The sequence below is a fragment of the Gossypium raimondii genome, chromosome 5 (genome assembly GCF_025698545.1).
Source record: "Gossypium raimondii isolate GPD5lz chromosome 5, ASM2569854v1, whole genome shotgun sequence".
Lineage (NCBI taxonomy): Eukaryota > Viridiplantae > Streptophyta > Magnoliopsida > Malvales > Malvaceae > Gossypium > Gossypium raimondii.
In genome coordinates this window covers 3679803-3794698 of record NC_068569.1, presented here as the reverse complement: position 1 = coordinate 3794698, position 114896 = coordinate 3679803, and the positions used below count along the sequence as shown (strand labels likewise).

Here is a 114896-nt window from a genome sequence, read left to right as displayed (position 1 = left end):
CGTTTAAAAAAAAATTCAGCACTGCAATTTGGTGATCAGAAAACAAATATTGTTGTTGGATTGTTTTTTTGGCAAACCAACATTGGGTTTAAGATGTCATTTTTCTTTATTGGATAGTAATAATCATTAGAGAGCAGTAAAACTCAGATTATTGGGGAAGAAAATGATTAAAGCAACCTCATGAATCATGTTTCTATATATACATATACACGTATATAATTATATTACACAACTAACCAATAGGTTTTGTTTGTTTCTCCAGGCATTTCTAATTATAAAACATTCTTGGGCATTTATCCGCATTGCAGGAATAAAAGGATCCGTGGAGCCGACGTCATTTATAATTATTTGACTTATCACCATAATCTGTTGAATAAGTCTTTCAAGGGCCTGAGGTTAGCCACTGAGGATGCTGCAGCTGCTCATCACAGTGGTGGAGGAATCAGACACGAAGAGCTGCACAGTGCACACAATGGTTTGTTCCGTACAGGTTCTCAAATTTGTGTACTTTGGAACCTACTCATATCTGAAAAGATTTTAATGCTGGTCTTACTATATTAAGTTAGCATCCTTCGAGATACATGACATGACACTCTGTTTAGAAAATTCTCATATGTATCATGTAAATTGGTCCAAAATTTTTCTGCTGTTGGGACATAGGAAAAACAATTTCTTCTCAGATTGCAATCGAGTGATGAACATGATAGTTTACCTTCAGAGAATTTTCCTGTGGAGATGGCTAATCTGAGATGAAAGAGAATTAGTAATCTAATGGAGAAACATAATGTCCGCAAAGTTACTTGGAATACGATGTCTGAAAAGTTACTTAAAATACTAATACATTTATCACCAAACCCTTGTGATACAGAAAGTAATATCATTTTATCCATTACTAAGAACATGATTCATGGATAGATTTTACATGACTAAACTTGTGGGTATATTATTATAGAACAAACTGGATATTGCTTTAAGCTGTTTTAATGCACACTGTGAAGAAACTATAGTGTATGAATCTACTCTTCAGGACTTTTACTTAGGGACCCAAACAATGTGATCCCGAGGAAGGAAATGGCAGACAGGAATGGTTCCTGGCTCAACTTTTAGGACTTGAAAAGCCAAATGCTTTGGGTTCCATGCTGATGTATCTGTGTGGCAGACTGCTACTGCTTTGGCTTTTGTTCCGTCAGCACCCTCTAAAGGAACCATGTAAGCCCTTGTTGTTTCTGATTTATGACAATAGAAGACAGCATATGCATAATTCTGTTTGTGGCACACTACAGCTTTGCCATTTGTCATCTTCTGCACTCCAGCTGTTATTGTATACTGCTGCGTTGGGGTTTGTTTTTCCACTTCTGTTGAGACTGCCTGATCAACTTTCCCTAGTTTGGAAATGCTATAGTCAATCATTGACTCCAGTGAGGTTGCACAATATTTTTCCTCTCCTTCAATCGCTGGCTGTTCGCACTCCTTAATTGTGTTCTTCATCATCTCTGCCTTCAGTGATCCAGGTTTCACTGAAAACTTGTTGAAAATTTCTGGCAACTTGTCAGATGAAAACGGTATTTTTTGGGCAGTTTGATAAGGTAAGAAAGCTGATTTCTCTGTATTTTCAGTGAAATGCAGGCTCATTGTTGCCCCGGGGTGCATATCCTTTTCCAGAAAGAAAAGAGCCACATTCGGGTCTTCATGGATTTGAGTTTCACTGGCTGCATAGTTGTAAACAAACGGACTCACATTAACATTTACTGGCTTTCCCTTGTGTCCGGTGTGTACAGATACTCCTCCACCTTTGCCTCCAACGTTCACATGGGTGCCACCTCCTGGCTTTCCAGTGTTCACCCCAACTCCTTTGCCTCCAACATTCACATGAGTGCCACCCCCTGGCTTTCCTGTGTTCACTCCAACTCCTTTGCGCCCAACGTTCACATGAGTGCCACCCCCTGGCTTTCCTGTGTTCACTCCAACTCCTTTGCGCCCAACGTTCACATGAGTGCCACCCCCTGGCTTCCCTTTTCCTGTATTGACGTTTACACCACCACCTCCTACATTTACAGAGGTACGTTTCTCCTCCATCAGTTCTGCAAATACACCGAAATGGGCTAGAGAGCTCAGATACATGCTGATGAATGCATGATTCCAACAAATTTTTTCATAGCAAGTCAATATGTGCAGAACACATCCTATTCCTATGTTTTCTGAAATATCTTGCTAAACAGAACGTATCCTGCTCTTTCTCTTTCAATAAAATGCAGGAACAGAACTATGTTAAGCACCTCATATCTGATTATTTCCCTGGTTCCATGATTACATGATTGTTTGTTGTATTAGGCTCAATTCAATTCTATGGGAAACCAGGGTCTGGTATTCTACAGTCCTCACTTTCCTGACCATCTCAAGTTAAGAGCTTATATCACAGTAGTCCTGTTTTGTCGGTGAGTAAACACGATTCAAAAAAAAAAAAAAAAAAGGGGAATTCTTGGGATATTAAACACTCACCTGGATGTAGAATTTCTTTGACAGCCTTTGGCATTGGAGTATTTGGCAGCTTATAGCTCCAATATTGCTCGGGTGAGAGAGCAGCATGACTTGCCACCACAGCAAGCTGCAACAACAAATAGCAAACAAGAAAAGTTGAGGTAAAAAAAACCCTCATAGTTCTTTGCATTCAACAACGAATAATCACATGAAATCGAAAAACTTACCGCTAGGCAAGCAAGAATTGGGGAGAGAACCTTCATCTAGAACAGGAGTGACTAATTCTAAAGAAAGAAAGAGCAGTGCAATGGAAAGGGAATCTAAAAGCTAGTGTTGCATGGAATGGAAAGTAGAGCAAGAATTCTCCACATTTATAATGAGAAATGTAGTAGGAGCCTTTGGACAAGTACTGCTGAATAACACTGTCAACAATATTTTTCAACCAACATAATGGCTCCAACTGCCACTGGTTCACTTAAATGCAGTTTATGACATGGGCTTAGGTGGATGAGGTTTGAGGGTGGTGGTGCGTGTATTCAAATTCATTTGCCAAACATAACTGACTGGGCCATTCGTCACTTGGTTATGGCCTTTAATTTTTGTGACAGTAATCTGTTTTAATTTCTTTTTGGACTTTTTATGAGATTTACTAAACTAACAACTACCCAATTTATGAGGGTTTAGTATGCGTTCCTTTCAGATAATTTCGTATTCAACTTTGGTTTTAGCCTTTCAATTAGTAGTGTCAATGCTATGGCTACAATGTAGACTGTTGGGAGGCGCTGAGGTGAGCAATGATTGTTTAGAGTTTTTTTCCGTTTTCTCCTCTGCCTACATATACGCCATTGTCTTTTAGACTGGAACTAGGACGGTAGCTCATTAACTGCCCATCAGTGCCACCCATTTATGATAAATTGTTGGGAGATATTATTAGATGATATAGGAACCACCATATTTGAATTTCGTGACTTTTAGTACATTTAAAGGAAGATTTCATGTGAAAATAGATCTGGTTAATATGTGTGTTTTATCTCAGATTTTTTTCTTTACTTTGTTAACGTAAATATAGTAAGAAGAACAAAATCTAGATACTAAAATTTTGGTGTTAATTATATCTGTCTTGTTTGTACGTCTTTTGTCATTGTGGTGTTTATTATATACTACTAATTATATATTTCTGTATCATGCCTTTAAACATAATATTATCATTGGGCTCAAGTAACAATCATCGCCTCAAAGTTTGGAAGCTAAATTTAATAGGCCACAGTTATGATTTGCCTTGAAGAATTGTTTGCTTAGAAATTCGAAAATATTATTATAATATGCTCTAATAAATCTTTCCCAACCACGTGCACCGCCCTTGTTTATCGGAGCTGGAAGGTAGAGGTTAGAATCTAGAAGCCATTTTTAGTCAATATATTTAATTCTAGTCCCTAGAAGCAACTTCATATTTAATTTTCAGGTTTCGGCTTTGGAAAATAGATTTGGACCGACAGGGTTCTACGTCTAAACCTGAACTACATAAACCTAACATTGGGCTTCAATCTAATATGAAGATAACCCAAAGAAGTTTCTAGTTTCTAGTTTCTAGGTTCAAACACTAGCCCAGAAAAGGGAAAGTAGATAGTAAATACTGGAATTTTTTACTTCATTAGTGGATTAAGAGGTTATCATTTTTTTTTCTTTTTCTGCCAGAAGTTTTTACTATTTATATTAATATTAAATTCTGATTAAATTTATGGTCTTAACTGACATTACTAATATCTCTTTAAAAGTTAATATAAATCAAGAAAATGGAAAACAAAACAGTAATTAATCAACTTTTACCTTCTTCTTTTTTTACTTTTACATTCATTAATTCCAACCTTTAAAAAATTCGGATCTAAAAAACTACTCAGTCCCCATAAACTACTCACTTAACTTTTAAAAATACAATAAAATCAATCAGCCATTTAAATTTTTTTTTAAATTAGCATTCATTTAAAAGAAAAATATATAATTTTATATAAAATTTATACTTTTCATCTATATAGCGGATGTATCATTGGACTAATATCTATGTTCCACTTTGTTAATTTTACTTGTAAAATTTAATAATTACAGTCGATAAATGAGATAATTTTTTCTTACAAACACAGGTGTTTGTCTACAATTTGAGTTGAATGTCCAAAAGATTATGGCGAATTTTATAACAACTTCAAAATCTGATAGTTCTAGCCTCCTTAGGGTAGGTTTTTTGACCAAATATGTATAGACTAGTTGAACATGTCAAGTTTTTTCTTTTCTGAGAGTAAGATGTCATGTGGGCATAGCCTTATAGGTTGTGGCTTCTACTTCCTATACATACCTAGTCCTGCATCTAATCTATATGCTTATGCGAACAACATACCAGAATTCAACCCCCAAACCTATATGAACATCTGGTTTGTAGGCCATGGTTAGTTACCTTGGTTTTGGTTGGCCATCTAGGGAAAGAAAGTTTTGGCAATTGACTTTGCCATAATTCTTAACATTTATGGACCCACATCCAATCATCTCTCTTATGGTGGGCTAAGGGTACTTTTATGTACATTCCAACATAAATAAATATCCCTATTTTACCTTGAAAATTTTCGTCAAGTCAATTTATTTTAATTAAAAAATTTACCTTTTATAAACATTTCGCTTATTGATATTTGCCTCTCATATGATTAATATGTAGACCTTGTCCAGTCACATTAACTCTTTATAAAAAATAAAATTTTATATAACTTGACAAATCACGCATAAAAAGATTCATCGTAACTTAACAAACATATTACACATATAAGACACTTATTCTATAAAACGTGCATAATTACGTACATATCTTCTAATAATCTAGAAAGGCATGCACACTCCACTTATTATTATTTTTCTAAAATTCTCTCAATACTCCAAAGTCACTCTATGAACACCATGCGAACTTAACTCCTTCATGCCACTAATGGTTTTCCACGAACCATATCTATTTCTTTGTATCAATATAATATTTGTGATCTATCTCGCCTATAAACCAAATTCATATGTATCTGAAAACACCCCTTGCCCCCACTTCATTAAGACCCCGTTTGTTTCATAACCATTTGCTTTGGTGGGGATTTGTGTCATCCACTCGTTAAAAAAAAATTCCAGCACTGCTATTTGGTGATCAGAAAGCCAATATTGTTGTTGGATTGTTTTTTTGGCAAACCAACACTGGTGGGGCGGTTTAAGATGTCATTTTTCTTTATTGGATAGTAATAATCATTAGAGAGCAGTAAAACACAGATAATTGGGGAAGAAAATGATTAAAGCAACCTCATGAATCATGTTTCTATATATACATATGTACACATATATAATTATATTACACAAGTAACCAATAGGTTTTGTTTGTTTCTCCTGGCATTTCTAATTATAAAACATTCTTGGGCATTTATGCTCAACCACACTTTCTTCCCTCGAAACTCAGTTCCCCATTATATCGTATTTATATATCTATATATAGAAATACTTAGAACCCTAAACCACTTCTTCCCTATTTTTTATTATTATTATTTTGTCTTATTCACATAATTGTGATCCAAAATTCCAATCTACACGCTCAGCTCTCATAATTAATCCCCACTAATTAAACTTAAAACCTAATAATTTTTTTACACATAAAAGTTATATGAGTCAGATATTCATTCTAAATTATGCGCAAAACTCATATACTTAAACAATCTTAGTATTTAGAGTTGGACACTGTGGGCAAGCTTCTTGACACACAGGCAACCAGATACGGAAACACATAAAAATGTATTATTCTTTGAAGGCAATTTCAATTATGATATTCCAAGTTGTTTATTAGTTATATTTTCAGTTTTTTTCCCTAATAAAATTATTGAAACAATTCCCAAAGAACCAGGTTCATGAACTGTAATCATATTGCAATCATAATACATATTAAATGGTTTTTGAAAAGGAGAAGGAATCTCCCAAATTTAGAAAGGATAACAGGAAATTTTAAAAGGATAATTCTAAATTCTGTGTGTGGATGAGATTAATGATGAGATGTTTGGTGTTTTCCAAATTTCCCATTCCTTCATATAAATAATATATACCCTAGTTTTCTCCATTTCTAAACTTTCCCTATGATAATTGCTTCTATCGTTATATTTTCATTTAATAACATATATATTCAACATAATTTTCATTTCACAGAAAGGAACATCAAACACTGATACATAATAAATAAAGTCTAAATTTTTTTTCAAAAAAAATGAAAAGAAGTGATATAACCACTTGACAAAAGTTAAATTATACCCCCCAAAAAAAAGTTTTATTATATATATTCTTTAGGAACAACAACTTGATTATTGGACAAATGCACTTTAAATCTTAGGGAAGAAAAAAAGACAAGTCCCCACGACTGTCTAATCAAGCATTGTTAGTGATTTAAAGACATAAACATATTCTCAGCCTCTTCGGGTAAAAAAAAAACTGGGAAAGTTTAATATAATACATAGACATACATACGTGTATATATATAAAGACATGACCTACAAAGATTCTGTGTTATATGATTAAGTTGCCCTGACAAGGGAGCGGAAGTAATGATTCTCACAAAGTTGAGATTCTTCTCCCCAAAATTAAATCCATGGAAATTTGCTTTGCTATTGTTTCATTTTCTTAGCTTCTTATTTGGTATTTTTTTTTTAAAAAAAATCTCTTCAGCAACACGTCTTTATCAAAATAGATACATCAAATGTAGCCAATGATATTTTGATGGAACCCAAAACTGTTTCTTTTGTGTTTTTGGTTTAAAAAAGGGCTTAAAAAGCTCACATTTGAACTTTTATTATATATATATAACGAGAGATTTGCAATCATAAGAGAGTGAGAACAATCCCATTAAACAACTTCCATGTAGGCAAATTAAAGGTCCACTTTGACAAATTTATGACCTAATTTAATTATGATCATCTCAATACTTTTTTCTCATAATATTAAAATTAAGATCTATATTTAATGTAGATTATTACACAATATAAATTATTATTATGATTTATTCAGGGTGAAGTCGGAGGGCGAAATTAAATTATAATTTTAACGATAGTAAAAATGTAATTTAATCATTTTAATAATCTATATTTTTATAATTTTTAAATGATTAAATCAAATTTTATCATTTTTAAGGGAGGCCAAAGTGCAATTTTACCTTTACTAATTTAAAATTTTCAAAAGGTTCAAGAATTTTTTTCATTTTAAAGGGACTGGCGAAAGTTACTCAACTTCAGTTTTGATGATGTGTTATCATTTGGTTCATCAATAGATAATGCATCACATACTAACCCTTAAAATAATGAAATGTTTAGAGGACGAATTAATGAAAAAGTATGTTAATTAATAGTACAACAGGCTTTAATTCATGGATTTTCACTACTATAAACTAAATCATATGAAGCTATAAAATGTAAGTTAAAAAGCATATATTTTTAAGAAATGTAAGTTAAAAAATGATTGAGCAATGAGACTACATATATGGTGGTAAAATACTAAATTACAAGAAGAAGGCATCTGATTAGTTCTTAATTTGTTTGGTGAGTATAAATCAACCATTACTGTTCTTAATAATGCTAGACAGCACATTTTTGCATTAAATTAAAAGAGATAAATTAATGATTTTGAATGATTGATTTTCTTAGTTACCCTGATATATATATATGACTTATTTTCGTGGGTTAACTTTCACAGTAGTTCACTTTACTTTAATTTTACATCTTTCCTACCCCACTAAATATCATCATGATTTGATGCTAATGACAAATTTAGAAGATGGTTACATTTTGCTTTCGGTTTTAACATTTCTCTAATACTAAAAAATTGTCAACTATAACCATTGTGAATACTTTTACAAGTTGAAGTACATAACTAATAGTTTTATATTTTATATATCAGCACGCGAATCACTATTTTCTACATATAATAATGGGCATTATTACCTTTTTATTATCATATTAATTGATTTAGCTACCCAGCAAAAGAGACAAAAACTAAAACAAACCAAATTAATGTTCAAGAATCCATGATGATTTAAGGATTTTTAAAGTCAAAACATTTTTTTTGTAGATAAAATAATTAAATAAAACTAATTACATAATGTTTTTATGTGTGAGATTGCCACTTGGATAGGTAATAGAAAAAAAGTGCTTGTACCTCCCTTGAAATCTCCTCAAATGTCTTTAATCTTTGATTTGTTTTTAAATCCATTTTGGCCAAGCAGTCAACAATTTTACTACATTCTCTAGGAGTATGTTGAAATGTCCCAACATCTTGCGTTCATCAAGAGGTGATGAATATGTCTAATGAAGACAGAGTTGGAACTCGTCGGAGAAGAATCCTGAATAGTTTTGATCACCTTCACACTATCAGATTGAATCCTCAAACTATAATAAGCATTAAACCATTAAGGATGCCCCATAATTCAGCTTTAAAGGCCGCACACTTTCAAGGTATAACATCTCTCTAAATTCACTTTAAACAAACATGAGATTTGGATTAACAACTTATAAATCTCATGATCATCAATTAAGATGATGGAAATTTTGACTGAATTTTTTGTGGGGGGTTTGCGTAAACTTAGCTAATTAATGATCCTCCCATTTGTTGGTTTCTAGATGAAGATTTTTTATTAGGTTAAAACACCTTTCTCATTATCACAATATCTCATGCCCCAGAAATATGATGAAACCTCCACTTTTAATTAATGGACAAACCAACATTCGCGTTAGATAATTAACTTTGTTGACAAATTAGAATAAGTCATTTCACATTTCAGCATACAAGGATAGTGGTAAATTAGGGTTTGTTTAGATTAAAAATCACTTAATTATATATTATAGATATGTTATCACATGCCAAATTTTAAATTTTACGTTATAATACATATTTTTTAACTTTATAAATGTAATATTTCAAAATCCATTTTAAAGAATTTTAAATTAAGAATAAGTAATTATACATGTAATAATCGTGCCTGAAATTAAAAGATTCATCTGAATCTTAATTTTATATTATTATAAAATTTTGAATAATATAAATTCAAAAGCGAAGATAAAGTTGTAGTCATTCACAACTTACCAACTTAAAAGAAAATTCAATAAAAATAGTGTGATTAGCTAAAGTAAGCATAAATATTTTTTTTAACTAAAGTTGACTTTTTCAATGCGAGTATAAATAAGAAAAGGTCAGCACACCTTAAATAAAAAAATTCGTTTTAGTGTCTTATTGTTGATATTTATAATTCGTGATTGGTTTTTTCAATAATATTATTTTTAAAATTTGAACGTACATGATACTTTTACTTTGTTATTTCACAATATTTGTCCCTTTAATTTCCATTAAAGCTGTCTCGTCAAAATGAAGATATGATAATTAATACCCCATTCTCCCCTTAACCCACACATCATTGGGCAAAGTTTGGGTTTCTGAAGTAGGCCCATCAACCATGTTACTACCTCAAATATATAAATACAAATATTAAAATTCTTTTAATCAGGATTCCAAATTATTGTTTATTAGTCAGCTTTTTAATATGACAAAACTATTCTCATCATAACAATACTTTTTTATTTATAAAAAGAATGGTTTTCAATAATTATTCAATTACCGGATTAATAAACAACACTAACTTAATCAGACACAGTATAGATATAATTTTTTATGTTAGAATTTCCTTTAGGTTAAGTTAAGATATTATTATCTCTTTTATTAATGTTGAGTGTTGATAACATCTTTTCTGTTTTCAGTATAAAGAAACACATCAGCTTGTTAACATTGATCAGGCAACAACACATTACGATCAACAAGTAATCAACCTTGTATCGAAATTGAAAGTTCTTCAAACAGTTATAAAATTGAATTACCAACTACAACATATTTAACGTTGGAGACAATAATTGGAACGTTGTACACACATACCTACAATATTCTTAAAGAAAAAATCAGAAACGATGAAATTATTGTAACAGGGCATGCATGGGATAGGGATAAACATTGAAATGAAGCAAAGCAAAAAGTCAATCTAAGTACGGCTTCCTCAATCTGTTTCTCACCTACTAACACCTTTCATTTATTTGGTTATTTTTATATCAAGCAAATTAACAAAAAAAAACGACGCAAAATGATAATATGATTGAAAATACAACATAAAAGAGTAAATGTAGTAAAATTCTGAATATGCATGTCATCTCATGTTATGAAATGGGTAAGAATGAGTGACACATTCCTGAAATTAGACATTTATTACGCCGTGATAAAGGGATGAGTGAGGACAGGAGAGGGATCAAACGGTAATTAGGTTTGACTGGAACTGCTTCATTTTCACATGTATCTATTTACCTGCTTCACTTTGATTGGATGGGAAGTCAAAACTGGACTCTTTTATCACCTTTTTTTTTTTTTACAAAAAGAAAATATTGGTGACAATGTATGAGGCTAGCTAGGTGTATTGGAAGGGGTTCTTTTTTATTTTTAGAACAGAGAATCAACGATTGATTGGGGAATTGAAGTGTGACAAGACTCAAGTTTGCTAGATGAATTTGCTGGTCTTCGATGCAATCTTTTTGATTGATTATTATTATTATTATTATTCATAATTCAACTGTAATTTCATCTCATGACTCATCCTATACTTTTTATTATTGTTTAGCCTTTGCCTAAATGCCTAGTTTTACTATATATCCACTCCATGCATGGCTATCAAAACAGTTCCCTACTTATTTATTTATAATATAGATCTCTTGCTTTTTTACTACTACCATGATAAGATCATGATAAGACGGATATGGCATAAGGTTAATTTCTTCTTCTTTTTGAGAATTTTGTACTTACACTAACTCTTGTTAATTGTTTCTGTTTATTGATTGAGGTGAATATTTTAATTATCTCCCGATACCAGAAAATTCTTTTAAGGGACGAATAAAATTTTAATTTTTACTAGTCTATATATTTATAATTTTAAATAATTAAATTAAATTTTATAATTTTAAAAGAATCAATATATAATTTTATTTTTATTAATTTAATTTTTTACAAAACTTAAATAATAATTTTTATTTTAGAGAAACCTTTTATATTCGCCTCGGCTCTAATTTTTATGAAAAGTTGAGTTTTAGAGAAATCACATAAAGGGAATTAGGTATGATAATTTTTATTTTTAAAATCCCAATCAACATATAATTTTTTTATAATTATTACTTTGACAGTTATACTTTATTGTAATTACTGTTTAGTGGCTAAGCATATCCTTCCTGCTTCACACGCGTTCAGTCTCTATCCCTTTTTTTTTTTATACAATATTGGTCAACTATGACTTTTACTTCCTCTACTTGACACATGTTCAGTCTTTTGCATTTTACAGAAAATTGGTCTAATATCACTTTTGGCCCTCTACTAGGGCTAAAATTAAAAATTAATGTTTATACTTGAATTTCTACAATAATTCAACAATAATATTTGGTCCTATTTTTTTATAATATTTTTTTAAATAATTAATATTGTTAATTATTCTGATAAATTTTTGGAGTGTTTTTTGAACAAAATATTAATTTAACAAAAAAGTATTTCCATATGTTAAGTTGGAATAAGTTAGCTACCAAAATTGTTAACGTGTTAATTATTTGGACTAACTAATGACATGAATTTTCCTCTATTTTTAGTCATTATAAGATAATGGTAAAATTGTAGTTTCGATTTCTCTACTACGCTCACATATGATATTTTATATTTATATTTTTAAATTTACATAATTTGGGCCTTTACTTTTACAATAGCATTAATTAGTCCAAATGATTTACATACTTATATGTGATAATCATCTTATTCTTTTACTATCATATCATTTGTACGCTAACTAGTGTCTAAGAATAAATAAAAAGAAGTTATTTGTGGTTGAAAGGCTATCGACTATACATTCATAAACGTCTTGACAAAAAAAACAAAGACTGTGAACGTGGCAAAGTGGCATGACATTGTAATTTTTTTTATAGATGATATGACAATGATCAAGTTATAATTTAAGATTTAATTCTTATACTTCAACTTCTTGACATGAATTGCTACCTCAACTTTTATAAGGTCATTGATTAGCGCCTAAATGCCTTATTTTTATTAAAATGGTGATGTAGTTTTAATTTAAAGTCACGTGTATTGTAATGGTTTTTTTTATATGGTTACCTTGTCGGCATTTAAAAAATTAAAATATCACTCTAACGAATTTAATAAAAATCTTTAATGATATTAACAATTACAATTGAATTTTTAAATTCAAAAACAAAATAAAATAAAAATATAAGACTAAATTCTAAATGCACGACGTGATTTTGTTTTATTTTTAAAATTTTGTATATTTTTATGGTTGAACGAAAAATACAATGTTTTTTAGTCTTAGCAAAATGTGACAGCTAAGGATAATGGTTTATCAGATAGTTTAAAGAAAAATGATACATCGGAAGTCAAATGATGAATTTGACTAGATGAGACAACATGATTAAAATGTAAAATATAATCATGTGGTAAGGACTATGTACTTTTCGCATTTCATTATATAAACCTTGTAAGGAATTATTCTAATAATTTTCTTTGTCTAAAATTATTTAAGTTGAATGATTTACCTTTGGCATTTAGGATTTGATGCCAATACGCGATTTTGGACTTCTAAAGTTCAAATTTGTTGTTGAGCCGATTATTTATATTTTATTATGTTATAAAATGATCGAAAATAATAAGAAAAAAAATAAGAATACATAAATTTTTATTAAAATAATTTTTATAACAATATTTTTCATAAATTTTAGTAAAACTAGTTATTTTCCTAAGTAAAATAAAAATAGATTTTAATTAATGTATTATTTAAATAAAATATTTAAATTTTGTATACAAAAATATAATAACCATTAAAAATAAATTTTAATAAATAAAATTACATTTCTAAATTTTATTAAAAGCGAATCTAAATTTCACTAATTAATATTGTTATTAATATATTATAGTTTTTAATTTGAATTTTTAAAAAAAAAAATCTAAATCTTAGATAATTTTATAGGTGCGTCAGATGTTGGCATTACATATAGGTGTCTCTATTATAAAGAGGGTTGGCAATATATGATTTATTGTGCGTGAGTTCATAACTAATGCTTAATATATATTTGGCACTTAAGTTTGACACTTTTCTCTAATGTGGTATTTATGTTTTCTTCAAAGTTTTAATAACCAAACTTGGCAATTGAATCTATCAGACCATTAGTTAGCGATACAATTGGTTCAACCATCGATCTAAAATAACTAAATAAATAACTAAAAAACATAAAAATTAATAAAATATTAGAATAATTATAAAAACTAGTTCAACTGTAGGTTTTTGTCTTGATTTCTAGTTTTTTACCAATTTTGAGCAGTTCGCTCAAAGACTAGTTCAACTTCTATGTCCATATTGGTTTAATAGTCAGTTTTCGTTCGGTCAATCTAATGCGGTTCCAATAAAACTAGTTTTTTTGGTCCGATGTGGCAATTGTATTTAGCAAAAGCTATACATTTCTTATCCAATAAAACTAAATTTATTCTATTAGCAAAACCATGAAATTTCAAATAAATTTATATTAGCAATTAATTTTCATAAAATCAACATTAAAACTCGAATTAAGTACCAAAAAATTACTGCCGATACCTATGGATACCAAAATGTATAACTTTTCCAAATATAAATTTCACATTAAATTAAAAAAACACAAATATGGTATTGAAAAAAATAATCAGAAATATCCAATAATATACTAAGCCTATAACTAATATTATACTGAGTTTATTTAATTTGGTATTGTTTTATTAATTGATAATTTGATTAATAGTTTTCACCTAAATTATTTTTTATTGCAATTATAATGGTTTAAAGAAATGCATCGATGCACAATAGGACTAATTGAAATAAAATTTAATTTAATGTTAGTGAAAAATTGAAAATCATTCCAAATCAAGTATCCAATTCTAAAAAAATCCAAAAATAAACTTACAAATTTGAAAATATCTGAAAGATGTTGAAAAATATCATTCGTGTGCATGTGCTAGAGACTTCTTCGGCTGACGCACTATCACTTAATGGTAAAACTCATACAAAAATCAATTTATTTTATTGTAATTAAATACCAATAAATTATGGTTTGTAAGTTGGATTAGAATTTCATCACGCAACAAAGTTCAAGACTAGTATAGTGTCCGGTCCGAATTCAACAAGATAATTAAATTTTAGTTTTTGAAGATGGTTTGATAGTTGAGGGTGTTCATCCTCTCAGATGCGACTTAAGTTCAAGTTATGCTAATCACGCTTCTTGTTTGAACTTTGCCATGTTATTGTAATTATAATATTTAAAAATATTTTATAATAACAAATGAGTCATTAAGATATTAAGTACACATAAATGTCACGTGCTACTTTTCTTTTAGATTATTTCGAGTTCAAATTTCAATATGTACAAATCATGTGTAGGTTTATTCTAATTTTCAATAAATTAGGCTTTTCTTATGAGTAATTATATATATTTGTAAATTCATTTTAAAGAATATTTTATAATATTTAAATAAAAAAAGAATACTCAGGCTCTGTTTGACTTTTAAAAATATTTTTATTTTCGGATATTCAAAATATATTTTGTAAATAGGTTCGTATTTTCTTATAATAGAAACATAGTAAATAAAAGAATAAGAAATTCTAAATTGAAATGTAATCAGTAATTAATAAATTTGATATTTAAAAAGTGTTGATATAAATTTAAATGGTGCCCTGAAAATCACAAATCATTTTTAGGTAAAACAATAGAATAACTATTTATTGGTTACTGCTTTATAAAAATAACTCCTGTTGCCTAAAACCAAATGAAACTTGGTGGTCAAACTGAGTGTAACTTGGGTCTGAACATGATTTAAACCAAACAATGGCACGACCTCAACCAGCTATGGACTAGACCACAACTTTTTATTCCGCAATTAGTTCCATCAAACCGAAAACTGTAAAATCAAACCGGTTACTTCGAATAAAAATATAAAATATCTCAGCTTGATCAAATATATATGATATGGAATTAAATGAAAGGCAAGAATCCCTTATTGGGATGTGATGATATTTTAAGTATCCAGTTTGTTGAAGTTGCTGTGGGCAAAAGAAATATCATAAGATAAGCAGGAAGCCATGGGCACTGGCAATGGCATTGGTAGGGCCTTCCCTGCAAACACGAAATTACTTCATATATTAAATGTTGGGACCGTCATGCACCAATGTGACAATGGCCACTGATCCATCCCCACCCTAACCGCCATGCCATTCTCACTCTAATCATCACCACCATTGCCGTATGACAAGCCGAATCCCACTTCACATTATATATATTTTTGCTGTATTGAATTCAAATTCCAAATCAAGTTCGCGACATTGAAACATAAACTAGTCTGTGTCAAACTGAAGCTGCAAACATTGATGGGAGGCAACTCATATGCATAAAACTGAACCAAATGCACATGCCATCCTGCTTTTTTGTTGTTCTAAAACACTTGAATCTAAAATCCCATGATTACAGAATCGGCCCCTAGAATCCAAAAAATATCCCAATAGTAATACTCCAATTTCAACACCATTGGATGTGGAGGCATCTTGGCTATTATTCACAACCCACCACGCTCCAACTTGGTCCTATGATTGCCAACCATAATCAAAACTCAATATCCTGTGAGAATCCTACCAGCATCTTTTCTACATTAATCATAATTTTAACATATAATCCTATTTTTGGGATTATTAGTTTAGGGGTTTTTTTGTAAAAAAAAGAGTTAATTCCATTTTTTTTACCATTTATATACACGGAACACACTCTATCCTACCAGCATCTCTAAACTTCAATACTGTCTGTCTGTCTATTTTGTGAAAAAAAAAAAAAAACCACTGTCCCCACTTTAAATTTTCCTCTTTTTTTTTAGTTGCTTCTTAAACTTAATTTACCTCATATATGAATATGAGTTGAATTCTTTACAGAACATTCTCCAAAGAAATATATACATAGAAGAGAGTTATATATATATATTATATCAGTACATCACCATCTGTCTCTCCCTCTATCTTAAGCCTCGAAGTACAGCAATTTCTTGCCCTTTTTAGTTTCCTTTTCCTTTTCCTTCCCTTTGGAAACTCATCAAAACCTCAACCTGAACGTACTTTAGCTAGCGGTAGCTATTTAGTTGCGTAGTAGCTAGCTTCGTATAGCTAACAAAAAGGATATATATATATAGTGGTGGTATAAAAAAAATTAGTCTCAAATTGCGGTCTGTTCATGGATTGCTTGAGAGAAATACAAGGAAAACAAGCTCACGATCCCATATTCATAGAGAAGATGAATACGTCGGCGTCGTGGCGTTGCATATGTGTTCCAGGGCCACTTATCGTTGGTGCAGGGCCTTCGGGTCTAGCCACAGCAGCTTGCTTAAAAGAGAAAGGGGTGCCAAGTGTAGTCCTAGAGAGATCCAACTGCATAGCATCTTTGTGGCAACTCAAGACCTACGATCGTCTACGCCTTCACTTGCCTAAACAGTTCTGCGAACTTCCTCTGATGGGGTTCCCTACTGATTTCCCTACTTACCCTATTAAGCAACAATTCGTGGACTACTTGGAAGCATACGCAAGGGAGTTCGACATTAAACCACGGTTCAATGAGACGGTTTCCCAAGCCGAGTACGACGCGACGCTGGGGTTTTGGCGGGTGAAAAGCGTTGGAGTAAATGGGAAAGGGACGGAATACGTGTGCCGGTGGTTGGTGGTGGCGACGGGAGAGAATGCGGAGGCTGTGATGCCGGAGATGGAAGGAATGGGAGAGTTTGGTGGGGACATAAGGCATACAAGTTTGTATAAAAGTGGAGAAGAGTTCAGAGGAAAAAGGGTTTTAGTGGTGGGGTGTGGGAATTCAGGAATGGAGGTGTGTTTGGATCTTTGCAATCATAATGCTAGGCCTTCACTTGTGGTCAGAGATACAGTAAGTACTTCTTCACCATCTCTCTCTCTCTCTCTCTCTTTTCTTCGACATAAAATTTCTTCTCTTTCCCACTAAACATATTTAACCCAAAATCACATCCACTAAAGGGTTTTTCTTTTATCTTTTTCATTGTTTTAATGGTAAAGTTCACTACCAAAAAAAAAAAAAAAGGTTTCTGAACCCCCCTCTTTGTTTTGTGAGGAATAAAAGATGGTTTTTAATTGAACAAGTTTTTTCAATCTTTTTGCTTATGTTTCACCACAAATGGCACAACTGCCATAATTTGTGTCGCTTCAAACCAATCTGTTACTAAGTAATAATTTCAGGTGAACAAAGAGATCTCTTTTGGGTCCAAAAAAGAGATCTTAATTGGGATAGATAGGGAAAAAAATATTGAACATAATTATATAAATCAAAATTTAAAGAGAAGATAAAATCTTTGATCTCTCACTTTCTTGGGATTCTCAAGCATGCTCATCATCGTTAAGATCTTGTGTTGTCGTAATCATCATGAATCTACACCTTTTTTTCTTTTTTGTCCCTATGATTAAGTTTTTTTCCCCCTGGAAAAGACTAAAGAAAACTAACTCCAAAGTTATGGAGGAATGGCCTGGAGGCAATTAACCCATTCTATATCAACTCATGTTTTTGCTTTTTTAGTTTTGAGTCCACTAAAAAACCTGGCTTTTTTGTTTTATGGAACTGAAGGTGCACGTCCTTCCACGAGAGATGCTGGGGCGATCAACTTTCGGGTTGTCCATGTGGTTGCTCAAGTGGCTACCCATTCGGTTCGTCGATCGCTTATTGCTGATTGTAACGTGGTTGATGCTGGGTGACACCGCTCGCATCGGATTGGACCGGCCACGATTGGGTCCCTTGGAACTCAAGAATCTGTCTGGAAAGACCCCCGTCTTAGATGTTGGCACGCTTGCCAATATCAAAAGTGGAGACATTAAGGTACTTTGCCTTTTCTCATTGAAATCACATCACACCTGCCCTTTTTTTTCGTTCATTGATGACAACTAACGAACTGTGTTTCCACAATCGTACCCACATGCTTTTCTTTTTTGCCACAAACATGGTTTCCCAATAATTCCCATACCATTTTTTTGTTAAATTTCGAAATTCTTTAACTTATAGATGTTGTTATACTATAGGTATGTCCAAGCATTAAGCGCCTAAAACGACATGCCGTGGAGTTTGTTAATGGCAAAACTGAGAACTTTGATGCAATCATCTTAGCAACTGGTTATAAAAGCAATGTACCCTCTTGGCTAAAGGTATATTATATATATATATATACTTGCCCTTTTATCTTTATTTCCTTTACCAAAAAAAAAAAAAGGCTAAAAGAAAAGAGGAAATTGAAAATATTGACAGGAAAGAGAGATGTTCTCAGAGAAAGATGGGTACCCTCGAAGGCCATTCCCTAATGGGTGGAAAGGTGAAAGTGGGCTATACGCCGTGGGGTTCACAAAACGTGGGTTACTTGGTACATCAATGGATGCTAGGAGGATTGCAGAAGACATTGAACGGTGTTGGAAACATGAAGCAAAACACCGTATGGCCTTCACTCGTTCACTTTTGCAGCAACCTTCCTCAGATTCATCATCATAATCTCCGTGGTTGATTCATTTTTCCCTTAGCTTTATTTTTCTTGGGTTTTTTGAATTAAAATCGTCAGAGAGCGAGAGTTTTTTTGGTTGAAGATGGAAGATATACTACATAATATACTGCGTCTGCACGTGAACATGCAGCAGTGGATATTGATTGATTCATAGCCAAAGCCAAAGGCACATGAGCAAAATTAAGGAAGAGAGTTGTCTCAGTGAACCCTTGTCTCCTTTTTCTAGATGACACCAAAGCCAGCTGCCATTGCAAGCCTTGGGGACGTATATGAAGGAAAGTTGAATTTCAAAGTGTTTAAGAACACGGGTCGGTTTTTTGTAATTGGATTGTGTGAGGGACCTGAGATTATATTTGTACATCTTGTACATTACCATTTTTCCCTAATTAGGCATCATACTTTTTCGTTTTTAGGGTGAGACACAAAGAGATTCAGATGAAGCTGAAATTTGAGTATTTGATTGAATATATATATATATATTTATAAAGAGATAAAAAGGAAAAAACTGGAGCTATGGATTCTATCTGGTAAGTGTTTTGCATAGCATATGAGTGTGTTTTTTGACCTGTACTTTCCATAAGGCTTTGGAGATTGTGATTTATTACCATAATCGATAGTAACAATCAGATGCAGCTTCCTTTAAAGCATTTATTATTTGTTTGGCTTTTTGCTGTTGTTGTGCTTGGCTTCATATCAAACACCGGCAATATCGCTGTCAAAATGATTTCCTTCCAAATAGAATGTTTTCGACCACCTCATCATGTGCATTTAAAAATGAGCAATAAATTACATGTACATGGAGATTACATTTATTAAAAGAAAGTCCCATTTTTGCTGCAAGTAGAGCAAACATGCTTCAACAAAAATGAAGGGAACTTATGTGTCACTTTAGGAAAATGAAGGGACCAATCAATTCATTTTTAAACAAAGGAAAAAGGGTCGACCTGGCTATAACTGTATGTAACCCATTGTGTGTCATCTGCAAAAGTTGAGCTGGTTTGACAATTCAGTTGGATTTGATAGATAGCCTGTCATAAAGAAAAGAAATTCAACTGTATATATATATATAAAAGAACAATTAAACGGATCCTTCCCCCAATTATAGCTTAAAAAATTACAAACGGACAAAAAGATTAGGTGAAAGAAAAGCAGCTTTTGCAGGAGATAAAAAGAGAAGGGACCGCGGAATAATTAATTGGTCGTTTTCAATTTCTATTCAAGGCTGGGAGCCTAATTAACATGTGTTACATATATTTGTTGGTAACATATTGCTTTGCATTGCATGGACCATTTATCCTATATTTCCAATTTCCATTTTTCTTCACCACTCAACAAAAAAAAAAAAAACATTTTCCTTCAAAAAATTATACAATTTCTTGCTATATGCATCTCTTCCTCTATTTTAATTGTGCCAAAAAGCAGAAACCATGATCAAAGGATCAATCAGATTTTTTAAAATTATGTTTGTCTTTTATTCTGATCGATAAGACAACCTGATTATTTTTATTTATTTATAAAACATTGCAAATAGATGCAACCAAAACATTATTATTATGTAATTTAATAAATTCGAAAATTAAAGCATGTCTACTTACAAATATAATGTCAAGTCAAACCAGATCCTTAAGCCGAAGATAAATATTTTGAAAATTATTATTTTTATTCAGGAAACACTTTAATTAAGGGGCATTATTTGTATACTGATGAACCGGAATCTTAGTAATAAATAGATGTATATTTAGAAGCTAGCATCAAACACTTTTGCACATGGTTTTCATCTCGCCATCGAATCAGATGTGGGCCACTTTTCTCCTACGTCGAAATGTAGAAATGTCTTCTTGTTATGCATACATGCATGCATGCATCTAGTAAATAATATATGATTCATATAAGCCCGCAACATGCACCGCATGCTTCCCATTATCATCTAACTTAATGGATTCATACAATAAACTTATAATAATAATAAAAAGTTCAATTTTATCCAATTCTCAAATTCTAAATTCCTTAATAAAAATCTCAATCTCATTTTATTTTATTTCATTCCTCTCCTTTGGTGCAAGCTTTATTTAAAGCAATGAATGGAGATGGGATGATGGGAGGTGTGTACGGCTCATAAGATGGATCCCATATGGCCGGCCCGTTTGGGCCTTTGTTCCTGCTTCTCTTCCCACTACACAAACAGTAAGTAAATCATGCATCACACATATCAATCCTCGACTTCAACTCCTTTTGAGCATAAGACCTGTGGATTTTGATATTAGTTTTGATCTTTCGGATTACAATATACATAATTAAAAGAACGAAATTTTCTCTTTTCTAGAAATAATATATATGTCACATATTCACTAAAATTAATTACTAAAAACATGGGTGTCACATGGTTAACAATCCTACGTGTCAAATTTCTTAAATACATTTTTTATATAATCCCTTTACAATAATTTAAGGGTTCCTGAGAGCGACAGTAATATATCTAACCCTAATAAAAAGTTGTATAACATTTCAAAATTTCTTACTAGAAGGTTCTTGGTTTCATGCAACAAGCTTATAATATTATTGACAAGGATTATGTCGTCGGTATATAAAACAAAACAAAAAAATGCTTACTTTCAACCAGATTTAAAAAAAAACGAGATAATTACTTGGTGAAATTTGTAATATCATTGACAAAAGTCTACTTAATACTATAATTAATAAATTTCTTTAATTTGTAAATCATTAACCTTACATCACCTAATGCAAAATTTTGTGATTACATCACATAATCTAACACATTTAACTAAAATATTTTTCCATCTTATATTGTGCTTGACCTTAATTAAAGCTCATTTTACATATTTACTATAGAAATTTCTATTCATTGCAATTTCATCCCCACTTCCCTTCACCATTTCCATCAAATTAGAAGATTATGGTCAAGGCATGTTTAAGAAATCATTATATATATACATATATATGAAAATGTGAAATTGATACTTAGGTGTGTCAAGAGATGTGGATACACTGAGTGATATACCAAATGTTATACCGATAAGTAAACACAAAAAGAATAAAATATTACACATATGAAGTTATTTATGCAGTTTGAACTTAATCTACATCTGCGACGTCTTGATAGAGAAGAAATTCCAACCACTTAATCTCATTGTAGAAGCAATTATTTAAGCTCAATCTATCCTGACCCTCGAATAATTACACTCACCTAAATACACTTAGTATGAACTCTCACCAACAAAAACAATCATTCCCATGAAAGAAATTTTCTCAAAAGTAAAATAAAAGAGCATAAAAGCATTCCTCACAAATAAATCAAATTGTGCACATCGTTGTTTAATCCCAGGAAAATCTTTCTATTCACAAAACATCACAATCTTATCTCAAAACGAGATAATAAAGGTTTAGTTAATAATTATTCACACAATTATCATATATATTATCTTTGAATTATCTTAAAATTATCGCGTAAAATTGATCTTTAAGGAGCATCAATCACATCATCAATTATCTCCAATTTATCACGGTTTAAATCATCAAATAAATTTTCAAGTAGTACTATTCAGTCGAAACCACTTCATCTAGATTCGCCATGTTATATGTATTTATCTTTAAATAATATGTAACCGGAAAACTATATATTTGAAATGAGACACTACCTTATCGAATTCTAATCAAAGTTTGTGGCTTTATTATAAGTTAAGCATGATTGGTTATAAAAATGATAAATAAATTATTGTAATTTTGCTACATCGCTACATCAAAATGGTCCACTCTTCAGTAATTGTAGCACCAACAATATACATGAATGAACTGGATTTTTTTAAACTGAACCAAATCTACAATTCTTTGATTGGGATTCTTGTCTTGCAAAGTAGGCGTCAATGATGATAATAAATACATTAATAATTATCTCACTAAATCCAATTTAATGGCTGTTTCCGAAGCTTGACAATGACCTAATAAACATCTCTTAGCTGGCGTTGTTCTTCGACAAAAGGAAAACTTGAATTTCGAGAATATCACATTTTAATCATTACGTTTGTTTTTGTTTTCACTATAATGGTCAAGTGTATATTATATCAATCACAATCCCACCAAACTAGTTAAAAATGTTTCCCTTTCTTTTCCAAAAAAGCTAATTTCAATAATTATTCGTTTTTAAATTTTGATAATATTGATATTTATACAATTATGAAAAATAATTTATTTTAATTTATACCAACTTTTAAGATAGATTATTAAATTTTAAATCATTCGCTAGTCATCATTCGGATGAAGACTTTTAAATACAATATTTAAAAACGCTCAAACTTTAAAAAAGAATTAAAAAAGTTAGATTGGAATCCTGAATCGAACTTGGAGCGAAGAATTAATATGTTGACTAATTCTTTAAATTTAGAATATATATATATTTCTTAGATATCAATTAATAATCCAAAATTAAAAACTCAATTGGCTTAATTGAAATTGTGTCATGAATTAACGAGACTTAAAAAAAAAATCATACTTTCAAAAATAATAAAATTTATTATCTTTAAATAATTTCATAATTTGATTTTAAATTAAATAGGATAGAGTACAACTTAAAGAAAATCTCAAAATATTTTTTTTAAAGGGAGATTCATTAATTCATTCATTCAACGAATAAGACTATACACCCGTTGTAGGTGTTGAAGGACAAGCTCCATTAACACAACAAAGGCTTCAGTCTCGGCATCAACAGAACATTATGACATGTTGGTCACAATTCAAGCACAACATATTCGGAGTAATTGCAAGCACTTAATACAATGAGAAAATCAGCCTCGTGGTCCAAAGCGGCGGGCATAAATCAGAAAAAGAACGGAGTATATCCACCACACTAGAAAGGACGACGACACAATTAACCCTAAAATCACCCGCAAAAGTAAAACTAAAAAATAGATAAAAGAAAATCTCAAAATAATTGAATGATTGCTTTCTTTCATTCATAATCTGAGTTTCGCATGGTCCATTAAAATTGATTAATCCAAGTGGTTTATGAATGCAAATTTTCCTTTATTTCTTTCAAAAGGTTTATTATGATGGATAGTTAATTTCCAAAGACCTAAAAATTGACTGCTAGCAACATGAAGTCAGCTGGGAAGCAATCAGTCAACGAAATGCTTATTCATCTAACAACAATACAACTCGTGATTGGAATCCATGAATTTCATCATTAGTATTTCCTTTGAATGTTGCCCACTGTCACGAAACTGGATACAGTACTTCTAAACCAAAAAAAGAAAAAAGGAAACTGCCAAAACCATTAATCATCTACCAATAATATATGTTTTCTTTTCCAACAAACAGACAAATATATATATATCTTTTGGTAAATGACAAATATATAATTTTAAGATTATAACTATAGCCAACAGCTTAAGAAGGCTTCTTTAGACATTTTATAAAACAAAAATCAGGATTTAAACTTTATTCTTTTTATCTTCTTCCACTTATTGCAACATATATATATATATATCATTTACAATTACATACAAAAATTAAATGAATAGCCCTAAAAACTAAGGTTTGTAGGTACCAAAAAAATTTTGACACATCTTCAAATTTAATGTCATTTCAACAATTTTTTTTATCTCATTGACACATAATTTTGGTAATTATTTTTTTCTTCAACTCCAAACCCAAAACCTTGAATCCTGAATCTAGAATCTCGAACCTTAGACCCAAAACCTAGAACCCTAAACTCGTAACCTCGAACCCAAACTTTGAATCCCGAGCTCATAACACGTAACTCCAAACCTTTGAACCCCAAATCCAAAGTTGAACCTCAATTTTTGGAGTTCAAGATTTAAGCTTCAGGGGTTTGAGTTCAAATCTAGATTAATCCCCTTTATTGATTTATTTTTAGAATGATGGTGATATAAAATCGGGATTATCAACTATATAAGAAATGTTGATAGTGCTGGGCTTGCTGATGGCTCCAATTTAATTATTCTTTATTAAAAAATAAAGGGGAATTGAATGCTATTTTAGCTGCATATGCCGCCAACTTATTCATTGTCTCCATTAGATTTGCCTTCTGAATCAGATTTAATTGATTTTAACTTTTGACGGACCTCCAAATTCTTCATTAACAGTCTCCTCCATTGGTTATAGTATAAATTTAAGTATACTTGTCATGTATATATATAATGTTCTAAAATATGAAATATTCACCCCCTTAAATTCGACTCCATAAGGGATAAATTAGATGTTACTAAAAGAAATATTGAAAGAAAAAAACAAAGAAAGATGGATATGCATGAGGGAAATTGGATGGAAGAAAAGGGCAAGACGAGCAAGCAAGCGCATGCATAGAGATGAAATTGACAGACTTTGAATATCATCATAACAATAATAGGAAGAAGAAGAAATGTTGCACTAAGGGAGAGAGTGGAGTGGAGAGATATCCAGTCCATGCAGAGAATTGTTCCACTCTTTTTCTCCATATTGGGAGGGACCGCCACTCTCTCAAGCTTTACACCATACATACCACCACCACCTTTCTAATCCTCACATGCTCCGTGAAGGTGTTAATTTACTCACAGGGTCCATCTTCATGTACTTTTTCTTTTCCCCTTTCATCATCAACATTCAAAATTCAAAACTCAGCCAGCAGGGGAAAAGAAAAAGCTTCCTTTGCTGAATCTCAACCCTTAAGCTAGCTTTTTCCAACACACCCTCCATCTGTCGTTCACATATACAGATGGAGGGGTGATGTGTTGTTAATGTATAGGTAGCTTTATGTCAGTCTCCAAGGGGTTTCTTTCTCCATGTAAGTGACAAGTAATTATTGGGAGAAATTACGAGAGGCGTATTGTTTTTATATTTCTATGTGCTTGGTGAAAGCTAAGCTTCAAAACCCACTTGTCCACTTTCTCCCCCTCTCCACTTTGCTCTTGTCTTGGATATTGCTAGCTATGATTCTTCCCCAGCTTAGGTTGCTCTATTATCTTCTTTAACTTTGCCCTTTTTGCATATTACTTCCTCATTATTCAAGCATGCTCACGAATTCATATATAATATTAGGCCTTTTGCACGGTTCTTTGTACCTTGCAGGATCGAGTGGGGAATTTCCAAAGTACACTTTTGTATATGCTGAAATTTGTATCAACGGATAAATTGAGTACATGAATCCTTTTTAAGCTTTATTAAATTGGACTTTCCATTAAAAATAAACATGGACCATTACATATTATTGCTTCATCTCTGACTTCCATTGTGATAGGGTTGTCAAATTCGTATTCAATTCAAAGTAATCATGGGAACACCAAGGCTAGTCCATTTGCATTTCTATTCTGGACAAGGACTAACCCTTTTGTTTTCTTGTGAAGATTACTAAAAAGTTGATGCAATGCATTCTTTAAATCCAACTTTGAAAAGCATTAACTTTTCCAAAAAATAATAATGACAAATAGTAATAATGCAGAAGGATATGAACATGGATCTTCAAAACACACACTTGGTAGTTAATATATAACCCCCAAAGTGAGGGAGCTTTCAACTTTCTTTTTATGACGTAGCAGCCCAGCAAGGATTTGTAGCACCAAATATGTACAATTTTTCAGAAGACCAAATCTCAATGATATCTCATATATATATTTATATATTTGAAGGTTTGTATATTTGTATCACGTTTTGTATTATATTTAAATTATTTCCTTTGTTATATTTGTATTTTGCTTAATATCGTGAAGAAGACTGTTAGTATAAGTTTTAGACTTCTCCAAGTAAAATTATTGAAAAATACATACTTATAATATATCTTATGGCTCATCCAGTCACTTGGTCATATTTTGATAGTATAATTTGGAATTGTCTTTTTTGTACACTCTTATGTATCTATTCTATACAGTACTTAAATATGTGTTATGTTCCAAGTTCAAATATATGAAAGCCCACTTGAGAGCGACAAAATCTTAAGGAACGTACGGGTATTCAAATAATCCACTGTATGATATAAGTGATAGAGAAAATTTTGAAAAAAATAGTTTAATACATAAATAAAATTTTAATATGCATAACTGAAAAGTATAATTAAATCATTACAATACACAAATAGATGAATAATAATAAATGATTTAAACTAAAAACCGAACATGTATTATTGCACATGATAAAATTGAAGACCCGTTCGTACCAACTACACATAACAAAACTCAAATCTGATTACTCAAAACCCAAACTTTCACTGGTTTTAGTCATGATATGAATAAATTTTATTTTCCTCTTCCAGGTTTTTTTTGCATAAAAGAATTCACATGCTCGAGAAAATATGAATAAATTGAACATAAGCCTCCGAACAGAAAAAATAAAAGAAATGTCACAAAAGCCCATTGAAGCCGAACCGAAGGCCTTTACCTTTATTAGTGGACTTTATCGGTAAATGGGCTCCGAAAAGAACGCCGTTAGAATTGTCTTGGACTCTCTCGCTGGCGTCTTGGTTGTCGAAAATGAGCAAAACCCTAATTTATTTCATCTCTATATAAATACCTTAACCTACATTTGGTCAAAACTTTTCTGGTGTTTTTGCAGCTCGAAGAACAAAAGAAAATGGTATCATCATTATCATTATTCGAATTCGTTCTTATTGTTCGTGCCATTTAAGAAGAAATTGAAAATGACTGTAAAGGTTTTCTTTTTTTGGATAGGGAAAAGGAACTGGAAGCTTTGGAAAGAGAAGGAACAAGACTCACACGCTGTGCGTTCGATGTGGTCGCCGAAGCTTCCATCTACAGAAGAGCCGTTGCGGTGCTTGTGGCTACCCTGCCAGTCGCATCCGAAAATGTAAGATCTTTATTTTTCTTTTCTTTAGATTTTCCAAATCTGACGTATATTTTTAGTCATTCTAGCTCTCTTGGTAGTTGCTTAGCTGAACTTGGATAAATTTAGCAAATGAAAATTTTCAGGATAAGTGATGATATCCAATGAAACTTATAAGTTAGATATTTTCTTGATTTAGGTTTAACAGATCATAGACCATTTTCCGTTATCTTTGAGTGTCATTGCTTGGTTGAAAGATAGAATCCTGAAAATATGGTTTATGTGTTTGTTTTTTTAAAGGCATTTTGTCTGCTGAACATTGCCTTTTGTTTGTAATATCTTCTTGTTTAATTACTTTGTTGGATTGGGTTGTGTTGTGTTATTGACTTTAAGATAACTGGAGCGTGAAGGCTATTAGAAGAAAGACCACCGGGACTGGCCGCATGAGGTACCTCCGACATGTTCCCCGAAGGTTCAAGACTGGCTTTAGAGAAGGTATTTATGATTATTTCATATTCAATCATGGTTGGTTAAAATGAAAACATGTTTGGTAGATAGCATATAGTGATGGGGTGTTGTTGAATTGTCTGTCTGTCAGGTACTCAAGCAACTCCAAGGAAGAAGGGAGCTGTTGCTGCTTCATAAGTTAATTTGTGATGTTTTCGTTTTGTTCAGAGAGATTCCTGAATTTAGAAACGATAGGTTTTTGGGTTTCTTTCAACTGTGTGTTACTTTCTTATTTTTCACCAAATGTCTACAAACGGAAAGTTTTGTTTTATATTATGAGCTTTCACGACTTTATTTTCATTATGCAGAACAATTTACTTCTATCCCTTTGTGTTGTATGAAATAGTGATATGCAACCCATGGGTGATCTTATACTTGCTCAACACTGAGGATAGCGTTCAGCCCCATCTACATGTCATGTTTTCTATTTTCTGCGGTTGAAATGTTATTCCCCAAAGGGTCTATTATCAATATCGTATTTAGATATTCAACCCAGTACTTGACATATTAACATAACATGGGTTTACTCCTCTGTCATGCTTAGCTTTAGAAACGTCTACTTGCTTTATTTTTCTTTGAAGATGACAGTATACATATATGGGAGGTATTCAAAATTCATTGAACCATTAAATTTTTTACATGTATAAAGCAATTGGGCCACATTTCATCTCCTCTACTATTCAATCACCATTCCATAATGATACGTTAACTCACAATTTGATGCATTTTTTTTAGAAACTCTTAAGAACCTCAACTTCTCTTTCTAGGAGAACTTGATATTTCATTATCAAGAGGCTCAGAAGGAGTTTTGCTGAGAAGCCATACTAGAAGAACACCAATAAGAGCACCAGAGAGATGTGCAATGTGATTGACATTTTGCAAGGGATAGGAAAGTCCAAACAGGCCTGTTGAAGCTTGGGCTGCCTCCATCACCTGCCCCAAACCAACATCACAAACGTTATTAGGAAGCTGTTGATTCAATATAATCTTTCAGGAACAAGAAATAAAAACTAGTCAATTAAAAATTTCAGACCTTGTCGATAACAAATTGGCCCAATATGAGAACCTCGAGGATCTTTCTCCAGTCCCAGGACATCTTACAACAAGCAAAAGGGGTCGAGTCATTCCATTTGTTCCAATGTTTAGACAACTTATTTTTCCTTGAAACAATAAAAATTTAAAGTATTCATTCGTATGGTTCTCTATATTTGTGGATAAATTTAGCTTACCTTTACAAGGACACTGATTGCAAATAACCCGAAAACCGCACCGGAAGCACCAACGGAGACTGCGTTTCTTGGTAAAACCAGCCACGAGACGATGTTAGCTCCAGCACCTGTGAAAATGTAGGACAGCCACAATGCGAAACTTCCTTCCTCTTCTTCGACGAGTTTCCCTGTTTTACAAAAAAGGATACAATCAAACTTCCAAAGTAAAAAGGGTACAAAATTACAAGCATTCTCAAGTCAACGATGAGCAAAATGCTTACCAAAAATGTACAAGAAGAAAAGGTTGCTCGAAAGATGCTTCCTAAATAAGGATGATAAGCAGAATAATGAACATCTAAATGAGAAGGCAGACGCATAAAATAACAGCAATTCATTTATCAAAAGATTTAAGGATTTTCACACTTGGTCTTCCACGGCATTCATAGATAGAACTTACCAGTTAGCATGGCAAAACGTTGACGTTATAAATTGGTACCAAGCAGGCCAATTATGGTACAAGTATAGAGACTGAATGCCCTGAAACTATTGAAAGGGAAACTTTGGGGGTCAAGAAGATTAATAATTGAACCATTCAAAACTTCATTTGTTTCAGTAGGCAAAATTTAGTGCAGAAAGCTTTTACGTATTACTGATGTTATTAGGAAAAATTCCCATCGATAATAAACAAAGAGTAACCAAAAAGAAAGTAAATGAGTACCTTAAACAAGTGATCAGCTACATATATTCCAAGATTCAGAAGTATAATCCAAAACACTCCATTAACGCGCTTCTCGGGTTTTCGTCTATCCCCTGGCTTTCCAAGTTCTAGATCCGAAATAATATCTAAAAAGAACATTGGGTTGATAAATCATTATCCCTTTCTCGGAACACAAAGTTTTATCAGCAGTTGCACATTAAATGCTCGGGAAAATGCCGAGCAGACAGAGTTCGTTTAGAAGTCAGCACGGAAATGATTTTCCTTATAGAAAACTAAAACAACAATCAAATTACAAATAGATATTTTCGTAGAACTAGGATTAGTAAAGTAGAAAATAACCTGAGCCATTCATCTTGCATACCAAACGGGGTTGAACGGGGGGCAGAGAATGAAGATGATGAAACTTGATGGATTCATTGAGTGTGGGAAAAGCGGGGAAAAAACGAATTCTGAAAAGTTTAGGGGGTTTATAACAAGAAGCTAAAGACATGAATGTGCATGGATATGGCTTCAGTGCCATGATCTGTTGTTGAAGCTGAAACTGCCCCATTTCTTTGAAAATAAAACTGTCGCTGAAATGAAGGCAGTAGTGACTCTAGCCAAGTCTTTACTGGGTTAGTTTAAAGATTTAAGAGACGAATCAGACCGAATGGGCTTTTTTCGTTTCATCTGGACCTTGCCTGCTAGAGTTGGTGTAGGCGCAAACACAACCGTTAATCTGCCTACAAGACCAGGCCCAAAGAGAATAGGGATCATCGGTTTTCGTAATTAGTAAGTTAATGGAGGAGTTCCTTGCCTGGTGGGGGCATCAAGCATCGGTACTAGTACTACTCTCGGGGAAATTTTCATTGGGACCATGCCACTGATAAGCCTTAGCTCTAATCTCCACACCTTTGTTCTTGTCCTTTCTAATTCTGCCATGGGAAGGGAAAACACAACTTACAGTCACGACATTATTGCAAACGTCAAACCAATTTTAATCCATTGCATTTGCGCTTTCTTTCTACTCCTCCCTTTTAGATTTGAAGGACCCCAATTTCACAAAGCTAACATCTACTAAACACGGCTCTTTTACCCAAATAGCCTAAAAAAATATTATACTTACAAAAATAACCTAGGTTTAAAAACAATCACTAAAATAACCTAAAATAAACAATACTCACTCTTTTTTTGCACCAATAATTGCCTAATCATTGTTTCAGACTTAACAAAATTATTTTTTGGGTTTTGGCCTGTCAATGGCCGGAACTCATGTATTTTTTTAAATATTGTATAATACTGATATACGAAAAAGAAAAAAAAATTTTGGGTGCTGGCCTGTGAATGGCCGGCACCCAATGAACAGTAAAATTTTTTTTCTTTTTTTTCATGTCAGAATAAGATATAAAAATACGAAAAAAATAAAAAAAATATTTGGGTGTTGGCTGTCAATGGCGGCACCGAGACACAATAAAAAAAATTCTTTTTTCATATCGAATCGATATAAAATAAGAAAAAATAAAAAAATTTGGGTCTTTGGCTTTGTCAATGACCGGCACCAATTACACTGATAAAAAATTATTTTTTTCGTGTTAGAATCGAGATATAAAATACGAAAAAATATAAAATTTCTATTTCCTCCTATTTACTATTACAAAATTAAAATCCCCAAGTCCTATATATTTTTGTAAATTTAGAATTTAGTTTGTATATTAAAATCCCCAAGTCCTATAAATTTTTTATTTCTTTTCATATTTTTATATCGATTCGATCTGAAAAAAAAAGAAAAAATTATTTATTTTTTCAGTATTTTATATCTGATTCGACACGAAAAAAAAGAAAAAAATTTATCGTTCATCTGGTGCCGCCATTGTGCCAAGACCAAAAAAAATTTAAAATTTTTTTTAGTATTTTTATATCGACTCGACATGAAAAAAAATTTCTTTTTATTGTTTCTGAGTACTGAAGCCATTGACAAGCCAAAGACCCAAAAATTGTTTTTCTTTTTTTCTTTTCAGTATATCAAGATTATACAAGTTTAAAAAAATACATGGGTTCGGCCATTGATGAGCCGAACCCAAAAAATAATTTTTTTAAGTCTGACACAATGATTAGGCAATCATTGATGCAAAAAAAGAGTGGGTACTGTTGATTTTAGGTTATTTTGGTGATTATTTTTAAATCTAAGTTATTTTTGTAAATATAATATTTTTTTGAGCTATTTGAGTAAAAGAGCCACTAAACACATTGTAAAACCTTAGCATCCAAATCTCTCTTCAATCAACCATGAATTTTGCTTCTCCGCAAAAATCTTGAGGGGGTGTACTCAAGTGGCATTGAAGATGCAAAGAATCACGTTTTTTTCACCTTAAGCAATTTGGTTTGTTTTATTTATGTTTGAACCGACAACATAAACAAACAAAGAGACCATTACAACACAACACTTAAAAAACTATTTTTCTAAATTCATAACTTCAAAACAAATAAGCTAACTAACCTTGAAGATGAAGAACCAAAACATTAGGTTTTTGAGGCATTGATGTTATGGGTTGTCTAAGATTACAATATAAGTTAATAATTTAGTTTTTTTCTTTTCTTTGGATTCAAAAAACTTTGATAAATTTGAGAAATTTCTGAATTTTAAGATTCTTATAAAATTTAGGAATAGATTCTAATAATATTGTGTAAAGAGTTCATCAAATAATGTGTGTGTTTTTTATATATATAATACACATTGGAATTAATATATTTAAAATTTACATTATTTATGAATGTTACATTAGTGAAATTTTCAATACCACAAATATATTCATGTACACACCGGACTGTTAAAATGGAAAATTACCTATTTAGGTCTTTTAAAATTTTAAAATAGTAATAGTAAAATTAGATTTTGCCCCTAAAAATGATAAAAGTTTAATTTAATCATTTGAAAATTATATAGATATAAACTATTAAAATTTAAAATTTAATTTGGGCCCTCGTAAAAACAAATTTAGCTTCGCCCATGCATATATACAATCCAAATACTCAGATAGGTACTAGTTTGATCAAATTCAAAAACATTAAACCCTTATTCGATTGTTTTGAAACAATACACCATGTTTGGTTGGGTGTATTGGCCCCACTTAATCCTCCCTTAATCTGTTGTTTGGTTGGTTGTATTCCCATTACGTCCCAAATCTGTTCCTTCCCTAATACACCCGATCCCGTAATAGCTAATACCCCCTCCAGCACCGATTTGAGAATCCTTACCCATTTCTTATTTTCGTTTCTTTTTTTGCCCTCATAGATTTCTGCTTCTTCTTCCATCGGTATTGCTCTGTTCTCATTTCTTCTGCTTTCATAACAAATCCTCAACATTGTCTTCATCGGAGGCCGATTTCAGGTATGAATCTTTGCTTCAACATTGTCTTCGGCTTTCTCTGTTTTAATTTTTCTCTCCTTTAGATTTTTCAACATTGTCTTCAACATTGTCCCCTTATTTGTCTCTCATTTAGAATTTTCTCTCTCTTTTTACTTAATTCAGATATTTAATTTTCTATATTATGATTCCATTGTTGACGTAGCTTTAATTTTAGTATTTCTTGTAGTTTTTCTCTCTTAGAAATTGAAACAGAGAGTTTAGGATTTTGAGAGGTTTGGATTCTGGTGGAAGAGTTTCTTATTTCTTGTTGTTTCTTCCTTTTTCCTGGATCGTGCTTCTCGATCAACCAGAGGGAGAAGGTGAATCTTCAACCTAAATTATGTTTATTTCATTTTGCGTTGTTCTTCTCCCTTTTATTTTCTAATGCTCTTCATTTTTCGGCGTTAATATTGTTTATAGTTGTGGCTGATGTTGAGAAAATTTATTTTCTTTTGGAATATTTCCTTCAATTTCTGCTTTAAGGTGGGGAAGAGAGGACAATTGCTTTCATGAGAAGACTGGGACGTGCAAATTCTAAAACTCCACTATTGGGACACAGTTGTGAAAAAGGAACTATTAAGCACTCATTTCCTATGAAATATGTCCTAAAACCATGGAAACTTGGTCGATGGTTTTACCAAGTTGTCAAGTTCAGCATTGTTCAATATGTAAGTTCTCTTTAGCTTGAAGGAAATGAAATACTTAATTTTTTTTGTTGTTGGTTTCCTTTTTTAATAGATTTGTATGCTTCCTTAACAGATGATAATCAAGATATTGGCTGCTCTTTTAGCAGTAATTCTTGAAGCTTTTGGTATGTATTGTGAAGGAGAATTCAACTGGGAATGTGGGTAAGATGATCTTAATGTAGAATGTTGCTGGTGATATTGAGGATTTTGTGTGATTTATCAGTAGAAAGACCTTTTTTTTCTGGTTAGAAGAAAGTAATTCTAAAAGATTGTGATCCACATTGATGCCTCTTTTGGTGCTTCACTCGCTAAGCAACAAGCCACCTAAAACCTAAACTTATGATGTTTCACTTGTGAGCCCAAGTTTGTGTTTAAAATATTCTGGTATTCCACTGTTGCATTTAAAATGGTGAACATTCATTACTGAAACAGAAATATTTGAATGGCCCCTCTTAAGAAATTTCTCATTATCTTGGCAATTTGTTTCTTGATTGTGCAGATATCCTTATATGGCAGTGGTTCTCAATTTCAGTCAAACATGGGCTTTTTATTGTTGGTTATCTAATTGGGCATTGAAATGCATTGAAATGCATAGCTATTTATGGTCACTTGCACTTGTTCTATATTCTTCATATGTAACGAGGATAACAAATGTTGGAATGCTTTTTAGTTACAATCAAGTTCTGAAATTTCCCCCTATTCTTTTTTCCCTCTATGGAAAATGTGTGATAGTGCAAAATGGAAAGCTAATGCCTTTTGTTAATCCGTTGTGCTAATGTGTTGGATATGAGACAAAATATTTGATGTTTAAAATTAGGTTTCAACTTTTGCTTATTGTACCATACTTTTATTTTTGTCATTTTGCAATATCTAGTCATATGATTATACTCATAATTCCCATCTGTTTTATTGTAATTTAAGTGACTAGATTTGATTTTATGTTTGCTTGTTTCCATTTATTTGTAATACATTTCTAAACTTAAAAACTATGGCGAAGTGCCTTATTTTCTCTGCCTCCCTTTCTTTTGCTCTATGTATGGATGAGATATTTCTTTTGAGCGACTCTACTTTTATTTCTTATGAGCTACTAACTCATTCAACTTCTCTTGAATATGCATGCAGAACTCATCGCTATGGCTGGGTATTTGAACAAATATGGTCTCATCTCATGGTTTAGTCAAACCGTTGTTAAGGTTTGTCCTGTTTTCCTTGTACTTTCGTCTTATTTTCTATCTGCCATGTCCAATTTTACTAAAACTTTTTATGGAATCACCAAAGAGCCATCACCATAATCTACATGCGGTGCTTTGCTTTTTCTGGAAATAGTTGGAATCACATGTTTTCTCAAAAGGAAAATAGAAAGGAAAAACCAGAATACCATTGCCTATTTATATCTTGTCTTAAATAATGCAAACTATTGAAATACTTGTGCTCTACATTGTAATATATAGATCTAGTCAGTATGATTATTTGGCTCTCTCTAGTTCTGTTTTCATGTTCTATTAATATTTTCATATTACTTTGGCGTGTCCATTTGAGTCTTATTAAACAATGCCCTAGGATGTTCCTTTTCTTTTAGGCTAAGTTGTTCTGACACTGTTGTATTCAATGCTTCTGGTTTGGCAATCACACTAGGAACCTTTTTTACGAAGCTTGTAGCACGGGTCTGATGGAAATTAAAAATTCAGATGTTTGGAATTGCCTTTCATGTCAATGATCTGCTCATTTTTACAGGTCGTAGGTGGATTAGGTCTTTCATGGCAAATGTCATTTGGCATTCTGGTTCTTCTCTATTTCTACTCGCATTACTTCTTTGCCAGTGGAGCTGCTCATATTGGTGCCATGTTTACAGCCTTCTTGTCTGTGGCTACTGCTTTGGGCACTCCATCGTATTAGGGAGCCCTTGTTCTATCATTCCTCTCCAACCTAATGGGAGGCATTACTCATTATGGAATTGGATCCGCACCTGTATTCTATAGGGCGGGCTATGTACCACTAGCAAAATGGTGGGGATATGGTTTCCTGATATCGGTGGTGAATATTATAATCTGGCTTGGAGTAGGAGGCATCTGGTGGAAGGCTATTGGCTTGTGGTAAGGCAGAATGTCATAAAATTTGCTGATACTGAGCTATGAAGGATTTCTCACCTAACTTGAAGTTTACAGTTTCTTCTTCACATCGGAAACTGATTTGTCTTTGATTCTTTACGTTGCAGAAATAATCTTTATAGTGGGGTGGGGTTTAGAGGGTTGGAAAAAGAAGAAAGATTTGAGTTTGAGGTGGAGGTGGAGGTGTTAGAGCAGAACTTAGATCTTTACCACAAATTTTGACAAATGGAAAATACATTATTATTTTGAATACATATTAGTAATTACAAACACAGATTTGCTGCTTGATAACATATAGATCTTTTTTTTTTCATAGTTTACCATGGTTGCTTTATGCCTATATGATTGTTCATAGAAAATTTTTTTTGGAAGAAGCCTATGCATGACATTTGTTTAATCCATGTTTTCTTAGCAAGTATCTACATTATTAATCTATATTATATAGTATTATATATTATGATTTTATTAAATTCATATAAGAATATTTAATATTAAGAATTTTATTAAATTATATATTTTATTAAATTATATTTAATAATAATTATTTTAAATTATATTATATAGTATTATATATTATGATTTTATTAAATTCATATAAGAATATTTAATATTAAGAATTTTATTAAATTATATATTTTATTAAATTATATTTAATAATAATTATGTTAAATTATATTTTATAGTATTATATATTATGATTTTAGAAAATTCATATAAGAATATTTAATATTAAGTTTTTTTAATGATATGTGAAGTTTTTTTTTTTTGAAACAAAAGAGAATTCCTATGGTACATTCTTATACATGATCCATATTCTTAAGTAAAAGCCTTTGTGAATTACATTAATGATTATGCTTTTATTCATAATATACTGTGGAAATATATTTAATATTAATTATTTCAAATTATATTTTATAGTATCATATATTATGATTTTAGTAAATTCATATAAGAATATTGATTATTAAGAATTTTATTAAATTATATATTTTAATTATAATATATTTAATAATAAATATGTTTAAATATGATTAAATTATTTATTATTGATATTAATAATCTTATTAAAATTTAAATAACAATAACAATAATAATTTACCAAAACAAATTTCGCTAATTATTAAGAATTTTATTAAATTATATATTTTAATTATAATATATTTAATAATAATTATGTTTAAATATGATTAAATTATTTATTATTGATATTAATAATCTTATTAAAATTTAAATAACAATAACAATAATAATTTACCAAAACAAATTTACGCTAATTATTAAGAATTTTATTAAATTATATATTTTAATTAAAATATATTTAATAATAATTATGTTTAAATATGATTAAAATATTTATTATTGATCTTATTAAAATTTAAATAACAATAACAATAATCATTTACTAAAACAAATTTATGCTAAGGGTATTCTAGTCATTTTAGTTTTTTCCATTATGCTATTACACCTCTATTCCATTCAACCAAACACAAGATTACTATTACGCCTCTATTCCATTACATTCAACCAAACAGTTGATTTGCTATTACACCTCTAATCCAATACACCTCTAATCCAATACACCTCCAATCCAATACACCTCTAATCCAATACAGCGAACCAAACGCACCCTAAGTACTCGTTTAAACAACCTCTTAAAGATCAAGTATTTGTTTGAGTTTTCTTTTTCATACCAACTATATGACAACGAGGATTACATGCGGAGAGAGATATATAAAATATTGGACGAATTCGAATTATGAAAATTTAAAGGATTTGAAAGCAAATAATTTTATAACTTTTAGCTCGTGAATTTCACAGTAAAGCCAAAAAAGAATCCGTCTATTTCCTTTGTCTCTGGCTCCGCCCTCGCATGTGCTTTAATCAAAAATCCCAAAAGGGAAAAGGGAATGTTGAACTGGATCCAACTGGGGCAATAATGAACAAGTTGCAAAAGGTATATTACTGGACCGCTTGATATAACGGACCATCTTAACTGTCCTGAAGCAAAGGGATTATATATACAACACGAACTGGCAACGTCCGTGACCCATCACTAAATCCCACATGTAATGTTAATATAATCTGATTCTGTTTGATTAGTGTTTTGGATCATCTCAATTAATGTAAGTCTGGTTCATCATTACCTGCGACTGCACAAACACTTGGCCACTATCTTTTCAACTAGTGATGTCGAAAAAAATATTATTTTTTGAGATATTTAAGAAAATGAGTTAATTTTAAAGAAAGAAGTCGTACAACTTTAGCCTAAATATTTTCTCAAATATCCCAAAAAAAAAGCCAGATCCACTTTCCTTTTCCACATTTTCAGCAAATTTAGTCCAGATCCAATCAATCAAATTACTACTGAAAATATCAAACCAATATTATAACTTTAACCCTTTCTTCCATTATAAGACCAAACATTGTTTTATAAACATTTCTTTAAAGACACGTGGAACCATTGCTTTTTCTTAAAATTTCACGTGGTGAACCCACTGAAAGAGAATTCAAAAATGGCGGATCAGTTCAAAATTTTGCACACATCATATCTATGTAAAGTTTGAATTAAATAGGGGAACAGTAATGCACACGAGTTTAATATTGTAGAAACACTGAAGTGAACAGATGATAAGGTAGTCAAAAATGGACTATCCCTTTGTACTTGAAACATTACGGTGAGTTGGGAAATTCATCCAATAATTTATTTTGGATGCACTTTTTTAGACTAACTCCTCACTTAATTGGAGCCTATCAATTGAGATAATTATAAATAATTATATTTAAATTTAATTAACTAATGTTATTTTGTTAATATCATTTGAATAATTTTAAAATATTCATGTGTCCTTGTACTAACAATAATATTTATATTAATCAAATTAAGATTCAATCGATTGTATAGTATTTATTATTAATTATTTATACTTGATCGATCACTAACTAATTATGACAATAAATATATGTTCAATGTTAGAAAGCAAATATTTCAAATTGGAATGCTAGAGTAATTATATATATATATGATAATTTTATTTTAAGCTCTGTTACTTTAGTAGATTTTTAAAAGATTATTACTATGTTTTTATAATAATTATATTAAATTTTTATATATTATAATTATATAAGTAGAGTTCTTTAAAATTTAAAAAAAAACAGACATAATTACCATCGTAATAATTATCCTTTATCCAACTTATAATTATTTTACTTGGAATGCTTATCCGACTTTTATCTTTTTTGACACGTTCATTTGTGCCGAGAAAGGTTAAATTGATCGTGTGAAACGCAAATAATTTAAAATGTGGGAGTGAAAATTGGGAAACCCACAAGTGGAAATGTGGAACAAATAAAAATGGATCCCAGGTCATTTTGAAAGCGATTGCTGACCTTCCCGCATACTCGAAGAAAGAAAAGGATAGGGGTATTTTCTTTTTGGAATAAGAAGGAGAGGAATATTAGCACGTGTGTTACAGCAATGGTCCAACGGAGACGGCGGCATCAAACGCAAAGCCGTGGTTGATAACACTCAACAGTATTCGTACAGTGGTGGGTCCGATAAGTACTCGATTAAATTTGGATAGGATCTCAATTATCAACCTCACTTCTAACCACGTGGTCGATTCTCTTATTTACTCTTCATCTCTATGTTTCATTTCATATGTATTTCAGCTGTTTTAGTCAATATTATTTTATTTTAATCATTTTTATAATTATTTAAAAATAGTTCTTTTTTTCTAATTAATAGTTTCATATTTTTAGTGAGTATGCATCCGATACACCCTATGTTCAAATGACATAAATTTGCATGTTGAAGATGGTTTTAATTAACATGACCAATGATCCAGCTTTTTCTGTTTAGCAGTAAGAATAATGCATTTTTTTAAGCCTAAGTGGGTAGGTTTGGTTTGAATTTATATACATGATAATTAAATATGACTATAAATTATTTCAAATATATGTTATTTTGACTATAAATTTTCCTTCTTATGACTTCCACCAAAGGTCTTTTAATTTATGATAATTTAATATCAGTTTGGTGAAGTAGCATGCATGACATTCGCTAACCAACGAGCTTCGTTGGCGTATTTAGATAATTAGTTCTTTAAAAAAGGTAAATTAATTTATAAACTGCAATAATCTGCCACTGTCGTCAGTCATCCTATTTAATCCAGTCTCAAACGTCACTCTTATTTTATTTCTGGGTATTAAAAACTGATATTAATGTCAAGTTGTTCAACCACTGGTAGCTAATTATTATTATAAAATTTTACTGTTATTGTAAAATTTCTGCTAGAGTCTGTTTTGAAATTTAAGGTTCATATTTCTGATTTTACAAAGATTTAAAAGGAGTTGCACTTGGCGTGTTAATTTTTATTATTATTATTGAATTTGAAGAAATAAATAATATTTTTTATAGAAAGAATATTCATTAATGTCATAATTAGGATGCGCTGATTGAATCTCCCATGCCCATGGCATGCTGCATTATTTATATCCAACTTGCGAAGCCTTTGTTCATATTCACAAATCAGATACAGAAATGTCCGTTCCTAATATATTAAGTGAAAACACTGGTACAACTATAATAGCCAATTTATATGTTTTTTATAATCAATTAGGTAAGGACTAATATGTAGTTACAAATTACAAGTCAGACTGAGATCAGCTGCCCGATTAAATATTTATGTAAATCGTACTAATAAGGTTAAAATTTATTAGACGTCGTCGTCTCCCCTTGATATGGATTTCAAGACTTGGCTTTATCTAACTTATTGCTGTATAAATATATATTTTTAATTGAAATCAATAAATTGAATTTTCTTGGAGTAAAAAAAAAACATTAGAGATTTGTGAATGTGATGAGGACACATGCAACTGATGTATAAAATATTAAATTTAGATAGAATTTATTGATTATATTATTATATATTTATTAAAATCAAACATTCTTAAATATATACTCCTCTTGATTAATATCAAATATATTACTTAAAATTATAATTAATCTTAATTCAGTTGTGAGATTATCGATAATATAATTTTATATTTTATCATATCAATTATAGTACCTCATGATCTAGTAATAATAATGAACCTGATATTTTTATTTTTATAATAATAAATCTTATTCTCCATGAAGTAGTAGACATAAAGCCTTATCAGAATATCGAAAATTAATATCAAAATAGAAATGGAAATGAAAATTAATTTTCTGTTCCCTCGCGGCATTCGGTGTCGTCTGACGTTTACTGCTATTCGTTTAATATCGGAGACATTTACACGTGATCTAACATGGGGTTGAATTACGCTAAGGCAATAGAATAAATGGTTGTTTTTTTTTTATACAATAAAATAAATGATTAAATATTGATTTCTCATGCTTTCATGCATCATGCTCAGCGGTACTAATATTTTCAAAGTATAATTCCATTTTAACTTAAACGGTAATTTTGATTTAGGATGAGTTTGGATGGGCGGTGCGTTTACCTGCAGTTAGTGTAAAAACAGAGGTGGTGGTGAGATTAGATACTGTAGCGATACTGTAGCGTGAGACAAAAAGTAAATTAAACGCACCGCACCGCACCCAATCGCCCATCCAAACCCACCCTTAAAAAAGAAACTATTTTTTACCGGTGCGGCTTTGAATTGTTCAAATTTTGTATTAATTAAGTTAAGATTTTATTAATACTTTAATTACGAAATTAATACATAAAAAGATTAAAAAAATATTAAACAATTTTTAATAATATCTGTTCTTTTTTTTTTAAACAATGCTAAAACTGCTCTCCAACCTGTAAATAAAAGAATAATGTGTTGCAGCGTACTTGAGCCTACATCCTCGTGCAAAAGCAGCAATGTCATGGCAATAGAGTTAAGACTCTTATAAAATTTGAAAAGATATTTTTAGGTTCTTGGATTTCGTATAAATCAGTACTATATTTTAAAATTCATTAAAAGTTTTTATTTATTTATGGACACTATTTATAAAAAAAATAGATGACACAATTTTTAAAGAATTACTAAATTAGCAATACATATTAAAATTCATTTAAAAATATTTTAAATAATTTACTAAAATTGTATTTAAAAATAGGTTAATCTTTTATAATAACCTTACTTTTTATTAATATATGAATTGGTATAATATTCACACTTAGTAATATTTTGTTTTATAAAATCAATAAAGTATTGCATACTATATTATCTTACCATTAATATTTTAGTAAGAGTCAATATTTATTAAGAATCAAATAAAATTAGAGTCTACGTTTATACCATAAATAGGTAAAAATCAATCGAGAGTTTATTGATTGAGTCGATTTACGTTTAATAATTTAAAAATAGAAAATATTTTGTATATGAATTTATTTAATGGTGTCTTTAATAATGTTTTATTATTATGAAAAATAAGTAACAAATTTTTCATTAAAATGTGTACTGAATTTATGTATCAAAATAATAAATTAGATATATGTAAGTAATATTTTATTAAAATACTGTTAACTAGTAAGTATTTTCAAAATAATAAATGTATATCGATTTTTGACATTTATTGTCCAAGTTTATTTGAGATATGACTTTTATTTAAATTATATATATATATATTATAATTTTAAAATAAATTTGTAATTTTTGAATATTGATGGGATGAATCTTGATGTGCATTTATTCATTTTCTATAGTTTTATAATTGTTATAATTGGAATTTATAAACAAATTGATGTGAGTTTGTGGCTAATATATGAGTCGGGGCACAGTGAGACCCAATTATATGTTATAGAATGGGGTTCAGCACTTAATTTTACAAGTTAAATCAATGTCCCTACCTGGCACCTGCCCACCTATTTATAATTACGTGCACTTATACATCTCCTCAAATCTAATAATACAGGCCATCTTATTTAATTTTCTACGCAAATGATTAAGATTTGCTCAAAAAATTTAATGTCAACGATATGATTGAATAAAACACAAACGGAGACTCTTTTTCTATCGTCGCCTTTAATGAAAACCTACCGCTTGATTTATAACGACAAGAAGCTTGGGCCATGATTTCATTCTAACAAAAGCAACGGCTTCTTTTAATTTTTGTATTATATGCATGTTTTTAATTTTAAAATTGTAGTGATAATTTAAATAATAATAGTTAAATTTTGTTATTATAAGCGATTTGCGTGGAATTTGTTATTAATTTTTGTATTATACAAATTGATTATTGTCATCTAAGTCAATGTTAAATTAAGTAAATGCAAAATAATATTAGGTAGAGATTTATTTATATTGATATAAATTGATTATAGTAATTTTTAATAATTTAATTTATTAATATAATTGTACTTATTAGATTTAAAATATTGTTTATATTAACATATTTAATATTACTAGTTTTTAGATAGAGAGAAATCTACTTACATATTTGGATGACTTATAAAATAAATAGATAAATTTTATTTCTTTAACTTAAACTTGATAGCTATAATGATTGAATTATTAAAAAGAGTAAGTGGAACATGTAAATTTGACGGGCGGAAATTAGAAGGACGGAACTTTGGACCTTCCTGCTTTTTTTTTTTTTTTCCTTAGATTCAGTCCTTTTTCTCCAACTTTCTACTTATAAAAGGAGATTAACAGGTTAAATTATGAATTAGTCCCTGTACTTTGTAAAAATTAGAGATATATTCATTATACTTTTAATTTGATTAAATTTAGTTTTTATACTTTTTTAAAATTGGTCTATTTTAGTTCATATTCTTTTCAAAATATGAAATTATAGCCTAGCCCAAACAACAACAGTATCCGGTTAAATTCAATCTCGTACTATCCGTACAAATATAGATTTAGTTCATATTCTCCAATAGGATCATTCTAAGTCTATATATTTTTTGAATTTTGAAATTTTAGTCTTGATGCAAATAACACTTGTTAATCTATTAACTGAAATTTTGAGTAATACGTAAAAATAACAAGTCAACATGTAGAGGTGCTCATGGGTCGGGCCCAGAAAAAATTTTGGCCCGTGTCCTAGGCCAGGCCGAGCCCGGCCCTGCCCGAAATATGGGCCTAAAATTTTGTCCAGGCTCGGCCCAGGAAAAATCCTAAGCCCGAGCCCAACCCGACCTGTTTTTTTAATAAACACCAAAAATTTATTTTAAAAAATTTTAAAATTTAAATTTATTATATGTTCGGGCCGGGCCAAAAAAGTGTTGCCCGAGGCTCAACCTGTTTTCTAAACGGGCCTCATTTTTTGCCCAAACTCATACTTTAGGCTTATATTTTTACCCAAACCCTCCCATATTTCGGGCGGGCCGTCGAGCCGGGCGCCCAGCCCATGAGCACCTCTACCGATGTAGTATTACACATATGGAAATATGTTTACTGCATTAAATTTTGGAAATAAAACCTAACATAATGAGCTTAAAATTGATCTTTTGATTTGAAAATTACATAAATTAAAAGAACCAAATTACAAGATTAAATCTACAATTTTTGCAAAGGACTAATAGCTAAGTTTAACCAAAGTAACACGGAAAGTAAAATGTTGTATGAACGGGCTAGAGGTGCTCATGGGCCGAGCGGGGCTCAGAAAATTTTTTTTGCCCGGCCTGGCCTGAAATATGGGCCTGAAAATTTGTATAGGCCCGGCCCGGAAAAAATATAAGCCCGGGCCCGGCCCGGCCCATTTTTTAAATAAACACCATAAAAATTTTTAAAAAATAAAATAGTATTTTAAAAATATTTTAAAAATAAAAAATAAAAAAAAATATTTATTATATTCGGGCCGGGCTGAAAAAGTGCTGAGAAAATGAGCCTCGTTTTTTTGTCCAAACCCATATTTCGGGCCTATATTTTACCCGAATCCTCTCATATTTCGGGCTGGCTATCGGGCCGGGCCAACCGGCCATGAGCACCTCTAGAACGGGCGAGATGGATATGGAGGTCCACCCGAATGGTGAATGGGGCAAATAGGCAACCTATCCAAGTCCCACCTAACCGCAAACAAACTGCGTCAAAACAAAGAAAATTAATGATAAAAATTTAAAGAGAAAGATCTCAGTTTTATTGTTATCCACTTTATTCTGTATTTATTTTCTCGAGCGCGCTATGTTTAGAAAGTCATTTTTCTTTTTTCACAGAGAAAAACAGAGACGTGAGTCGTAGTGCCGAAGAATTGTGATTCTTTTCTTCATTTTCTGCGTTCACGTTTTTTTTTTCCAAATCTCAAATCCGAAAAAATCATCTCTCTACAATCGTTTTTATTTTTGGTTTTGAATCCCTAAATCTAATCTTGTTTGTTTTCATCCATTTTGCATCCTTGGAAACTGAACTCCTTTTTGACGTTGTTCTTTTCTCAGCTAACGGTAGAAAAGGAGAGATTCTGATACCAAAAAAGGTGTCTTATTTGTTTTGTTAGAAGAGCGAGAGTGTCAAAAACAAAAAGTTGGTCGAGTTTTACTATCAAGATGGCGAAATTTGGTGTAAAACCGAGTGTTTTGAGGTCGATAATGTTGAATTTCTTCAATTTTGGTGTAGCTTTTATGCTAGTTTCAGCTGAGAGAAGCTTGAGGAATGGAGAATCTGTCAAGGAGTCTGAAACAAACAATAATTATTTCCTCAAAGCTATTAACTTCTTGTGGCAATCTGATGAATCAGGTTATCACCATGTTTGGCCTGTAAGTATATACACACCATTAGAATTCCTTTTTACAAATCATAAAAATGTTTTCCTTTTCACTTCGCTGGGTTGTTGTTTTAACGTCTTTAATTGGGTTTTTTTTAATCTTAGTTTATAGCTTTTTAACCTTTTTGATTAATGTTTTTCGGGGAATAGGAAATGGAATTTAATTGGCAAATTGTGCTGGGAAGTATAATTGGATTCTTTGGAGCAGCGTTTGGGAGTGTAGGTGGAGTTGGTGGAGGTGGCATTTTTGTTCCTATGCTTAGCCTTATTATTGGGTTTGATGCAAAATCATCCACAGCTATTTCGAAATGTAAGTTTTTTGAATCCGATGTTTATGTTCAAATAAGCTTCTTCTTCTTCTTCTTCTTTTTTAATGTTTAGGAGAGATAAAGAAGATGGTGAAAATTTTTATGAAGCAAATAATAACGAAAAACTGGGGAAAAAAAAAGTACCGTGTTTCTTCTGGGTAAAGTGTTCCTTTTAGTTAATATGTTTACCAATTTCACTTTTCAAGAATCAAGAGAAAAGGATTTCTTCAATATGTTGTTTTTAACAAACTCTTTCTTATCACTCTCTCTCACTCGCTCTCTCTCTCTCTGTCTATATGTATGTATATATTTAAACACCCTTTCTTATCTAGTTTGATTTGTTCTTGAGCTTAAGCGTATAGCTCAGGTGCAGGAGGTCACTTGAAATGTAAAAAAAAAGGGAATTTATTAAAAGATTTTGTTGCTGTATCAGAACACTGAGTTTGGTTTTAAAGAAAATAAAAGAAAGGAATCTACTCATCTCTATTTTTGTGTTGATCCATACTTCAGTAATTGAAAATTGCAGCTACGGTTTTGCTTGTAAGCTAACTTCGATTCCTAGATTTTGGAATTTCCTAGCCAACACTAACGAGGGAAATAAATAGGTGTATTTTGATTTGATGCTTCCAAAAATTATATGAGTTATAAATGCATTAATGTGAGAATTCTGAATCCTATTAGTCAGTGATTACCAAAACGAATGAGCCTGATATAATATAGATGAGTTTATGCTTTGTGTTTTTTTGGCATTTTCCTAGGTATGATCATGGGTGCAGCAGCTTCAACTGTTTACTACAACCTTAAGCTAAGGCATCCTACACTGGATATGCCTATCATTGATTATGATTTGGCTCTTCTTATCCAGCCAATGCTCATGATGGGAATTAGCATTGGAGTCACTTTTAATGTGCTCTTTGCAGATTGGATGGTCACAGTTTTACTTATTATTCTCTTTCTAGGTAATGCTTGGCTGATTTAGTGTTGCGTTTGCTGGGCATAATGTTCTTGTAGAACGATCTTTAATTTCAATCAATCGGATGGTTTGCAGGAACATCAACAAAGGCATTCTTCAAGGGTGTAGAAACGTGGAAAAAGGAAACCATATTGAAAAAGGTGATTTCTTTTAACTCATTCACTCATACTGATGTGCAGCGATTGTCAAAACTTTTAAAATAATTTATTTTTGTTTTCATCGATGGCCAGTTGAAAGATTTCAAGGATTTTTTATTTCAGAATACCATAAGCTCTGACAACTTCTGGATAATTTCTTTCAGAATTTTATCTTTTTGCTGCTTAATCTACTAAAAACAATGAAGTGACTTTCTCATTCAGTGTGTGTTGTGTTTATATTATTAAAATTAATTGCTAACTATCTGAAAGCTTCTTCTCTTGGATTTTAGGAGGCCGCTAGGCGTTTGGAACCAACTGGTCAGTTGTTTACTTTGTTTTTTTTTCCTTTAGTTGGTTCTTAAGATCATTTGGTGATCCTTTCCTCATGCTTTTCGTTCTGACCTGAGCCCATATACTTGTCATATGATATCAGAAACTGGTAGTGGAGATGTGGAATACAAGCCTCTTCCTAGTGGCCCAAGCAGTGATCCTCCTAAGGACAACTCAGATAAAGAAGTAGGTCGACTTTGTAATCTGCTGTTACCAAGTTCCTTTTTGTTTTCAATATTAATAACACCGCCATTGCAGGTCTCTATTTTGGAGAATGTTTGTTGGAAAGAACTTGGACTCCTTTGTTTCGTTTGGATTGCATTCCTTGTACTGCAGATTACCAAGGTTATATTTCCTCTGCCATTTTTTATGGTTCAAATATTTAACAGAATATGAATCATTGAGGCATAACTGATGAACACGACTTTTGGCAACAGAATAATACAACTACTTGTTCAGCATTGTATTGGGTGTTGAACTTGCTGCAGGTACATTCTATCTTTTTTGCCTCTTTGCAATGCTGACTGGCATGATCTAGATATAATTGTTTGACATTGAGGATCATCATTGATCCTCGTCACAATGATTTCTTTGAGACCTGGTTGAATGTATCCTTTTTCTGTCCAGATCCCAGTTTCACTTGGGGTATCTCTATACGAGGCAGTTAGTCTCTATAAAGGGTATAGAGTAATTGCATCCAAGGGAGAAGATGGCACAAGTTTTCGAGTAGCCCAGCTTGTTACCTACTGTGCTTTTGGAGTACTAGCTGGAGTTGTCGGCGGTCTACTTGGCCTAGGAGGAGGATTTATCATGGGTCCACTATTCTTGGAGTTGGGTGTCCCTCCTCAAGTGAGTTTCTTTGTGCCCTTTGAATGTGTAGTCATAGCCTTGAAGTTTATCCTTCATATGTTAATTGGAATGATGATCACATTGGAGGGAAAATCAGATCTTGTCTCATTATGACCTTGAAGATGATCCAATGTTTGTTATTTTTGTTCTTTTGGCTTCCTACCAACTTCCATGCAGGTATCAAGTGCTACAGCTACCTTTGCCATGACATTTTCCTCGTCCATGTCTGTTGTAGAATATTACCTTCTGAAGCGTTTTCCAGTACCTTACGGTAAGTTGGTATCTCAACAGTGCGATAATTTTATTATTGAAATAAAAGGGAACATTGAAACCTGCAAGGGATGTTGCGTCTACATGAACATATCGTTGTTCCACATCTTCCAAGGAGTTACATTACGTATTCCGTACTTTATTTTGCAGCTCTCTACTTCACTGGGGTAGCTACAGTTGCTGCCTTTATCGGACAGCATGTTGTCCGAAAGCTGATAATTTTATTTGGAAGGGCATCTTTGATCATCTTCATTCTAGCCTCCACAATATTTGTCAGTGCAATATCACTAGGTGAGCTTTGATATTCCTCCAATTGTTTTGACAGACTTTTGTTTTTTTGGCTTCAAACTTGTCAAAAAACAATTCTTGGCTTACTTTTGGTAGGTGGTGTTGGCATATCAAACATGATCGGGAAAATCGAGCGGCACGAGTACATGGGATTCGAGAACCTGTGCAAGTACGAAAGCTGATATCTCAGGTTATTTTATCTCTCAATTGATCCACCTCCTTAAGTCTCCTGTAAGTTAGGCTAGATTGCGTTTTGGGGAAGAAAGAAGATGGTCAATAATTTTCCATTCTTTACACAATCCCCATTTTTCACTTTCCGTTCCGTTTTATATTTATGAGATACATTTATTGACAATATTCAGAAATTGTCTAGATGAATGGAATTATAGCTTCCTGTTATTTGGTTGTTTATTTCTGGTTCATCATCCTCCCTGCTGATTTGACTATTTTGAATACAATATGAGCATGACATGGAAATGCTAATGGATCAAAAACAGCTCAAACATATCGAAAGTTTAAATCCTACCATGCGGCACCAGCAGTATTAATGCGATATCAATAACTATGATTCAAACTTCGCACTCCAGCATTTATGCCTGCTTTGGTTCTTAAACAAGTAGTTGTTTGAAATTAGAAAAATAAGTAAAAAATTTGAAAAAAAAATAATATCTTTTCAAAAAAAAAAATTTATATACTAAAACATAGTCAACTGAGAACTGAGAGTCATTTCTAAAGTGATTAATAATGATCTAATTTAATATAAAAATCTGTGCAAGGTGTATCTCTAATTTGATCTCTTGGATTTTTCGTGTTATATTTGAAGAGATTGGATAATAGGAGAAAAAATAATAAAATTGATAAATGGATCATTTATTATCAAAGATAAAAGAAAAAAAAACGACGATTGAATGCTTGAAATATTACAAATTAATTCTCAAGGTAAAATATTTTATTTAATAAAATTTTAAGAATTTAACTTAGATTAGGATTATCCTAAAATTCACTTTTAGACACCCAATAATAACGTGCCACATTATATTTTTTAGAGTGCACAAATAATATAATACATAAAAATTATCAAATTATCTTTTATTACTATTTTTAACTCTAAAATTAATAAAATTAATTTATTTTTCATATAAAAGTCTAATACCTTAAGTTCTAGACCTTAGAACCATTAGATCCTAAATTCTAGTCTAACCCTTTCCTAAATTATAAATCTTAAAATTCTAGTTTTAAAAACTCTTAAACCTTATATTTATATATTTTATTAAGCTTTTTACATAAATTTTAGGTAAATAATAAACACTAATTAAGACTTAATATTATTAAAACGAAACAATCTAATATTAGAAAACGTATACGTACGATATTAATTAAAAAATCTTTTAAAAAATATGAAGTCACACATTATTATTATTATTGAAAGATTAAAAAGTAACGTTATAAAATCATCCTAACAGTAACTAATTACAATCGGCAAAACTGGACAAAGAATAGTTGATTCAACCCACCACCATTCTTACAGAAAATTCATCTCATTAATTCCGGACGATAATCAACCTAATATTCAGATTTATTTTCCTTCTCCTTTGCCACCAGAGACAGAAACAGATTTTTGTCACGTGTCCGGCTATTTGGCCAGCACCGCTCACCCTTCCTCTACTCCGGTTGCTATTCTCTTTTTCTTTTCTCAGTTGTTTTCGTGTTTTGCTTTCTCTTTTCTTGTCAAAACTGTTAGGGCTGCTGGGTCTTCTCTCCTCCGCCGCTGATGGATTCTTCGCCGGTCAGGAGGGGGAGGGAAATGTACTCTACTCCCTCTGTTTTTGTCTAAGGCTTCCTTTAGATGCAATCGGGTCTCAGTATGTTTGCTTTTTTAGGCTAAAAAACATTGCAACTAAAATGTTAGTAAACGTAAGTCTGTTTGGAAAGCATTCTTCAATACGTTGAAAATGCATTTCACCTCACTGGAGGCTTAATTCCAGACTGAAGCCTTTTGGTCCAGTAAAAATTTAGCAACTTCAGTTGCTTTTTCTTTTCCTCTTTTACCTATATATTATTTCTTTTATTTCTTATTCTAGAGTTGCTTTATTATTTTATCTTTCAATAATGTTTTATTTTTCTAAAGGTTCAATAATTTCAATAATAAATTAAGCTCCTATAATTAAATATATGATTAATTTTAAAATATTAAATAAAATAAATTTTTGTATTTTTCTCGAGTTTTAATTCATTTTTAATTATTTATTATTAAAAATAAATATAATTGTAATAATTTTTAATCATTTATTAATTTTGTAATTGTTAAATAATTTTAAAAACTTCTATTATATATCATTTTTAATATAGTGTCCTTAAAAATCATTTTCTATTTTCACCTCACCATTACAACTGCATTTGAATCCAAACACACATTTCACCGTTGTTTCTAATGTCACTGCTACAGTATCCAATCTTACCGCTATAGTAATTAATCTCACCGCCACCATTATTTTTAACCTCATCGGAGGTAAACACACCGCTCATCCAAACTAAGGGTGAGTTTGGATGGGCGGTGCATTTACCTGCGGTTAGTATAAAAATAACAGTGGCGGTGAGATTATCATAAATTATTTTTTATATTTATATTATAATTTAAGCTAAATATTTAATAAGGTAAACTACCCTAATCCTAAATCTAAAAAAAAAAAATACATAAAATATATTTTTCTTTAAATTACAATAATAAATTTAAAATTATATAATATAAATATTAAATAAAAATTATATAATATACTTTTTTAGCCCAATTAAATACCTAAAATATAAATCGTTATGGTTTTACTAAAAAATAAACTCCCGTGAAGTGCGAATGAGAGGATGCCACATATGTGGTTTTATATTTAACCATTCAATTATAAAATATATTGGGAAAATGGAAAAATAACAGGAAAATGAAAAAATAGATTGGAATTTGGATGAAGTAATCATTGACTTAATTGAATTTTTACTAAATCAAGTTTTGTATAGTAATTGAATTTAAGAGTAATTTAGTGTAATTCTTCCGATTTCAATCATTTAATCTTCTTTCTAATAGAAGGCAATCATTGTCTCTTGAAATTTTAAAAACAACTCGATAAATCTAAAATCGCATTTTTAATTTGGTTAAACAGAGAATCCAAAATTTGGATTGATAGGGTTTATGAGAGAGATTTTTAGATTAGAGTTAACTTAAGCATCACAGTATCAATATATTTCATTTGAATCGGTAAACATTTTGTTGCTCAAAATTAAATAGAATATTTGAATTAAAGATCAAAAGAAAATCTCTATGCTTTAAACCCTAATTTTTTGTTTTAGTTTCCTTTGCAACTTAAAAGGAAAATATTTTTAACCACATTATTAAGTTCATTTAAATCAATATAAATGAATATTTAATTTTAATATTAATTTTGAAAATTTTAAATGGTTAAATATAAAAGCCACATACGTGACGTCCTCTCATTGGTGTGGTGCTTTTTTTTAGTGACAGTATATTTTATGAACAACCATAACATTTTCTCTACTTGTCTCACACATATATATTAATTTCGTAACTAATTTAATTTATTAATGATAAATTAATTTTCATCAATAATCAATTTTAATGTCAAAACAAAAGATTTTGATTTACTGAAAAGTTGAGTTTATATTGAATGATCAATATTATTTGCATTTTATTATTTTAGTAATAATTATTATTTAAATTTTTTACTTAAATATTTTATTTTATTTTATTTCACTAATGTACCATTCAATTAGTTTATTTGAAAGTTATTTTATGTAACAAAATTTTTTTATCCAAGAGTAAATAAGATATAACTCACTTTCTTAAGTGAAAGATAGTATCATAAATTGTTGTAACATTAATATTATCATCTAAGTTGTCAATTGAGTCTTAGCTTGATTCATATAAGTATTGATGTGAGTTCGAGTTGTTAAAGCATACTCTTGTTTATAGGTTAGGAAATCATTATAAATAATTTTTTATAAAATATTTTTAAATTAATAATTTAAAAGAAGTAATGTTGAATGTGATTGTTACAATAAACCAACTTTTATATTATTATTATTTAATAGTCACAATAATCAATCTTAATTCATTAAAGTTATAAAATGAACATTTGAGCCAATAACCGTATACTACAAAACTAGACAGTAATGGTTATCTTGGATGAATAACAACGAATCGCACCCAAACATTAGATGATTATAAATTATAAATCAATTCTTCTTTTATATGATATTGATTAGTTTTTGGTGAATAATTGGGATGAATTTACGGCTGAAATTTTCTGGTGTGGAGGAGCAACAGCCAGCCAAGCATGGATGCGATTCATGGTATCTTGGAGCTTTAATCTGAGTAGAAAAACCAGGCGATGGAATGAGGGCTTTAAAGCCGAAACACCAGCAATCCCATATTGCAAGAACATGCAGAGAAGCAGAACAAAACCCAGATCAACATCAGCCTTTATTGATCCAATCAACTGAGAAAATAAGGAAAAGATAGTAAATATATCGATGAAAACAACGGAGAAAGTTGAGAGAGAAAAAGTGAGCAAGAGGGTGATTAAGATGAGGCAGGAAGCCAGGAGAAGCACGCAAGCAATGTAGGAGCCATAGAGAGATGCCAGAAAGATCAACTCTAGGTTAGGAAACATCTAACTTTGGGAGAAATTAATTAAGCAAAGCAATGGTGATTGGTATGATAAAAAAAATGATTGATCGATGAGTGAAGAAGAAAAAAAACTCAATTTGAAGAAGAGAATGAAGTGAGTTGCACTCATTCTCCAGATCAAATATTATAATTTATCTTGGTACCCTCTTGTTGTATAAATCTTTTAGGCATATATATATATATACGTATCAGCAACATAAGGAAGGAAAGAATCAAACCAAGAACAGGATATATATGTATATCAGTAGAATTTCAGCAATTTTCTTTCTATATTTATAGTATATGCTAAGTTCATTCATGCAATGCAATCTTGCTTAGCTAATTAAGTTTTATGATAATTAAAAGAGAGAAACGCCCTTGATTATTCATTGTTCAGGATTCTTAGATATTACAGTCTCATTAGCATAACCTTAAACATGAGTTCAGAAAATTATCAAAAAAGAAGAGTTGAGAAAGAAATAATAAAAAGGATCGTCGACAGCAGGATTCGAACCTGCGCAGGCATAGCCCAACAGATTTCGAGTCTGTCTCCTTAACCACTCGGACATATCGACGGTCGCCTGATAGCGAGTTAATTCCAAAATATTTATAGAATATCATTCTTTGGCCTTGAAAAGTTAAATAACATCCCATCACATTTACGAGCCATTTGCGTGACTTTTTGTTTTAAGATGAAGGATAAATAAAACAGACTTAAATCTGGCATTTAAATATCACTTGTATTGACAGTTTTTTGTTTTATTTGATGGCAAACACAAGATAACATTACGATTCTCATCGACCAAACACCTTGATATATCTTTTATCTTGAGTGGTATTGAACATAATACTCCTCTTTCTACATCAAGCATACCAAAAGGGCCGTTAGAAGAAAATTTACTGTCAGGATTCCTAAATGTCTTTTAGTGGAGGGCTAACCAATACTGTAATTATAGAAGAAACATATTCTATCCAAATAGATTTGAAGATGTCATTTTATCTTGTAACAATAACCAAATATTGAACAAGCCAATCATAGTAGCTAAACTAACGAAAATTTACACGCAACTTCTCATAGGGTAGCCACTGTAGTTTAATGTAGTGAATCTGCAATTCTGTTCTAAACCAGTACTCTGCAGTTAAAAGTGCAATTTAGTCACCCAATCCACTTTGACATCGCATTTACAGCTGAATTCAAAGCTGCATTACAAATTAATTATAAAATACATGCAAGAAACATTGTACTAAAAAGACAGATATGGAGGTAACAAAATGTGATTGACCAAAATATGCTTTCAATTTTACTCCCCCAAAAGAATAGCTATTAGCTAAAACGAGAATGAGAGTCAAAGTAATAACATTACAGTCAGCATTACACAAGGATGCTTTCCATTTGACCATCCTTCCCAACTAGTCTCACGAAATGCTCTCAACGGGCAATGCAGAAACGGGAAAACGAGATACCGTACGAAGGTTTTGTTTACACTTGTCTGCAGATTACTCTGTTTTACTGCAACAAGGTATTGGTAATGCTCTTCCACTTGATTTAGGTATCAGTTGAGTTTCGAGTCTCCTTCGATGACAGTTAAATACAATTCTTGGCCATCTTTCCTACAATAATGAACATGAAAAATCTCAATGCACTTGTGCAATGTCTTGTTAGATGAATCAGCCCCGGAGGCCAAAACATGGAAAAAGAAAATATGAAAGAGGTAATAGAGCTAAAAGAGCTTGGTTTTTCATTATGTTGTTTGTTTTCCTGTATATTCTTTCTTCTCACTTCAATGATGAATATACTGGAATTCAAGTTAATATAAAATTACTTTTATTTCCATGTAGATTTTTAGCATGTCATAGGCAAAACAAAAAAGAAAAAAAATTTGGCATTTACTTTGATTACTTGAAAAGGAAATTGACACTCACCTTGATGATCAAAATTAACTCCTTTGACATATTGAGTTTCATGCGAGTGGAGCAATGATGTCCAAATTATTCTTCATTGACCATTTTTTGGGATAGAAAGAATTAGGTGATTCAACATTTAGCTCCCAAACCATGACTCTTGAGCAGTCGTGTGGTAAGCCTTCCATCTGGCTTTCATCTTGCACAACTCGTTCAATAAATGAGCTTGCCTGCAAATTCAAATAAATAATCTTAAAATATTGAAGTGAAATCCATCACCAGTATGTAGCATTTCAATATAGGTTAAAGTGCTAAATACTTTCTCAAGGGGTAAATTTTCCACACCAGGTTTGGGAGAATTCCATTCACATTTTTTGCCCACTTTTTGTTTCCATCTTTTCAGTGCTCAAATATAAATATATATAATCTTATCTGAATTGCCAACATCCTTTTCTCTTTTATCCAGAAACAACAACAGCTGTGATCACTGTAGTAAGGTGAAACAATAAGACACTTAAAGACAATCAAAGAAGAGCCAATAAATACTAACATGGAAACCATCTTCGACCGTGTCAAGCTGTCTTATCGGTTCAAGAGTAGGTCGGTGCCATGGCTTTGGATCCCATAGTATGGTACTGTTGAAGGCAAACCCTGACATTTCAGCATGGAATCTTTGGAATCGCTTACTTAATCCATTTAGGTGCCATCCAATGACTTGAGTTCCATTACAAACAGGGCCTTCCAATACAGCTCTACTTTTGTCCGATGTTTGTTTGGCCACAGGCCAAGTCCCAAATTGCCTATAAATATAAATGCCATAAAAAAGCTGCAGCACTAGGCACATATAAAAGGGAGAAGGTATATTGTGGCTATAACAAATAAAAGGATAAGCAAGGTGCTTCATTCAGAGAATAAGAAACAGACAGAATATAAAAGCATAAAGGAGATACCTAATGTGCCTCATTTGCTCAAAGAGATCAATTGAGTAGATGTTATGTTCATCGGCAAAGTAGACAATTCCATCAAGATGATGAGTTTCGATGTGAGATAGTGCCACATTTCTTTGGTGAACACTTCTGTCTTTTATATCAGTCAGATTTTTCTTGCAGACAAGATGCCTATACATAACACCGCTCCTTCTTAGGATGTCAGCTGTTTCATCAGATTGTAAGGTCATCTCTACAACAATCCACAATAGTGGAGGTTGGACCAACTTTAATGTGTACGCCAAAAGATTTAGATAATAGGCCTGAAACGATCGAGCATATGTTGGAGTCACAATTATCAAAAGCTTGCGAGATTCCAGATCTATATCTTGAGGGACCGATTGATTAGTCGAGGCATCATCTAAATTCCCTTCTGTCATTTCCTGTCTCTGCACCAATCCCTCTAATGTGAAATTATTTTCAACCCCAGGGTTGTTCATTGTTGATGCTACATTCCTTTGTGAATTGTTGAGTGATTGAAAATTCCCAGCAGTTGATACTACCTCAAAAGAAAATGCCTGATGCTTTGAAACCGGATTCATATATGAAAAGTCCATGGAAATGAATGGTGTAAATCCAATAAGAAAACCAATTATGAAACAAATGAAGAATTGAAAAACAACCCTCCTCCAAACTTGTCCTTTCTGTTTAGCCCTGTCAAGAGGTCTAAAGGATCTTGGTGAGAAAACTCCGAAAACTAAAGCTTGAGAGTCCGATAAACCAAAAAGAGAAGATAGCAATCCACCAGTGGCTGGGGAACTCTGGCTACATGATGAAGACTTGGACAAAGGAGAAGGAACTGAGCGCTCAGCCTCTCCGGTAATTAAAGTCCCTTGTCGAGGCACCGGAGACAGTGTTCTTCTAATGGATGCCATCACTACTAATCTGATTTACTCCTTAACCAATTACTAAAAAGAACCACCACAAGGCAGCAACCAAATTCATGCATATGTACTCCTTACTGCATTGCACATTCATTTCTATATCTCTTTTTGCAACAACCTAGTGCTCATAATAACCAATAAATTATCAAATCAATCCTACCAGAAACATTCAGCTATATGAATCCACTTTCACAAAATATAATTTTCCCTTTCACCTTACTGATGCCTGTAAATACACCAAATCCAAACCAAAGTTGTTTAAGCAACTAAAGTAATTTCAAATCAAACAGGATGAATACAAAAATCCCATTTCTCAAAAACAAGAAAAAGGGCACCAGATTTGATTGAATAATCCAACCTTGATGAAATCAGCAGCCGAATTACCTTCCGGTGGAAAATGGGTATTTGATTTTCCTTTCCAAAAGTCGCAGAGGAGAGAGAAGCAGCAGCATATTTGAGCTTTGAGCTTTTTGTTCAACCGAAGAAAACGGAAAGCTTCAACATTTTTCAGATCTTCATTTGCCTTATGTAAAGGTCAAAATGGAGAGTAAAAGAATAGAGCTTAAAATAAATAAAAATAGATGTTCAAGGAATCTTTATAATGGCCTTGCTGTGCTTGAAAGCTTGCAGAAAAAAGAGAGACTTTAAAACAGTTCAGAGAAGACGGTCCCACGCTCTCTGTCACAAACATTCAGATTCAGACACAAAGACAAAACAATAAACGAGATTTTTTTTTATTTTTTTTCAATATGGATACTTTTTTAAGCTAAAGATTCATGTGATGAATGAAACCTTTAACGGGGTCATCTATTTTTTAAAAATGTATTATTATTTAGTAATTAGTAGGTGCAGAAAGGCACCCAGAGTTGACTTAAGACAATGAATTTCCAACCCAAAATTTGCTGTTCATTCATCACCATCAGATAATTTAGCATTGCAGAAATTAACTAGATTCCATTAAAAAATACCAATTTAATTAAGATAAGTTTAAAAGAAAAGAAAAGCAAGTTACATCGGAAAAATAAAAAAAACAAATCTTGGGCTGCTCCATTTGTCAGGATCCCGTAATCAAAAGTGACCATTTTCCTATCTTAAATCTTTGATTATGGCACTACACGATCTGTACCATCACCATTGGCTTCGAACTGTTGTCATCCATCTTCAAAAACATTCGACCAACTTACGGTGATCTTCCACTTGTTCAAAATCAACTTAGATACCCCAAGGCATGGTTCTACAATTTCTGTTGCTTTTTTGTTTATTATGTTTCTCCTAAGATTTCCATTGAATGTGAAATGAAAAACTCTGGAGATAAAAGGAATGGAGCTTCGTTGTTTTCTTTTTTCAACTTTCGTCGAATCAAACAAAATAACTCTTGGTTTCCCCCTTCTTTACCTGGAACAATGTTACAATTACATTTGTTTTGGTCGTTCCTTTGGGTATTAAAAGTTTTGGGCCTTTTCCTATTTTATTATTATAAAAAAAATAGTAGGTGGACAGAAAAGGCTGCTTCCCTCTTACCTGTAAATGCTGTTTACCATCACTTCCATACCTTTTCTTTCTTAATTTCATCATATTATGCTTTGCCTTTATTATCCCACACGTGCGAACCAACATACCGTAAACACCACTACCAGTTCCCCATTGTAAACATGGCAAGCGAACAGAACGTTTGAAGCTGAATGGAACTGTAAAACTTGTGGAGGCTGCAAAACTTGTGGTCCACCCCTCCACCGACCTCCTCATCCTTCAAGATTACATCGCCTGCTCAATGGAACTGTAAGCGAGGTAGACCCATTGTTTAGATAAGTTCAAGGTATGGAGTTGAATTTAAAGAACTCTGAAATGTCCAAAAACTATATCTTTATTTATGTTTGCCAATAAGGCTTGAAAGCAAAGGTATTCAAGCTCCCATTGTTGCATGGGAAACCTAAGACATCACCTAAAGATGGGGCAGTGCGCCAGTGCCAAATATATCTTTCATGTGTGTATAGACACATTGCTGTGATGGTTGCAGGTTGCGTATATACATGTTTGCCATCTTGGAATGCATGCTTTAGTATTTAAGATAGTTATCAGTTTTCAGCTCCACTACAGTTTTGATGGTTTTATATAGGGCATAAAATGACTCCATTAGTGGTGAAAGGAGCAAATAATTGGTTCGACCGGTTCCTCGTCGAGTTACGATTTCTGTAATTGTTTTGTTGTACTTTGAATGATGTAATGGAACTCTGATTGAGCACGTGGTATTGAACTTTATTCCAATGGTCATTTTATTAGTTTTCCTTTTCTTTTTTTTTTTCTTTTCTTTTCTTTTTGGGCCATACTGCCATAGTCGTTACTCGTTTTATTAGTTTAGAATCACGTTTATGTGCCAAAAAAGTACACATTTAAAATTTTAAAAAAATCAATAGTAAAATAGACAAACTAACCCTACTTCAACAACAAGAGTAAATTTCAGCATATACAATATTACAACAGCCATACAGTTCAAAATGCCAACAGAAAATTTATGCCTAAAAGCCTTAAAAGTTGGAAAGGAATTCCACATTTGCATTATATCACAATAAATTTTTATTTTACATAAGCCTGAGAAATTTTCTTTAAAAAGAGAGAGAGGCAAAAAGTCATCCTGACCCAAAAAGAGTAGATCTTTCCATTTTCTCTACAGGGAATGTACATGATTCCATTGCCAACCATGCAAAACAAAATACAAGAGACAGGTGAAGAACATCTTATATTATTTAAGAAGAAAGAAAGAAAACGAGAAAGGAAACAAGTTGGTTACCAAAAGAAATATGTAAAATGAAAAGCTGAAAGGAGAAAAAAAAAAAAACAAATTCCAGGTTCACATGCTACCAAGCTTTTGGGGTGGTGTTTATTGATTTAATTCTTGCCATGTCAAGAAGGTCCCCAAACAGCTTATCCTCTGCTTTCGAAGCCTTGCCAGGTGGAACATAAGATGAAGTGGGAACCTGGTAGTAAGAGTTTCTCAGGCTATCATCATCTCTGATGGATAGCCCATCGATTTTCTGATCTATATACTGCAACTCTCCATAGCCATATGCTCCCATTTGGTTCCCGTACATTTGTTGAGGATGCATTGAAGCCATCTGGTTAGCTGGCAGTTGCTGTGGATACATTCCCATATGCTGCGCTCCTTGGATCGGTTGGGGATGAAAACCAGAAAACTGGTTTTTGGGAACAACCTGGTTATTAATTGCTGACAAATTACCATTTGTGATTGGCTGAATATACATCCCAACCACGTGATCACTTCCCATATGCTGAGGTCTTTGAGGAAGTGTATGTGTTACAACAACTTGAGTAACCACTGATTGGTGGGGGTACTGAGCACCTGCAACTGGGCTAGAGTCTGCTGCCTGTGCTTCCCATGGTGGTGGTGGTAGTGAACCACTACTCTGGGCACCTTCTCAACATGAAATAAGTATATTAGCAGCAAGAATATAAATATTCACCCAGGCAACTAAGCCTAGATATATCTACATGAATTTGGTAAGAGAAAGACCACGATGATGTATATTAATGATTTGAAATGTGGCATGCTGTTATTATATCTCTCCCTAAACAAGAATGGTGTGTGAGTGTAACAAAAGTAAAATACTCCAGTTTGTAGAAAAAAGCCTATTACAAACAGAAACGAACCATAGACAGGTAAGTGGGCCTGCTGCTGCCGAACCAGCTGGCCATTCCAGGCAGGACCTGTGCCTTGAGCACATGACTGCTCATATCGAGGCGAGCCCATGTTTGATACATTTCCATTTCCATAAAAGTTATTCTGATGATGCTGCTGAACCAGCTGACCATTCCAGGCAGGACCTGTGCCTTGAGCATATGTCTGCTCATATCGAGGTGATCCCATGTTCGATACAGTTCCGTTCACATGAAAATTCTGCTGCTGCTGAACCATCTGGCCATTCCAGGCAGGACCTGTCCCTTGAGCATACGAGTGCTCATATCGAGGTGATCCCATGTTTGGTACAATTCCATTCGCATGAAAATTCTGCTGCTGCTGAGCCATCTGGCCATTCCAGGCATGACCCATCCCTTGAACATATGACTGCTCATATCGAGGTGATCCCATGTTAGATACAGTTCCATTCGCATGAAAATTCTGCTGCTGCTGCTGAATTTGAGGAGTCAAAGGATCGGTTTGTCCAGCCAAACCACAAGATTGGATTTTTGGAGAACCAGAGGTACTATTACTATCAGAGAACATATCAATGAGAACAAGAGCATTCTGCTGTGATGCAGGAGTTGTTTGTTGTGGTTCTCCCAAAGGAACAAGGGCCAGTGTGTTATCTGCCTTGGGTGAATAGTCGTCACCACTAAGCAGATCCATTTTGGGATTCACTGCAGCTGGGAGAGTTGAACCATTAGTTTCAGGAGCCACAGGAATCGATAACTGATTAAATGGTTGAGAACTTGCACCATTGCTTGAGGTAGATCTGTGAAGAAATCCTGTTAGTTAGCTCAAGCTACTGCAAACATCTAATCAAGGGATTTAGATAACCCAGTATATAATGAACTTCAATGTCAATCCTAGCAGCTTAAAATTGGATAAGCAATTTCAGTCACTCCCAACAGAGAGAAACAGACTACTAATAACTAGTTCTAAGAATGCTGAAAAGGTTTCCAACTTCAACTAGTCAAGCATCAACAATGAAAATCTAGTGTGATAATTCTACCGAGGACTCTTCCAAACAAATAAATCAAATAGCAGAAAGAAACAGGTAATCCGAGTACCAGGATGCTGAGGACAAGAGCATGATTAGTTAGCACCAGTAAAGATTAGGACATGCAGCACATGCAATTTATTATTCTATCATTTCCTGTAGTGACACAAAAAAATCAATAATTCTAGTTACCACATTCCTGCATATAATAATCTAGACCAAAAAAGGCTAATTACCTCCCATCAGAGTGCTTGCTGCTATCACCTGTATTGAGTAGGGGACCATCAACATTCACAAGCTCTTTTGCAGGTTCAGGCTTAGGTTTGCCTACTTGAGAAGAAGTTGCTGAAGCTAATTCTTCATGTTTTGCCAGTAATCGCTGCAAATCATCATTCAATGCTAAACCTTGACATAGTAGTGACTCATCCCTAAAAGAGATAAAGAATCAAACCTAATATGTTTTGAATATAGAAACATTGCAATGAATTCTGTACTATTCCATAAAGGTAAAAAACAAAATAACAACGCAACTCATACGCCATACATGCCTGAATAAGTGACTATATCACAGAAATTTAATTGGAATGCACATAAAGATATTCATTGAGGTACTCAAAGAGAGGTAAAAATCCTTCACAGGCTGCTTTGGCATCTTGTCCCATAGAACCAAGACATTATAAGTGAAAACAAAAAAAAAATAACAGTCCTTTGGTTTCAACACTCATCGTGAACTCACTCCTTCAAATTGGTCAAGCATTTTATCAAGCATATTGAAATAACACACTAAGTCTAGGCAGTACAAACAGAAATCATAAATGAACACACAGAACAAGAATGGCAGGAACATGGAAATAGATGAGAACAAAGAGTCATCGACATATAACACAATTACTAAGGGCCACTGGGAAATTATATTAAAAGTGACTATTCTTACGATGTGGAATTAACAAGGTGTACAACTCTTAATTTGTAAGTACGGCACTGATCCACTAAGTCAGCAATAACCTCCTGCCTAAGTCCCTGAAATTGTAGACAAAATAAGCAAATCGAAAATGAATCTAAAAGAAACAGAAATTCATTAAAGATTAGAAGAGGTTAAGCGACATGAAACTTCATGGCTTCATTAGCAGCTTTTAATCATAAGAGCCGGAAAAACATAAAGTTTACACAGAAACAGGTTCACATACTGATGAATTTGAGCATTGACAACGAAATTATTACACAAATGTCAGTTATATCAAGACTTCAATAGTCACTTTAAATCGGTAAATCAGTTAATGACTTGTCACTTGGAAACTACATCATTATGCTTGTGGGAAGTGTCATTTTAGCAAGTAAACAAAATGCCTTCCTTTCTATTTCAAATTGTGGACAATACCTCCTTGTTCCCAGGAGCTAAAGCATTTAGCATTTCTGCAAGGACATCCATAATACCTCGTGCGTTCTGAATTTCTGTCAAACTAATAAATGAACTCCAGTTAAAAGAAGACCAGATGCATTATCAATGATAATATACCATGGACACAGTGAATTGGCAAAATAAAGTCACTATAAATAATGGAACAGAATAAGAGCAAACTGAGAAATTAAAACAAATAGGAAATTTTAACTGACAAGGCCCTAGTTCTCTCTAAAAAAGGTCCATTTAAGGGATGAATAAGAGGTTTGTCTTGACACGCACCAAATAGAATGGAAGAGTCTCCTTATTAATGAAAACCCACTTTGACATATGTCAATAAGGTTTGTAATTTATTTGTTAGATAATGATAATAAGAATTTATTATGAGCATCAGACTTTCACTTAAACAGATTACTGTACCACAATTTCTAAACCGAACATCATAAAGGGAAGGTTTTTTTTTTCTTTTCTGAAAAAGAAACATAGGCCACGATAGAATTTAATACTAATAATGGTAAACACGAACAATAAACATGTTTTTACCACTCAAATGACTGAGGAACAACAAAATTACCTCAGACTTAGGAACTCAGGCTTTGCAGAAGGCTCAGCCGTCTCTTGCTGACCAGAATTGCGAATGTTTTGGGGATAAGAAGACAAAGGTTGCGTCTGAGGAGGAGTAAATACAGGTGCGGACCTCTCGGATCTCGGGGGGAATACTGCCCCAGCACGCTGAAACAATATATCAGTTAGGCTCAGAGAAGAAGTGGGGAAAAGGAAGGAATCCCAAGAATACAATGACAGGGCATGAATTTAAGGGATGGTATATGAGAAACAGATCCCAAGAAAGCATATCTCATACAGTTAGAGGTGAGAGGCCTCAACAGACATACCAACAACTCCTGATACGCAACATAATATTGTGTATATCTTGCCCTCGCTCCTCCAAATGCTTCTTGCCAAGTGTCAATCAGAGTCAATATCTTCTCTTTCACATAAAAATCAGGCTACATGAGCAGCACAAAAGCTAAGAACAAGTTTACTACAAGAAAATAAATAGAAAATGGGAGTTAAAATTATTTCCTACCTTTTTCTTGACTATTCTGACCATGTCGTGAAGAATACCTCTCTCTGCAACATGCATATGGACAATGTCCCCACAGTTTTTTATGATAGTCTCTAGTAGCTAGAACATAGGAAGTAAATAATTTAAACAAGTTTAATTCTATGCATGTAAAAGGTGGTAAAAAACGACGAAAGCAGCACTGATATTATCCAGGGATTAGAAGAAATCAATGCAAGAAGTTTTCAGGATCTTACAGTTAGTGCAAGAAGTTGAACTTTAGAATTTTTACTTCCGAGCTTCTTTTTTATGCCTTTAATGACATCTTTCGCTTGCCTGATAAATAACCATCATATTTAAACACTCAACGTGATTCCATCATATTTAAACACTCAACGTGATTAGGCACAATACTCCCCTGAGGGGAGAAAATTGGAAAAGAAAAGCCAACATTAACCAGTAAACGGAATCTATAAGTTTTGACCCTTTGTACTTGACAATAACTTGCATTAACTAAAAATCAACCAGAAAAAATTACCAAGATAGAACTTATTTTGAACATGTAATGAACAACCAGATAAAATGACCAACCATTAAGCTGAACATGTAAATGTGACTTCACTCTAGTTCATATTTGGGAAATGAAATTTAAGCATCAGGATAATCAGGACACAACCAACAAAATCTTTCAACGGAGAGCAAAGTAGTCGAGTCTCTAACACCAGTCTATATCGGCATGAAATTACGACCTCTAACGATAAATAAAAGCCATATTAAAGTGCAGTGTTATCGATCAAATACGAACAAAGAAAAACGCAAAAGCACATTGATCAATCCTGATAAGCTTCCTAAACCAAATCTCTATAAATTTACAAGCGATAAAAGGGGAAAAAAAAGTAAAATCAAATCGAGTACTGAAACAAGAAACAACAGAAGAATCACAATCTTCAAATTTATTATTTATTATCAATTCAAAAGTGATCATCAGTAGAGTCATAAGAGCAATAATAACTTCTCAAAAAAAAGACGAGAGCTTGGAATCCAGGGTGACACATACCCAGGTTCCTGATTAAGCATGTCGCAGATCTCAATATTCCTCGCCCAATCAGGCCCTACCAGCAAGTCGTTCGTTGCTCTCTCCACCATAGAGTTCACCATCTTGTTCTCGGCTTCTCTCACACACACAAAAAAAAAAACAAAGAAAAAAGAAAAGAAGGATGAATCCGATTCCAATCACCGTCTTGCGAGATTGCAACGAACTGCAGAATACTACGGAGAGTCCTTCGAAACACTTCTTTATGTAAAAAAAATAAAAAATAAATCAAACAGTACAAAAATCGGCAGTTCTATCTTTCCCCGTCTCTCTCTTCCCTCCTTGCTTCTCTCGCCTTTCTCTCTCCCTATCTAAGATTAAATCAAATATATATTTTTTGCCGTTGAGAACAAATATATTTTTTCTCCATTTTTAAAATTATTTCAATTATATGGGTGGTGAAGAGAAAAAGGAAAGACCAACCAAAACTTGCCACGTTTCATTAAGTGGAAGCATGGTCTTGGGCCGGTACACGTGTCGATAGGGAGATACCGGTAGTTTTGTTAACCGCTTACATCAAACGGTTTTTTATCGTTTACTGGACTTCGTGTTTCGCGCGGGATATTTGTGCCAATGCACGATGCCGTTTTAAGCATATTGAACTTTGAAGGAAACTACCCTTACGTTACCTAGCGGGAATACCTCGTTCTTCACCGACCAACTAGAAGACAGGTTGGTTTCTTGTAAGTTACAACTTACGACTATAAACTTTTTTTTTTCAGTTTTTTTAATGATTGTGAGAATAAAGTTTACATCACTATCAAAATCATAAATAGTTATATTTTTGCAGCAAAAATATAAATAAGCCCATCGAGTTGAACTCTGATATAAATAACTTTTTATTTCACATTCAACTGTTTCAAATAGGAGTTTTTTTTTTTTTAATATGAATGCTTATACTGGAGCTTTAACTTAAGTGAGCTCCTTCTTGTTACTGGTATTGGACCCATATTATTTAAAAATCATCTTGTTGGTAAATTCTATTGTGCTTAATGTTGGTTTTCACCTCGTTTGATGCTGGAAAATTAGGTGATTACAACATTCCTTTGTGTGGAGTGCATACGTCGCCTCCATTGTGTTGGTTTCTTTTTGTTCCAAAGAGGATATCGCAACTGGATTATGAGGGAATTATGAACTTAAGATGTCATCAAAATTGGCACCTCTTTGTAGCCATGTACTCCCACGGTATGCTGATATGCTCAATTGGTTGATTGGTGATTTTAGGAATGGGACACCTTTAAAGATGGTGTTTACGGAAGCGGCGTATTGGGTTGTAGGTTTCAGGTAGCATTTTGGAATGGGAGATGTGTGGCCTCCGTAAGTTATTTGGATAGATAGCATCTGACAATGCCTGACTATCTTTGGGCTTGATTTCATGGCAGGGAACTTAACTGTTATAATGCCATTGTCATGTGAGTTTTCTTCATTAGCGGCCCAAAAGCCTATTTCGAGCCTGAGCCAGATATAAAGAACTAGGATAACACCACAATTGTGTATATATAGTGAGATTCATTACCCCTAAATCTCCATTTTAACCATCAAACCGAATTCTCGTTGGCTTTATTGCTGCAACACGCATCAATAATCTTTTTTATCAAACCAAACCAAATTTTATCATTTATTACAATAAAAACATTAAAAATGATTTTTTAAAATATTTTTCCCAAAAACTTTATTCTTCAAATTCGGTGCTCATTGGGGAATGAATAACAAACACTAATATAAATTATTTCAGGAAAAAAAAACACAAATAAAATAATTCCACCCGCTGCGCCGAATTCCAGAAATGGCGTAAAATTGCTGCTCATAACTGCTCATAACTGACAGCTGAAAGCAACGTAGCACCGCCACCCCCTCCTGAGCTCCTATTGAAGAACCCAAATTTAAAACCCTAGATCAGTGATTATTGCAATTAAGCTGTTCCCATCCCTTGGAAAGTTAGCTCTATTTCTTGATTTCAAAATACACAATTAGGGTTTGAACTTTGAACCCCTTACCTTTTACATTTCTCACATTTTGAGGAAATACCTAGAGATTGATAAAACCCTAGATCAACTAACCGTAAATTTGAATTCCTATTGAGGTAGGGTTTTCAAAGAAAATATTCCATGGCGATTATAGGCAACGCGCTACGGCAAGCTTTTATGCCGAAGCACGAGTACGAGAGTCTACGGGAGGAAGACAAAATTTGGACGAGGCTGCAGAAACCGATCTTAATAGGCTCCATTGGGACCATTTGCATCGCTGTCTTTGTTTGCACAATTATAAGCTTGAAGATTGTGTTTCCGGAAGATGCTTTGAAGCGACCGTTTTGCGACGACTGGAGACTGCAGCCTTTGCCATTGAATGCGAAAGGAGGAGGCACTGGCGATTCAGATCCGTTTCCGGGAGCATTTTATTTGACTGATCAAGAGACTATTGATTACTATTGGATGGTTGTGTTTATTCCATCTGCGGTCATTTTCTTAGCTTCGGTTGCATATCTTGTAGCAGGTCAGTCAAAATTCTGCTATTTATGCGTCGTTTCCTTTAACCGAAATATTGATTTTAGTATTATTGTCCTTTAGATCTTGTTTAGAATAAGACTAAAAGGTAAAGAACTTTTCATTGTGAAAAGGAAACATATCTAAAGATGAAGACTGACTTTGAATCTTGAATGTAGATGATTATCATGGCTAGGAAATTTAAAGATGTCTTCCCTCTAGGCTGTAGTTTCAAATGGATAGGGAATATAGATGCAATTTAGTTGTTAGATAATTCTAATGAATTAAGCTTCTTATTTGACTTGCTCAATGGCATAGGGGGATCTTATTGGCTGTCCGGTCTAGTTTTCGTTGTGGTAAATGGTTGATTTACATATTCAGTTCCAGTTTGGCCAGCTTCTTGAATTTTCATTGCTTCTATGGTGTGTGCTTTGCATGAATCATGGTTAACCTGTAACTGGTCTTGTAATGTTGACTTTCTTTTCCTTTGTTATTACTAGGTAAAAAACTGGCTCGAGACTGTTGGATCATGAATTTGGAATTGTTTACTTTTTTGTACATGTTCATTTGATGATTTTATGTTTGCTTTATTGAGGCTACTGTTTTCTTTTTTTTTTTTTGCTTGATGTTATTTGCCGGTTTATTTAGTGCTAAAAATTTAGTGGGAATTGCTTTGATGTTGGGTCTTCGGATTTTTTGTATATGTTTGATTCTCCTTATCATTTTTATTTATTTTTTGTTATGTTAATATCCTGGCTTGTTGATCTGTTATCTTGATATGACTATGCTTTCTGTTGTCTTACTCTCTAATGGCTTAGTCATGATTCAGGAATTACCGTTGCTTATTCTGCTCCAAATAGGCATGGATGTTTGAAGGTGGTTGAGAATAATTACTGTGCTTCAAAAAGGGGTATGCTGTATTTTTCATTTATTTAATTTAATTTCTTATTGGTTTTGGAACTTTGATCCTTTGTTATAATTCCTTAGAAAATAGAGACTGTTTTCTCACTTCTTGCATTTGGAGGTTTCAAGTAAACCTCTTAATTGCAAAATGAAGTATAAGCTGTGTTGTGAAGCAAATGGTTCTTCTTGTTGCAATCTGTTAAGAAGGAATTTGAATCTGTTCTAAGTGCTACTTCATAGTAAATGACCAGCATCTTTTTTCTATTGTTCATCCTTTTGAAAGTTATTAACTATAAAGCTATTAACACATTAGCTGCTTGAATATACTTTCATTTGCTAGCCTAGTTTTCTTTGTAGTTACCTGACTGCTAGTTCATGCTGGTTTTCATCTCTCTATTTTATATATATATATGCGCATGTTACTTTCATTGATTGGAGTGGATGCTAAATTCCCATACTGAGATCTGCAGGTGGAGTTCGCTGCCTGTCCATTTTGAATGCAGTTTTTGCTGTCATCTTTGGTCTTCTTGCTTTGTTTTTGGGTTCAAGCCTCCTCACGCTAGGGAGCAACTGCTCTTTGCCCTTGTTTTGGTGCTATGAGATTGCTGCGTGGGGGCTGGTGGTTCTATATGGAGGAACTGCCTTCTTCTTAAGAAGGAGAGCAGCTATAATTCTCGATGAAGGAGAATTCGGCAGTCGAACTCTTGGTTTAGAAATGTCGGAGGCTAACCCCTTAGAAGTCACCCCTGATGTGGAAAGGTGTGTTAATGAAGGCTTCAAAGCATGGATGGGATCATCCCTCCTATCATCTGACGAAGAAGATGAAACTGAGAGTTATCACGAAGCGCCTCTTATAACACACACAGGTTCTAACAGGCAGAGAGTGTGATCTTGTATCAGCTCACCAGTGTGGGGAAATTTTTCGTTACTTCGCCATCATAGGAAGATGGGTTCAATTTCAGAGTATGAAAGTTCGAGCTCAAGGTTGCTCACTGAACAAGAAGAGTTTAACCACTGTGATAATTATGATGTTCGGTTGATTAAGCTGCCCATCGCATCTCTCTTCATAGGTGACTTTCATAGCTTGTGTGAATAATTAGCCACAGTGAGGCATTGTCGTTTTATGTTTTGAGCTATATGCGTTTTAACGTTTAACTACACTTTATTGTATAGCTTAGGCACTTCCTGAAATCAAACCAGCCATTCAAAGTTATTCAGATGACAGTTTGGTGCTTATATCACACTTCATCGGTGTGAATTTCAGTATCTTGGACTTAATTAAGCAATATGTTATCATTGTGTGTCAATTGTCAAAGCCCAAAATATAGAACGGGACTGAGCTACTAATTGAGCCATATAACAGTTTTCTGACTCTTTGGGTTGGACTACGATTGGGCCTATGTATAAACCAAAATTTGAAAGCCCAAAATTCTAACATGTCCTTTCTTCAATAAACCCTAATCTTTTTTGTATGTTACTATACTATCGTTCACAGTCGAGGATCCATATCCCAAATCTCTTTGTTGAGGTCCTCAGCTACTATCTCCTTAACATCTTCTAATCTAATTACAGCTAGCTTCAACGATGGCAGCCAACTACGATTACGACGAGGCTCCAGCCACCTACGACGATGCCAACCGCCAAGAGCTCGGCTACGACCCGAACTTCGTTCCCGACTCCGTTAAGTCGTTCGTCGTCCACCTTTACCGTCACATTCGTGAGAAAAACGTGTATGAGATTCACCAGATGTACGAGATCTCGTTCCAAACACTCTCCGACCGTCTATTCAAAGACACTCCTTGGCCTTCAGTTGACGCAGTTGCTCATTACGTCGACAACGACCAAGTTTTCTGCCTCCTTTACCGTGAGATGTGGTTTCGTCATCTCTATGCTCGCCTTTCTCCCACTCTCAAGCAGAGGATCGATTCTTGGGATAATTATTGTAGCCTCTTTCAGGTAATTAATTACCTTTAATTTGTATAAATAGCTTCGGTGGCATTGATTGATTTATTTGCGCTTCGGTTTTTGTTTAGGTGGTTTTGCATAGGGTAGTTAACATGCAATTACCAAATCAATGGCTATGGGACATGGTGGATGAGTTTGTATACCAATTCCAAAGTTTCTGTCAATACAGGGCTAAAATGAAGAACAAAACTGAGCAAGAAATTGCTCTTCTCCGCCAATTTGATCAGGTAATTCAATTCACCGCAATTATAAGAGCTAGGTCTGGGCAGTAGTTTTTGCTATTGTTGATTTATGGATGTTAACGTTGTGGGGATCTGAAGTTACTTTTTTTTTCTCTGATAGGCATGGAATGTATACGGGGTGCTCAATTATTTGCAAGCATTTGTCGAGAAGTCAAATATTATTCAGATATTGGAGCAGGAGAAGGAGGGTATTGAACAATTTACTGCTACTGATGGGTATGATTACAGTGGTGGAAGCAATGTCTTGAAGGTGTTGGGATACTTCAGTATGGTGGGTTTGTTGCGAGTTCATTGTCTTTTGGGTGATTACCAAACTGGGCTGAAGTGCTTACTTCCTATTGACATTAATCAACAAGGTGTTTACACCAGTGTTATAGGAAGTCATATTACAACCATATATCATTATGGTTTTGCCAGTCTAATGATGCGGAGGTATGTTTTCTTTTGCTTATATAATGATGTGATTTTTTCTACCTAAAGTTCAGTTCAATTCTGTTTTAACTGACCTTGATAATAATATATAAAAATTTAATTGAAGGTATGTGAAGGCTATTCGCGAATTCAATAAGATGCTCTTATATATTTACAAGACAAAGCAATATCATCAGAAATCTCCACAGTATGAACAAATATTGAAAAAGAACGAACAGATGTATGCCCTGCTAGCTATTTGTCTTTCACTTTGTCCCCAAACAAAACTTGTTGAGGAGACTGTTAACTCTCAGTTGCGAGAGAAATATGGTGAAAAGATGGCTAGGATGCAAAGATATGACGACGAAGCTTTTGCCATCTATGATGAGCTCTTCTCATATGCATGTCCGAAGTTCATTACACCTTCAGCGCCTAGCTTTGAGGAGCCCCTCGTAAATTACAACCAGGTAATGGTTTTATCCTTTTTAGGCAAACTTAAGAATGACTTTGGGGGAAGTACAGTAATTAAAGTACAGAAAGTAAAGTCCTCTAGTTATCCAACATATATAATCATGTCACATAAACTTGCTGTAATCAAGCTTGTTCATATTTCTTTTATTGTTAATAATTTCCTTGTAAACAATAAATTAATTCTTTGAACTGAGAGGTTCCACGGTTTTCGAATGAAAAGAACACATCTTCAATTTCATGTTAGGATTCATAGTAATTTGGATCTTTTAGCTTAGGTCCATTTGATGTTGGTTTATTATGTGTTTGTAAATGGTTAATTTTCCATAATCAGTGTGTCTGTTGTAGCAATAAGCAATTACTGTGCCTTTACGGTTTTCGAATGAAAAGCTCTATGCCCCTGTATCCTAGACTGTGCTTATGTTTGTAGGCTTATTTATTGTTGAGGAAGGGAAGTGAAAAAGGCCATTTGGCATGAGCTTAAGCTTGGTCTTCTTATCTTAGCCTTTTTTTTTCTGTGTATGTGTTTTACCACGCAGGATGCCTATAGACTTCAGTTGAAGCTGTTTCTCTATGAAGTGAAGCAGCAGCAATTGTTATCAGGTGTCCGGACTTTTCTTAAAGTGTATTCAACTATATCCCTAGGAAAGCTTGCAAATTACATGGAAGTGGATGAGCCCACTCTGAGGTTGACATTTCTTTTCATCTTCTTCTCCTGCCTTTTTGTTTTTGGATAATCATTTGGTGCACAGGTGGGGAAGTTTTTCTAATTCCACAAACGGAGTTAAGAAACTGCAACGTGTTATTAATTGATACTTAAAAGAATAAAAAATAAATAAGACATCAGATGGTTTCTTAGCCCCAGTTGTGGAGTTGAACAATTCCACTGCTAATAATAATTCTTTTATTTAAATGTATGCTTCATTTGTTGTATACTGACCTTGTGTCATATTTTATAGGACAATCTTGTTTTCGTACAAGCACAAAACTCATGCCGTTGATTCTGATGGAAAGATTATCTCTAATGCTGATGTGGACTTCTACATTGATGATGTAAGTTAAACTTTCAGCTTATGCAATGTGCTGTAGACTAAAGAGAAAATATGCTTACTAGCAATTTTTTGTTGACATGCTCTCATGGAAAGCAAATATGTGGATCAGTCTCAAGCTATAGCTAAAATATGGTTTTGGATAAATATTATATTAGGCATTTAAATATTTGGTCCTTGGAGGGTCATTTGGAAAGAATATCCCTATTCTTGAGCCATTGCAAATAACGGTTTGCTGTTGATGCAGGATATGATTCATGTAGTTGAATCCAAGCCAGTTAAAAGATTCGGTGATTACTTCCTGCGACAGATTGTCAAGGTATGGTATATATACGGTGCGCGCGCGCGCACACACACACACACACGTATATGATTGTATGACCAATGTTATTTGGAGATATGTATCTTGTTGTCTTACTGCTTGAGTAATCGTATTTGGTACAGCTTGAAGGAGTTATAAATGATATGGATCGGATACGTCTGGAGTAGACTTGGCTGCCTACGTATCTTTGCTTTGGATTGATTGTTTTACTTTTACTCGGCAGAAATTTATGCGATAAGTATGGCATCTTAATTCCCCTTTTGTCAATTAATGGAATTTTGGTAGCTTCAGATCTTATGTAGTCTTTTAACGGGGTTACTGTACTCAATATCACATACGAAAGTAATCAAACAATTTGGCACGTTCAAATTCGATGATGCAAGTAAGGGCAGAGAAAAAAAAAAACCGAGTTAGTTCAGATGACCAGTCTTATTTGATAATAATCTTAATTCAATTTGAGAATTTTGATCTAGTTTTGACTCTTATTTTATTCGAAATTCTGAGTCGAAAATTGACATCTCGTTGTTACAAATTTTAAATTAGATTATTTAAATTTGAATCGTCATTAAATTTGTTAACAATATAAATAAAAATTTCTTCTTAGAGTATATTCAATAACTCTTTCAAAATAAATTAAAATATTTATAATTTAACAATTTTTTAATTTTTAAAATTATATTTTTTAGAAAAATGATTGGATTGGATTGGATTCGAAAGTCAAGTCATGCCTGTCATGGTTAAGGCAACAGACAAAAGGAAGATTTATTTGTTTCCGTAATGCATTGTTGCACTTAGCATCCTTCCTTTTACTATGAAGAATGTTCGTTGTTACCTGAACCATCTAACTTTCGACAATAAAAAGGAAAAGAAAGAAAAAGAACATTAATTTTCTTTTAGGACTGGCAAAGGCTACGTTTCTTGATCCCCAGGTACAACAGTACGTGTCTAAGAAAGTGATTCAGGATAACCACCTAAGGAGATGTTTCGATCTTTTATTTAGGATTTGCTAATGAAAGCACGAATTTAGAGAAAAATTTAATTAAAAATTATATTACTAAATTTATATTTAAAAAATAAAAAATAAAAATAAAATAGAAATTGTAATAATTACATATTTGAAATTTTATAATTAAAATTATCACAATTTTTTAACTAATAACTATAACTATAAGCATAAATTAGAGTTATTGCTTAAATAGAACTTTAAGAATAAAATATATAAAAAATTCTGTGATAATTATAATTATCTATAATATATATAAAAGCAATTTATAAAAAAGAGAATACCATTTATTTTTCTTCATATTACTAAATTTATTTAAAAATAAAAATAGAAATTGTAATAATTATTGTACATTTAAAACTATTTATAATTTAATAGTTGAAATAGTTACACATTTAAAAGTTATAATTAAAATTAGCATAATTTTTAACTAATAACTATAAATTTATAATAGTTAGAAAAATTATGTTAATTTCAAAATAAAGTTATTACTTGAATAAAATACTAAGCATAATAAATAAGAAAAAAGTGTAATAATTATAATTATTAATTAAAATGATATAAAAATAAGTTATACTAATTTTATTTAAGAAAAATAGAGTTATTAGGTGAATATAATTCTAAACATATTAATTATCACTTGATTAATACTATAGATTTAATTATATTAATTAGTTATTGCTTTAAACAATATTCCTTTGCATTATAGGTTGAATATGTTAAAAGTGATTTAACTATATTGAAAATTTTCTATTATAATAGTTGAATTGAAAGTTAATATATTCAATAATTCAAATAAAAATATTATTTTACGTTAATTACTGCAATTAATAATATAATATTTAAAAATTGATTAAATATTTAATGGGTAAATTCACATTCACAACATTTTTTAATCAATTAATTCAGTAAACCATTCCGCCTTTTGACAACAAATTGAAAAACTCTGCAAACCACCAAACAAAAATAAAGAGAAAAAAAATGACCTATATATATCAATATAAATATAAATATATATAAATGTATACGAACTAGAAACATTGAAGGCTTTTTTAACTAAAAGAAAACACTATCTCAAACCTTTAAGAAGATAAGAAGAGGGGCTTGAGTAACTCATGGCTGTTGAGGACTTCCCATTTTCTGTTCCCTTTCCTGGTGTTCCACATTCACTGAAATCAAGGACCCGGCGCTCTACCTGCAAGAAAATCGCCATGCTAGTTTCAATGGATTGCACGTGGGAAGATTTATGTTAAGCAGGGTTTTTTAATAAGTAATACCATGATATTTGAAGCCAAATGTGAATGATTCTCCAACTGATTATTCTCTTTGTCAATATTATTAGGATTGTTGGAGCCTCTTCCTTTTATAATTGATTGTGGAGTTTCATTTCCCAAAACCTCCAAGGCATCAGCATAAGCAGCTGCGCTATGCTCACTTAATTGTTTCATCAACCCGATGGCATCGTAGCTTCTCTCCGCGGGGCTCATTAGATATCCTATGTCCTGGAAACAAATTCCGATTATCAGGAACCGTGAACAAGAAGTTTACATGTTCTAAAATCTAACTAAAGTTTTACCTCAATTGTTATATCTGTGTCAATTCTTGGACCAGGTACAAAGGAGTTAATAAACCAAGGAGATTTCCAAGCTGATGGCGATTCGATACTTCTTTTGAATGGAGTTCCACCAAATCTGCCAATCCACATCCAGCAAGCAATACTTATAAGTGACCAATCAATTTATACTAGCATTTGAAATGCAGGCAAACTTGGTAGAAATATGATGACAAATAGGGAACAGTTCGAATCTTACATATTGTAATTTTCAATAGCAGCATTGCTGCCAGTATTATCAACCGAATTCTCTAGGGTTGCTGATGAATTGGAACATTGTACTGTAGTATCAGCAATGGAGGGGCCTTCACTCTTCTTTATTTTCAGAGTAGGAGAGCTAACAATTATGCATGCATTTCCGGATAAGCATTCAGAAGCAAGACCCTGATTTGATATAGCTCCAAGGCTTTTATGATACTGATTTTTTGGAGTTCGCGTGCTTGAAAACCGTAATGGTAGGCCTGCCTTAAGACCAACATCATCAGGAGAAAACAACAATATATCATTTATATCATGCTCAACAAGCACTGCTGGAGGCCGTTGAACCTGTCAAAAGTATAAAGGGGAAAGATTAGTGGATATAACAGTAACAAAGAAAAAATAATTAAGACTAAGATTTCCAACAAAGACTGCAATATATATGAACTCACAGTTCTGTAAGAAGCATCAATATCAGTTTTGTCCTTGGTGTCAATTTCGCAGGCTCCCTTTTCTATGTTTCCTAGGGAATTAGTACCATCAGAACCCTTCGGAGCTTCATCTTCTAAAGGTTGAGTGTGAACTCCCCCATTGTCGCATTCTTCATCAAGTGCTTGAGATATGTTTTCTTTTTCTTTAATGGAGACACTGGAGTTGGTTATATGTTCAGATGGAGACAGTTGAGTTGTGTTGCCAGTCCCACTCTCATCGAACATAACATCCAAGCAAGAGAAACATTTGGTCAAATTGGATGCCATATCAGTTCCCAACTTTTTCTCACTTCGCCTCTCTGATAAAGGTGACAAAAGGTCTCGGTGGCGTTTCTTCAATATGGATGGTGTACCAGTAAAAGTTTTCGCAGCACTTTTCAGCACAACATCAGGGCTATTATCCCGCGATGGTGAATCCCATAACCTAAATGGACTGATGCAGTTCGTTGACATCATCAGCTGGCGAATACCGAGGGGGCTATATTCTTGCTGCATGTCACTGCCAGAGGGGATAAGGTCACAGTTAAAAAATGGAATATCCAAGCTCAGAAATCGAGGAGGCTCATAACATAGACCGCAAAAATCTTGTTCTGCAGGCAAGGTTGGCTTATCATCCTCAGCAGGGCAAGTTTGTGCTACATTTGATTCTAAACCGAAAGTATTCACTGGAACCAACTTCCGAGAATCCTTGTCAAGATATGATTGCTCCTGCAGATCTGTATTATCTGTATGGTCATCAATAGTATAGATAAAGCCATCATGTGTATTCATAGTAAATTCTTGATCTTGAGTTCCAAAAGGTTGACCATTTAATGGATGAGACTCTCCTCCAAACGTAAGTGTACCATCTTCAACTGCAAGACGTGAAGGAGATACAACAGCTTGTGAGGTTGGCAATACTTCAGACCTTGAAAGACAATTAGATTGTGAGGCTGGAATTCTTCCAGTTTCAGTTATTTGCATGCCTGAAGCCTGAGAAAGTGATGCATTTGTGAAGCCACCCAATTCAACCATATTAGATCCTTGTGTAAAATTTTCAGAGAATAGAACACTGCAACATTCATCATCAGGTATCAATGTTTGCTCTGGTTTGTCTGAAGTCGTAACCATATTAATGAAAGATACAGGAGCATTTAATCCTACAGATGACTGAAATGCAATGTTCATCATTTCACAGCCTTCGCTAGTCTCTAAACAGTTATTTGGCAACCCTGTTGATTCTTTCCCCAAATCCAGAGAAGAAATATTGGGTAGATCTAGTAAACCAAACTGGTAATTCCCAACTGTAGAGTTCCCTTCACTAGATATTTCTGGCATGGAGAAGTTGACATCTTCCAAAGATGGGTAATACTCTTCTGAACAAGGTGCTGGACTGGAATTCTTCTCCTTTGCCACACCGAGCTTTTCAGTCACGTAGAATTGCTCTCTTGTATGTACAGCAGCATTAGCCAAATCACTTGTAGACTGAGAGCAGCTAACCATTGCTGATTCTTGGCTGCATTCTGATATATCCTCTGCTTCTGTCCTACATTTGGAAGCACTATCATCTACATTGCTTGGTATGGTCGAATAAGATGAAGGCGTAGGCTGGCTTTGATTTGCAAGAAGTGAGAATTGAAATTGTTCTAGAAGGCCTGATGCTATATAAGAGTCTAATTTCTTTTTGATCGAACTGTTCCAGTGATTTTTTATTGCATTGTCTGTCCTGTTATGGATACAAAGATGGAAATAAAGCATGTTCAAATACAAAAAATATTAGCTTCCAACTAACAAAACATTAGAGTTTAGACAGATACCAGCTGATGACAGGCGGTAATAGGAGGAAGTAAAAAGAATAAGAGACAAATATAGGTAACCTCGAAATAACATTGATGGAAAGGTGTGGCCTCTCTGAATAATAAGTTGACATACCTTCCTGGCAAGAACTTTGAGAGCTCTGCCCATCTATTCCCAAAAATCTGATGAGCTCGAATTAGAGCCAACTCTTCTTCCTGAGTCCAGGCCTGTTTGTTTATGGAAGGATTGAGATGATTGTGCCACCTACATCAGAACTTAGTTGTATTAGCAAAAATGTAAAACAGGACAAGTTCTTTTTTCTTATATTTTGAGAAAGCGGAGCATTGCAACAACAAAATACTTTCATAAAATACAAGAGATGTTTGCCATGACATCCCTGAGTGAAAACCTCCCACAAATTGTTAACATCAAAAGCATTAAATCAATTTGACCAGGCATAGGACAGCTGTTGTTACCGTCCTAAGAAAGGTAACATTCTAAAGTTCAAATACTTTCATAAAATACAAGAGATGTTTGCCATGACATCCCTGAGTGAAAACCTCCCACAAATTGTTAACATCAACAGCATTAAATCAATTTGACCAGGCATAGGACAGCTGTTGTTACCGTCCTAAGAAAGGTAACATTCTAAAGTTCAATTACCGCTCCCTGTCCTATTACAAAGTCCCAAATGTAAATGGTACACAAATATCAAAGTTAAACAGTTCTACATCACACCTTTCTCTGCATTGCTTTCCGATTCGTCCAGGTAGGTGCTGAGCAATGGTTGACCACTTTTTTGGCCCAAATTTGTTCACCAACTCTATTATTAGTTCATCCTCCTGTTTAAATTTCTCAAGCAACTCAGAATGGTTGTCAAGAAAAAAAGCTCTTTGTTCTGTCATGAGCAATCTAATTCAAAGAATTGTGAGAAAAATAAGAAGTAGCAAAAACAATCACCTCTTTTGACCATGGCCCTTTAACAAGCTCAGGATTCAAGACCTTTTGCCACCTATGTAAGCACTGTACATCAGTCCGATCCTTGAAACACTCGGCTGCAGATGACCCAGCTTACAATTAGACCATGTAAAATGATGCGCAAAGAGCTATCATGCCTCTTCAATTAAAAAATGATACCTATTTTTTTCCAATTTTTTCCTTTGAAATGTTGAACAGCTTTGCGCAGAATCTCATCCTGGAAGTCAATATAATTTAGCCAAATTGAAAATTCATTAAATATTAGTGTTATTAAATTACAGATGTCAAGATGGAACTAAATTAGTGGACGCAGTAACACATGACAGAACAAGATCAATAAAGTTATAGACAGAAAGGCAATGTCTTAAAACACAAGAGAGCAGCCATAGAGTTGGAAGAATACCTCTTCAGCTGTCCATTGTCCTTTTGTAGAACGTCTTGTAGGACCAGTAGTCCTCCTACGGAAGGATTGCAAAGTCAGCAAAACTCAGCAGTTCATAAAACAATCAATTTCTTGTAAGAGAAAATAAAGAACTAAACATAGTAAAGGGAGGAGAACAACGCCCAAGAACACCAATACTGGATTTTAATTTTCAGGAAGAGGTGCTAAAAGAAACAATCACATCGGGTTTTAAAGGAAATACCCATGAAGAGCTCGCATTCTCTGAGCATCATCGCTGATGCTGAGCCCAACCGAAGGGGTCGATACTGTTCTGTCACTTTCCATAGTTCCATACGGCAATTCCAACTTTACAACGCTTCTCTCCGCAATCAACTCTCCAAATCATTATAAATCAACCTCCTAACTATAAAGTCCCAGCTCACCAAACTACAGAATAAACAAACATAGAAGGAAAAAAGCAATCAGAAAATACATACATCAGAACCAGCAACTAATAAGTCAGAACGCAGAAGTCAACAATCTGAAAAATTAGTAAAGAATTATAGTAAAAGGTGTAGATCATGACGGAAATCTAAATTCATTCAATTTTAAACAACTACTGAAATTGGATAAAGAACCGATAGTTACCAAAGAAAATTTTTAAGCATGTAGCTTAACATCAAGATCCATGGGGGAAAATTCCTTAAAAAGAAAGTACTCACCGAACTGAGCTTCGAAACCCGATAAATGAAGAAGCTGAGGAGAGAAAAAGTAGAAACGATGCGCATTTGCAGATCCAAGCGAAGATTGGTAGAGATATTAAATATAGGGATCTGCAAATGCACTGCTAAGATTATAGAAGTTGAATTGAAAAAAAAATCAGAGAAAGAGCAAAGGAATCGAAGCAGCAAACCGAGAGAGAGAAAATGAAACGGTCTGCTAAGCTATTCAAACATAAAGGGGCGGACTAATAGAGTTTCAAACCTATAGTTAAAGATCGAACGTTTTCTAGATTTGATGGTCGCGATTTATCCATGTTGGAATCGCGGCCGTCCGTGGGCTTCTATTTTTCAAACTCCCAACGATCAAATTTTTTACTTTATTATCATTTTGGTGAAAAGACTTCTGCGGTCCCTCTCGATTTTAATATTCAGCAAATTGATCCCTCTCAAAATTATCAGAACAATTTAACTCCACAAATTTTGAAAGTGAGCATATGGGACAACTAATCACAATATTTAACTTTTTTGGTCAACTTTACATATTTTTTATTGATATAATAATAATTTTAGCCATTAAAGTTTATAAATTATATATATATTTGAAGTTAAAGTTTTTATATATTTTTAAAATTTTTTAAAATTTTATACATTTTCAAATACTTCTTTTTAAAAATTAAGACCAAATAGACAGAATATGTAAACACTAAGAGCTTAATTTGTTATATACAATTGACGAAAATATTAATTTCGTTGATTAATTATCCTTAATTATTCACTTTTGAAATTGATAGTAATAAAATTATATCAATTATTTAGTTGAACCAATTTGATCAATATTAAAATTGGGAGGGACTGAAGAGGTGTTTTTACCTGATATTTTGTTCTTATAATTATAATTTTGTTTTTTTTCTTAGGATGCTCACATGTTAAGTATTATAAAATTAAAACATTTATACACGCTAACTAAAAGCAAATCACATGTTAGTTGCTACAGTGTATTATGTATAAAATATTAAAAACAAAAAAATTGATCAGTTCCGCTATATTCAAATAGATAAAACCAATGGAATAAGATATTTGGGCGATTTTAAATTTAAAGTTTATTTTTCCTTTTCATTAAATTAATGTCCCCAAAAGCAATTATTTTCCATATTTCCTTTTTTTTTCCGAAACAGAACAAGTTCGTTTAAAAGTAGGATAATTTTTAAAATTTACTGTAGGTTATGCACTAAAAAGGGCAAACGATCAATGGTTGTGAAAGAGACTGCGAACTCGTATATTAAAACTTTGAAGGGAATGAAAATAGGACTGTTAAAATCATATGGCTACCGATCTAAACTAAGCAAAAGGCATAAACCAGGAAATAAACAAGCACCCATGGCTTATTGTGTGGCCGCTCTCCCCATAAATCCCTCAGGCTATAGCTGCTCTCCAAATCCATCTAACGTGCATAGATGGATCACTTTCATATCCCTCAACTTCTTCTAGCTTTCTTTGGTGAATAGTTTTCTCTTCCCCGGCCACGCTTTCCGCCTCTGAAGTGCTTTCCTCCCCTAATAAAAGGAGTAACAGTTGAATTTAAACAGAAGAAAGAACAACATTGAAAAGGGACTTGCTTAGCCAAACTAAATAACAAAAGCTGTAGAATACGTTTATCGGCACTGACCTTCCTTGGAAGCGCTTGTTTCCACGGTGCTTTTCTTGGTTACCGCGAAGTAAACTCCAATATTCTCTCTCGGCATCACCTAAAAATATTACCCAGCACTTTATCAGTTGCTCATCTAATATATCAGATTCATATCATTAACCTAAAGTCATTAGTTCCTCTTGTATTACATAATATTCTCTCGGCATCACCTAAACATATTACCCAGCACTTTTATCAGTTGCTCATCTAATATATCAGGTTCATATTATTGACCTAAAGTCATTAGTTCCTCTTGTATTACATATTATTCCTTATATGCAAGATGAATGTTAGTCAATATTGGGATCAACATGCAACAAAAATGGGAAATTAAATCAAATGGAAATTTTTTTTCTTTCCTCACCGGTAACTGGTTCTAAAGTGGCAATGAAATTTTTGACAACCAGGCCACCTTCATTAGCCAGAACTGCAGCAGCACGAGCTTTCTGGGCTGCTTCAGGTTCATCAAACCGAATATAACCCTTCTCCTCACCAGCTTTGAAGTCAATATACTTCACATGTAAAGAATATATGTCATGAGTAAGAACGTTAAGATACAACTGCCTAGTACAATGTCAATTTTTTAAGAAAAAAGAGAGATATCTACCTTCACAGTGCCAAATTTTTGGAAGGCCTCCTTCAAATCTTCCCGTAAAACAACATTCATATTGTCTTTGAAAACAGATGCAGTGTTTTTATGTTCTGTTCCCTCATCCTTCTGGACGGGACTTTTGTTCTCCGTTTCGTCACCCGACACAGGTTGTTTATCATCAACCTTATCTTTGTTATCTTCGTCATTTTCTGTAGTCTTCTCTTCATTCTTCTCAGTAGCACCATCCTTTGCAGGTTCATCAGAACCATTTTTCTCTGCAGAGTTCCCACCTGAAATGTTCTTCAATGCAAATGCAACAACCAAGCCCTTGGGGTATCTGTGACAATCCATTACATGGACTTTAATTACAAACATTATGGCAATAAAAAAACTAATGCCAGTTAAATATTGTGATTAATTACTTACTTATCCTCTGCATTCGAACGGTTATCTCCATTCGAACCTGTGACTGGATGATTATCCTCATATTCTTCTGCTTCTTCTTCTCTTATAGCATCAAAATCCTTCCTGAAAAGAACATTGTACGAACAATCACATCAGAACATACAATTGTAAGAGCAACAACCCTACACTAAAAGTCAACAGTGCTTTCTATCCATTTCACAGTATCAAAACAAATTGCAACAGAATGCACGGTGGTGAGTAATACTTACTTAGGTTTCAGTTCCAATTCAGCACCTGCATAAATCAAGCTTTGCTCCAAAACCTTTTGTGCATCTTCCTCAGCTGAGAATTCAATCAAAGCAGTGCCACAAAAATACTTTTTGTTTGCTACATGACGAGGTAACCTCACACTATTTACCTACAAGAAAAGTAAGAAGGCAATCAGTTTACATTGAACCGCAAACATATTTATAACCCTTAAAACACATAATCAGTTATCAAATGAGTAAAATAACAATAGATAAGAAAACAGCCATTGAGCAAATACCTTAGCATATTGACCAAAAAAGGCTTCTACATCTTCCATCTTGACATTAAACTCAAATGGTGATGCAGCAATTGTTCTACTGTCTAATTGCTCTAACAATTCTTCAGGCTCTAATAGTGCAGTGCTTCTACCAACTTTCTTCCCTGAAAGATCGAAACCCGCATTTAAAATTATGTGGAAAAAAAATCTTTGTTTGGCTTGGCTTATGAGAAAAAGAGAAGAAATTCTCCTTTTTTATCTTCATTTTCGATTTTGATAAAACTTACCATCTTCAGAGACCCTGAGGGAAGAGGAAGTTCTGAGAGTTTCAGCAACGGCATCCAAAGTAGCCTCTGGCACTTCTTCCGCCTTCACATCCCTTAAATTCAAATGGCTTCTCATCTTTGAAAACGAACAAATCAATGCCAAACTGACCACTTTTTTGGTAATTCACGGTCAAGAACAAACAACAAGAAGCAGCAGCATAAAATAAGTAAATAAAATATTACACAAACAGCGGGAAATAGTTTTTTTTTTTAAAAAACAAAGGATACTGCCATCATCGTTTTCGTTAATTTTTTTCTTGAGAAAGTTATCTCTCGGAATATTGCTATCACTGAAGTAAAACTCTACCTGTAAAATTACAGAAACAAAATTTCAAAAAATGATAATAAGGGATTGAAAGGTAAAAGGGAAACTAAACCCAAAAATAAAAGATGGGGGCAAGGAAAGGGGGAATATTGACCTGGCGAAGAACAGCCTTGGCAGTATCTTCGCTTAAAGAAGGCGACGCCATTATTGGACGGTAAGTGCTCGAGAGACAAAATTAGAGAGAAGAGAAGAAACAAAGGTTTGAAGATGTTTAGGGTTTTGGGAGAGTAGTTTCGCTGTTGGGTCGGGACTTGGGAGTTGTTTATATGGTATGGTATGGTGGGCTTTTTATTTTCTTAAGCCATAATGTTATGTTTTTGTTTCTAAAATCCAACTGATACCGTAAACTGAAATTAACTCCCAACTTCTAACTGACAAGACCGTAACTTAGGTTAATCCTTGTCCCTTTGCCATGTCGATACGAAATTTCCCCACCCAAGTCAAAAATACAATTATATTTCGATGATGAAAGAATGATATGATAGATTCACTAATAAATATATACTACTTGGATTATACTTCTAAATTATAAAATTATAGATTCATCACACAATCTAAACAAAGATAAATTGCATTTAACCCACAAACAATTAGTACAAGGATGATTTTTATATCTTGTTATTAATGTAATTACGTGATTTTCTCTACAACTGAATCTTCAGTTTTCAATAACCCCAAGTTAATTTTTTGAATCATAAAATTCAATTCCTAATAATTAATATGCTCATTGTGATTTTAGCTAAAAGGATGAAAATAATATTTAAAAGTTGACTTTAAATCTCATCATTAATTTTCTATAAATAAAACACTCATAATAATTTAATTTTATTATAATTACTTTGTGTTTGCAATGTTGAAATCTTAAAATTTTGTACACCATGTCCGATTAACTGGAGTCTCTTTTTTTTTTTTGGGACAACCAATCCTTGTCATCCCTGGACCGCATAGCACCAATGGATGGGTTTACGTGGTAAAACATAAGCAAAATTTGCAATCAAAACCATGGTAATATGGCATATGTAAATTTGCAATCCAAATTTATGATGTTAAATCGAAAAACGACGATTTTATTAATCAGAAATAGAGATATGAATTATGTTTTATTATCAGGTACTAAGACCATAACAGAAGTTCATCTCACTCATCCTCAATCTTTGACTTCCTTCTACTCCTTGAAGCCTGCAAATGACAAACAATTACATAGATTCTCATAATATGTCAGTTTCCATTCCATGTTGTCTCTTTCCTTATCCAAATCGTCGAAAGTAAGATATTCAAAACCGAGGTGACTTATTCACAAGGCACATAACATCAATCCTAAACCAACAACAAACCACCTTCTTTGAAGGGCAGCAGGTTTTTGGCACCCATCATCATCTTTAATTGCCATATGAATACCAGTATCTTCTACATAAAATCGTCTTCAAGTTCCTGCAAAGATTTGCTCGTCTCAGCAATTTGTTTGTTGGATGTCATCTTTTCAGATACCATGAGACCCTTGTAGCTTCTTATCTCCGCTTGTCTTTCCTTTTCAAGCCTTTCTAGTTCCTCACGTCGTTTCTGCCAGATAAATCAATTGGGTTTTCAGTTTAGATATCCAAAAAAGAATATGAATTTTTGTACATATATGTACATGCATAGAGAGGAAAACACTATAATCTGTAGATTTTCTGATTACAATCCATGAATTCTATAATATGTTCCAATATTTAGCACCTATCCGTATGAGTATTGATAATTCATATCAACACAGCCACAGGAAGTTCAGATTTTCAAAGCAAATACCTGAATTAGTAGCAGCAAAACAAAGCTGGAAACAAATCCATTCAAACATGTGCCGTTGTGACCATAGTTTCAAGTCATTTTACCATTTTTTATTATCACATATACATAATTGGTCCGGGAAACTGAACAAGAAAAAAATTCAAGTATATTAAGATCATGTGATGCATATAGAAATAGAACTACAACGTTATATGCATATTTAAATAAATGACAGCTTATCTTCATAGTTTGTCATGTTCCTGTCTCAGCTTCATGAATCTACTATGGTAAAACTGTTCTTATCCTAAGCGAAATCGAGCAGGATAACTTATCTTGATCCTGCCTCAACTTCAAGAATCTGCTATCATATAAACTAATTCTTTACCCTAAGTAAAAAAACGTAGGATAAGTTTCATTTTCATGATACAACCATTTAGGATATTCATGTTCTATAGCACACCCATTTAAATAAAACACAACCTGAGGTGGCCAATATCAAATTGACAAAAAAGAAAAGGAAAAAAAAATAGTAGGGAAAGAAAAAGAAACTCACTTTTTCCCTCATATGTTGCTTTCTCTCAGCTCTTTCCGCTGCATTGACTGCTTCTCTCTCAGCTGCAACAATGTATTGTATTATGTGGTGTCAGTTACATCAAGATCAAATAAAATATTTCAACTGAAGTAGGATGGAAAATAAGATAAAAGAAAGAACAAGGATAACATAAACCAAACCAAATTTCTTAATAAACAACAACAATACCATCTTTAGTGCTAAGTCAGAGCATAAAACGGAACTGCGGGTATGTTTATACCTTTCAAATCAGGCGTCCGTTCTACTTTAGTTCTGTTCAGCCTGTTAACTATCTCATTTATTCGCTTCTCCACGCTCAGGGTCCGGACCTAAATCAATTGATATACATCATCCACTTATGAAGCAAATAGAAGAACAAATAATTAGTAATAAAGAAGTTTACCATCTTAGAATTGTGAAAGCCAACTTGACCAACATCCATAGAAGGGGTTTTCTTCAAATTGGACCATGGAGTGTAAACAACGTCAATATTGTTCACCTTGTTGCCTAGCCTCGCATAATAATTAAAACAAAACATTAAAAATGCGGCTTGGTTTATATCAAAAGAATGTTTCACTAACATTTTACAAAACTGGAAATTGATGAAATTAAAATAAACCTTGAATGGAGTTAGCTTTAACAAGCTGAGCACAATCTTCGAGCAAGCCTTCGCTTATATCATCGATGGTTTGACCTTTTTGAAGTCTTAAATAAACATGGGCAGAAGACATTTTGTCCACATGGAACCTGTAATGAAAAACTAAATTCAATTTCTATTTATATATAGAAAAGAAAAACTAAAGACCTTCCATTTGTAATACAAATAATGAAATTCCAATAAGAAAATACACGAAGGAAGAATTTTAAAAGATTACCAAATGTCTTCAGGGAAGCCATATTTGATGAGTTCCTCGTTCTCGTACTTGTCGAGACCCATGAAAATGGTGTAATCGCCAGCCTCTGGTCGAGCTTTGAAGTAAAACACCATCCTTTTTTCCTTTCGAAATTTCGTTATTTCTTGGTTTTCTTTTCCTTCCTTGGGAGATCAGAGACAAAATTAGGGTTTTTGCCCTCTTCCAAGAAAATAATTGAAAGTGTGGATAGCGTTGAAACTTGATGTGAAGAAATTCCCCGTTGTTTGATGCTTCCGTTTTACCAAATGAAAGCGTTTTAACCAAGCTACGTGCCTATCACCGCCTAACACATTTTTTTTTTCTTTTTCGCCTTTTTTTTCCGTTTTTGCGAAAGAAAAATATAATCAATGTTAGAAACCGATAGATTCATCGGTTCAATTAATTTAATCTGAATTAAAATTTTATAAAAATTTAGTTAAATTATCAATTTAATCCATTTTTGTATTGATTTATAATTTAATTAATTTATGTTGATTCTTTATTCAATTAGATTTATATCCTAATTGAATCTTAATTTGATCGATTTGATTCAACTATTATTTAATGACTAATTTATTATTAAAGTTGAAAATGTGATAGAAAATATTTTGAAATTTTTAATGTTGTTTATCATTGCTTCCAAATGAGATAAATGTATATGTTAAAATAATGTTTTAAAGTAGAAAATAAGTATTTAAATTCAATGAAATGTATATAAACTTAAATTATAATACAATTAAAATCAATCAATTAAGTTAATATTTTGATAATAAAAGCTTAATTCAAAAATATATCTTTTTTCCACATTGATACTTATTTTTTTCCCAAATAAATACATAAAGCTATAAAAGCTTGACTAAACTATTAAAATAGTCACTTTTATTTGTCTCAGGTTACATTTTAGTCACTTATGTTTGAAATGTTACATTTTAGTCATTAATATTATTATTTTGTTACAAAATAGTCATTCTATCGTTAAGATCTATTACTTCCCAAACAGCAGTCCAATGTGACAGTTAAAATGAGTTTTAAATGCCAACATGGATGCCCAATCTGGATGAGAAAAGTTTAAAATTTTTTATTATGAAAATAAAATAAAATATTTAATTTTGTTATCGTTAGAGCAGAGAATAGCAGAACGATAGATAAGAAGAAGAAGAAGAAAGCTCATTACTTACTGTAATCCATGATATTTGATGCATTGAATAGATTACTTATTGTAATATTTGAACCCAAAACCCAGTTAAAGAACAAAAAAAACTCATTACTTACTGTAATCCATGCTTGGACTCTCCATTAAATCGATCCTTTGTTATTTCATTTTGAATAAAAAATCCAACCAATTGATAGAGCACTTAATTTTATTTCTATTGTTTCGATTTAGTAGAGATGATTATGAAAATGGGTGGTCTTTTCAATCAAAATGGAAACGAAAACTAAAAGAAAAATGAGACCAAGGGTTTTTTTTTTTAGTTCAATGATTAATTTGATGCATTTGTTTTGATTATTACGAGAAACCCAATTAATTTTTAATTAATTGAATTTATTTAATTAAAAATCAATTAATTTACTTGGCTGGACATCCAAGTTGACATTTAAAACTTATTTTAACTGTCATATCAAACTATCATTTGGGAGGTAACAGATCTTAGGGTGGGTTTGGATGGGCGATTGGGTACAGTGCGGTGCGTTTAGCTTACTTTTTATCTCATGCTACAGTGTCGCTACAGTATCTAATCTCACAGCCACCGCTATTTTTATACTAACCGCAGGGAAACGCACCGCCCATCCAAACTTACCCTTAATAACAGAGCGATCATTTCATAACAAAATGGTAACATAAGTGACTAAAATGTAATATTTCAAACATAAATAGTTGTTCATAAAATATCCTGGCCAGCCATTTAATAAATGTAAAATATATTGGTCAATGGCCCCAGTCTCCACCAACAATTCCTTAACGTAAATTAAAACCAACATTAATTTTTCCTTAAATTTATTAGCAAACGCTCTCGCAATCACATTCAAAGCTTTTGGTTTCTATTTTTTGTGTAAATACCCAAGAGCGTAATCTTCATAAATTTGTATTTTCTCTTTCGCTAAGCAATCACCAAAATAGGGTTCTTAAATGTCAGTGACCCAAAGCTTAAAAGAAAAACATGTTGCTGTCTTGGCCTTCCCATTTGGCAGTCACGATCTAACCATCCTAGGACTGGCATGCAAGTTGGCTCGTGCAGCGCCGAATGTGCAGTTTTCTTTCTTCACCATACCAAAATCTAATCATTCTAAGTTTTCCACTTTTAAATTTGATGTCCCCAACAATATCAGAACTTATGATGTGGAGGATGGTGTGCCTGTAAATCATGTTTTTAGTGGAATCCCAGTGGAGAGATTGGACCTTTTCCTTAAAGCAACTCCAGGAAATTTTCAAAAGGGATTAGATGCTGCAGTAATGGAAACGGGAAGGAAAGTTAACTGCTTAGTCACGGATATGTTCTTGACGTTTGCTGCAGATATGGCTGAGGACATGAAGGCTACTTGGATCCCTCTTTGTGTTTCGATTCCTCATAATCTGTCAGCCCATGTTTACACTGATCTCATTCGCAGGCTATTCAGTCATGTGGGTGGTGATAAAAATGGTGGCCAACACCAAACTTTAGAGCTTATTCCTGGGTTGTCTCCAATGCATGTTAAAGATTTATCTGATGAAATATTGCCTAGGCATTCAAATGAAACGTTCTTTTCTTACACGTTGAGTAAAATCGGATGTGTTTTGCCTCGATCTACCGCCATTGTTATGAATTTCTGCCAGGAACTTTATCCTACGCCACTCTTTGATGATCTCAAATCCATGTTTCCAGCTTTGTTGAATGTTGGTTTCTTAACGCAAGAACTTCCCCCGTCTCCGTTACCACCATCGGATTCAGATACGACGGGCTGTTTATCATGGCTAGACAGACAAAGTTCTAAGTCTGTTGTGTATATTAGCTTTGGAACAGCGGCAGCGCCACCGGGCGAGGAGTTAAAAGCCTTGGCAGAGGCAATTGAAGAGAGTGACATTCCATTTATTTGGTCTCTCAATAACGACCATAAGCACCATTTACCAAATGGGTTCCCTCAACGGACAAACAAGCAAGGGAAACTCGTTCCGTGGGCACCCCAAGCTATGGTGTTGGGACATGCTTCGACAGGTGTGTTCGTGACACATTGTGGGGCAAACTCTGTGTTTGAAAGCATTGCAAATGGAGTCCCAATGATCTGTAGACCGATGTTTGGGGATCACTGGATGATTGGCCGTGTGGTGGAGGAAATATGGGGGGTTGGTGTTAAAGTTGAGGGGCTTGTGTTCTCTAAGAGTGGGGTACTCGAGAGCTTGAAACTGGTTTTGGGACATGAACAAGGGAGACAAATGAGAGAAAGGATTAAAGCACTGAGAGAGCTCGTTTTGAAAGCAGTAGCACCAAGTGGAAGTGCTTCACAAGACTTCAAAACTTTAGTTGAAACAATCTTAAATTCTTAAAACTTGAGTTATGCAATTATAGATAGTTTTAAACAATTATCGCTAAGATTTCTCTGTTTTAGGGCAATCAATAAAACCATTGATCAAAATCAAATATACCATGAAATTTTAAAAATTACGGTAAAAAAAATTTTAAATATGAAAAATCGAAAGGGCAGAAAATTAATGATAGAAAATATAAATTTCTTTCATCCATTAAGTTAGAAAATGAAAGGAAAAAATTTGAAAATAGATAATTTTATCATTTTTCTTTTGATTTTGTAGAATTAATTTTATCTAATTATTTATACATCATAACTAAATTTATTGCACTCTTTAAGAGAATGGGACTTGAACCTTGAAAATGATATTATTAAAATGAACAATCTTAAACCCGAATATAAATAGTAAAACAAACATAAAATTTATCAAAAAATATTTGCTTTTTTTTAAATTTTACAATTGCAATTAAATTTAAGCTATTTCTTGAGAAAAATGACTTAAAACCAATTGCTATATCTATTAGCTTTTAACTGTAAATATTCTAGTTTTATTTTATTCTAAAACTTTATCTAATAACTATTTATTTTGTTAGTAAAAATTAAGGCGTTGAATATAATAATAGAAATAATTGATTTTAGAAAATTATGAATCTCATAAATAATATAAGAGAATTTTAATTCATTTCAAAATACCCGTTTAACAAGAGTTTTAATTCTTGTTTTATATAAATTAACTGTTTTATAAAAATATAATAAAATATTAAAAACACATTAAAAATTTTAAAATTATTTATGAAATAAAGAAAATACATCACCAATCTAATCAAATATTATCTTTTAATCTATAATTTTTATTCTAAAATTGGTCATATATAGATATTTTACAAAGGTGAAAGTACTTAAAAGATACATGTACTATTGGGATTATTCAAATTAGTCACTCTATTATTAAATGGTTCAATTTAATCTCCTTACTATAAAAATATAAAATAAAGTCAAATAAGAATAGAGCTAACATTTATCGTTTAAAAATATCATTTACCGTTTAATAAGTTAATAGTTTAAAATTTTTATGGTTTTTAAATGAAATTTTTGTTTAAAATTGAATTGCAATTGAGAAAATTAAATTTTAAGATATTTTTATAGAGTAAATATTAATTCTATTACAATTTAGACTTATTTAATTCTTTTTAATAACATAAAAATTAAATTAATCTATTTAATAATAAAATAACTAATTTTATCCCGTCAGGGACCTTCTGGGTACTTCATAAAAAAAAATATATAAATGATTGATTTTTATTTCAACATTTTTTATCAAATTTTTTACGAAAATATAATATTTATTTAGTATATAAAATTTTTATTAAATTGAGTGTCCATGAGTTGACTAGCTATTCGCGGTTAATCTCTGCTTCTGGCGCCGCCGCCACGTATCCTACTCTTATAGAACCAAAAAACAGATTAAAAAAATACAAGCTTTGTTCCTTTAATTATTTTTCTTGCAACTTTCAATGGAGCTAAACACTTACTCTATCAACGAGCTTCGACATTTCTCTTCTTGTTATATTGGTCTTCGTTCTCTAAACTCCAAAACCGCCGTTAAATTATCCCAATCTTCTAACTTCAATGGACTCTTTCCTCGACGCCTCCGCCCTCTCAGGTTAGGGTTCCGATCGAACTCGCCGATCATCGCATGCAGCTCCATCGCTGAGACTGATACCGAGACTTCTTCTACGGCATCCGACAGACCCGTCCCCGTCAATCCGGTTTATGTTCCCACGCCGGCTAATCGAGACACTCGAACTCCTCACAGCGGGTAGTTTTCTATTCAATTGTGTTCAATGATTTTGAATGATTTTCGATTGAGTTTTGGTAAATTTTCTATTGAAATCGTAGTTTGACTTAGCTTTTGTTAGCACTTTTTGTTTCCTCCAAAATGTTTAGAAAGTGAAAAAGTAGTGCTTCCAGCTAACCAACAAGGTGGACGTAATGAGCTAGTATTAGCTTTCTGCTATGTTTTTTTTTTTTTTTCTAATTTTTATTTTTGGGTTACTTTATCGAGTATAAAGGAAGTTTACTTTTGCTATGGTCTAAATTCAGGTTTCTTGTAGTGTTTTATATGATTATGAAAAGCTTTAGTTGTATATAGGTACCACTTTGATGGAACCACTCGACAATTTTTTGAGGGTTGGTACTTTAAGGTATCAATCCCAGAACGAAAACAGAGCTTTTGCTTCATGTACTCGGTGGAGAATCCTGTATTTAGGAGGAAACTGACCCAATTGGAAACACTGCAGCACGGACCTAGATTTACAGGAGTTGGGGCTCAAATCCTTGGTGCTTATGACAAGTATATATGCCAATACAGTGATGAATCTCAGAACTTTTGGGGAAGTAAGTTTTCTACTTTATTGGTTTCATCAGATTTTAATCTAAGGATTGGTCTTATTACCGCCACCCATTGCACCTGATTGATTATGTAGTAATGAAACTGCAATCTACTGGGTGTAAAAGACACTTATTTTGTATAGTTGCTGCTCGATTAACTACTTGTTGACTTCATCGTAGAAAATTTTATCATATTACCTTTTGAGGAAGCTAGCATTTATGGTGGGAAGCTACCTCCTATAATTGTTCTTGGATATCTAGCAAGTTAGAAAGTTAATCTATATGAATATGTTCTCAGGCATTTAACCTGAACTTTCTAATCAAATGTTGATACATTAATTTAACTTGATTTTAATTCACTTCACCCTCTGCATTTTATTGCATTATGATGTTTCATTCATTTTTATGCACCATCGTCACTTAATCTTTTGGTCTTGTTAGACTTTAGCAATTCAAAAGCTTACTGATATCTGGTTTGTCTCAGTTTTCAAAGATCCTTTTCGGTTGTTTTAAACTTCTAATTTTGGGCCATTCAAATTTATTTTATTTTGGCCTCTCGTTAGAAAGTCTTTGGTTCTCCAAGCATCATGTTTATTACTGAGTGCAGTTGTATCTATTTAGTTATTAGCTATAGCTAGTTTACTATTATCATCATATGTCTTTTGGTGTTTCTCAAGTTTATACCTTAATAGTGCAGTGACGAAATGCATAAATGAGTGATGTTCTATGCCTAATTTATAACTTTTTAATGCATAGGCAGGCATGAGCTGATATTGGGGAATACTTTTTTAGCCAACAAAAACTCACGACCTCCAAGTAAGGAGGTCCCTCCTGAGGTTAATAAGCAGTTTTGGAATTCTACTCTTTGAAGGAAAATGCCTGCAAAGCAAGCCTTAATATGGTTTCCGTGTGATAGTTTATGTTTTGATCCTTTTTTAACTTTACATATTATCTATGGCTGTTCCTTGTAGGAATTCAATAGAAAAGTTTTGGAGGGCTTTCAAGTTAGCCCACTTTGGCATCAAGGCTTTATTCGTGACGATGGCAGGTGCCTCCTCTTATTGAATCCATAAGCATGATTTTAATATAAACATATGTAATAAACCCTTTCTTTGTTTTATTCTATGGTCATTTTTGCTCCTTTCTACAGAAAAGTAAAGCATTTAATTAGCATTGAATGTGCACTAGACTTATGTGTCATGGTGTGAAGAAACAAAATTTCCTTTTATTGATATCCCAGAAGAATTAATAGTGTTATTCCTTTACGAGAAGATTAAAAAATTGCTATTTTGATGATTTTCCTATGCCCCCTTTTTGAAGCATTCCTTCTGCATAGTGATCTCCCTTGTATAACCGTTGGCTTAACAAACATGCCATCAGAAAAGAAGTGGTTCTTCTATCAAGTTCCATTTCCTATTTTCATTCAAAAGTCTATGTTGTGATTTGTTACTTTTTAGGTTCTCAAAATTAGAATTGAGCAAAACTTCTCAGTCGCTATCAGTTATTTCGGTAATCCTGTTTACTTGGTTTAGGTTTTAATTGCAGGACATCTTATGCAAGAACTGTTAAAACTGCACGTTGGGAGTACAGTACTCGCCCCACCTATGGATGGGGTGATGTTGGGTCCAAGCAGAAGTCAACAGCTGGCTGGCTTGCTGCTTTTCCCATATTCGAACCCCATTGGCAAATTTGCATGGCTGGTGGACTTTCAACAGGCACTTGCTTGTCTCCTTCCTATTGTCAATTACACTTTGAATTTATTTCCTCCAATTGTTCATTAGTCTACAGTCTGCATCTCATCTTAGTGTGCCATGTTGTTCACCATCAGTTCCTATCGCCTTGGCTGAAGATTTGATTTCTTAAGAAATCCATGTTTTCGATTGAGAATATTATCTCAGTTATGACTTTTGGTTGCAGGTTGGATAGAGTGGGATGGTGAAAGGTTTGAGTTTCAAGATGCTCCTTCATACTCGGAAAAGAATTGGGGTGGAGCCTTCCCTAGAAAATGGTTTTGGGTAAATCGTCATTCCTTCACATCTCCCTGAATGCTTATCTAACTATTGATCATGTTATCTCCCGAGAAATTTTTGGATGCATTAGGTTTTCCATTGGATCAAGCTTAGTCATTTTCGTATTAATCATGGCAATCGTATATTATTGCAGGCTCAATGCAATGTCTTTGAAGGTGCAAGCGGAGAAGTTGCATTGACTGCTGGTGGTGGATTGAGGCAACTGCCTGGCTTGACTGAGACCTTTGAAAATGCTGCATTGGTACTTCAGTTTTATCAAATTTGCCTTGATTCTCTTGTTTTGGTTGATGATTGCTTTTAGCATGAAAATAATATATCAGCTACACAATGGAAAGAAAGGAGGAAATGTGTTCACAAGGGTTTCTTTTTTCATAATTCTCCTGTCGATTTTTCCATTTTGGTCCATTTCCTTTCCGTGAAATCTGTTTCTCAATTTTTATGCAAAGAAGAATCTTGGATGTGTACTTTTAGGATGTGCCCTTTCTTTATTGCCAATATGAGTTTCTGTGGGTCTGCTGTTATTTCCAATGTCTAGAAAACTGGTTCTAAAGTGTTGTTATTGTTGTTATATTTTCATGTTTCAAGAGAACTAGTAAAACCACATCTTTCTTTTCATGCTTTACTAGTATATGGTGGCATCCTTAGAAGTTTTAAGAATTGAACTGGATATTGGCATGTCTCATATGCCTTCTATTCAGAAAAAAACATTTTTTGTTTCAGACTAGTAGATCCTATAGCTTGACCCATAAATGATCCTTTTACTGCTTCTGCAGATTGGAGTGCATTATGATGGGATTTTCTATGAATTTGTGCCTTGGAACGGTGTTCTATCTTGGGAAATTGCTCCGTGGGGTTACTGGTGCATCGCCGCGGAGAACGAGACACATATGGTAATTTTATGTCTGTTGCTGATGTTTCCTTCTCTTCATTGTGCTAGTGTACTTCAGTTTTAAACAATAAAATTTTAACTTTGCAAATATAATATCTATGACATGTGGAACTGGTATATTATTAAGACAACAACAACAAAAAAGATTATGCTAGGTAGTCGGAATGATTGTAAAGCTTCTGTACTGTTTAATAGTGTTTTAATGAACTCTAATTGGTTCCTACTTCTGAGCAGGTTGAGTTAGAGGCAACAACAAATGATCCAGGTACAACATTGCGTGCTCCAACAATAGAGGCTGGTCTTGCTCCCGCATGTAAAGACACTTGTTTTGGTAATCTAAGATTGCAGATCTGGGAAAAAAAATATGGTGGCACTAAGGGGAAGGTTTGTTATTCATACCTTTTTGACGCTAAGTGTAATCTAAGATTGCAAATCATCGCTTTAGGGTTAGGACAAACTATCTACTTCAGTTCTTACTGAGCAATGATTACTTTCACATCTTTGGCTTTTCTAATAGTGGAATAAGATATATCATATTTGAGTATAATGTCAGAACTTTTACACATCTTAACCTTACCAATATTTCATGCTGCCTTTCCGGAAGTGCCTTTGTTAGTTTTAATATTGTTCTTGGTTTTAACTTTTGCCTGCTGTTGGCAGGGGGGTATATTGTCTTTAGGCAAATCCCCATTGGATATATTCCAAACATGCTATTTATCGTGTTCCATCCAAAGCTTTTGTTCCTTAGCCTGGATGCTAATTTTGGCTTCTGAAGTTGCTTTCAATAAATTTTCATTGAACTCAATATAGTAACAATTGCAATCTTTTCAATATGCAGCTAATCTTGGATGTCAAAAGTGACATGGCAGCTCTAGAAGTAGGAGGAGGGCCATGGTTCAACACTTGGAAAGGGAAGACCACTACACCAGAGGTCCTTAAAACTGCTCTTCAGGTGCCTGTTGATGTGGAAGGGATTTTTGGTTTGGCTCCATTTTTCAAACCCCCTGGACTGTGATAAGAGATAGATCATTCATTACATTAACAATGCATTGACTTTATAAAGTATATAACAACAATTTGTTTAAGAAATCCTCCTTTTGATTGAAAACTGTTCTTCCTTTGTGCAAACCCTAACCAGATATGATCATAGGAACTTTAATAGCCCAAACCAAGTAGAGAATGTTAAATTGTCATATTACATCTATTGCCTTATGAGAAACTAACAATCATTTATTGTCTCATGATGATCTTGACAAGGACCATAAGCCTTGCTGCAAGCTAGAGAATAGATAAAATTGAGAATACTTGAGCCATCCAGAACCCAGTAATAGTATTCATAATGGCCCTTGTTAATATTGCTTGAGATCCAACTTTCGCCTCTTGTTTTAGTAACGTTATCGACTGTACTTGTTATAGAACTCACCACCAGACTTCCAGCAGAAGCTCCTAACATTTGAAGATTGGCTGCAACACTTGACATGGTTCAGAGTAAAAGAATTCTCTGTCCAATTCCATTGAAATCCGAAGCCCAGTTGGACATGATAGCATATGGCAGAATCCATAGTGCAGAAATGTGCACCATGGCTTGTGGTTTATCCGAAAGCCCTTCTTGGATTGCGATTTCTCGTCGAATATACTCCACAACTGTTAATGAAACCATGGCTGCACAAGAGCAAAGAAGTCCGGTCTCCCTTCTTTGCTTAAAACTAAGACAAACCGGTTTCCCTTTCATTTTTAATGCTAAAGAAAGAATTATCCGATCATACAAAGCGATCCCTACTACAAAAGTGATGATCACAGACGCACCAAATGAACCTGCTGGAATATCAAGCTTTGGAGTTATATGTCGGTCCATGGTACTTGCTTGAATTACTGCAAAAGAATCCAAAGAATATGTCACAGCGATTATGATTCTGTAGACCAGACCGGTATCACTCTGATTAACGCTTTCAGCTCTTCCACTTGATCTATTGTACAAAAGACTCCATGGGTTTGAAGCATTGCCATCAGAGGTTAAGTCCTGTTGAGGGTTCTTTATCACACAAGCTTTATTCAGAAACCTTAGTGAAATGAGACCATTTTCAGTTACTTTATTCCCATAATAATTAGTGTATTGGGAAAGATAATTGTCAGACAAGTATTCAAACTCAATACTCCAGGAGTAACAGAACTTCACATGGTTTGTTTCCAACCGTGCACAAAAACAAGTTCTTTGTCAGACCCTAATTCAGTTTTTCCAGGAAAATATATAACTATCTGGTCCAAAATGTTTTTGATTCAGACGATACAAAGAAACCCTGTTCACTAAGTACAATGAAAAACAGTAAAAAGAAAATATTAGTGGGATACAATACATGGTTCCTTAACAGCTTTTAGTACCAAAAAGAAAACTTTATCAGTACGTGTACAAGAAATAATGTGGATACTGCATAGTTGAGCCCGTAAAGTTTGAGTGCATCATTTGCTTTTCCATTTTGATGACAAATCAAACGTTTGGGCTCTACTCTGTAATTTCTAGAAATATGTTCCTGGGCAGTGCTGGGTTATAATCCTAAAGATATACAACGGGCGTGCGAGAGAGGGCCCTTGGCACTAGCTTTAGCCACTGATAATGGTGACAAAAGAGAACCCAGGTAATAATGACTTATGCCAACGCCGCTCAATAGAAAAAAAAAAATTTCTTCTTTAATTCCATTGATCTCTTTATAAAATATATGTCAAGCTGAAAAACAGGAAGCTGAGGACAAAGATGAATTGCCTTTAATGGGGGGAGCCTTTCCTGATTCCAGTACAATAGAATATATCCTCTTCCACTTTTATTTTTCCCAATAAAGAAAAAAAAAATCATGCATTTTAGATTCAGTTCCCATGATAAATGTCAAAGTGTTTCTTTATCTTCCTTGGCTTGTTCTTGCTGTATTTGTTGGAATCCAAGTCTTAGCTTCAGTGAAGGTGAAGCAGTGGACAAGTTTAAAAGTAAGGATTTTACCTATGTTTCATGAAAAAAAAAACTAAATAAGAGTTCTAACTTTGTTAATTCGCATGGTGGTTTTGGTGTTAGTGAGCTCATGCAGTGTAAGACGCTCATCAAAGAAGCTGGAAAACATAGATGAGAATGGTCCCCCAAGGTGGTTACAATTGTCTTGTCCTCTTCCAGAAACTCCTACAGAACCAATGGAGTTTCTTGCCAGATCATGGAGTTTGTCAGCCATGGAACTCTCCAAAGCTCTTGCCAAGAATAATATAGCTGCTTCCAATGGCGTTGATGCTGACATTAAGTCTTCATCTGCTTCTTCTGTTGGAAATATTGAAACGCATGATTCAAGACAATCCGTAAGAAGAAAAAAAGAATCCAAAGTTTTGATAAAATATATAGGTTTGGCTGCTTCCAAGTGAAGAAAGCGACAATTATAGTATAAAATATTCATGTTTGTTTGTTTTGTACAGCTAATTCAGCAGCAGCCTAGTGACGATAGCCCTCCAATAATTTCCCCAAGGGAAAGTGAAGATCTGAAGGTATCCTCTTTAACATCAGGTCTTTCAATGGTGGATGTTATGTGCAGTGTTTGTTATATGTTCATATAAAAGATATTTACCCCTTTTCTAATGTGTAGGAACTATTTTTGCTTCATCAAACACTGAACCCAGAGTTTCTTTCTAATCAACAATTGCTTAAAAATGGGGTATCTCCTTGTTCAACCTCGTCATAATATTCAATCTACCTAACAGTATCATCACATATATACTTACTATTATTGGCTTTATCACCAATTTGAAGATATACAAGAGCATTGTAAGAGGGCGAACAATGGGGAAATGGTTGAAGGATCAGAAAGATAGGAAGAAGCAAGAGATTAGAGCCCATAATGCACAACTTCATGCAGCTGTATCAGTGGCCGGTGTTGCGGCTGCCGTTGCAGCACTTACTGCCTCTAACGCAATGTTACCGGAAACGGAAACTACAGGTCTTAAGACATTGTCTAAAGTACCGACTGCTATGGCATCTGCGGCAGCTCTTGTAGCTTCTCACTGCATTGAGATTGCTGAGGACATGGGAGCTGATCATGACCAAATCTTAACAGTAGTCAACTCTGCAATTAATGCAAGAACTAATGGAGATATAATGACCCTAACAGCTGGAGCAGCTACAGGTTTTTAAATTGCTCCACGTAATTTCATTCATCCAGCTAGAAAATTCACATATCTCTATTCACCTTTTTCACTTTACTGTTAATTTGCCATGGCTGCAAGCATAAATTGGAAACCAATAGCTAATAGGAACATAGCTGAAACATGATAATGGAATGAATTTGTAGATCGATTTCAAGGACATATAGTTAACAGTTTTGCATAAATGCAGCCTTGCGAGGAGCTGCTGCCTTAAGGGCAAGGTTGCAAAAGGCTGGGGCTTTAGCTTTGGGTGAAGACGGTAATGGATTGAACATCACAACAGCATTGAACTTTGCTGCAACTGGGGGTGAACTACTCAAGCGCACGAGAAAAGGTACATTTTCCCGAGCCTTATTAATTGAATCTTCAATCTTCATCATTCAGTTACGAAATATTACATCTCATCACCATATTTATGTTGATTACAGGAGCTTTACATTGGAAGCAAGTTTCTTTCTACATAAACTCTAACTGGCAGGTATAAAATCCTTGTAAAAAAACTCACCTGTTTAGCTACATATTCCAAATGCATGCTTTTGAGCTTGTTATCTGAGAAAGATCATAATCATTTTAATGAAAACAGGTGGTGGTTAAACTGAAAAGTAAGCATATGGGAGGCACATACACTAAAAAGAAGAAGTGTAAGCTTAAGCCTCATTGGCTCATACTTGAAATAAATAAACTTTCTTACTAATTTAACCCCTGTTGTGTTAATGGAGTTTGCACTGTGGTTTCCAGGTGTGATCTTTGGAGTTCATGATGGCATCCCGGCATGGCCAAGAAGGGAGAAAAAAGACAATGCAGAGCAGAGAGCTTATTTTGGGATTAAGACTGCAGAGAGGATAATAGAATTCGAGTGCAGGAGTAAAGGTGACAAACAGATGTGGACGGATGGGATTCAACATATGTTGAATTGTTGTAATAGCATTGCATATTTCTGAGAGAAACTAGGTTCGGTTTGATGGAAAAATGCTCGATTTTCATTTCTGTAAAGTAATCATGTTGAAATTGCATATATATATATATGATTATTCCCCAAATACTAAGCTGAGGGAGGTCATTGGAATGTTCCATGTTGAATCCAACAGTTGAGTTTCTGATCGAATAGATACTTCGAAAGCTATGGAAGTTTCATCAGATTTGAGGAATCAGTGATCTGCAGTTGGATTGGCATAAATGCCCCGTGAAAACCATACGGGACTCTGAATGGGAGTGTAATTTTAGTAACTGGCTCGTTGAGGAAGTTCTTGGTGTCAATTATATAAGCCTGTATATTGTCCAAGGAATTCAAGCAAAATACATGTCAGATTAACCCCTCTTATTCTGAATCATCAAAAACCAAAAGAACTTGTTTGACTTACTTCAGATATACTAGTGTCTTCGTGATGAACAAACGTGATAATCCAGCCATCATCTTCTTCAACACCTCCTTCTTTAGGGTCAAAGGCAGCTCCACTACAGTACGTGTTCTTCTCAAAAATGTGATATTCTACTTTAATTGATACTTCTTCATTATTTTCCTCTTCAAAGTAGACCTTGGCAAGGCCTCCAAATCTCTCCATGCCTGAAATAACCAGATGAAAAAGACATCATGTTATCTTTAACGTATCAAAAAATGATGGGGGCTAATTTTTTTCTACTACCTGGGGCAGGGCTTGAGTCGCAGTGACCTACTTGGGTGTAACCATATTTGTTTCTCAAACCTGTAAAAGCTCCATTGATCATGAGAAAATCCATGGGGAAATGATTAGGCCCTGTCAGGTTTCTCTCCTTCACATCCCCGGTTTGCACGTTTAGTCTCCGTTCATAGGGACGAGGAAACAATAAGTGGTCTTCTAAAATGGCATCTTCAATTGGTTTACCAGGGGCAGGCTTAAATTTTGTTGGAAACCACTCTAATTTTTTTGAACCCTGATCAGGTCCTGGTATGACTGATGCAAGAGCTCTACACCCCCATACACCAACCTATTCACAACAGATATATATATATAGTTCTCTCAAAATTCATGGTACATGAATCATGTTGTAGATAATTTAACTGATTATTACCTCATCACCATCCTCAAAGCAATTGATTACGTGAAAAGTGCAATTTGGTTTCACTTTAAACCACTGAATTGAATCAGCATCTCCATAGCGAGGCATTATGCCAATTCTTGCATTTCCTTCACTTTCATATTTTATTAACCTAAATAAACATTTCTTGTTAACTCAAAAAAACAAATGTTCTGATTAAGTAAAAGAAAAATGAAGACTATAACTCACTGGCCACCACGAATAAATCTGTTTACATCAATAGTTAGTGGGCAATCCATGATGAAGACAATATATCTGCAAAACAAAACCCCAGGTAAGTAAATTATTTTGATTATGTAGCTTCTGATTTTTCAGCTTACCACACACATGCAAGAACACTAACTTTACCTATTTGTAACTCCAATCTCATGGCAAAGTGGGCATCTATCGAGTTTAAGGTCCAACTTGTGAATAATTCCTTCCCATCAGCTGAAAAATTAAAATTACAAGCTTCAGAATTGACATAATCAGTAGGTTCCAACCCCCGAATTTGTTCTCTATGCAGTAGAACTAACCTGAAATTACTCCCACTTCAACAAAAGGTTTAGTTACTGCAATTCCCATAGTAACCAGCTCCCCAGTACCTGGAACTCTCTGTCATATATAAAATGAAGTTAATTGCTATTGAGTAAAATCTTTATCAATAATAACATATTTGAATTACCTTCGGATGGGCAGTAAATGATCGGTTCCATGCTCCATTGACATCCCAATCGCCTAAAGCTTCTAGTGTTAAGATGTCAATCTCTTGAGGCAAGTCATTTTCTGTAATGGAATACAACTTCCCCGAATGCTCGAAAATGTTGGTATTACTCGTATTTTTTAATGGTTTTCCAAATCTCACCTGCATTAATATTTTTTTAATGAGACGTTCACTGTCAATATATCAAACCTAAAAATTATATATATATATAATTAGGAGTTTGGATAAGCAATTGCAAACCAACCAAATTGAGCAAGAAAGAAGTGCAAACAGCAAGAGGATCCCCTTGGATGACCCGAAGAAAAGAGAGTTTGTTTCGAAGTTTTTCGAGCTTGAATGTGTCAGTTTCGACGTGTCTGTTATTGTAAACAACAGTCCAGTTCCCATTAATGTTTTTACTGAAATACAAAGCGTGGAGCATTCCTTCACCTTCAATCCACAGAGGACTTGACTCCCCAAATATAGATTTGGTTGACTTTAATCCCCCGAACATAGGATTCGGTCCTGCAAATATAAATTATATGTCACCATTGACCGCTCAGCTTTTAATGATTTTCCTTTTGCTGATACAGTAAGTTACTTTGGAATAACCTCAAAATCATAACCATTATTAAACAATATAAAATTATATCATATATTCACCTATGCAAACAGAAAATCTTAAACAACAGCAAAACACCGAAAGAAAGGGAAATTTATAACACCCTCCTTACCTTTGAGTTGATGGGAAAATTTATATCATATACAACCGACCATTGATAACATATAGTCTTCATATATATATGACAAAAATAATAAAAGCTCAAGCTGTGCGGTATCATAACCAACCTTTTCTTATATAGACTCCTTGAGGAAATTCAGATGGAATATTGCCATGGATGTTGGTGATAACTGCAGCTTCTTTTATTTCATCAACTGTAGCAGCGTTTGTCTGTCCAGTTTACATTTTCAAACGTAGTTAAACATTCAAAGCTTCCATTCCTTAAATGCAGTTCTATATATATACCTGAGATGGGTCCAATGGGTAGTCAACAAACTCGAAAGTAGAATCTACAAATGCATCAAGCAGCTTAGCAGAAGTGTTCTTCACTGCAGCTTTCAGTAGTACATCAATTCTAAAAACATGTTGTTCCAATTCTCTCAAAAATGGCTGTATGTCAGTCACGAGATATGTCACATAATCGTTGTCTCTCTCACATTATTACATTCTCATCAGTAAGAGAGAGTTGCTTACCTTGAAAGAAGAGACAAGACGGTGAGTTGGGTTGATGAGATTAAAGTTGTTTGAGAATGAAAGAGTGGGCTTTCGAAAGGAGCATGCCCTTGAAATGAAATTCGAGAAAGTATACATACAGATAGCTCAAAAACATTAAATGTGTCGAACAAAACAAAATAAGAATAATAATAGCAAGTCGTCCCAACTTGGGAGGCAGTTAAATAAGTTATATTTCTTGTTTTTTAATCAAAATTTAACTCTAAAACCAAGTCATATATTGGCTATTTGGCTACGAAATGTGAGAAATTAGTTAATAATTGATTTTAGTTAGGTATGAGTTTATCTCTATTTGTAAATACAGCGTAAAGAAAGATTAAAGATTGTTTGATTGATTCGGAGAAAGTTTGAACTTCATTTTCTTTGTATTTCTTCCTTCATGGATTTTTTCTGCACTTTTCTGAGAAAATCGGATCTGCTTCTCTCACAGACACCAACAGGGAGACATCGGTTTTGACTCTTGAATTCCCATATCGATTTATCCAACATGATAAATACTGAAATAAGATGAAAAATCAAAAATGGAAAGATTCACCACCTAATTGCAGCAGCCTTCGTTAATGCAAAACCCAAACTATCCCTTGGATTTCAAATCCATAGGTTTTAAGCGGTATAGATTTTCTTTTTCTGAAAAGCGAATGCAGAACGGGGTGAGATGGATTTCTTTTTGAACGAGGTATAAAACGGGTATTATAGTTACTTGTCCCACACCCTACTTCACTTTATAAAATTATATTTTTATTTTTGTATACGTAAATTTATTAAAAAGATAAATTTGTAATAATATATTATAAATAATTTATTTATTTTATTTTAAATATTTTTCTGAAGAATTATGTTTAAATATTTACTTAACTTCAAAATTAAATTGAAACCAGTGGGATAAGTCGAAATTAAGTTTATCCAACATTCATGAAAGTAATAATGATTTTCAAGATTATATATTCATATTAGAACGGGACGAGTAGTGGAGCAAATTATGCCAATTACTGAGTGGTAGTAGATTTAACAACATTTACCCGTAAAAATTAATAATAATGAATGTAAACTATATAAATATATAAAATAATCCAATGCAAATAATGCTTTATTTTTAATTATTAAATTCATAAGATTTTAAAACTGTATATTAAAACCCTTTTAACATCATTTTATTTTAAATTAAAACTTATTATTTTATCTAAAATGATAGCCTTGCATGTCATATATATATGCATATATATTTAATACAACATCTAAAATTAATGCAAATAATTATTTATTTTAATTATTAAATTGAAAAATATTAAGATTTTTTAAAATAATATTAAAATCCTTTTAACATGATTTTAATTTAAATTAAAACTTGACTAATTCTTCTTTATTATTATTTTATTTAAAATGATAGCCTAGCATATCAAAAATATTTATTTAATACAAAAATTACTAAAGTATGTAATGATGACAAGTGACAATTTTTATGTAATTTTATAAAAATTCGTAATTTTCAAAATTTTCATTATCTTTACGAATATAATTTCAAAACATCATTTTAACCAACAGAAAATGTATAATTTCTTTACAATTATATTATTAAATTTATTTTAGACATTAGTTGTAATTATGTGATAATAATAAATTTCAATAAAAATCATTTTATTTCTTTAAAAATAAAGGGCAGCGTAACAAATCCCACACAGCTCATACTAGAGGTGCCCGGTCCGGCCGAAATATGGGAGGGTTCGGGTAAAAATATAGGCTCGAAAAATGAGTTTGGGCAAAAAAAGATACCGTTTAGAAAATGGGCCGGGTTTCGAGCACCACTTTTTTGGCCCGGGCCGGCCCGGCCTGAATATAATAAATATTTTTTATTTTTTTAAAATACTTTTTTTATTTTTTTATTTTTAAAATAAATTTTTGGTGTTTATTAAAAATGGGTCGGGCCGGGCCGGGCCGGGCTCGAGCTTAAGAATTTTTTCCCGAGTCGAGACTGGACAAAATTTCAGGCCCATATTTTGGGTCGGGCTGGGCCCTGGCCTAGGACGCAGCTGAAATTTTTTTGGGCCCGGTCCATGAGCACCTCTAGCTATACTCTCCCAAGTCCCAAGACCAATGGGGTGTTATTTTACCAACTATGCCCATACATTATTTTCTCATTTTATTTTATTTTATTTTTTAAGTTGATTAATTTAACATATCACATATCGTTATCAAATTTCAACATATATCTTATTTTAGTTTTTTTCTAAAATTAAAAACTTTTTGATTATTTATTATTTTAGTTTTTAATTATTTTAATTTAAAGGGTTTCAATATTTTTATTCATTTAATAATAAACGAAGTTGATTGAATTATTTTATCCTTTTATTTACGAGTTTGAGAGAGATTACGGGTAGTTCTAAGTATTGTATCAAAATATTAAATAAACTTATATAATTGTATATTAATTAATCAAAATATTTAAATAATATATAAAATGATATGTCTATATTTAATAATTTTACTAATTTTAATTAATTATTAAATATTTTAAATACATTATAAGTTCCACTACATACTTATTTATATATAATATCTTTCAAGAATATTCATATAAGATGTGGGCTCATTTTCAATATATAGTTTCTTTATAGTTATATAATTTATTTTATTTTAGGAATTAGTTGTATTTAAGTGGTAATCATAAATTTAAAAATCATTTTATTTTTAGGAAAAGTCATAAATCCCATATTAATTAAAGAAGATTTTCATAGCTCATGCTTATTATATAAATAAATATTATTTTTTATTTCATGAGTGGAAATTTATAAAGTATTTATATATATTATATTGAAATAATAATCTAGAAAAAAAAGTAGATATTGGTTTGAAAATAACCTACTAAAATGTTTACATTCAATGATTTTATGATTTTTCATAGTTTTTATAATTTTTACTTAGTGTTGAATTTATGATTTTGTCATGGATTTTTATTTTGTGTATTAAGGTTTTTTTTGGTGGTGAATATGATTTTTACTTTATGTATTAAAGTTATTATGAGGGTGAAATTAGGGGACCGCAAAGAACTCGACTCTTTAAAATAGAAAATTTTTCGTTTAGATTTTTAAAATTTTAAAATTTTAAATTAGTAAATGTAAAATGCACTTTGATCCTCTTAAAATATAAAAAAATATTTGATTTAATCCTTTAAAATGATAAAGATATAGGCTATTGAAATGGTGAAATTACATTTTCACTATCGTAAAAATTACTATTTAATTTCGGTCCTCCTAAAAAACTTCCATGGTGTATATATGTGGATTTTACATTAATCATTATAATATCATAAATGAAAATAAAAATCAAGCATTCATATTTATATGAATTTTATTTTTAATCATTTTATTTGTCAAATTTTAGATATCTTAAAATTATTTTCAATTAATAAATGAATTTATTCTGATCATATATATAATAAAGCAGAGTTTAGATGCAAAACCCAAAGATTTCAACCAATGAAATTTTGATAAACAAGTAAATTTAACTTCTCTTACTTGAAATTTATTGGGTTGTTAAAATATCTTTTTATGTTTATTTGGAAAAATCATGTTGGACTTTCTTTTTTCCTAAAGTGGAAATTTTTATTAATTTGCATATAGCCTTACCCATATTCCTTATATTGCACACCATGAAGCCCTGAGATGCTGAATGACAGACCACAAAAATCAATGCCTCAAACGGAAGAGTGTACTTAACAACCACATGAATTGGAAAATTAAACCTCAGAACGAAGAAAGAGGTTTGTAACATACTGTATTAATCAACAAGAGCAAGGAACAAATTGGAAGAGATGAATTAACTGAGAAATTGCTTAGTTGATGTTTATATACTCGAATAGGAGTAACTGCTTCTAACCAATTATACACCAGACTAAGTAACTAACTGATAACAGACTAACAGTCTCTAAGCTAACCATTGCTAACACACTTGAATAGATAGATAGAAAGGTATATGGGATTTTCATCACATTTTGTTTAGCAGTTGGATTGGCATAAAAGCTCCATGAAAACCATCCGGGACTCTGCATGGGAGTGTAATTTTAGCAACTGGCTCATTGAGGAAGTTCTTGGTGTCGATTATATAAGCCTGTAGTGTTTATTAATCCAAGGAAATTAAGCAAGCAAAATACAAATCAGATGAAACCCCTGTTATTCTGAATTATCAAAGCACTTGTTTGACTTACTTGACATATATTAGTGTCTTCGTGATGAACAAACGTGATAATCCAACCATCATCTTCTTCAGCACCTCCTTCCTTACGGACAAAGGCAGCTCCAGTACAGTACGTGTTCCTCTCAAACATGTGATATTCTACATTGATTGATCCTTCTTCAGTATTTTGCTCTTCAAAGAAGAGCTTGGCAAGGCCACCAAATCTTCCCATGCCTGAAATAACCAGATGTAAAAAAACAAACAAACACCATGTTATGACTTATGATCTTTGAAATATGACAAGAAGCTGAATTTATGGGAGCATATATATTTTTTGTACTACCTGTGGCAGCGATTGAGTCGCAGTGACATACTTGGGTGTAACCATATTTGTTTTTCAAACCTGTAAAAGCTCCATTGATCATGGGAAATTCCATGGGGAAATTATTAGCCCCTATCAGGTTTCTCTCCTTCACAGCTCCGGTGCGCACGTTCAATCTCCATTCATACGGTCGATGAAACAATAACTGGTCTTCTGAAATGGCATCTTCAAATGGTTTACCAGGGGCAGGCTTAAATTTTGTTGGAAACCACGCAAATTCTTTTGAACCCGGATCAGGTCCTGGTATGACTGATGCAAGAGCTCTACACCCCAATACAACAACCTATACATATATACACATATAAAGCTCTCTCAAATTTCAAATATAGCTGAATCCTACAACATATAGCACAACCAATTAAGTTACCTCATCACCATCCTCAAAGCAGTTGAAAATGTGAAAAGTGCAATTAGGTTTCACTTTAAACCAGTGGATTGAACCAGCATCTCCATAGCGAGGCATTATACCAATTCTTGCATTTCCTTCACTTTCATATTTTATTAACCTATGAATAAGTAAAAGAAATGTTCTTGTTAACCCCCCCCCCCCAAAAAAAAAAAGAAAATGTTCTGATTAAGCAAAAGAAAAATGAAGAACATTAGCTCACTTGCCACCATGAATAAGTCTATTTACATCAACAGTTAGTGGGCAATCCATGAAGACAATATATCTGCAAACGAAAACTCCATGGAAAGAAATCATTTTGATCCTGCAGCTGGTAGTTTTCAAACACATACAAAAACACTAAGTTTACCTCTTTGTAACTCCAATCTCATGGCTAAGTGGGCATCTATCGAGTTTAAGATCTAGTTTGTGAACTAATTCCTTCCCATCAGCTGAAAAATTAAAATCACAAGCTTCAGAATTGACATAATCAGTAGGTTCCAACCCCTTAATTTGTCCTCTATGGAGTAGAATTAACCAGAAATTACTCCCACTTCAACAAAAGGTTTAGTTGCTGCAATTCCCATGGTAACCAGCTCCCCAGTACCTGGAACTCTCTGTCATATATAAAATGAAGTTAATTGCTATTGAGTAAAATCTTTATCAATAATAACATATTTGAATTACCTTAGGATGGGCAGTAAATGATCGGTTCCATGCTCCATTAACATCCCAGTCACCTAAAGCCTCTAGTGTTAAGATGTCAATCTCTTGAGGCAAGTTATTTTCTGCAATGGAATACAACTTCCCAGAATGCTCGAAAACGTTGGTATTACTTATATTTTTTAACGGTTTTCCAAATCTCACCTGGGCAATGCCATTAAAAGTTCTAAGAATTCTAATGAGATGTTCACTGTCAGTATATAAGGAGTTCGGATAAGCAAACCAACCAAATTGAGCAAGAAAGAAGTGAAAACAGCAAGAGGATCCCCTTGGATGGCCGGAAGAAAAGAGGGTTTGTTTCGAAGTTTTTCGAGCTTGAATGTATCAGTTTCAACATGTCTGTTATTGTAAACAACAGTCCAATTCCCATTAATGTCTTTACTGAAATACAAAGCGTGAAGCATTCCTTCACCTTCAACCCATATAGGACTTGACTCCCCAAATACAGATTTGGTTGACTTCAATCCCCCAAACAAAGGATTTGGTCCTGCAAATATAAATTATATGTCAACATTGACCGCTAAGTTTTTAATGGTTTTCCTCTTGCTGATGACAATATATATGTATATATATGTAAAACATTTCCCATTCCATGTGACGTCTCAAGCACCGAAACCTTACGTTTGACTTTTTGTTTTCAACAAAATACACCTTCTCAATAATATCATTCAACTATTGCAAACAGAATAATCTTAAACTACATAAACAATATAGCAGAACACCAAAACAAAGGGAAATTTATATCATAATCAACCATTGATAACATATGATATATATGATAAAAAAAAAGCTCATGCTGTGCTATGTCAAACCAACCATTTCTTATGTAGACTCCTTGTGGAAATTCAGATGGAATATCGCCATGGATGTTGGTGATAACTGCAGCTTCTTTTATTTCATCAACTGGAGCAGCGTTTGTCTGTCCAGTTTACATTTCCAAACGTAGTTAAACATTCAAAGCTTCCATATATACAATTATATGTCTATCTATATACATACACATTTATATATACCTGAGATGGGTCCAAAGGGTAGTCAACAAACTGGAAAGCAGAATCTACAAATGCATCAAGCAACTTAACAGAAGTGTTCTTCACTGCAGCTTTCACTACATCGACTCCAAAAACATGTTGCTCCAATTCTCTCAAAAAGGGCTGTATATCAGTCACCAGAAATGTCACATAATCTATATACATTACTTTCTCGTCTGTAAGAAAGAGAGCTGCTAACCTTGAAAGAAGAGGCAAGATGGTGAGTTGTGTTGATGAAATTAAAGTTAAGTGAGAAAGAGAGAGTGGGATTTCGAAAGGAGCAATGCCCTTGAAATGGAACATAGTAATAACATGCCATCTTTATTTCTTTCTCTTCTGGAAAACACCTTTAAATATTTCTCAGATTTTTTTATATACTTTCTTGTATGAGTAGATATATATAGATGGCGAACATGCACTTCAGCTTCATATGATTCAGACATCTCAAAATGATTAATGCGTCAAACAAAACCAAATTAATAATAATAATACTAATAATCAATAACAAGTTGTACCAGCTTAGGAAGAATGTTTTTTATAATTAAAGTTACTTAGGAATCAAGTTATTGTGAGCGTAAAGATTGATTGAGAGAAAAGTTTTCTCTAAGAGAAACTAACAATAAATAAGGAGAAGATGGGTCTTATCCAATTACTCATCCACATTATCCGTACAATGAATTGAAGATGGAAACACAGAAATGGAAAGGTTCACCATTTAATTCCAGCAGCCTTCATTAATGCAAAATATCCAACCTATAATAGTGGAAGGGCGGCTACAAATTTTGAAAAGAATTAGTATTCATAGTTATAAATATATAATAATAAAAAATCCGAGCTAAATTTAATGGATTTAATTTTAATTATTAAATTGATAAAATATATTCTTTTAAAATTAAAATCCTTTTCAAAAGAATATTTTAATTTAATTTAAAACTTGTTTATTATTATTTTAGGTAAATTACACAAAAAGTAACCCAATTTACATAACTTTTAGTTTAAGTACCTAAAATAAAAAGTTTATATTTTAGGCACTAAAGTTTGGATCTGTTTTCATTTTGGTCATTATGGGTATAAGAGGTAACGGAAATCCATGTTGCCATTTTAACTGCTTCTTTTTTGTTTCCACCCAATTTAGGAATGTCCAAGTAAGCATTTCTTTAAACCCAAAACAAAACTGAAACCACATAAGATTTAGTAAATAGTTCATTTGTTTGGTAAGAACCCTAAATCGTCTGAGCAGAAAACTCCCAACTTCCTAAGCCAAGGAATCGACCCCAATACCCACAAGAAACTACCAAAACCGATAGTTCAACAAGTGAAGAAGAGAAACAATAGCAGAGACAGCAATTACAAGCAGAATTTGGAGAACGCAAGGGCAACATGAGTCTGTAGTGATACCCAACTCCATCACCCAAAACCCAGTAGGGTAACTTCAGTTTTTGTACCAAGAAAATATAGCTTCGACCAACACACTAGGTTTAGCACAGTGTCTTCAAGCAATGAGGGGAGGGGGGAGTATAGGTACCGAGGTTATACAAGGCGTCAAGGCCCTTGGTCAGAATATGTCCACCATGGTGAAAACGGGATTGGGCTGCTTTCAAATTTAAAGTGCCGCTCTTGTTTACCAGCAAACAAGTTTAATGAACAATAAAGTGAAAAATATCTGAGGAAGGCACTGGTTTTCACCAAAGCAACAAACAAATCAACAGTCAACTTAGGGTTTGGATGAAACCATTTACCAAATCCTACCCATTTCAATTTTGTTTTGGGTTTAAAACAAATGCCTATTTGGAAATTCTAAGTTGGGAGGAAATTATAAATTAATTACACAAATCTTAGGTGGAAAGAAGAAAAAAAAAGACCAAAATGAAAACAGATTTAAACTTTGGTGTTTAAAATGAAAAACTTATAAAAATTGGTTTACTCTTATTTTTTATTATAACATGATAACCTTGCATAGAACTTTGGCATTATGAAGCCCTCTAATATTTAAATCAGTAAAAAGGATTTTGCAATTGAAAAAGAAAAAAAAGTTAAAACTGACAAACAAGATATATGTCAAAGTTTGCTCAAAGCATGGTGATGTTATTTGTCATTCTTTTATCTTAGCCGAACAGGTCGGTCCAATGGTGTTTCTTTATCATGAAGTATTGATGATTTCAAGGTCTGCGGATGGGTGAAAGTTAACGTCCAATGTCGAATGGTATACTGCTCGACTACCAGCTAGCGGTGCAAGATATGGCTGGACCTTGTTGCTGCTTTGAACTAAAATTTTGTTGGGGTGTGGCTGTTTGGAATGACATAATAATTATTTAAAGAAGCAGTCAGATTCTTACTGACACCTCACAATGATAGAGTGTACTTGAATTGAAAAATGAAAGCCGACCAATTTATAAATGAAGAAAAGTTTAATGATAGAATCTGAACTTGAGCCGATGACATATTGTATGGAGGGGTACTTGAAATTTTTGTTTGCAAGTTGTAACAATGCTTCCTCCTGATATTTCTGAGATTTTACGTGTTATGTTTGTTTGTATTTCACATATATATTCATAATGAAATTGGACAAAGTATATGTATAGAATGCCGTGTAAATGCACTTCGCATTATTCGACAAACGGTTGTTTAATCCACTTTTTAGTTTAAACCAGTTTTTAATTAAAATAACCATACATATTTTATATTGGAAATGAGAAATTGCTGACGTTGACAATTCTATATTAAATATATTTAAAGTTATTTTAGCACAGTAAAATGAAACTAAAATATTCTCAAGTTGGTATCACTTATGGCTACCCATAACTAATACTTGATAATGAATTATTTTACTATTGATTTTTTTTTTACTCTAAACATTTCAATTTTTTTTTATAAATTATAAGAAAAAAATAAAATTTTAACACGACTCCAACGGATTCACTCCTATTTCTTTTCCTTTTGTTTCAAAATTCAACCTTCAGCAAATAAGAAAAGTGAACTGTTGATGGCTTA

The 114896-nt window shown here is 33.0% G+C and overlaps 18 protein-coding genes, 1 non-coding gene and 1 pseudogene across 32 annotated transcripts; 9 read left to right on the top strand and 11 right to left on the bottom strand.

Annotated features, from left to right (window-relative positions):
- Positions 1-822: 822 nt before the first annotated feature.
- On the bottom strand, positions 823-2873 carry LOC105768729 (BURP domain protein RD22). 2 transcript variants are annotated; one of them, XM_052631301.1, is made up of 4 exons: positions 2706-2873; positions 2500-2605; positions 1881-2081; positions 823-1820 (listed from the first exon to the last, which is right to left on the bottom strand). In XM_052631301.1, the coding sequence occupies exons 1-4, from the start codon at positions 2739-2741 to the stop codon at positions 1033-1035; spliced, it is 1131 nt and encodes a 376-aa protein (XP_052487261.1). In that variant the 5' UTR covers positions 2742-2873; the 3' UTR covers positions 823-1032. The 2 variants fall into 2 exon arrangements, with proteins under 2 accessions (XP_052487261.1, XP_012444305.1); XM_012588851.2 differs by having other exon boundaries at positions 823-2081.
- A 13613-nt stretch (positions 2874-16486) lies between these two features.
- Positions 16487-19805, top strand: LOC105771431 (indole-3-pyruvate monooxygenase YUCCA6). The gene is made up of 4 exons (XM_012592899.2): positions 16487-17531; positions 18240-18488; positions 18689-18811; positions 18912-19805. Exons 1-4 carry the CDS (start codon positions 16836-16838, stop codon positions 19146-19148), a joined length of 1305 nt encoding a protein of 434 aa, XP_012448353.1. The 5' UTR covers positions 16487-16835; the 3' UTR covers positions 19149-19805.
- Positions 19806-27557: 7752 nt separating this feature from the next.
- On the top strand, positions 27558-28749 carry LOC105770556 (60S ribosomal protein L37-1). Of its 2 annotated transcripts, none has more exons than XM_052630136.1 (4): positions 27558-27735; positions 27831-27966; positions 28353-28437; positions 28541-28749. In XM_052630136.1, exons 1-4 carry the CDS (start codon positions 27566-27568, stop codon positions 28585-28587), a joined length of 438 nt encoding a protein of 145 aa, XP_052486096.1. In that variant the 5' UTR covers positions 27558-27565; the 3' UTR covers positions 28588-28749. The 2 variants fall into 2 exon arrangements, with proteins under 2 accessions (XP_052486096.1, XP_012447267.1); XM_012591813.2 differs by having other exon boundaries at positions 27568-27735; positions 28336-28437.
- Positions 28750-29045: 296 nt separating this feature from the next.
- On the bottom strand, positions 29046-31009 carry LOC105770555 (rhomboid-like protein 11, chloroplastic). Its single transcript, XM_052630135.1, has 7 exons — positions 30715-31009; positions 30376-30500; positions 30115-30200; positions 29939-29979; positions 29679-29845; positions 29483-29545; positions 29046-29382 (listed from the first exon to the last, which is right to left on the bottom strand). The coding sequence occupies exons 1-7, from the start codon at positions 30923-30925 to the stop codon at positions 29200-29202; spliced, it is 876 nt and encodes a 291-aa protein (XP_052486095.1). The 5' UTR covers positions 30926-31009; the 3' UTR covers positions 29046-29199.
- Positions 31010-33525: 2516 nt separating this feature from the next.
- LOC105771119 (dicarboxylate transporter 1, chloroplastic-like) lies at positions 33526-36847 on the top strand. Of its 4 annotated transcripts, none has more exons than XR_001126402.2 (6): positions 33526-33742; positions 33936-34080; positions 34244-34428; positions 34520-34608; positions 35569-35639; positions 36181-36847. XR_001126402.2 is itself a non-coding variant. In XM_052631860.1 (6 exons), exons 3-6 carry the CDS (start codon positions 34270-34272, stop codon positions 36340-36342), a joined length of 444 nt encoding a protein of 147 aa, XP_052487820.1. In that variant the 5' UTR covers positions 33532-33742; positions 33948-34080; positions 34244-34269; the 3' UTR covers positions 36343-36847. The 4 variants fall into 4 exon arrangements, 2 of the variants coding, with proteins under 2 accessions (XP_052487820.1, XP_052487819.1); XM_052631860.1 differs by having other exon boundaries at positions 33532-33742; positions 33948-34080; positions 34520-34571; XM_052631859.1 differs by having other exon boundaries at positions 33532-33742; positions 34520-34571.
- Positions 36848-45644: 8797 nt separating this feature from the next.
- Positions 45645-49787, top strand: LOC105769664 (sulfite exporter TauE/SafE family protein 3). The gene is made up of 12 exons (XM_012590438.2): positions 45645-46225; positions 46384-46543; positions 47300-47500; positions 47590-47654; positions 47942-47969; positions 48085-48167; positions 48240-48326; positions 48419-48469; positions 48609-48830; positions 49008-49101; positions 49251-49391; positions 49485-49787. Exons 1-12 carry the CDS (start codon positions 46016-46018, stop codon positions 49568-49570), a joined length of 1428 nt encoding a protein of 475 aa, XP_012445892.1. The 5' UTR covers positions 45645-46015; the 3' UTR covers positions 49571-49787.
- A 4769-nt stretch (positions 49788-54556) lies between these two features.
- On the bottom strand, positions 54557-54638 carry TRNAS-CGA (transfer RNA serine (anticodon CGA)). Its single transcript has one exon. It is a non-coding gene; the product is annotated as a tRNA-Ser (tRNA).
- A 500-nt stretch (positions 54639-55138) lies between these two features.
- On the bottom strand, positions 55139-58627 carry LOC105769011 (probable beta-1,4-xylosyltransferase IRX9H). Of its 3 annotated transcripts, none has more exons than XM_012589351.2 (5): positions 58194-58627; positions 56916-58061; positions 56516-56765; positions 55987-56195; positions 55139-55674 (listed from the first exon to the last, which is right to left on the bottom strand). In XM_012589351.2, exons 2-4 carry the CDS (start codon positions 57824-57826, stop codon positions 56025-56027), a joined length of 1332 nt encoding a protein of 443 aa, XP_012444805.1. In that variant the 5' UTR covers positions 57827-58061; positions 58194-58627; the 3' UTR covers positions 55139-55674; positions 55987-56024. The 3 variants fall into 3 exon arrangements, with proteins under 3 accessions (XP_012444805.1, XP_012444807.1, XP_012444804.1); XM_012589353.2 differs by having other exon boundaries at positions 58220-58627; XM_012589350.2 differs by having other exon boundaries at positions 56916-58627.
- Positions 58628-60468: 1841 nt separating this feature from the next.
- On the bottom strand, positions 60469-66404 carry LOC105769010 (TOM1-like protein 9). Of its 4 annotated transcripts, none has more exons than XM_052631135.1 (10): positions 66052-66404; positions 65252-65330; positions 65019-65117; positions 64825-64914; positions 64506-64663; positions 63911-63992; positions 63467-63552; positions 62769-62960; positions 61502-62304; positions 60469-61265 (listed from the first exon to the last, which is right to left on the bottom strand). In XM_052631135.1, the coding sequence occupies exons 1-10, from the start codon at positions 66150-66152 to the stop codon at positions 60691-60693; spliced, it is 2265 nt and encodes a 754-aa protein (XP_052487095.1). In that variant the 5' UTR covers positions 66153-66404; the 3' UTR covers positions 60469-60690. The 4 variants fall into 4 exon arrangements, with proteins under 4 accessions (XP_052487095.1, XP_012444802.1, XP_052487096.1 ...); XM_012589348.2 differs by having other exon boundaries at positions 64825-64938; positions 66052-66403; XM_052631136.1 differs by having other exon boundaries at positions 64825-64938; positions 65019-65062; positions 66052-66095.
- A 1346-nt stretch (positions 66405-67750) lies between these two features.
- On the top strand, positions 67751-70739 carry LOC105769277 (uncharacterized). 2 transcript variants are annotated; one of them, XM_012589800.2, is made up of 4 exons: positions 67751-68062; positions 68175-68580; positions 69400-69480; positions 69944-70739. In XM_012589800.2, the coding sequence occupies exons 2-4, from the start codon at positions 68196-68198 to the stop codon at positions 70360-70362; spliced, it is 885 nt and encodes a 294-aa protein (XP_012445254.1). In that variant the 5' UTR covers positions 67751-68062; positions 68175-68195; the 3' UTR covers positions 70363-70739. The 2 variants fall into 2 exon arrangements, with proteins under 2 accessions (XP_012445254.1, XP_012445253.1); XM_012589799.2 differs by having other exon boundaries at positions 67754-68580.
- On the top strand, positions 70394-74299 carry LOC105769276 (uncharacterized). The gene is made up of 9 exons (XM_012589798.2): positions 70394-70543; positions 71046-71429; positions 71507-71665; positions 71781-72112; positions 72219-72558; positions 73099-73247; positions 73519-73612; positions 73856-73927; positions 74053-74299. Exons 2-9 carry the CDS (start codon positions 71058-71060, stop codon positions 74095-74097), a joined length of 1563 nt encoding a protein of 520 aa, XP_012445252.1. The 5' UTR covers positions 70394-70543; positions 71046-71057; the 3' UTR covers positions 74098-74299.
- A 1601-nt stretch (positions 74300-75900) lies between these two features.
- On the bottom strand, positions 75901-81332 carry LOC105770213 (transcription factor MYB3R-1). Its single transcript, XM_012591310.2, has 12 exons — positions 81093-81332; positions 80633-80817; positions 80392-80446; positions 80148-80205; positions 79971-80065; positions 79749-79852; positions 79146-79274; positions 77196-78939; positions 76745-77091; positions 76510-76624; positions 76211-76435; positions 75901-76128 (listed from the first exon to the last, which is right to left on the bottom strand). Exons 2-12 carry the CDS (start codon positions 80713-80715, stop codon positions 76003-76005), a joined length of 3081 nt encoding a protein of 1026 aa, XP_012446764.1. The 5' UTR covers positions 80716-80817; positions 81093-81332; the 3' UTR covers positions 75901-76002.
- Positions 81333-82341: 1009 nt separating this feature from the next.
- LOC105770187 (la protein 1) lies at positions 82342-85214 on the bottom strand. The gene is made up of 10 exons (XM_012591266.2): positions 85048-85214; positions 84857-84935; positions 84590-84739; positions 84324-84466; positions 84046-84194; positions 83798-83899; positions 83387-83708; positions 83144-83291; positions 82759-82837; positions 82342-82645 (listed from the first exon to the last, which is right to left on the bottom strand). Exons 1-10 carry the CDS (start codon positions 85096-85098, stop codon positions 82567-82569), a joined length of 1302 nt encoding a protein of 433 aa, XP_012446720.1. The 5' UTR covers positions 85099-85214; the 3' UTR covers positions 82342-82566.
- Positions 85215-85990: 776 nt separating this feature from the next.
- LOC105770429 (uncharacterized) lies at positions 85991-88481 on the bottom strand. Of its 2 annotated transcripts, XR_008195829.1 has the most exons (7): positions 88164-88481; positions 87908-88035; positions 87692-87795; positions 87530-87617; positions 87271-87332; positions 86739-86860; positions 86424-86513 (listed from the first exon to the last, which is right to left on the bottom strand). XR_008195829.1 is itself a non-coding variant. In XM_012591630.2 (6 exons), exons 1-6 carry the CDS (start codon positions 88274-88276, stop codon positions 86361-86363), a joined length of 648 nt encoding a protein of 215 aa, XP_012447084.1. In that variant the 5' UTR covers positions 88277-88473; the 3' UTR covers positions 85991-86360. The 2 variants fall into 2 exon arrangements, 1 of the variants encoding a protein (XP_012447084.1); XM_012591630.2 differs by lacking the exon at positions 86739-86860 and having other exon boundaries at positions 85991-86513; positions 88164-88473.
- A 1828-nt stretch (positions 88482-90309) lies between these two features.
- Positions 90310-91701, top strand: LOC105767746 (anthocyanidin 3-O-glucosyltransferase 7). The gene has a single exon (XM_012587322.2). It carries the CDS (start codon positions 90310-90312, stop codon positions 91699-91701), a length of 1392 nt encoding a protein of 463 aa, XP_012442776.1.
- Positions 91702-93078: 1377 nt separating this feature from the next.
- On the top strand, positions 93079-98100 carry LOC105769163 (tocopherol cyclase, chloroplastic). Its single transcript, XM_012589618.2, has 10 exons — positions 93079-93501; positions 93835-94079; positions 94830-94909; positions 95045-95121; positions 95619-95788; positions 95991-96088; positions 96237-96344; positions 96877-96993; positions 97227-97376; positions 97831-98100. The coding sequence occupies exons 1-10, from the start codon at positions 93197-93199 to the stop codon at positions 98005-98007; spliced, it is 1527 nt and encodes a 508-aa protein (XP_012445072.1). The 5' UTR covers positions 93079-93196; the 3' UTR covers positions 98008-98100.
- A 375-nt stretch (positions 98101-98475) lies between these two features.
- LOC128041331 (protein NRT1/ PTR FAMILY 1.1-like) lies at positions 98476-99423 on the bottom strand. The gene is made up of 2 exons (XM_052631422.1): positions 99419-99423; positions 98476-99052 (listed from the first exon to the last, which is right to left on the bottom strand). Exons 1-2 carry the CDS (start codon positions 99421-99423, stop codon positions 98476-98478), a joined length of 582 nt encoding a protein of 193 aa, XP_052487382.1.
- Positions 99424-99460: 37 nt separating this feature from the next.
- On the top strand, positions 99461-102222 carry LOC105769165 (VAN3-binding protein). Of its 2 annotated transcripts, none has more exons than XM_052630784.1 (10): positions 99461-99625; positions 99715-99968; positions 100054-100325; positions 100440-100508; positions 100607-100675; positions 100771-101143; positions 101353-101496; positions 101591-101640; positions 101746-101803; positions 101901-102222. In XM_052630784.1, the coding sequence occupies exons 2-10, from the start codon at positions 99839-99841 to the stop codon at positions 102101-102103; spliced, it is 1368 nt and encodes a 455-aa protein (XP_052486744.1). In that variant the 5' UTR covers positions 99461-99625; positions 99715-99838; the 3' UTR covers positions 102104-102222. The 2 variants fall into 2 exon arrangements, with proteins under 2 accessions (XP_052486744.1, XP_052486745.1); XM_052630785.1 differs by having other exon boundaries at positions 99463-99625; positions 99726-99968.
- Positions 102157-105292, bottom strand: LOC105769164 (carotenoid 9,10(9',10')-cleavage dioxygenase-like; annotated as a pseudogene).
- A 3714-nt stretch (positions 105293-109006) lies between these two features.
- LOC105769162 (carotenoid 9,10(9',10')-cleavage dioxygenase) lies at positions 109007-112256 on the bottom strand. Its single transcript, XM_012589617.2, has 12 exons — positions 112105-112256; positions 111888-112028; positions 111691-111793; positions 111102-111361; positions 110839-111018; positions 110690-110768; positions 110522-110603; positions 110375-110437; positions 110134-110272; positions 109728-110049; positions 109416-109618; positions 109007-109318 (listed from the first exon to the last, which is right to left on the bottom strand). Exons 1-12 carry the CDS (start codon positions 112222-112224, stop codon positions 109196-109198), a joined length of 1815 nt encoding a protein of 604 aa, XP_012445071.1. The 5' UTR covers positions 112225-112256; the 3' UTR covers positions 109007-109195.
- Between the last annotated feature and the right edge of the window lie 2640 nt (positions 112257-114896).

Excerpts from the sequence above, each read along its gene's own strand:
- LOC105768729 (XM_012588851.2), bottom strand. The coding sequence starts at position 2,741 with ATGAAGGTTCTCTCCCCAATTCTTGCTTGCCTAGCG. Across the intron at positions 2,606-2,705 it reads CAATTCTTGCTTGCCTAGCG|CTTGCTGTGGTGGCAAGTCA; the intron begins GTAAGTTTTTCG and ends TTGTTGTTGCAG. Across the intron at positions 2,082-2,499 it reads CAAAGAAATTCTACATCCAG|AACTGATGGAGGAGAAACGT; the intron begins GTGAGTGTTTAA and ends GTGTATTTGCAG.
- LOC105771431 (XM_012592899.2), top strand. The coding sequence starts at position 16,836 with ATGGATTGCTTGAGAGAAATACAAGGAAAACAAGCTCACGATCCCATA. Across the intron at positions 17,532-18,239 it reads CACTTGTGGTCAGAGATACA|GTGCACGTCCTTCCACGAGA; the intron begins GTAAGTACTTCT and ends ATGGAACTGAAG. Across the intron at positions 18,812-18,911 it reads ATGTACCCTCTTGGCTAAAG|GAAAGAGAGATGTTCTCAGA; the intron begins GTATATTATATA and ends AAATATTGACAG.
- LOC105770556 (XM_052630136.1), top strand. The coding sequence starts at position 27,566 with ATGGGCTCCGAAAAGAACGCCGTTAGAATTGTCTTGGACTCTCTCGCT. Across the intron at positions 27,736-27,830 it reads TCGAAGAACAAAAGAAAATG|GGAAAAGGAACTGGAAGCTT; the intron begins GTATCATCATTA and ends TTTTTTGGATAG. Across the intron at positions 28,438-28,540 it reads CAAGACTGGCTTTAGAGAAG|GTACTCAAGCAACTCCAAGG; the intron begins GTATTTATGATT and ends TCTGTCTGTCAG.
- LOC105770555 (XM_052630135.1), bottom strand. The coding sequence starts at position 30,925 with ATGGGGCAGTTTCAGCTTCAACAACAGATCATGGCACTGAAGCCATAT. Across the intron at positions 29,546-29,678 it reads CAATCAGTGTCCTTGTAAAG|ATGTCCTGGGACTGGAGAAA; the intron begins GTAAGCTAAATT and ends GCTTGTTGTAAG. Across the intron at positions 29,383-29,482 it reads GCCAATTTGTTATCGACAAG|GTGATGGAGGCAGCCCAAGC; the intron begins GTCTGAAATTTT and ends GGTTTGGGGCAG.
- LOC105771119 (XM_052631860.1), top strand. The coding sequence starts at position 34,270 with ATGAGAAGACTGGGACGTGCAAATTCTAAAACTCCACTATTGGGACAC. Across the intron at positions 34,429-34,519 it reads AGTTCAGCATTGTTCAATAT|ATGATAATCAAGATATTGGC; the intron begins GTAAGTTCTCTT and ends CTTCCTTAACAG. Across the intron at positions 34,572-35,568 it reads AGTAATTCTTGAAGCTTTTG|AACTCATCGCTATGGCTGGG; the intron begins GTATGTATTGTG and ends ATATGCATGCAG.
- LOC105769664 (XM_012590438.2), top strand. The coding sequence starts at position 46,016 with ATGGCGAAATTTGGTGTAAAACCGAGTGTTTTGAGGTCGATAATGTTG. Across the intron at positions 47,501-47,589 it reads ACTTATTATTCTCTTTCTAG|GAACATCAACAAAGGCATTC; the intron begins GTAATGCTTGGC and ends GATGGTTTGCAG. Across the intron at positions 48,831-49,007 it reads AGTTGGGTGTCCCTCCTCAA|GTATCAAGTGCTACAGCTAC; the intron begins GTGAGTTTCTTT and ends ACTTCCATGCAG.
- LOC105769011 (XM_012589350.2), bottom strand. The coding sequence starts at position 57,826 with ATGGCATCCATTAGAAGAACACTGTCTCCGGTGCCTCGACAAGGGACT. Across the intron at positions 56,766-56,915 it reads GAGCAAATGAGGCACATTAG|GCAATTTGGGACTTGGCCTG; the intron begins GTATCTCCTTTA and ends TTATATTTATAG. Across the intron at positions 56,196-56,515 it reads CGGTCGAAGATGGTTTCCAT|GCAAGCTCATTTATTGAACG; the intron begins GTTAGTATTTAT and ends TTGAATTTGCAG.
- LOC105769010 (XM_012589348.2), bottom strand. The coding sequence starts at position 66,152 with ATGGTGAACTCTATGGTGGAGAGAGCAACGAACGACTTGCTGGTAGGG. Across the intron at positions 64,939-65,018 it reads TCAGAATAGTCAAGAAAAAG|CCTGATTTTTATGTGAAAGA; the intron begins GTAGGAAATAAT and ends CTGCTCATGTAG. Across the intron at positions 62,961-63,466 it reads CACCTTGTTAATTCCACATC|GGATGAGTCACTACTATGTC; the intron begins GTAAGAATAGTC and ends TATCTCTTTTAG.
- LOC105769277 (XM_012589800.2), top strand. The coding sequence starts at position 68,196 with ATGGCGATTATAGGCAACGCGCTACGGCAAGCTTTTATGCCGAAGCAC. Across the intron at positions 68,581-69,399 it reads GGTTGCATATCTTGTAGCAG|GAATTACCGTTGCTTATTCT; the intron begins GTCAGTCAAAAT and ends GTCATGATTCAG. Across the intron at positions 69,481-69,943 it reads TTACTGTGCTTCAAAAAGGG|GTGGAGTTCGCTGCCTGTCC; the intron begins GTATGCTGTATT and ends TGAGATCTGCAG.
- LOC105769276 (XM_012589798.2), top strand. The coding sequence starts at position 71,058 with ATGGCAGCCAACTACGATTACGACGAGGCTCCAGCCACCTACGACGAT. Across the intron at positions 71,666-71,780 it reads TTCTCCGCCAATTTGATCAG|GCATGGAATGTATACGGGGT; the intron begins GTAATTCAATTC and ends TTTCTCTGATAG. Across the intron at positions 73,928-74,052 it reads TCCTGCGACAGATTGTCAAG|CTTGAAGGAGTTATAAATGA; the intron begins GTATGGTATATA and ends TATTTGGTACAG.
- LOC105770213 (XM_012591310.2), bottom strand. The coding sequence starts at position 80,715 with ATGGAAAGTGACAGAACAGTATCGACCCCTTCGGTTGGGCTCAGCATC. Across the intron at positions 80,206-80,391 it reads GACAATGGACAGCTGAAGAG|GATGAGATTCTGCGCAAAGC; the intron begins GTATTCTTCCAA and ends ATTGACTTCCAG. Across the intron at positions 78,940-79,145 it reads TCAAAGTTCTTGCCAGGAAG|GACAGACAATGCAATAAAAA; the intron begins GTATGTCAACTT and ends TATCCATAACAG.
- LOC105770187 (XM_012591266.2), bottom strand. The coding sequence starts at position 85,098 with ATGGCGTCGCCTTCTTTAAGCGAAGATACTGCCAAGGCTGTTCTTCGC. Across the intron at positions 84,936-85,047 it reads CCAAGGCTGTTCTTCGCCAG|GTAGAGTTTTACTTCAGTGA; the intron begins GTCAATATTCCC and ends GTAATTTTACAG. Across the intron at positions 82,646-82,758 it reads AACAAGCGCTTCCAAGGAAG|GGGAGGAAAGCACTTCAGAG; the intron begins GTCAGTGCCGAT and ends TCCTTTTATTAG.
- LOC105770429 (XM_012591630.2), bottom strand. The coding sequence starts at position 88,276 with ATGGTGTTTTACTTCAAAGCTCGACCAGAGGCTGGCGATTACACCATT. Across the intron at positions 88,036-88,163 it reads GGCTTCCCTGAAGACATTTG|GTTCCATGTGGACAAAATGT; the intron begins GTAATCTTTTAA and ends TTTTCATTACAG. Across the intron at positions 87,333-87,529 it reads ACGGACGCCTGATTTGAAAG|CTGAGAGAGAAGCAGTCAAT; the intron begins GTATAAACATAC and ends ACATTGTTGCAG.
- LOC105767746 (XM_012587322.2), top strand. The coding sequence starts at position 90,310 with ATGTCAGTGACCCAAAGCTTAAAAGAAAAACATGTTGCTGTCTTGGCC.
- LOC105769163 (XM_012589618.2), top strand. The coding sequence starts at position 93,197 with ATGGAGCTAAACACTTACTCTATCAACGAGCTTCGACATTTCTCTTCT. Across the intron at positions 94,910-95,044 it reads GTAAGGAGGTCCCTCCTGAG|GAATTCAATAGAAAAGTTTT; the intron begins GTTAATAAGCAG and ends TGTTCCTTGTAG. Across the intron at positions 97,377-97,830 it reads ATGGTGGCACTAAGGGGAAG|CTAATCTTGGATGTCAAAAG; the intron begins GTTTGTTATTCA and ends TTCAATATGCAG.
- LOC105769165 (XM_052630784.1), top strand. The coding sequence starts at position 99,839 with ATGCATTTTAGATTCAGTTCCCATGATAAATGTCAAAGTGTTTCTTTA. Across the intron at positions 101,641-101,745 it reads ACATAAACTCTAACTGGCAG|GTGGTGGTTAAACTGAAAAG; the intron begins GTATAAAATCCT and ends TAATGAAAACAG. Across the intron at positions 101,804-101,900 it reads ATACACTAAAAAGAAGAAGT|GTGTGATCTTTGGAGTTCAT; the intron begins GTAAGCTTAAGC and ends TGTGGTTTCCAG.
- LOC105769162 (XM_012589617.2), bottom strand. The coding sequence starts at position 112,224 with ATGGCATGTTATTACTATGTTCCATTTCAAGGGCATTGCTCCTTTCGA. Across the intron at positions 112,029-112,104 it reads ATCTTGCCTCTTCTTTCAAG|CCCTTTTTGAGAGAATTGGA; the intron begins GTTAGCAGCTCT and ends ACTGATATACAG. Across the intron at positions 111,794-111,887 it reads ACCCTTTGGACCCATCTCAG|ACAAACGCTGCTCCAGTTGA; the intron begins GTATATATAAAT and ends TAAACTGGACAG.